Below are 142,839 nucleotides of genomic sequence, written 5' to 3'. Positions count from 1 at the left end.
CACTGTGTGCCATGCCCTAGGCTGGCCCTAGGGCTACCCGCCTCATTTTGCAAATGAAGAGCCAAGAAGTCGCTTGCCCAAAACTACACTGTCGGAACTGGGGCAAGGATTCAACGTTCATCGCTCTGTCTAGACTAGCCCGTGCCCTCCTTTGAGTCTTCAACTTCAGTTATTTTAGTCCCTCTGCATACCCACACAAACTGTCTGCAGCAGCCCTGCAAGGCTTATGCCCCAGCTCCCATCCTTTATTCTTCCTCGGCATTTAAACACTTTTGCCTTTGGCTCAGGTCAAGATCCCAGGGTCCTAGGATCGAGCCCCACCCACATAGGGCTCTCTGCTCAGCAGGGAACCTGCTTCTCCCTCTCCTTCTGCCTGCCACTCCCCCAGCTTGTGCTCTCTCTCTCTCTGTGTGTGTCAAATAAATAAATAAATAATCTTCTTTTTTTTTTTTTTAGACTTTTTTATTTACTTGACAGAGAGATAGACAGCGAGAGAGGGAACACAAGCAGGGGGAGTGGGAGAGGGAAAAGCAGGCTTCCCACCGAGCAAGGAGCCCAATGCGGGGCTCGATCCCAGGACCCTGGGATCATGACCCGAGCCAAAGGCAGACGCTTAATGACTGAGCCACCCAGGCGCCCCAATAAATAAATAATCTTAAAAAAACATTAAACACTTCCAGAGGGTGTCCCTTCTACAGAAACCAGTTTGAAGCCACATTTGAAAAGGTTCCGATATCATGTGATAACATCTTCCTTTAGTTACTTCTCCCAAAGCGTTGTTAGTTTGACGACAATGATGCTGAACTTCAGGTATTAGCAGTCATCTTCATGAACCTTAGTGGGGCAAGACTGGTCAGCCTAGTCTCCCATCCATGCTTCACGAATTGCAGGATTCCCCTCTTCAGAACACTGCTACCTCCTCACTTCCTCAAGAGTCTTCGCTAGCTCCCCATTGCCTACAGGACCAAGTGCACCTCCTCAGCTGGATGTCTAAGGTTTGCCGGCTTCTAATGGCATCTATTATCCCCACCCCATCCCTACCCCACAATGCTCCAATGACTGACCCTCTCTAGCCCTCTCCTCCAATGCCTCCTCTTTACCTGTCCAAATCCCTCTCAACCTTTAGGACCAGGAAAGCCTCCTGCTGACTCCACCGTCCCCTCCCCAGAACTCCAGAGGTGCTTCTGCCTCAAACCACTTCTCCCCCTGTTGCCTTCACCCATTGTCTCACACTGTTTACCGTTTCGCTGGGTTAGGTTCCAGCACCCATACACACTGGGACAGGGACTTTGCAGTGTTACTTTTCGCACAGCCCTGCCAGGATGGCCCTATGATGGTAGAGGCCTGCAGCAGATGCCTCAGAAGTACCTGAGGGGGCGCCTGGGTGGCTCAGATCGTTAAGCGTCTGCCTTCGGCTCAGGTCATGCTCCCAGGGTCCAGGAATCGAGTCCCGCATCGGGCTCCGGAGCCTGCTTCTCCCTCTGCCTCTCTCTCTCTCTCTCTCTCTCTCTGTCTCTCATGAATAAATAAATTAAAATCTTAAAAAAAAAAAAAAAAAAAAAAAGAAGTACCTGAGGATCCAAAAAACCCCGGCAAAGGGGCAGAGGGAAGCTAGCACCTTTCCACCCTTCAGACCTCACTTTATTTTTTTTTTTTAAAGATTTTATTTATTTATTTCAGAGAGAGAGAGAATGAGAGATTGAAAGCACGAGAGGGAAGAGGGTCAGAGGGAGAAGCAGACTCCCTGCCGAGCAGAGAGCCCGATGTGGGACTCGATCCCGGGACTCCAGGATCATGACCTGAGCCGAAGGCAGTCGCCCAACCAACTGAGCCACCCAGGCGCCCCAGACCTCACTTTAAAGGTCATTTCCGCAGAAGCCCACCCAGTCCCATCATCTCCCCCAAATTATCAAAATGGGCTTTGATTCCCTTTGAGCAGTAATTTTCCTTCCTGGCATTTCTCACGGTTTACATCATCTCTTATGGGACACCAGACTATAAGCTCCACTGAACACCTGTCCGGCTCACCTGAGTATCACCAGCATCTCGTCTGATGCCTGACAGAGGCTCAGAACTATGTGTTGTAAGAGCACATTAGAGAGGGCCAGGAGATTACCTGCTTCTGGAGCCTGTGGTTGCGCTCAGGAACTCCCTGGGGCCACTTCATCTCTCTGGTCTAGACCAGAGACTCTAGTCTGGGAGCACCAGGGTCTCTAGGCTTATTACAGCCCCAGCCACAGGGCACACAATGACAGTCCCCCTTTCCTGAGGACCAACTACACGCCCTGCACTAAAACATCTCCCTGGCAACCCCCAGTTACTGCTCTCCACCATACACTGCTAGTATGTGTCACCAACAGCTCCATTTGACAGATGAGGTCCCCGAGGCTCAGCATTCCTACCCCTACCGGCCCACAGGCTGTGTGTGTGTGTCTCTCATCCAATAGGGTAAAGAATCCCTACCGGCCAAGAAGCCTCAGAAAATGCATCAGAACTACCCCTGCCTTCCAAGGAATGAAACCCCGTGGTGAGAGAACAAGCTAGAAAGCGACAGTTGTAAAGCTGCGCAGACATGGCCCTGGCAAACTCTTGGAAGTGGAAAGAATGAACCAAAGCCAGAAACCGCCTGCTAGAAGGGACGATGCAGCCTGGGAACTCTAGTTTGGGTAAAATCAGAAACCCACCAGAGCCCCAACCCCTCCAGGGCATTCGAAATCCTTTCGCACATTCTCTCCGTTGTCTCTCCCCCACACCACGTGGTGGTCACCGTGCTTCTAGTCCACATGGAGGTTCAGAGAAGCACGCCAACCTGCTCAGGATCGCAAAGATGGAAAGCGACAGCACCAGGGCTAGAATTGACGGCCTCGGGAACAACTCCCCACGGGAGTCAGCACGGCTGCCGTTGAAGCAAACCTCCCTGGTGGAGGAGAAACAGTGGCCGGAGAGAATGCGGGCCTCTCGTTTCCAGCCAGGAAGCGTCCAGCTCTGCACAGCTTTACTGGGGTTGGTCCCTGGGGGAAAGCGCCTCCGTGGGAGGCCTCAGGAAGCCGCACCCTCAGGCGGCGGGCCACAGCAGAGGTAGCTGCAGGACTGCAAGGCCACAAGACCCTCCGGGAGACTGAAGATCTGAGTGGACAATGGCCAGACCATGTATAAAAATAGAACGCTGACCCGCCGCCTGAAGCCAAGGTCAGAGAGCCAACCCACTGCCTCCAGCAACTGGTCCAAACAACAATGCCTGCAGCAATCGGCCCGGAACAGCCAGGACTTCAGAAATGACAGCTTCCCGATTTCTGCCTCCAACGTAGGACCCACCGGAGAAAGCCAAATCGGCTTCCTTCGCCAATCCCACGGGGTGCTCCGCTTCTAGCTTCCCCCTGCCAAGCCTCCAGTCTGGGCGCGCCCGGAGTCTTCCCCCTTTCCACTACGAAACTTGACCACTTCTCTGCACACCAGAAAGCAAGCGATGGGGGCTGACTCCCTTGCTAGAGCAAATGGAGAGTAGATGGCCTCTGCTTATTCTTCTGTGGGCGGTCTCCATTTGTTTCCACCTCTCTTAATTGCCTCGTTGCTTTGTGACTCTGTTGTCATACCTGTGAAACAGGATACTAATTCTGGGCACAAATCTCTGGGGAAGAAACGGCCTTGGATAGCGGGAGAGCCTCCTGATGTGCCCCCTTCCCTGAGTCCCCTCCAATCTTCATTCGGTGGCCACATAACCCAGTACCCTCTTGTTTTGAGCACGCCTGGGTATATCCACATGTCCAGGGCCCTCTTTTTTTCCGAGAAGGACCCTGAAGCCCACGCAGAAGTGTCTACTTACCCCAGGTCCTCTCCTCCAGCGGCTTCTGAAAGCGAACACGTGAGCCTTTTCCGGAACTCCATGCATGTCACCTTTACCTACGGGTGAAAGTGAAGCAGGCTAAAGAGCAAAAGTGCACCCAACAGTGAGTTACCAGGAGCCCAGAAGTTTCCCAAACAGGGAAGGCTCGTCACGGCCTGTACCTGAAGGGATTTTTCCTGCTTGGTTTCGGAGTGCCCCACTCAGCCTCTCGCAGCCTCCTTTATTCAGGCAACTCACTCTGGTGTCCCTTCCCTTTCCAGGGGTCAGCTGCACCTCTGGCTGGCCCCAGCTTGGCACAAGACAAAAGCAACAGGGCACAATGTCGGCGCATGAACTATTTTCACAGCTTCCCATGTATTAGCTCTCTTGGTCCTCAGAGCCGCCTGCTGAGTATGCGCCATTCTCAGCACACCCACTTCATAAATGGGGAAACTGAGTCACAAGGCGGTCGAGTGAGGGGTCCAAGGTCGCACAATTAGCAAGTAGAGGAAGTGCCTAGAGGACAGACATGAATAAGGCCTTCTCCACCTGAGGTCTAGCACCTTTCTGGGAACGAAGAGGCCACTCTGTTAATCCCCAGCCAGTCCCTTAGGGCCTCCCAAAGGCTGAAATGCCTTACATTCAGAAGGGAGCAGAATATAGGTGTCGCTAGACAGACAACACGTGCGATCACAGAGGAGAGAGTCTGACATCCAGATTCCGGGGCCCCAGCTCAGACCTGCGAGGCCAAGCCCTCCAGGGCGGCAGCCTGAGAAGCTAAGCTGTTAACCAGCGCCCCAGGTGAGTCTGGGAAACCGCGACCCCCACACCGGGACTCTGAATGCAGCTTACGTGCTAAGCTTGGAGAGCTCCCCAGCACACCAGCCCCAGCACCACTCCGAGAGCCTCCACTGCTGTGCTAGCAGGGGCAGGATACACCCGGGATACAGAGCTGCAGGAAGGCCCATCCAGGCTCTCAGGTACATCACTGCCTTCAGCTCAAACGTTGCCCCCTCTATTAGAGCCCAGGCCCCAAAGGCACGGGGCCAAATGAGGCCACATTTTAGAGACTCCTGCACGTCCCTGACTAGACTCTGAGCTGCAGGAGGAGAGGCTAGGTTTGTTCATCCGTACTGGTGAACTCCCCCCTGTCGCCCCCTCCCTCCTGCTGACACTTTGGGGACTTTCAGTAATTGTCAGCTGAATGAATAAATTAATGACAGAGGGAGACAGACGTGTTAACAGCTCAGAGCAATTCAAGCAGAATGGAGTAAGTGCTAAATGGTGGTGGAATGAGTCATTATTGCTGACGGGGAAGGAAGAGGAGAAAGGCATTCATCGTCTCTCCTCTGCACTGTCAAAACAAATCCTTAACTCTTCCTCCCTCCCTGTCTCTCTCACGTTCAGAAAAGAGCAGAAAATGCACGTGGATAGTTTAGAGTATAATGCCAGAGCACACACCCACAGAGTCGCCCGCTCTCCCGCCGCCCAGGGTAAGAAATAGTCTTGTTTGGGACAGCCCATCAGCCCATCACCCCCCTCTGTCCCTCCAATCTCCGTCCTGAACCTGGTGTGAACCATTTTTGGCTTTTCTCTATAGTTTGGCCATGACTAAACAACACATTATCTAGAGTGGCCTGGTTTCGGATTTTCTAGGATTGCGCATTTTCTTCTGTGCCTCATGACCTTTCTGCAACATGATTTATTTAGAGTTTTGCCCATGTTGATGCTTGTGGTGGTAGTCTATTCCTTCTCTTGGTGGCATGGGCAATTCTATTGTGTCAACACACCCACTGGAAGCAGGTGAATCACTTCAGGAAACAGTTAGGCATTTACCTGCTAACATTAAAAATTGCATACCCGTGACCCAGCAGTTCCTTTTATTTATCTTTCTTAAAGATTTTATTTATTTATTTATTTGACAGAGAGTCAGAGAGCACAAGCAGGGAGCCATTCTCCTGTTGATGGTCATTTGGGTTGTGTCCAGTCTTTGGTGATTACTCACAGTGCTGCTGTATGTGACTACTGATTGATGCACATGTGCACAAATCTCTCTCATGTATTTTATTTTTTTTAAGATTTTATTTATTTATTTAATTGAGAGAGAGAGAGAGACAGCGAGAGAGGGAACACAAGCAGTGGGAGTGGGAGAGGGAGAAGCAGGCTTCCCGTGGAGCAGGGAGCCCGATGCGGGGCTCGATCCCAGGACCCTGGGATCATGACCTGAGCCGAAGGCAGACACTTAACGACTGAGCCACCCAGGTGCCTCTCTCTCATGTATTTAAAGGGAACTGCTGAGGGGCACCTGGGTGGCTCAGTCGGTTAAGCGGCCGCCTTCGGCTCGGGTCATGCTGGGATTGAGCCCCGCATCGGGCTGTCTGTTCGGGGTTGGGGGGAGCCTGCTTCTCCCTCTCCCTCTGCCTGCTGCTTCCCCTGCTTGTGCTCTCTCACTCTCTGTCAAATAAATAAATAAAATCTTTAAAAAAAATAAAGGGAACTGCTGGGTCACAGGTATGCAATTTTTAATGTTAGCAGGTAAATGCTTAACTGTTTCCTGAAGTGATTCACCTGCTTCCAGGTATTCTCATCTGGAGTTCATCACACTCGGTGGCACCAGGGTTGTCTCTCTAACACCAATTGAATTCACTTTCTCCAGGCAGAGAGTCTGAGGGAAACTAAGGGCAAAAATCATTCAGAAAGGCCACCAAAGGGAGTTAAGTCCAGAGTTTATTGGCTACTGTGACAGTTATGATTGTTTTGCTGTGAGCGACAAGACCTCCCAAATAATAGCAGATTAGACTAGAAGTATATTCTTCTCCCACATAAATGAAGACCACAGTTCAGCTATCTAGGTTGGTATAATGCTCCATGGTTTCTTCTATCTTGTTCCATTCTCTGCACATGACTTGAGCTGCTTAAACTTCCAAGAGGCTGCTTGAGCTCCAGCCATCACATCTATATTCCAGCCAACAAGGATGAAAGAAAAAGAAAGTTTCCCTTTTTCTTTGAATACACTTTCAGAAAGTTACACAAGATACTTTCTCTTATATCCCAGTGGCTAACTGCAAGTGATGCTAAGGAATGCAGTCTTTATTCTTGTGCCCATATGCCAACAATAAGAAAAAAGAAAGACTGGATTTGTAGGACAACGAACAATCCCTGCCATAGATGTCCTTCCTCAGAAGAGCATGTCCAAACAGTTCTGCCTAATGCCCTCACCACGCAAACGTACACACACAACATATCTCACAACACAAAATGTTGGAGAGAAAAACAGTTAACAAGGCCACATACATCCTTAAATGTTGCAAGCTACACTATCTCCTCACTTAGGAACGTGTGGTGCCCACATGGCCAGTTTTAAAGTAAGTTTTCAGACACCTGGGTGGCTCAGTCGTTAAGCGTCTGCCTTCGGCTCGGGTCATGATCCCAGGGTCCTGGGATCGAGCCCCACATCGGGCTCCCTGCTCGGCGGGAAGCCTGCTTCTCCCTCTGCCTGCCACTCTCCCTGCTTTGTGTGCTCTCTCTCTCTGACAAATAAATAAAAATCTTAAAAGAAAAATAAAGTAAGTTTTCCTCCGCAGTGATAGTTGTGTCACCCTCTTCTCTGGGTCCCCTACCTCTGTTTTTTGACGCTTAGAGCTTTTCTCCTGGGCCTCTCCCATGGACTGGTTCTGAGAGCCCCTCTGATACATAAACATGGCACCGAAACCCAGATGGGATGGCCTAGAAGCCTACACACCCAACCCAGCTAAATATAAGGTCAATGTATAAACTTAACCGCAAGCAAATCCAGTTCTAACATTCCAGATATCTCTGCCTTATAAACCTTCCAAGGCTCCTAACTGCTGGGAAGATATGACTGAAGTCTTGGCCGTTTGAGGCCCTTTCTAACCTGACCCTGACCTACCGTTTTAGCTTTCGCTTCAGCCATTGCCAACATGGATCAAAATATAATGAGAATTATGAGGGTGGTAGTTCGTAACAATAATGATACTGAAAGGTATCTTTAAGTGATTGTGTATTTTGTGCCAGTTCCTGTGTTAGACTAATTGCTATACATTCTGTTATTTAATCCTCACGGCTCCCCTACAATGGTGGCATTTTTGCCATTTTATGGATCAGGAAGCTGAGGCTCAAAGGAGTCACAGAATTTTCCCAGAGTCTTCAGTCTGGTGTGATAATCAGAATCCTCTGGTCTGGTCAAACCTTAGTCACCTTCAAAAGTGCAGCTCAAGTGTCCTTTTGTGCGTAACCCACCCCCATCTCCACCCCTAAGCAAAATGAAATGCTTCCTCCTCTGTGCTTCCCTGTACTATGTGCATTCTTGTGTGTAGCACTTTCCAACAAATAGTCAACAAATTGTCCCTGGTACCTATTAGGATGGGTGACTATGTTCCCGTCTTTCTGCCCAGCTGTATCTGGGTATGTTGGTGGAAGGAAGTGTGTCTCTTTAAAAAAAAAATTATAATTTTAATTGTGCAAAATAGTCGTAACATAAAACTTACCGTCTTAACCATTTTCTTTTTTTTTTTAAGATTTTATTTTTATTTATTTGACAGAGAGAGACACAGCCAAAGAGGGAACACAAGCAGGGGGAGTGGGAGAGGGAGAAGCAGGCTTCCCGCCCAGCAGGGAGCTCGATGCAGGGCTCCATCCCAGGACCCCGGGATCATGACCTGAGCCGAAGGCAGACGCCCTTGTCTTAACCATTTTCGAGTGTACAGTTTATTTTGTTTATTTTTTTAAAAGATTTTATTTATTTATTTGTCAGAGAAGGGGGCAGGGAGAGAGAGAGAGCACAAGCAGGGGGAGGAGCAAGCAGAGGGAGAAGCAGCCTCTAGCCTGACACAGGACTCCATCCCAGGACCCTGATATCATGACCTGAGCAGAAATCAAAGTCAGACACTTAACAGACTGAGCCACCCAGCCGTTCCCCCCTGCCTTTTTAAAAGATTTTATCAAGTGTACAGTTTAGTAGTGTTAAATATATGTACATCCTTCTGCAACCAATCTCCAGAACTCTTTTTATCTTGAAAAACTGAAACTCTTTATCCATTAAAGGACAACACCCTCTTCCCCCTCCCCCCAGCCCCTGACAACCACCATTCTGCCCTCTGTTTCTATGAATTTCACTACTCTAGGGACCTCAGATAACTGGAATCATACAATATTTGTATGATTTATAATTTGCTTATTTTACTTAGCATAGTGTCAAAGTTTCATCTATTTTGTGTCACGTGTCTGAATTTCCTTCCTTGTTAAGGCTGAGTCTCCCAGTATATGTACATTTCACATTCTGTTTATCTATTCATCCATCAATAGACACATGGGTGGCTTCCAGCTTTTGGCTGTTGTGAGTAATGCTGCTGTGAACAAGGGTGTGCAAGTATCTCTTCGAGACCCCACTTTCACTTCTTTTGGGTCTATACTCAGAAATTGCTGGATCAGGGGTGCCTGGGTAGCTCAGTCGGTTAAGCATCTAACTCTTGATTTTGGCTCAGGTCATGATCTCAGGGTCATGGGATCGAGCCCCAGGTCAGCTAGGCGTGGAGCCTGCTTAAGATTCTCTCTTGCACCTTCTGCCTCTACCCCTCCATTCGCTCTCTCTCCCCCCCACAAAAAAAAAGAAAAAAAAAGAAATTGCTGGATCACATCTTTGCCAACACTTGTTTTTAATAGAAGCCATCCTAATGGGTGTGAGGTGGTTTACTTTATAGAATTCTTGCTAAATGAGCCCAGACCCTGGCATATCAGAGTATTTATGGAGTGAATGATTCAACCACAAATGGATGAGGTAGTTTTGTTTCCAAGGGTTTGTTTGATGAAGAAATAGTATCCAATAGTCTGGTGTCTTTTCTGAGCTCAAGAGCTTGAATTTGGATTGTTTGGCAGTAAGACTGCACATTCTCCATACAGTGGTGGCTTTGCCCTGAGCCCCAAGAGGTTGGCTTCCGCCTGCCAGGCCCCAAGGCCCCCCTCAGTCCTCTCGGTGAGCAACTGCTGGAGGTTGGGGGGAGAGGCAGTTTCTCCTCAGAGTCACTTCCCCAACCTGGCTCCACTCTGCACAAGGCAAACAAATCCAAGAGAAAAGAAATCAGCGGCCTTGCAAAAATCCAAGGACCCCCAGCCCACCAAGGATGCTCTGGGGGCCGGGGAAGGGGAAGGGCAAGGGCTGGAGCCCAGCCCCCCTCCCCCCCCCCAGGGCTTAGGGGGGCAGAGAGGAGTCACATTTCAGGGACACTCCCAAGCTGACTTGAAAGCCCAAACCAGCAGCCGCCCCAGCTCTTGAGAACTCCTCTGGGTGCCTGCAGGCTTATGCTGGGCTGAGTCACTTCCTCACCTTAATTCCCCCTAATACCTTTCCTTTCTCTGCAGCTTTACTCCCGGCACCACGGTCTGAGCGTGGGATGTCTGGGGAAGCTGTGCAGGTGGGTTGGCTGAGCGGTCTGCCCACATATTGCAGACAGGACCACGACTGGAGTCAGAGGATGTGGGGTGGGAGGGGCACAAGTGAAGCCAGGTTTGTTTGCTGAAGCGCATCCTATCTCCGTAGGCAGCTTTATCTCTGGAAGCCTGAGCACAGGTCAACAGCTCCAGGCAGGAGTCTTGAGGGGCAGGAACAGGGGCTAGAGGGTGGAGCAGAGGATGGAGGGGAACAGAGGAAAGGGTGGGGAGCCATGGCTGCTCTGCGTTCCATCCCAAGCCACGTCGTCTGGAGAACAGGACCACATCCTGAAGGTCAGGTTCAAAGGTTATGTTATTTGTGCCAGTTTCCTGGATGAGTCTAAGGAGGTCTCGCTATCATCCTGCGCCTATTTCTGGAAGCACCATTGTTCCTTTTATACCTGTAGGCACTCTTTCCTTCCCTGTCTGCAACTAAAGTTTTCTTTTAGGATCCTGGATTCTTCATTTATATCTTAGCATTGCTTCCTGTGTCTGCCTGCCTCTGCTTGTACGTTCTAAGATAGAAATCAGGGCAAAGTTTTGATTTCTAGTAAAGTGATTCATCCACATAGCTCAAAGAGTCAAACAGCGGTGCAAGACTTATGAAAAAGAGGCTTCTCCCTCATCAGAGATGTCCACCTTCAATTGTTACGGCTCATTCTCACCCCAACAACCCACTAAGTCCTTTGGCCCGATCCTTCCAACATCGCCATATAGTAATTTGGTTAGAGCAGCAGTGTGTGCTGAGAGCATGGGCGCCAGGTAAACATGATTCCCCTGGGGTTCTACTATAAGCTATGGGTGGACTGTGAGGACTCCCCTTTTCATGCACAAGGTGTTTAGTTCCCCCAGAGTGACTGATTATCCCCCCTCCTCCATTTGCTTCGTTTTCTTTGTGCTCCATGCCAAACTCTCTCAGTTGTTGAAATCTCCCCTCACTCCACTCAGATGATATTCTACCAATTTAATTTCCTTAATGAACCGTCTCTTGGGGTTTTGTGACCTCGTCTGACTGGGGCATGTTTGTCTTCTGGGTCTGCTACGTTGCTCTCCTCCTGCAGTCAGTCAGCCTTCAGAGGTATCCTGCAGGATTCTCTACACTTCAACCTGGGTTAGATTCCTGCTTCCTGTGCTCTGTCTTTTCTCCTTCTTCTCCTTTTTTTTTTAAAGCAATATCTAGGCCCAGCGTGGGGCTTGAACTTACGACCCTGAGATCAACAGTCACATGCTCCACCAACTAAGCCAGCCAAGTGCCCCCTCCCCCCGCCCCCACTGTCTGTCTTTTGCTTGGTTTACTGCCTTATTCTGGTGAGACATCCTCCAGCAGCCTCCTGAGTCCATGAAAACAACTTTTTTTTGTCTTAAATGACTGAAAATGTCTTTTTCTACTTTCAAACCTGATTGATAATTTGGATGGATATAAAAATTTTAAGTTGGGGTTAACTTACCTTTAGAATTTTGAAAACATTGCATAAGTGTCTTCTAACTTCCAGTGTTTCTTTTGAGACATTCAAGCCATTATTTCTTTTTTTTAAGATTTTATTTATGTGACAGAGAGGGAAAGAGAGAGAGAGCACAAGCAGGGGGAGGGGCAGGCAGAGGGACAGGGAGAAGCAGGCTTCCCGCTGAGCAGGGAGCCCGATGATGTAGGGCTTGATCCTAGGACTCTGGGATCATGACCTGAGCTGAAAGCAGTAGCTTAACCAACTGAGCCACCCAGGCGCCCTCAAGCCATTATTTCTGATCTGTTCCCCCATCCCTTTGAAAATTTGCAGAACCTTCTTTTTGTCTTCTGTGTTCTGAATTATGATGATTTTTCGTGATGTGAGTCTGTTATCATTCATTGTGTCAGGTATTCAGGGGGCTTATTTATTTATTTATTTAAAGATTTTATTTTTTTAAATTTTTTTTTATTTATTTATTTGAGAGAGAGAGAATGAGAGATAGAGAGCATGAGAGGGAAGAGGGTCAGAGGGAGAAGCAGACTCCCCGCTGAGCAGGGAGCCCGATGCGGGACTCGATCCCGGGACTCCAGGATCATGACCTGAGCCGAAGGCAGTCGCTTAACCAACTGAGCCACCCAGGCGCCCTAAAGATTTTATTTTTAAATAATCTCTACACCCAATGTGGGGCTTGAACCCACAACCCCAAGATCAAAAGTTGCATGCTTCACCAGCTGAGCCATCCAGGCCCCCCTCTGTGGGCCCTTTTAATCTGGACATGCATGTCCTTCATGTTTGGGAAAAATTCCTTCAAGCATTTTTTTGATCATTCCCTCCACTTCATTTTCTCTGTTTCTGCTTTTCTGGAACGCCTGTTGTTCAGAAGGGGGAGGGGTCTCCTGCATTAGCCCTCTAATTTTCTTGTCTATTCCCTTCAATTTCCCATGTCTGTGCTTTTGTACTACTTTTGGGGGAGATTTCATCACCTTTATCTTCCAATCCTTCTATTGAGTTTTTTAGTTCTGGTATTTAAAAAAGTTTTTTTATAAGAAAGATGACTGCTTTAATATATTAGGAAAAATTTTACATAAACTCTTACCCATCCCTGCTCTAACTGGTAATAAATGCAGGATTTATTGCAAGGCATGATATTTTTAATTAATTAATTTATTTATTTGAGAGAGAGAGACACAGTGAGAGAAGGAACACAAGCAGCAGGGGTGGGAGAGGGAGACACAGGCTTCCCGCCAAGCAGGGAGCCCGATGCGGGACTCGGTCCCAGGACCCTGGGATCATGACCCGAGTCGAAGGCAGACGCTTAACGACTGAGCCACCCAGGCACCCCATGATATTTTTAATTTTAAGAGTTTCTTTTTGGGGGCGCCTGGGTGGCTCAGTTGGTTAAGCATCAGAGTCTTGATTCTGGCTCAGGTCATGATCTCAAATCCTGAGACTGAGCCCCATGTAAGACTCTGCACTGGGCATGGGGCCTGCTTAGGATTCTCTGTACCCCTCCCTCTCTGCGCCCCCCCCACTAGCGCACACATGCTCTCTCTCTTTAAGAAAAATAAATAAAATCTTTTTTTAAAAAAAGAGTTCCTTTCCCCTTTGAATGGTCCCTTTTTATATTTATTTATTTGTTTGTTTTTAGAGAGAAAGTGCACGAGCTGGGACGGTGGGGAGGGGCAGAGGGAGAGAGTGAATACCAAGCAGGCTCCAAGCCCAGGGTGGAAGGGACACAGCGCTTGATCTCAGGATTCTGAGATCATGACCTGAGCGGAAACCAAGAGTCCGACACTTAACTGATCCACCCAGGTGCCCCTGAATGCTCCCTTATTAAAAAAAAACAATAAAATTGTGTTTTTGTTTTAGTTTTGTATGTACATGTATCTACTATCTATATAAAATGTCCAATATGTATATTTAATAGTATCGTGTTCTTGTTTTAACAACGCATTATATTTTTAAAATCTCTCTAAATATATTCATGATAGATTTTTTAAATTTTATTTTAAAAATTGTTCTTCATGCATAAACTGTTTTCTCTAATTTTTTTTCTCCACTTATGTTTAGTGTCTGCCTTTTATGGCAGGGGCTTTCATCAGATGACTGGTAACACTGGTTATCTGAGTGAGGGCACTGAAAAGCCAGTTGGAAACTCTGAGCGCGTGGCTGGAGCTTTTTGGCTGGGCGCTTTTCTGCGGGGGATCTGACTGAGCCATATCATTGATGAAAGCCTGGTATCGGCATATCCTCAGGGCTTTTTTCTTGGGCTAGTCAGGTTCCCTAAAGTAGGCTTCCATGGATCACCTGGAGTTGCAGGGTCCTGGGAGCCAAATGAATAACGTACGCTGGGGCTCGATACCACCCTTTAAGTACGGAGCCCCATGACTAGCTTAGCCCAGTATCTTCTAATCTGGAGACCCTCTGGTTTACTTTCTCCTGAGAATAAACTTTTAGTTTTATGCAATTTTTTTTTTTTAAAGATTTTATTTATTTGACAGAGAGATAGCAAGAGAGGGAACACAAGCAGGGGGAGTGGGAGAGGGACAAGCAGGCCTCCCGCAGAGCAGGAAGCCCGATGCGGGGCCCGACCCCAGGACCCTGAGATCATGACCTGAGCCGAAGGCAGACGCTCAACGACTAGGCCACCCAGGCGCCCCTTATGCAATGTTTAGATGGGAGAATAGGAGTGGGTATTTGGGGTGTCTAATTTCTTCGTAAATTTCCAAACAGTTCTCCTGTTCTTAGCCTGAACTTCACCGCTTCTGCTGTTACCACCATCTCCTGAGCCTTTCGGAGATTCCGCGAAGTAAATCTAGTTGCCTTTCGATTCTCCCCCCGCTGATTTTAGGATTCGGCTGCCTTGGACCTGCTAAATTTGTTGCCACTAATGACTTTGCCAGCTTCCAAAGTTGAGTAACTGTGTTGCCGGCTCCATTACCATTTCTAACGCCCGGACCCCTCAGGTCTTTGCCAAGGTCAGTCCACTGTGGCTGGGGCCAGACTCCAACTCTCCCAGCACTGGCCAGCCTCTGAAAGCCCCCCTTCAGCCATTCTCTGCTCCGTCCCCAAGTCTACACTGTTGCTAGGTGGCTTACGGGTCGGCCAAGCCTCATGGGGTTTTTTGAAATAATCAGCTCTGCTGGTTTAAAATACAATATACTGATTTACTTAAAATAACATTCACTAATTTTAAGAGTACCACTTTTTTAAGACTACCATTTTGACAAGGGTAAACAGGTCTGTAATCTTCATCACAACCAAAATATAGAACATTCCCATCCCCCCAGAAAACTTCCTGTGCCCTCAAGGGGGATTTTAATGTAGATTTTTGGGGTTCCTTCTCTGCATTTCCTCCTGACCCCCACCCCCACCCCCGCCTTGGCAGCTTTGCACCCCGATCTGCTTTTCCCGCTGAGTGAGACTGCCGTGATCTCCTTGGACATGATTTTCCACAGTTTAGATGTTCTCAAGGCGAACGCTGAGGTAAACTTTCTCTTCGTGATCACAGCCCCGCCCTTGTTGACATCTCACGTAGGTGAAGAGTTGTTTTAATGTATTTTGTCCAGCCTCTATAGTTGCTCACAATCGGGTCAGGAAGGATAAATGTGATTCCAACTATTCCATCACACCTGGAACCAGAAGTATAAAATATCTTCCTAAATACACATTTTATACCTTTTTTTTTTTCCTGACTAACTCAGAGAACATGAAGAAAAGCCCCACTGCAAAATCTTCCCTATGGTCATCAGGCAGGGAGCGCTTGCGTCTACAGCCTTCCTGGACCTTGAAGATCTTGGGGGTCCTGAGAGCATGGATCCGGTCAGGGGCTCCGGGGTTGTACTCTCTGCTGCGTGCTCACTGGGTGGCCTCTGGCCACTCGGGAGGAGGTGGGTGTTGTAATGGTTCCATCAGCCACCCAGAAAGCCTGGTGACTTTAGAGTTAGAGGCATCAGGCTTTGCTCGTTGGCTCCAACCTTTGCAGTGTGGCCTGGGAAAGTGATAGAACCACGCTCGTCCTCGGTGGTTTCTCATTTACAAAAACAGGGAGAGTATACCAAACTCAGAGGATCATTTGAAGATTTAAGGACAGCATTTAATATGTTCAGTGGGGTTCTTGCTACATAACCCAATAAACCAAACCTGATAAGCAAAACCTGATCAACAGTGGCTGTTGATTGTTACTTTTGTGGACACAAAGATGCTTTATACCCTCTTAAGTACCTGGTGGGCCTCATCTTTTGGACAGCCCAGCATCTAAATCTCTCCTTCCTCCACTGAGTGAAGACCTTTCCTTGCGTCCCATTCCCCAGGACAGGAATGACAGATCCTTACTCTCCCTGCCCTTGGTCCCTGGTGGCCCGTGTGGTCAGCTGGATGCCCTGCAAAGGGAGAATGGAGTCATATTTTGGCAGCAGGGGCTAGGCCAGCACCAGGCCTGCTAGCACGGTGTCCCAGGCCACGCAGGGGATGGGGGTGTGACCCCGGCTGGTTCTCTGCTGCTCTTTGCCCTTGGGTTTTGCCTTTCTTCTCATTGTGAAGCCCTTCACCACCTTTCCAGCCTTCGTGATGATGCTGTGAGCTGCCCGAGAGGTTTCCAAAAACAAACAAAACAAAACGTTTCCGCATCCTTAGCTGGATTTGGTTTCTATTGCTTGTCACTAGGAATTCTGACTGAAACACCTGATGCCAAAGACTAGCGAATTATCAAAAACAGGGCAAGGACGTTTGACATGCCAGGGAGACCAGAAAGCAAAGGGAGCACGCTTGCCTTCTTGGTTGCTCTTGCAGCGTTAAGAGCAGGCCTCTCGTGAACAAGGAACACCAACAGTCAACACAAAGTTGACCCTTAGGAGAAAACAAACACAAATGAAAGAGATACCATTTTCTCCTATCACATTAGCAAATATGCACCCATGAATATGTGTGCGTGTAATTAAATTAAAATAGCTGGTACTAATACAACCCTGTAGGTTAACTATACCAGAATTAAAATAAAAATACAATAAACAATACAATAGCTGGTGTGGCAGGGAACCTCACGTTCCAGGCATCTCACAGACAGAGCACTCAGCGTCCGAGGGTCCTGAGGAACTCCAACAAGTATCTCCACCTCACTGGTGGAGAAACACTTGAAAGATGGCTTCCCACTGCCCTGAGCAGCTTTCCTACAGGACAAGAGAGGCAACAGTAATGACTCCCACACGCATTGGTTTGTTGGAAAGTATGACTTGGCTGTGCCTTTAAATGAAAATTGTGGTAAAATATACATAACATAAAACTGATCATTTTAACCATGGTTAAGTGGACAGTTCGGTGGCACTCAGTACACGCCCATTGTTGCAGGACCATCAACACCATCCATTTCCAGAACTTTCTCATCCTGTGAAACTGAAACTCTGTCCCCATTAAACAACAATTCTCCATTCCCCCCTCCCTTCAACCCCTGGCACCCACCGTTCCGCTTTCTGGCTCTGTGGATTTGACTCCTGCAGGCAGCTCATATAATTGACATCATACGGTATTTGTCTTTTTTTTTTTTTAAGATTTATTTATTTATTAGAGAGAGAGAGTGGGTGGAGGGGCAGAGGGAGAGAATCTTCAAGCAGACTCCCTGCTGAGTGTGGAGTCCGATGTGGGGCTCCATCCCAGGACCCTGAGATCATGATCCGAGCCGAAACCGAGAGCAGGGCGCCCAACTGACTGAGCCACCCGCGCGCCCCAGTGTTTGTCTTTTGTGATGGGCTTATTTCACTCAGCATGATGTCCTCAAGGTTCATCCCTGCTGCCACATGTGTCAGAATTTCTTTCCTTTTTAAGCCTGAATAATATTCAGGCTTAAAATAATATGTATGTACCACATTTTGTTTATCCATTCATCCATCAGGGGACGCTTGGACTGATTCCACCTTTTAGCTGTTGTGAATGAAGCTGCTATGAATGTGGGTATACAAGTATCTATTCCTTTGTAGTCTGGATGTTAGCTCAGTTCTTCTTCCTTTGAGATTTAAATGACATTGGCTTAAGTACACCCACGGCCTGACCCCCCCCACCAATAGCAAAAATGAATGGGAACCTTCTTTGACACTGTCACAGTATCTAGGAACCCTGTCTCACTTTCTGGAGACCACAGTGACACTATTTCTGGAGCGCTAGGTGCTGTTCTAGGTACTTCACAAATCTTACCTGTTTTAGTCCTGGCAGTAGCCCCATGAAGTGGCTGAGGGCCACTGCTGGCCCCCTGGGGTCTTTTTACGCATTAAAAGATGCTCGTTCTTATCGGAGGGGGAGACGAGTCATGAGAGACTGTGGACTCTGAGAAACAAACTGAGGGTTCTAGAGAGGAGGGGGGTGGGGGGAGGGGTTAGCCTAGTGATGGGTATTAAAGAGAGCATGTGTTGTAACGAGCACTGGGTGTTATACACAAACGATGAATCATAGAACACTACATCACAAACTAATGATGTAATGTATGTTGATTACATAACATAAAAAAAAAAAAAAAAAAAGATGCTCGTTATTGGGGCACCGGAGTGGCTCAGTTGGTTAAACATCTGCCTTTGGCTCAGGTCGTGATCCCAGGGTCCTGGGACCGAGCCCCGCATCGGGCTCCCTGCTCAGTGGGGAGCCTCCTTCTCCCTCTCCCTCTGCAGCTCCCCCTGCTTGTGCTCTCTGTCAAATAAATAAATAAATGCATAAATAAAATAAATAAAATAAAATAAAATAAAAGATGCGTGTTCTTCTGGGCACATGCGTAGCTTGAAAAGCAAGGCAAGTGCTGGATTAGTGTGCCCACTTGGGCCCTGGGCACAGCCCTCTTGTGCAAGCCACAATCGATGATAAATATAACACTTGTGGGGCGCCTGGCTGGCTCAGTTAGTGGAGCATGTCACTCTTGATCTCGGGGTTGTGGGTTCGAGCCCCACGTTGGGTGTAGAGATTACTTCAACATAAAATCTTTAAATAATAAATAAATAAGCTGATAACCTGAGTTTATGGATGAGGAAAGGGAAGCACAGAGATGGAGGGGTCTGCCTGGGGTCACGGGGGCCCAGGCAAACTTAGAGCAGAATGGGGCCTGCCTTCAACCCTTATTTGTAATTACGTATGGTGGGGCCAAAAGATCTGGAGATTATTGTCATTGAAAATATAGTATGTGCACAGCATGGTGACTGTCGTTCACAGTACTGTATTGCATATTTGAAAGTTGCTAAGAGAGTAGATCTTAAAAGTCTTCATCACAAATAAAAAAAATTGTAAGTAGCATGATGACAGATGTTAGCTAGACTTCCTGTAGTGATCATTTTGCATATATACAAATATTGAAACATTATGTTGTACACCTCAAACTATTATAATGGGATATGTCAATTATACCTCAATAAAAAGGAAAGGGAGTATGTTACTCACACTTCCCAAGAGGAGGGGCCATGCCTTCCCAGGGCCACACTGGGAAGCACCAGAAGGCAGATGTGAATGGAGAAACATGGGCAGGAGCCTTTACTGTGGTTTCTGCAGGAAGGATGGGCAAGACAGAGTAAGCAGGCACGGGATTGGCTAGGTTGAATTATTTCAGTGGGCTCTGGGGTGGAGGGCTGTCTCTCATTGCCTGGTACCTGGCCCTGGTGTGATTAGGGCAGGGGAATAGTAGCGGTGATTTGGGCGCCTGGCTGGCTCAGTGCAGCATGCGACTGTCAGTCTTGGGGTTGGAAATTTGAGCCCCACCCTGGGTGTAGAGATTACGTAAAAAAAAAAAAAAAAAGGTGGGGCGTCTGGGTGGCTCAGTCAGTGTTTGCCTTCCGCTCAGGTCATGATCCTGGGGTCCTGGGATGGAGTCCCACGTTGGGCTCCCTGCTCAGCAGGAAGTCTGCTTCTCCCTCTGCCCCCTCCCCCCCCGGCTTGCTCTCTCTCTCTCAAAAATAAATAAAAATTAAAAAAAAAAGGTGAGGGCGCCTGGGTGGCTCAGTTGGTTGGGCGACTGCCTTCGGCTCGGGTCGTGATCCCGGAGTCCCTGGATCGAGGCCCGCATCCGGCTCCCTGCTCGGCGGGGAGTCTGCTTCTCCCTCTGACCCTCCCCCCCTCATGCTCTCTCTCTCAAATAAATAAATAAAATCTTAAAAAAAAAAAGTGATTGGAGTCTGGGCTCTGAATTAATTGGTTAGCATACGAAAAGTGCACTCATAGGAGAATCCTTTATTATCTCCAGGATTTGGCTAGTCCTGGGAGGGGAGGTCTCTCTGGGTCCATGAGGCCTGGAAATGTCACAGCATCAGAATAAAGACATGCTTCCCACAAGGCCAGTGCGCGGGTTCTTAATCACTTTGCCGTCCCTCCTTAACACTTTCTCTGGTCAGTGGCTTTCGGACTTTTACTTTTCTTTCCTTTTGCCCCTTTCTCCAAGTGAAATCTTGAGGCCACCCTATTTGTTAAAGAATGCTGTTCTGGCTGCGTCCCGCTGGGCAGAGGGCATGATATGAAGCCCCCAACACCCGGCGCCCACTCATTTCAGAAGCAGCCCGAGAGGCCCTGCTGACCGCCCTTAAGAGAGCAGAAGGTGTGCCCGGAGGCTGGTGGGGAGCTAGGACCTGAGAGCAGACGCTACCGGTTGTGTGACCTTGGGTTAGTACTTGCCCTCTTGCTCTCTCGTTTAAACAGCTTTACTGAGCTATTACCCACACAGCATGCAATGTACTCACTTAAGGTACACAACTTAGTGGCTTTTAGAATATTCAGAGCCAAGCATCTATCACCACAATCAATTTGAGGACATTTCCATCACCCCCAAAGAAATCCCACCCCCACTGGCAGTCACCACCCAATCTTCCCACCCCACCCCCAGCCCCAGGCAACCACGAACCTACTTCCTAACTTCATAGATCTCCCTGTTCTGGACGTTTCATGTAGGTGCAATCATTTAATATGTGGTTTTGCATGGTCTTTGGTGAGGGGCTTCTTTCACTTAGCATGACGTTTTCAAGGATCATCCACACTGTAGCATGTGTCAATGCCTTTTTTTTTTAAGATTTTATTTATTTATTTGACAGAGAGAGACAACACAAGCAGGAGGAGAGGGAGAGGGAGAAGCAGGCTTCCCATGGAGCAGGGAGCCCGATGCGGGGCTCGATCCCAGACGCTTAACGACTGAGCCACCCAGGGGCCCCGCCTCCTTCCTTTTTATTGTCAAATAATACACTCCTTTGTGTGCATGTGGCACATTTTGTTCATCCATTGATGGACGTTGGGGTTGTTTCCTGTTTTTTTTTTTTTTTTTTTTAAGATTTTTATTTATTTGACAGAAACACAGCCAGAGAGGGAATACAAGCAGTGGGGGTGGGAGAGGGTTCAGAAGCAGGCATCCCGCCAAACAGGGAGCCCGATGTGGGGCTCGATCCCAGGACCTGGAATCATGATCTGAGCCGAAGGCAGACGCTTAACGACTGAGCCACCCAGGCGCCCCTGTTTCCCGTTTTTGGCTATTTCATAGAATGCCGCTGTGAACATTCACGTCCAAGGTTTTGTATTAACGGCTATTTTTTTAAAAGAGATTTTATTTATTTGACAGAGACACAGCGGGAAAGGGAACACAAGCCGGGGGAGTGGGAGAGGGAGAAGCAGGCTTCCCGCTGAGCAGAGAGCCCGATGTGGGGCTCGATCTCAGGACCCTGAGATCATGACCTGAGCTGAAGGCAGACGCTTAATGACTGAGACACCCAGGCACCCCAAAGGCTATTTTCTTCTTAAAGATTTTATTTATTTATTTGGAGGGGGAGCAGAGGGAGAAGCAGACTCCCCGCTGAGAAGGGAGCCCGATGTGGGGCTCGATCCCAGGACCCCTGGATCATAACCTGAGCTGACGGCAGATGCTTAACCAACTGAGCCACCCAGGTGCCCTGTATTAATAGCTATTTTGAACTCTCTTGGGGATCTACCCAGGTGTAGAATTGCTGGGCCATGTGGTAACTCTATGTTTAACCTCTTGGGCAACGGCCAGACTGTTTTCTAGAGATAACATTATGGACTGAATGTTTGTGCCCCCGCCCACTAAATTCGTATGTTGAAGCCATAACCCCCAGTACGATGCTATTAGGAGGGGAGGGCTTTGGAAGGTGCTTAGGTTTAGATGAGGTAACGAGGGTGGAGCCCTATGATGGGATTAGCGCCATTATGAGAAGAGGAAGAGACCCCAGAGTTTCTTCTCTCTAGCATGTGAGGATACAGCAAGGTGGTGGCTGTCTGCACACGGGCCCTCATGAAGAACTGAATATGCTGGCACTTTGATCTTGGACTTCCCAGTGTCCAGACTGTGAGAAATAAATGTCTTGTTCAAACACCCAGTGAGTGTGATTTGGTTGTAGCAGCCCCAGCTAGAGCACAGTGGGACCATTTTACAACTGGTGTATGAAACTTCCAATTTCCCCACCAGTAGTGTAGAAAGATTCCAATTTTTCAGCATCTTTGCAAACACTTGTCCTTGTTCATTTTTTTTTTTTTAAGATTTTATTTATCTGAGAGAGAGAGCACGAGCAGGGTGGGGAGGGGCAGAGGAAGAGAGAGAAGCAGACTCCACTGAGCAGGGAGCCCGACACAGGGCTTGATCCCAGAACCCTGAGATCATGACCCAAGTTGAAGGCAGATGCCCAACCTACTGAGCCACCCAGGAGTGCCCCCCCCCCCCTTTCTTTCTTCATGATAGCCATCCTAATGGGTGTGGAGACGTGTCATGGCTTTGGTTTGCATTTCCCTGGTGGCTCACTTTCCGTCTCTTGGGCCACTCCCTCCTCCTCTGCTCAGACAGAATCTAGAGCTTCTTCAAAGGTCTCTCTGGTTTGATGCTCTGAGAGAAGTGTTTCCTCTAGAACCCCGAAGACGTGCTGCTGTGGTTGGGGATTGGGAGAGTGGATGAGGGAAAAGAAGAGGAAGAGAAGGGGGGGTGATGCTAGTGCTGAGATCCCTCTAAAGAGCCCCAGTCACAGAGTGAGCGGGACTTCGGCTTTCATCCAGTCCAAGCTGCCAAAGTCTTACAGGGGAGGAAACTGAGGTCCAGAGGTGTGATAGTCACCTAACGGTGCTCAGTGTGCCACGGGCAGATCAGAGGACTCCGACCCGCTCAGGGGCAGGGAGAGTCCCGGGTTTGATTCCCACTTGTCTGGGCTACCGAGGGCCACTTTCTGAATCAAGTTTCGCCATCTGTGTAGTGGGTTAATACCTACCTTATGGAGTCGTTTTGAGGATACAAGTATTTAATGTAGTAAATGCCCTGTAAATAATTTTAATATGTGATACTTACATACCTATGATAAAAGAAAGTCCAACAGTACACGAAGGAGCATACATGAAAACTAAGTCTCTCTCCTTCACCCCCTTCTTGGGGGCCACCACTGTTTCTAGTTTCCCGTTTTTCCCTTTAGATAGATTCTGTGCAGGCGGTAGAAGTTATTTATCACACAGGACCCTAGACTTGGTGGAGATCATTAACTTGCCTGCCTTTCCAGGCTGTTCTTTCCCACCCTGCCCTTTCACCCCCTCCCCCTGCCGGTCCAGAGAACCGTGGGGCTCCCTCATTTGTCCAGGTCCCCCTTCCCAAGCCCCATCCACCTGGTAATGATTTCCTAGAGAGTCTCCCAGGGGTCTCCATGGGGACGTTTCCTGCTCCAATCTCCATGGCAACTCTTCAGGTTGCCATGGTGACACTTAAGTGATTATTTGGAGACACTTAAATAAATCACCCACGGTGGTATATGCTGGAAGTGTTTGGCTCCAACTCTTAGGTTTGGGGCCAGGGTTGGGGCCCAGGCCTTCAGGCAGGAATGGGAGGCGGTGGGGAGGCGCTCATCCGCCCCGTTGCCCCTGGTTCTAGCGCTGCGAGGGGCCCTCTCTGGGCAAAGGTGGAACTGAGCCTTTGGGGAAGTGGGGCGAGGACAAGCAGTCAGGCTTGTGCCGTTCTTTTGTCCTTTTGAATAGAGACTCTGCGGCAAGGAGGGCACCCTTAACGGGATCGCGGGCTCGGGACAAGGGGCAGCTTTGAGAAAGCCAGAAAGTGACTGAGCAGGGTCTTAAATCTGGGCTGCTGGGCTCCAAGGGCCTCACTCCTTGATGCTAAATACTAAGAAGGAATTGAAGATTGAATCCAGTTCATTTATTCAACCCACTACATGCCAGGCACTGTGCTAAGTCTTGAGGATATAGCAGTGATTGAAACAAACTGAACTACCCATCCTCACGGAGCTTACGTTCTACTGGGGGAGACACAATCAGCAAAATAATTAAAATACACAGGCCAGGGGCGCCTGGGTGGCTCAGTCGTTAAGCGTCTGCCTTTGGCTCGGGTCCTGATCTCAGGGTCCTGGGATGGAGCCCCGCATCGGGCTCCCTTCTCAGCGGGGAGTCTGCTTCTCCCTCTCCCTCTGTCTGTCTCCCCAGTTGTGCTCTCTTTGAAATAAATAAAAATCTTAAAAAAAAAATACACAGGTCCGACGGTGGTTTACAGACTGGGAAATTGGGAGTGAGAGCAGACAACACTGCTAACGCTAGGCGGAAGTGACCACTCGAGTCTTGGCTAGCTCAGCCCAGGACCGTTTCTGCCTGACCAGCAGATTTTTCAGCAATTCCCTGAATCCACACGTACCCTGAGCGTACTTACTGAAGGCTGAATAAATGACTTGAGCAACTGGGAGGCTGGTGTAGTCTACCTGGGGAGTTTGGTTAATGTTATTCCTAATGCCAACCTTGGGCTGCTCCCAGACTTGCATGTGGTGAATTGCTCAGGCCTTTTCTTTGGTGCTGGAGCCACTGAAAGCTACAGGGGCAGGATTATTCTCACCCCAGCTTCCCCTGGACACAAATCCCTTCTCTAGGAAAGGAGTTTGGAAGCACAGGCCCCAAGCATACAATGTACACAGAGTGTACTCTGTGCCAAAAAGCTGCTGGAGGCCATGAGACTCCATCTTTCTCCATTAGGCTCCCTCTGCCTTTTCAGAGTGTGGATCCACCACCTTCTAATAGGCCTGGGATTTGGGGCCAGGTGAAGAGGCCACAGAAAATGCCTTCTGGACAGTTCAAGCCCCAAGAGGTGTTCACCGGAAAGTTCCCTTGGACCGCGAGTGGGGGAGACGAGTGGCCAGCCTCAGGAGGCGCAGGAGGCTGAGACACTCCCTGGGCCTGGGCTTAGCCCAGATGCCAGTTTGAAGTTTCTAGAGAGGATGCGACTGGTCTCCTGCTGGTGGCCCTCAGCCCTCAAAGGGGCCAGGCTCCCCTTCCACAGGGGCTCTCTGCACTCCAGTCCCTCTGCCCAGAGCCCCCTCCTCTGAGGCTTGCTCAGACCACCGACCAAAGCAGGCCTATACATTCTTTATCACTGTACTTCTTCCTTGGCTCTTAGCACAGGGTGTAATTGCATACTGGTTACACGCTCTTTCACTAACTTGTGCTTTCCAATCTCAGTGAGAGCCACAAGCCACATGTGGCTCTTGGGCACGTGGACCTTGAGATGCGCTGTGAAGTATAAAACATACCCTGGATTTTCAAAACTCAGTGTGAAGCATGTAAAACATCTCATTCATAATTTTTATACTGATTACACACTGCAATGATATTTTGGACGTGAATTAAAAAAATATATTGTTGACATTAAGCTTACATTTTTTTTTAATGTATGGATGCTAGAACATTTACAGTTACACACATTTCTGATGGACAGTTCTGTGACAAAAATTAAATCCACAAGGGGCCATGGAAATTTTGTCCACACCTTATACCCAGCACCTGGTGGTAGGGGAGCAACAGTCAGGGTTATTTATTGAATGTGTTTGACAGTTACATTTTCCATCAGCCCAGAAACATTTTGAACAGCCTGCTAAGGGAATGTGTAATTTAAATGTCAGTTTATTTGACAGATGTTGGCGGGGATGCGGAGAAAGGGGAACCCTCCTACACTGTTGGTGGGAATGCAAGCTGGTGCAACCACTCTGGAAAACAGTATGGAGGTTCCTCAAACAGTTGAAAATAGAGCTACCATACGATCCAGCAATTGCACTACTGGGTATTTACCCCAAAGATACAAATGTAGGGATCCGAAGGGGTATGTGCACCCCGATGTTTATAGCAGCAATGTCCACAATAGCCAAACTGTGGAAAGAGCCAAGATGTCCATCAACAGATGAATGGATAAAGACAATGTGGTATATATACACAAAGGAATATTATGCAGCCATCAAAAGGAATGAGATCTTGCCATTTGCAACGACGTGGATGGAACTGGAGGGTGTTATGCTGAGTGAAATAAGTCAATCAGAGAAAGACATGTATCCTATTACCTCACTGATATGAGGAATTCTTAATCTCAGGAAACAAACTGAGGGTTGCTGGAGTGGGGGGGGTGGGAGGGATGGGGTGGCTGGGTGATAGACATTGGGGAGGGTATGCGCTATGGTGAGCGCTGTGAATTGTGCAAGACTGTGGAATCACAGATCTGTACCTCTGAAACAAATAATGCAACATATGTTAAGAAAAAAGAAAAAGAAGATAGCAGGAGGGGAAGAGTGAAGGGGAGTAAGTCGGAGGGGGAGATGAACCATGAGAGACGATGGACTCTGAAAAACAAACTGAGGGTTCTAGAGGGGAGGGGGGTGGGGGGATGGGTTAGCCTGGTGATGGGTATTAAAGAGGGCACATTCTGTGTGGAGCACTGGGTGTTATGAACAAACAATGAATCATGGAACACTACATCAAGAACTAATGATGTAATGCATGGTGATTAACATAACAATAAAAAATTTAAAAAGTCAGTTTATTAAAAAACAAACAAAAAATGAAGCCAAAAAAACAAACAAAATAAAAAAAACCACCGCCAAGCCAAAACAAAAAGCCTCAGGCATAAATTTGCCAGAAAGGGAAAAGAAAAGTGGGAATGAAGGGGTCAGGGTTTCAGTCCGTTTCTTCTGAGGGGCTCAGGGGGATATTCAGAGCTTTGTCAATCAAAACAACGAACGAACAAAAAGAAACCCCCAAAGGTCCTGATACACCAGAGGCAGACACATGATTATTTCCCACTTCCTGTTCCTCCTTTTTGCTTTGCTAACAGAAGCCCCTACTTTTAGCTAGGCCCATGGCTGCCCAGAACCCCAGTGCCATCTGCCAGCTTCCCTTGGAGCCCGGTTCGGTTAGTTATGGCTGAAGGGATGGAAATAGAAACGTCGCTCAACTTTCAGGAACTTTACTTAAAGGAAAGCGCTATACCTCTCTTTCTCCTTGTCTTCTGGCTAGCATGCTGGGAAATGGAACGGCGGCCCTGGACCATGAGGGGTGACGGGAGCTGGAACCTAGAGCTGGTGGAGGGGGGCCTGGCAGGGCCTGGGTCCGACAGCTCAGTGAAAGTGCCATTTCAGCCCTGTGATGCCCACTACGGTCTTACGTCAGAAGAGAGAATCTTGGAGCTGTAAGGCCATGGCCACGAGAGATTTTGTGGTCACCTTACCCCAGGAACAATGTCCTCCCTGCATCTCTGGCACTTCTTGGCTCTGTGTAACTGGAAGAGACCACTCCACTCCTCTCGGAATGGAGCACTTGAGCACTCGCCAAGAACGAAGGCTGCTTCAAGATGACTTGTTTTCTTTACCATCAGATATTGGCAATACCTTCAGAAGGAATGAAATTAGAAAGGCACAACAGAACATAGTGTGAAAAACACCTCTGTCCTTCAGTCATGTTTCTATTGCCAGAGGCAACCATTATTACCAGTGTGTGGAAGACTTTTAAATAGTAACCTCTCTTTTAAAGAGAAAACTGTCCCAACTCCTGGGATATCCTGTTATACAATAAATCTATATAAATAAATACATCCATATCCACCTCTACAAAAACTCTGAGCTACTACCCACAACTCTTACAATGAAGTCACATTTACTTTATAGCCCAAATTAAAATGTTCAAGCCCTCAGCCACGTGACTGCCAAACGTCCCCTTCCCTAGCTTTTTCTCCCCGGTATGAAATACTTCCCGGATCCAATGATCAAACAGACTGTGGGGCAGAAGCTGTGACTTGAGAGGCTGGATCCCCAAGGCCACAAAGGACAGCTCCATCTGGGTGACTTAAAAGGGTCAGAGTTATGGGCGCTTGAGTGGCTCAGTCAGTTAAGTGGCTGACTCTTGATTTCGGCTTAGGTCATGATCTCAGGGTTGTGAGATTGAGCCCTGGTCCATGCTGAGTGTGGAGCCTGCCTAAGATTCTCTCTCCCTCTGCCCCTCCCCCCACTATGAACAGGCTTGCAGGTGCTCTTAAAAAAAAAAGGGACCAGAGTTTGGTTTTTTTTTTTTTTTAAGATTTTATTTATTTGACAGAGAGAGAGACAGTGAGAGAGGGAACACAAGCAGGGGGAGTGGGAGAGGGAGAAGCAGGCTTCCCGTGGAGCAGGGAGCCCGATGTGGGGCTTGATCCAAGGACTCTGGGATCATGACCTGAACCAAAGGCAAACGCCTAACAACTGAGCCACCCAGGTGCCCTGAGTTTGGGTTTTGGTACTGAATTCTCAGACCATGTTTTCTAGTAAAAGTACTGATGGTCACCGTAACTGCAAACACTTAATGAGTGTGTCCTTTGTGCCAGACACCGTACCTGGATCTTATATGCAAAATCACTCTGAAACTTCACAACGACCCTAGGAGTCAGGTACCACTAAATAGCATTCCTATCTTATGAGGGAGAGGTTAAATCCTTAGTTTAAGGTCACCAGACAGAAAGGGGAAATTGGGATTTGCATTCTGATAGTCTGTTCATAGAAACCAGGCTCTTAACCACAAGCTGACCCTGACCAGAGGGTAAGCCCCATGCACGCAGGGATTTTCTCTGAGGCCCGCACACCACCTGGCACAGAGCAGAAGCTTAGCAAACCTTCATGGACTTAAATGTCTGCTTATGAACACTGAACATGGAACGTGGGGTAAGTATGGGAGCCTCCATTCCCAGTAACTGCAGCCTTATGTCCTCTGCTCAGGGCCCACCCTCTAGAACCCCAGTCCAAAGGATGGAGGCCAATCAGCAGTGTGAAGGGCACTGCAGAGGGGCTGGAACCAGGGGCTGTGCTGGCCGAGAGACCATTCTCTTTGTTCCACTGAGCTGGAGGTGCCAGACCCCCCAAGACCCTCAGTACTGCAGCTGGGACCCTACATGCTGGACACATATTTGCAGGCTTGATCTACCACCTCTTGGCTCTGCCCCTTCTGCTGAAGACTTGTTTTTAGATGCACTGGTATCTGATTTACCGGTTTTATTTACTGCTGCTCTTTTAGTACCTAGAACATTGTAGGCCTTTATTCACTGAACGAACTTCTGAACAGTTAGGCGAGGCACTTGATCCCAGCTAGGTGGTACTTCCAGGAGATACTGCATTGTGTCCCAATGGGTTTGAATTAGCTACACGACGGGGGCGGGGAGGGGCACAGAGCTCACTGCTGACCTCCAGCACCTGAGGGGTGGGCTTGTGGCAGGGGACATTAATTATTGTAGGAGTTGGAGCCCATTCGCATCTCAGTCACCCTTTTTCACAACCCACAGGGATGAACTGCTACTGTTACATGTAGAGTAAGTTTTCCTTATTTCAGTTTTCCTAAAAAAGAAGAATTCTGTCTAGAGGCAGCCAAAATTCAAGAAAAATAATCATTCTATGGTGTCAGTCAGACATGAATCAATGTGAATACACATGGATAAACCCTGAAACAGAGACACAGCACCATGATTTGACTCTGACACAGACACTGGGAGACTCCAGAATGTCTCTCCCACCCCCAAAGCGCTGAACAAGCAGGGGGCTCTCACTGAGTCAATCGCTATTTTAATCCCCTTGTACAAAAGACGTAAAAAGGGCAAAGGACTGGACAGATGACTAGTCAGAATGAATATGAATTTGCTAACAGATGAGACCGTTAAAATGTATTTTTCTTATTTCTTCCCCAACAGGGCCAGAGTAAAATCCCAACCTTCAATGGAGCTTACTGTTGAGAAGACATTGCTCTCTGGATCTGGTGTCTGAGTTCTGTGCTTGCATAAAGCCCAACACCAGGGCAGTAGACCATCCCATCCCATTTGCACACCCAGCTACGGCACACACACAGCAGGGAGCACAGAGCAGGGCTCACCAGGCAACGCTGCCTTGCCAGGGGTCCCGGCAGAGCTCCGAGGACACAGGGTCTTGGCTTGGGGGGGTGCGCTGCTTCACGTAACCCTTCTGTCCACGCAAGGCCACATGCTGATCGACCCCCACCCCCTGCCTGCGCGCAGCACAATCACATACCTCTCACCCAGGCTCGTCGGCACCCAGGGGCCTCGCTCAAGCAGGATGAGGCTCCTGGCGGGGCCGTCTTTATTACTCACAGTGGCACACACCGGTTCCCCTCCCCAGTCCAGGTACGCGGCACACAGAGGAAAGCGGGCGCTGGTGCTCCCTCTCATTCTGGGAGCCCTCCCTCTCACGGCCCTCGTGTGCCTTCTCGTAGTTCTGGATCCGAGCAGGCCCAAGGCTTATTCCCCAGGCAGGTTTTCAGGAAGGCAGCTGTGGTACTGTGGCTCTTTGCAGGTTGTACGAGGGAAGCGAGGCCTGTGGTGAGGTTCCAGGTGGCACCCCTGTAACAGACTTAATCTGTGTTGCGAACCAGGCTAGCTCAGTTCAGAGATATAGGGAGTGGGTGGAACATGAAAAATGACACTTTTTCACCTTAAGAGAACTTCCTAAATCAACCTCATGGGTGCAGGGAAACCCCAGGGCCAGATTAATTTTAACAGAATTTTAAACCAGAGAATGGCCAAAGGTTCAGGTCAAGAATTCTGAATTCAGGAATCCCATCAGGATGGGAGAGAAAGCATTCATTCTAACACAGACCCCACAGCTGATGGTTACACAAAGTACCTTAGCAGCATTAACTCAGAACTTTGGAAATCAGCTAGAGAATGTCCCAAGAAGCAAAGTGTGATTCTTTGCACTACAACTTGAATTCTGTAAGTGCCTGCCCTACCTTTTTTTTTTTTTCCCCTCCACACCCACCTCTTTAATCAGCCAAACCATCTTCTCCCTCAACAACAAACTCACATCTCTTCAGTTTGGGTGGCTGTTTTCTTCCAGGGGCTGGATATGAGAGAAATTAGCGATGTCGCTTCAGAAGTAGAGCTTCCCAGATGCGTGGAGCCAGAAGGTAGGGTCGAAGCCCCACTTTCATGATCATCTCATTCCCAACTAAGCAGCCTTGGTTTTCCAAGGCCCCCTGGCGAGGAAGGAAGAGCCAGAGCACTGGGACCTGGCTCCAGATAGGGAAGAGCAGGGCAGGCTTCACGGAACATCCTCCAGAGTAGAGAGTGGCAGCCATACCATTTCTTGGATCCGTGACCCTGGCCCAATCTTACTGAGCAAATTCAGTACAAAGAATCACGGTCTCTGGCAGCGAAACCCTTCTGCAAAGATAAGCTGTGTACATTTCCTTCCTCTGTTGCACAAACCCCCATCACAAGCCATGTGGGGTCTTCCTGGGACACCCTGCTGGTCTCCTGCCGCCTGACAGGTACTTTCGATCATTACAGATCTACTCTTCCAGTAGCCTGCTACTGCCCAATGGGCACGCCGCCAGCTCTGTTCCCTCTCCACCCCCACGTGGGCCTCCTCCCTTCCTGTCTGGGTGGCCCTTTCACCCCTGCCTCTACCCAGAAAGGCCCTACCCCACCTGTGCCCCCAGGGCACTTTTTAGGCCATAGCTCTGCACCTGCCCTGCTTGCTCTGCGGATATGGGGGGCAGGCCAGCTGTACGGATACCTTGGGGGGTGTGGTTACCACCCAGGCAGTGTAGGGGCCTGGACCAGCCTCACCCATCACCTCCACACACACTGACTGTCCCCACCGCAGCGGGCTCCGAACTCCGGCAAGGCTTCTATCGGCCGTGAACAATGGGTCCCACTCTCGTCACAAGGCAGGCTCCCCGCCATGGAGGTCAGACGTAGACAAGAACAATGGGGTGGTCAGAGGTGTCTGTAAAAGATGTTTCAGAGCAGCTTGGGCCTCATGACGGTTTTAGCTTAGTTACAAATCCCAGGCAGTTCCATCTGCTTAACCAGTTTTTCCGGTGACACTTCAATGCTGGTTTTCTTGGTTTTTATAGCCTCTTGCTTTCAAATTTTAAAAGTAAAGCCAAAATAACAACAACTCCAAATTCTTCAAACTGAACAAATAAATAACGGTGATAATATTTATATGTGTAGGCCACGTGAAAAGATTCGAGCATGACTGAGGAACAGAAAAACCAGGAACAGGCCTTCGTCTTGGAGCTTATAGCTGGCTCTGGGTCATGGTGTGACACTCCTGAAAGCCAGTAGTTGGAAGGGTGAGGTGAGAATGAGCAAAGATGCCTGGCCGGGGCCTCCTGGTGAGGCTAGGGTTTCAAACAGACAAACCTCAGTTCTCCCGACCAGGCACTGTGGTGTGATCAGGGTCGCAGGCGAGCTGCTCCTGGGGACACGGAGGCCTTCTCGGCGTGACGGCACGGTGGGGACATCAGAGCCTGTCCCAGGGAGCACAAGCTCTCTGGGTCAGCTGCCAGTCTTGACCTCTTTCCAGATGGGACAAGGAGCTGAGGTCAGGAACAGTCCCCTCCTCCCTGGACTATGTGACAAGGGGGATGTGGAATTCGTTTGTGTCGAAGATCAGGGGTCTCCTGGGAGGGCTTGGGTCCCTGTCGGCCTTGTGCAGCAGCTTGAAGAGCCCAGTTCCAATGTTCATAGGGATCCCCATGATGATGCATTCAGACACCCCTGAAACCAACCAGACAGGCCATCAGACGGCTTTTCAACATGGGTGGGCTCCCAGCCCCACAGCTCTCCTCGCAGTCTGAGCCACAGCTGCCCTGCAGGCTCGCCTTCCAGAGCACTAAACGCAGCCAGCAGGGATACTGAATGATGCCCGGGGAGCCCTGACTTTGCCACCCAGTGTTTCCTCAATTGGGGGCCTAGAAAAGCAAACTGGCTGACGTTAGAGACCAGTGCCCTTGGAAACAGCAGTAGAAACTGGTTGCCTATGCTCAGGGGTCAAGGCTGGGTCAGGCTGAACAGCACGCCTGTGCCTTGGAAACCCACAGCCCTAATGGGAGACACGTGGAAGGCAAGGCCCCTGCAGAGACAGGAGGAAGGCAATGGAGCAAATTCTTTCTCCGAACTCCACTCCAGCTTTGGATCAGACTTCTGGTTCCATAACAAGCTAGTGCTTGCCTACTGTATTCCGGGCTTTGTCCTATCAGGAGACCAGAGAGACAAACCACCAAGCTAAAGACCAACACGGACTGAGAGCTGACACTGAGTTAACAACACTGTAAAGGACGAGGAAGGGGAAGATTTCACAGCAGGGGTGGGGTGACCATGCAGGCCCCGAGGAGGTCAGTGGTGGATAGAGGCAGCAGTGTTGTGGGGCTGCAGGGCCCAGCATCCCGGTGGCAGGGCCGCAGTGCTGGCCGTTAGTTCCACTGTCAAGCACACTCACTCTTACTTTTGCCTTGGCCTTGTCCCGTTCTCCTGTCCCAATCTCTGCTCCCTTTTTCTTTCCTCTGACCCTTCAGTATCTTAAAAATGATATAGTAATTTCTCTTTTCCTCTATCTGCAACCTGTGTTCCTTTTGCAAAGAGAAAAAGTCAATCTTAGGAACAGAACCGAGGCACGTGCCCTGACCGGGGCCCCACCTGACCAGCACGTTTGGCAAATGCATGTAAGACTGGGAGACGAGACAGGAAATGGCCGCTATGGTGGTGGGGATGGCGGCCAGGCTGGGAATCTGTGCTTGGGCCAGATGTGTATGTGACCTTGGCCTGGCTACCAAGCCCCCCGCGGACTCCCACCTCGGGCCTGTAGGGTCTTGCATGAGAAAGGACAGAGGACCGCGGGCACTTGGTGCGGGAGCCAGGGAAGAGCCAGCCGGGGCGCAGGCCCTGGTGTGATGGCCCCACCACAGCTCTTCTCTCCCAGGCCACCATGAGAGATGCGCTGTGTGGTGTGGGGAGGTGGCCGGTGGGTGAGACTCGTCAGCCAGCAAGCTGTCCCCTGTTCTACTTGTGCAAGGGTTTATTTTATTTTTAAAGATTTTTATTTATTTATTTGAGAGAGAATGAGGGAGAGAGAGCGTGAGAGGGGGGAGGGTCAGAGGGAGAAGCAGACTCCCTGCCGAGCAGGGAGCCCGATGTGGGACTCGATCCAGGATCGTGACCTGAGCCGAAGGCAGTCGCTTCACCAACTGAGCCACCCAGGTGTCCCATGTGCGAGGACTTAATACCCGTCCCTTACAGACGTGCTGCGGTCAGTGCACGCAAAGTGCTGGGCCCGGCGGCTCTCCTTCCCCAGCGGTCAGGACAGCAGGGCCACTGGACGCTGCTCCCTCCTGTCAGCCCTGGCACCACCCAGCGGGGGCAGGGTCAGACTGGCCAACTGCATCTCCAAGGTCTAGAAAAATTCCTTGATGCTCAGGGTTCATCTTTCCTTCTTGGCCCCAAGAAGCTGTCTGTACGGACAGAGAAGCCTTCTAACAGACGAGGGGGGAAACGCAGGGGGCCACAGCCAGGCTTTGGAGATCAAAGATCAATCATTTCCAATTCCGTGATCTTTATTCCTACCTCAGTTTCCTCACCTCCTGGGAAGCCCTAGTCACGGTCTCAGCTACAAACCACTAAAGCCCGCTGGTGAAGGTCCTAGAAACACCAAACCTACCACACACGGAGTCCTTCTGCCCAAAGTAGGCCGCATCGAAGAGATGGTCAGCTGTCTTCTCAAAGGAGGCCAGCATCAGCACACTCTCCTTCATCTTGGCCAGGCCAAACCTCGTGATGCCCAGGACTTCACCCTGCAGCGGGGGAGGAGGAGTTAGGGTGGTACTCACACCACTTACAAAAGCCCAGAGCAAACCACACCCCCTGCCTCCCCTCAACAGAGTCAGCCCGAATCGGCCAAGCAGCTGTCCAAGCCAGTCTCGGGTCCGGACAGGACCCTAACAGCGATCTGTCCCACTGGCGTCCCCCTGGGGCTACCAGTCACTGACAACACGGACCTTTCCATTCCCAACCACATGCCGTTGGAAGAAAGAGTCACGAACTGAGAGCCAGAATTAAAAACCTAACTTTTAAAAAAGAGAGTACTTCTGAAGATGTTTATTATGGCTCAAAGAATTCCAAACTCAAATAATTTAAAAGCCTCACAGTAGGGAAAGAGTTAAGTAAATTTAGGCGCTTTCATTCAAGCCCACAGTGCACCATCGTTAAAAAAGTATATTTATAAAAACTATGTGACATGGAAAATACTCATAAAGTTAAATGAAACAGGATAAAACCCACATGCCCACTACTCACCACAACTGTGTAACATGATACGTGCGGAGAGAATAACACCAGGAGGCAAGACTTAAAAGTGACAGCCTCTGCTGAGGGGCGGAGGAAACGGGTCATTTCCCCACTCAGTTCTGACCACTCTGTCATCAGGGACAGGCTCCTAAGGGCAGGCACCGGGAAAGCCTTATGGCACTGCTACGGCGCATGCGTACTAGTACAGGGGACGGATACGTTTTGTGGGAAAAGAGAAAGAAAATGACCAAGCTCATTTCCCACCTAGCCTCCCCTTCAGATCATGGTAACTTATCCTTTACCTGGAAATGGCTACAGAAATGTAAGGAATGGGTTGAAAAGGAAATAAACAACTCGGTTTTCCATGGAAATCCCTGGGCTTTTAGCAATGGCCAGTTTTGCTCTAGGATAACATTTCTAATAAGGACAAAAAAAATAATGCCCCCACCTCCTGCCATGAGGTTGCAAGTTTCATACTGGAGTTTTACCACAACACCCAGCCCAACCCCATGCTTGGTCTTTGAGCGATGGTGACATCCTGTTTTCTTTCCGTGGCGGCTGTTACAGCTGGGTGTTCTCCAGGCAGCTGCGAGACAGCGCGGCGCATGGCGCCCTACCCACGAACCTTGTAGGTCATCAGGTCGGACAGCAGCATCACGTGCCTCCTGTCGATGCTCATGCCGTGGTTGACCATCGTGTACTGGATTTCGTTGATGATCGTTGTCCGGGCAGCTTCGATGCCCAGAGTTTTCTCCACCTACAGAGAGCCAGGATGAGTGGAAGCAGCCTCTTCCAGCCTGCTGGCCCAAGTCCTCCCCATGTCCTCCTCTGCCCGGCAGCTTCCTGGCACACTCTGGGCCCTCTGCCAGAAATGGGCTGCTGGGCAATCTTTCGTGTAGAACCACAGCAAATGGCAGTGTCAGAGAAGTGTGCCAGGACAACCATAAGGTGACCCTGCGTGTGAACGGTACCTCATAGGTGTTATTGGAAGTGGTGCGGGTGCCCTTCACACCGTGGGTGGCCATGACCGCCCGCAGGTTATCACCCTCCACCAGGAGCTTGTACTTCTCCTTTCCGCTCTGCTCGTCGATGTGGATGACAGCTCTGGAAACCTCCGGGATGCCCTGCACCACCACCTGGACTCAAGAGACACAGAAGGCTCAAGGCCCGGCGGTGCCCACGGCAACCCCACCCCCACCCCGGTAGCCTCAGAAACCACACAGGCTGTGAGAACTGGGAACGTCATGCCTGGGTTGTCACCTTGACCAGCCCCGTTTCTCAGCGGGGTTTATCGGGAACATACCAAACTAAAAGTGCCCGTGTGCTGTTGGGGTTAGGGAGAAAGCACAAGGTCAGGGGGCCATACCACAGTCTACATCAGTTTTATCAGAGAACTGACAGGAATCTAACAGGCAGACTTGGTGTGGCAGGGCAGAGATGGGAAAAACCTGACTGATTCCAGAGGGATGTGGCAAAAAAGAAAAAATGGACACCCTCCTCAGTCTCTGTAGTGACACAGTCCTTAGGTTGCCTGACACCTGGGTATTCGGGCTAGAGGTAAATATGGTCTCTCCCTCTACAAATCCCCAGGCATTAGACTGGGTGGGAGCCCCAAGAGGGGACTTTTGTCTCACCTTGGGGAGATCCTCCTTCAGGAACTGCAGCACATAGTACATGGAGCTCTTGCTGTTCTCTCTGGGGGTGACACACACCACAGCCTCGCCGTGAACGGCCACATCGCCAGGCTTCACGCGGAGCTTGGACATGCAGATGGAATAGCGCACCGTCTCAGCGTTCACCTGCAAGGTGGTCAGACACGGGCCACGCACCCAGGACGTTACTGACAGGGATGGAGGCTTCGATTCCAGTGTTTCTTGGCCTTTTTCCATCACTGCCCCATGACAAGCCTCACTTTTTCCCTTAATCTCATTCCTCACTGTAAAATTTTAACATGAGACATACTATGTATTTGCTTATATACCGCGTAAGTGTATCTACTTTACTTGTAAACAGAGGAGACTTTCTTCACAACCTCCCGTCACCCCAAACCAACTTCTGCCCCCACTGAAAATGCATGCTCCATTCACAACAACACACATAGGCTCCAGGGTGGTTCCAGGAGGCAGGGGCCTGGAGAGCAGGACAATCTGTGTGTCAGTGAAGCCTCCCCTTTACCTGACCTCACCACAACTGCTCACGGGCCACAGGCCTTGATGCAACCCAGTCCTTCTGGTACAAGAGCCACAAGGCAGGTGGCCAGAGCTAGGCTAGAGAAGCCCCCAGCCTGGAGACCTGGCTGCTCAGTTCTGGAATCACAGTCTATGGGCAACACGAACGTGGTACTTGAGAGAGCAGGCTGAGACACAATGTGGCCAGGATGGGTGTTAACTGCCTGAGAGGAAGAGGAAGGTGCCAGAAAGTTACTCAGTTTGCACCTGTGCCTCAGCTGCTCTGTGAGAAAGGCTACAATTTCTCGCTCTTTACCTGTCTGTGAACACTAGTAATATTAAGCCAGACTAGTCCACCCAGACAAAAACATTCGCCAAGCCAGCCAGGTGCTGAGCTGGGGGCCCACAGGTGAGTAAGACACAGGTGGCCCCGCGCTCCTGCCAGACCCTCTAATACTGTGTCACGGCAACCGGCTATTGTGGCCTCACACAGTTTCAACAAATTTCCCGTGTGTCTTTAGATGGGAACGTGTGTGTCAGGTTCAGGTTCAGAGAGAGAGAATGGGAAGGTACACTAAAGACCCTTACAGAACAGAAACCCAACAAAGCCTCCTCAATGCTTCTCGTGCCTGGCTTATTAGCTCCCACAACAGGTTATCAGCGCCCATCTTGGGACTCACAGAGGATGACCTCCTGCCCACATTTAATGACGTGACTTACTTCCAGTCTCAGAAGTCTGATCCGTTCCAGGGAGAGCTTGACGAGGATAAAGCAGTCATCCGGAAGAAACACTTCTTCAATATACTCGGAAATCTGTTGTGTCAGCAGACCAGAACGTTACACAGCCATTGTGTGGCGCTGCTCATTTTGGGGGACACGGGACAGCGTGGCCACGTGGCCAGCAGGCCCAGCACAGCTGGAGCTTAGGCGCGGGCTCGCCACACTGCCGCTCTAGAGCTCTTGTCACCAAGACGGACTTCTTACCTCTCCCAAGAGGGTTTTCTCGATTCTGCCCTTCACGAGGCGAGCGTAGTCCGCGTCGTCGTCCTTATCCAGCTGCGCCGTGATGATCGGGGTGCTGAGAGAAGACGGGGGCCGCGGTTATGGCCTGGGAAAGCCTGCCGGGAGGCCGCTGCCGCGTGACGCCCGGGCACTACTGGAATCCCAGGGCTAAAGGCCACTGCAATTTCCGGAGCACTCACTGGGGGCCTCACAGACTTTCTTATCCAGACTTTCCATTTTTAGATCTCACGCGGCAACCATCAGTGAGTTCCAAAATGAGACGGTTTTTGGAACGTTATTCCTGACCAAGCAGGCCTATCTCTTCCTCTCTGGTCCCGGCAGGTATAGTTATTTCGATTCTGTACTGACCCTTTACACTCGTGCTGTAGAGCTTCCTCCACCCCGCCCGCATCACCACCTCGCCAGGACACCTGCCAATCACTTGCCGCCGGCTTCTGCCCTCCCTGTCCTGGCTGGCGTCCCCCGACCACGCACCCCCAGGAAAGACCGGGACAGCTGGTGGTGGCAGCAGAGCTCCTGCCACCCTGGACGCCCACCGTTGCTGCTCTAGAACCAAGCGCCGTGTTCCCTCCTTGGATGCTATTTGTCATCACTTTGGGGGATTCAGATCACAGGTGAATCATGATGAGGTCACAGAATGTACTGTAATGCATTTCTACCTTTTTCCGGTCTCAGATGACCTACAAACCCTACCACGAAACCACTAGGGAGTCATAGACTGTGGCCACAGCTCAAGTGACAGACTCACCAGTCAGGCTTCAGTTGGGAATAACAACATCTGAAGTTTAAATCTACACAGACATATTGATACAGTCTTTCCAGTCATTTTTTATGTTGACTTGTGGCCACAGAGAACCACTGCCCCACTTGTGACTGTACCCAGTTTCCACTTATTTTTTCTCAAGTGGGTTTTTTAAAAACCTGGATCTGATGAAGACAAGCATGCTGCCAGAGTTGACAATACTGCCCAGAGTACCACACGTGGTAAGAGAATCGCACGACAGGCAGCATGAGAACAGATGGGAGACGGGGGCAGGCACCTGATGGCCTTGGAAGCATTGATGATCTCTTTGATCCGGGGCACACCCAGGGTGATGTTCATGGACGCCACGCCCGCGAAGTGGAAAGTCTTCAGGGTCATCTGGGTGCCTGGCTCCCCAATGCTCTGGGCACACAGTGCACCCACCGCAGAACCTGGCTCCATCTGCGCCCTAGAAGGTAAGGGTATGAAAGAATAGTCCAGAAAACTATTGGGAAGAGGCTTCTGGTTATCTCCTTTCAACAGAAAAAAATGCAGGTGTCGCCAGGGTCAGGAGGGAATATGCTATGAGCCAGGCTGTGCTTGTGACAGGAAGAACCTGGCACGGATCAGCCAGAGGTGCAGACAGGGGGGTGCGGAGGGGGTGCAGCAGTCACAGGGGCCCGATGATGGAAGTGAACACTGTGTGGCTACTTGTGGTCTGTGTGCAGTGACTGGGCCCAAACATCGACTGCCTGGAGAAGCGCCAAGAGCTCTGCTAACAAATGGAGCTGACGGCGGACAGTGCAGCCAGCACCCGCCAAGCTACTCCACGGGGGAGGAAGACACTCAGAAATGTCTTCGCAATTATTTCCCCATCTTGGAACATCCAGGCTGCCTCCCCACCAGAGACCCTAAGAGAAGAGGTGACAGAACCTGCTCGAACACTGGCAGTGGATAAGCAGAGCTGGTGCAGGACCTCGCTCCAGTGGGGAAATGGAAAGGACAGGAACCCCACACGCCTGCCTGGCAGTCCAGGCAAATTAGCATCCGTACCTCATGTACTTGTCCCTACAGGTCTCCAGGAACTTTTCGATTTGGGTGGGGGTGATCCGGTCCAACTGGTACAACACACGGGGCTGTAGGAACAGAAACCAAGTGTGCGGGTCAGGCTGTGGGACCCGAGCCCGTTGGGGGCACCCGAGCCCGTCGGGGAAGCTGAGCGCTACCTCTGTCGTGCCGTTGTCGTTGATGCCGTATTTATCTCTGGTCTTCTTGATCTTCTCAGAAACGCCCTTGACGAAATTTTTTATTTCCTGAAAGAATACACAGCAAACATCAGTTGTGTATTTCTTGGGGATCTGGATGGCAGTGTGTTTTACAAACTTCGGTAGTGCGATGCGCCCACCAGTTTTGTGATGGCTAGTGATGCCCTCTCCACCCCGTCCCACGCGGCCCCCCACACAGCCAGCAGGGGCCACAGCAGGAGAGCCCGGCGTGGACGCCATCTCCTCTGCTCTCTGGGCATACATGTCGCCTGCATCCACCCAGCTCCGAACAACTAGAACTGTACCATTTATAAACTTGGGAGTCTCTAAACGGGCTTAGGTTTGAGGCTTTCTCCTGAAGTTATGATCAACAGAAGTACCAGCTAAAGCACAGCTTTGAAGACGCTATATACATTTCAAACACACGGTTTCGGCTTGCCTTCATTTCAAAGAAGACACGCCCAAATCCCTGCTTCTCTTTCTCTCTCTGACCCTCACCTCTGCCTCACCCCCACCTCCCGCCTCACTTGCCCTTCCCAACAATTAGGACTTTGTAAGGATTCCTGGAAACCAGGCTGGGAATGAAACATCAGTGTCTGCAGTCCCCTCTGTATTGCAAAGTAGCACTTTAAGCCCCGGATGGGGACTACATGGAGCAAGGAAGGTGACAAGGACATCATGTGGACGAAGCACAGGGCAGGGCTAAAGGCCACAGACTTACATTTTCTGGTAATCACTCAAAGTGGAAAACCTGTTTCACAATTTGTGGTGTATCTCTGACATAAACCAGCCCAGTGGTCACCCCTGGAGCCAGGATCTAGAACAAGGATTGGCTAGCACTCAAGGAGGACTTACGGAGGGGGTGATGGGCTTTAGTGAGCTATGTCCATCAAAGCCTTGCTCCCGGGGGCTCAGATGTCAAGCGCTGTGGGACCGACTCTAAGAGCACTTCCCAGGTGAGTGGATGGCACATGCCATGCAGTGACAAAATCCTTCAGAGGCTGCTGTGACACGGGCCTGGGGGCTGGTGATCAGCCGCTCTAGTGTGATCCAGGGGTGTTTGTGAGAATGTGGAAAGAGTGGCTAGACTACACTTCGCCTCAGCAGCGCTCCTGGAAATAGAATTTCCCTCACTGACTTTGGACAAATAACAGTGGCAGTGAGCTTAACTGTCACTCCTGAATGTCCCTGCAGGCACCCAGCTGCTCTGTGTGGCTGGCTGAGGGTAGATCCACACACGTGGACAGCCCAAGGGCAGGGGGAAGTCCTGTTTCTCCATTTCAAGGCAGACCGAGGGACCCCTAAGGAGAAGGCCTACATGCCCCCTACCCAAAGTCTACTCCGTCTGTATCACATAGCTGAAAATGTCTGTTTTGTCTGAAACAAATATTTATTTTCATCTTAAATTTTTTAATTGTTATGTTAATCACCATACATTACATCATTAGTTTTGGATGTAGTGCTCCATGATTCATTGTTTGTGCATAACACCCAGTGCTCCACGCAGAACGTGCCCTCCCTAATACCCATCACCAGGCCAACCCATCCCCCCACCCCCCTCCCCTCTAGAACCCTCAGTTTGTTTTTCAGAGTCCATCGTCTCTCATGGTTCGTCTCCCCCTCCGACTTACTCCCCTTCATTCTTCCCCTCCTGCTATCTTCTTCTTTTTTTTTTTTAACATATATTGCATTATTTGTGAAACAAATATTTTAAAGCGATGGAACCAGCAGCCTACTCTTACAAAAATAAAACCCTATCGGCACCCACAGAGAGCTTAAAACTTCCTAGAGCCCAGTTCTACTTTAACCTTGCAACAATAAGTCTCTTTAGCCTCCCACAGACCACGTAGCAATTTCTAGTTACTGTATTTTCTGAAAGCAAAACCCGCTAATACTTAATGTTCTTATTTTAAATGGCCTTAGCTTATTATATCCAAATGGTCCAAGGCTCATGGGCTGTCCCCAGTCAGCTGCTGCCTGGCGGGGTGAGACCTCCCTGTGAGGTGGCATGGCATTAACCCCATCGCTCTAGAGCGGAGGGCCCTGAGGGGCTCAGGGAGGTCACGGGCTTGGCCAAGGCGACAGGCCTCTCCTTGAAGTCAGATGCTTTCTCTGAAGACTGCTCTTGGGGCAAGAGGTTCTGCAATGTCATCCTTGCCCACTGGTGATTTCTGTCTCCTCGGAGCCCAGCTAACCAAGGGGCTGCCTGAGGTCCATCATACTCTAACCCCTGTTTATGAACGTAGCTTTCTTGTGATGACTGCTCTTGTGGGCCAGCTCTCTTCCTTCTCGAGAAAGTGTGGAATACAAGAGGGGTACTGTGCCCTTCCGTCATCATTCTACAGAAAGGACTTTTATTAATTTACAAGATCTGAAATGTTTTCAAGAAATTCTTCTTAAAGAGCAGCTCTCCCGGTTTACTTACTGACTGTGAGAGGGAGACCACACTTTTAGGCAGTCAGTGACTGCAAGCCAGAGGTGGAACCTAGACCGTGGGGGGCAGTGGGACAGTCTCTCCTGGCGCGGCTCTGCTCGGCAGAGGCACTCACAGCTGCTGCCACCTCCCGCCCTCTCTGCGACACTCAGCGCAGAGAACCTCTTTCGCACTGCTGAGTCCCTTCCCCAGCCTACTCATCTAGCTCTGGTCGTGTTCTTCAGGGCGAGCTGTTGATCCCAGGTGTTCAAGGCCGCCCCACTGCCGGCACAGCAGAACTGCAGCGAGAGCCCAAGGCTGAGCAGACCCAGGGGATTTTCATCTGAGGAACTCGGCCCGTGCGAGGAAAAGAACACGCACTGAAAACCACTTCCCAGCCTAGGGCACTGGAAATGAGGTCTTTCAGCTACCACCCAAATGGACATGCTTCCAGTGGCTTTGCTGAAAGGAACGGTTTTCCTTACACAAAAGTTAGGGTGGATTTTCTAAAAGTTAGGTCAAAAAAAAAAAAAAGCTCACTTTGTAGAAATGAAAACTCAAATAAGCTACTAAGAGTTCAGGTGAACCAACCCATGCATACTAAGAGGAACTCACAACACGGCAACTGGCAGGCAATTAATCACATGGCTAACCAGCAGTTACGTTCTCACACTCACTCCACAGCACATCTGCGAGCACGGGCAGTGGCTCCCGGAGGGCCTCAGCTCTGGCACAGGCTGGGGCTGGAGAACACATGAGGGGCTCAGACACAGCTGTTCTGGCCAGTGGATTTTGGACTTGAGTTCATTAGATTGTGAGCCCCTGGAGGGCATGGACACATTTAGTCATCTCTGGGGTGTGTGACACGTATTGAGGGCTAGAAGTACTCCCTGAGGAAGCACACACTGCGGGCCAGGGGGGGCACCCGTTAAACCCTGTCAAAGGCAAGAAAGGAGCCAGAGTGATGGACAGGGAAGCCACGTGTGCCAGAAATGGGGCGGAAGCCTGTCGAGTCCGGGGAGGGCCAACAGCCGGACTGCTGCAGACTTCACCCCTTATGCTCAGCATTCCCAGCATGCTCAGTGTGGTACCTCGTTATATTTCTCATAGCCTGTCTCAGTTAAGGTCTTTGAGGATAAACAAAAAAGTAAATAAGTGAATACAATCATGTATAAAAACCAAATCACAATTTTAATATGTTAAAAAAAAAGAATAAGAAAATTTATAAAAACAAAACAAAACAAAGGCATTCAGCCTTGCCATACTCTGGATTTTAAACTTATTAAAATCTGGAAGAGTCTCTTTTTCCCCTTTCACACCTCAACATATAAAAAGAGTCAAGAGCTTCCTTAACTAAAACATTCTCACTTATGTTTCACTTTACTGCTGTCATTTCTGATATACTGAAAGGGAAAGATTCCTGACAATTCTGTGCTGAATTTGAGTCACTGATTGGTACACAGAGGCTACCATCATTTACTGGTTTCTGTATCCCTCTGCTTTTGATCATAACTATGATTATAAACAGGAAGGAGATGCTTGAGCAGGTCAGTGAAATTAAAAAACAAAAAACAAAAAACCAACAAACTAAAAAACCTTAAGAGGATATCAAGGTAACAGCGCCCTGGAAGAAGAAGGCTGGCTGACTCAATGAACTTAGGATCCACACTATCGCAACAGGAAGAGCAATTTAAAACACCACCACTACGGGCACCTGGCTGGCTCAGTCGGTAGAGCAGGTGACTCTTCATCTCCGGGTTATGGGTTCGAGCCCTGCCTTGGTGTAGAGATTACTTACAAATAAAATCTTTAAAAAATAAAAATAAAACACCACCACTAGGAAAAAAAATCACTACGATTCACAATGACTGTGGGAAGAGCTGGTCCCTTAAGATGGGGAAGTGGGTAAAGGGGTTGGTAGGGACATGGTTAAAAAAAAAAAAAAATCAGTTCTTGGGCACCTGGGTGGCTCAGGTCATGACCCCAGGGTCCTGGGATTGAGCCCCGCATCGGGCTCCCTGCTCGGCAGGAAGCCTGCTTCTCCCTTCCCCACTCCACCTGCTTGTGTTCCCTCTCTCTCTGTGTCTCTCTCAGTCAAATAAATACATAAAATCTTTAAAAAAAAAATTAGTTCTCTAAAGGAGGTATTTTTCTAGGAGGGAGACACTCGAGTGAGAGACATACACTAAGAAGGACATGATATAAATTCTTCATGTTGGCTGGTGAAATTTTGCCTGAGCCAGTCCTGAAATTTTTAACAAAGAAACACTCTTTTTTTTTTTTTTAATTTTATTTATTTATTTGAGAGAGAGATTGAGAGAGAGAAAGGTCAGAGGGAGAAGCAGACTCCCTGCCGAGCAGGGAGCCCGATGTAAGACTCCAGGATCATGACCCGAGCTGAAGGCAGTCGCTTAACCAACTGAGCCACCCAGGCGCCCAACAAAGAAACACTCTTAATGCCCTCCCCACCCTTGCTTATAAAATCCACCTGCTGGAACGCAGCAACCATCTCTTGGTGATGGCCAAGCTGGGTGCGCACCCCCAGCAGCAGAACTCACCTGCAGGAAGCTGTCCTGGCAGCAGAGGAACTCAGTCTTCTTCATGATCGACTCAGTGGTCAGGACCAGTTCATTTTTACTTAGCGCAGGCTCGCTCTGACACGGGAAGACTGCCTCGAGTATCAAAAGGAGATAGTGTGATGTGTATGGGGGTGACCAAGGGTGGGGGGCAGTATTAAGTGAAAGAATTTATAAGAGACAAAATGACTTTTCTCAGTTCGAGCTTTTACCAACCTGTGATTTTTTTTTTCTTTCAAAACGTATTTTACAGTCTACCTTTAGTATGAAGGTGACAACGGGATAACCCCACTCTACCCCACACGAAGACTTGTGGAAGAGTGGGTATTATTCCATTACAACCTTCACCCCACCCCAGATTCGTGTTAGAAATATATATTGTTGTTTTAAAAAAACCCAAACATTTCAGGAGTGAAAATCCCATCCCCAAGCTCATGGGATTTCCCCAAAGTTTTAATGGCTGCATATTACCCTAATATATGAGCAAATCACTATGTATTTGATTTATACTTTACTGATGATTTGCCTTTATTATAAACGATGTTGGAAAACCACTCTTGGCACATTTAGATCATTTCTGTAAGGCAAATTTCTATAAGTGGAACCACCGCGTCAAAAGACACCCACATTTAAATTCAGATCAGTATTGTCAAACTACCTTCTGAAAAAGTTGTTCTAAATTACACCCCCGGTTAAAGTATGTGCTTTAGTAAAAGTTTAAGGCTTGCTTCTCAACACCCACGACTTTTAACCCTGGCCTGTAATACGCTTCACCAGACAGAGAGAAACCCAAAGTCCTCTTCTGTGCAATCACTACCAATGCTAGACTCTGAAACCGAAAAAATACTTTCCCTTACTATTTGGGAAAATTATGCAGAGTACACAGGAAGAAACATACTAACCCAGTAGCTGGGTAGAAATAACTGAGGCATTAACTGTGTGTGAAACTCCAGAGGACACCTCCATTCCAAACACACATTCTCAGAAACACTCTAACCCCAGATATAATGCTAAATCTTACTTTGATGTTGTCCAGAACTCTTTTGAACTCTAACGGTTCATCTTTTCCCTCCATAGCTGCAGGATCCAAGCCATCTCCCCCGTAAATGAACTGGATAATATCACCCGTAGAGCTTCGGACTGTCAGGTCATACTGTGAGCACAGATCTTCAAGGGACTTGACGAGCCTCCTCTAAAGGAAGAGAAGGAGAGGAAACAAAGGCTCAGTTGCTTTGAGAAGACTAGTCACATGTGCAGAGGATGGGATCTGCAACACTAAGTTTCAAGGTTACTAGTACTTTCATCAGTTAAAACATTGTATTAGACATCTCTTTTAAAAAGAGTCCCCTGACGCTCAGAACAACAAGCTCAAAAGTGGCCCGAGAGCCTGTGCAGGGGGATTTAGAATATGCTCCAACCTCACGCACTCTAGTGTATTTTTGAGTACATGCAATTTAAGCCCCATCACCCCCAAAGGACTCTGCAAACACTAGCTATTTTCCTAGGCTGTTTTGCCTTCCCTCTCTTTCTCCCTAAGGTACAAATTAATGCAACAGCTTTGCATTTCTAAACACAACTTAATCCAGGACCCCTGTGGGCTTCAATATGAATTACAGAGGATCAGGTGCAGGCCCTCTTCTGGGACACAGGGGGAAGAACAGGGACAGCATTGTGTCTGAACCAGCGGGCAGCAGCCATTCCTCAGATCTGCTTAGGGAGAACCTTCCACCAGCAGAACACTCCAGCCAGCAATGTGACCGTGGCTCAGTGAATCAGAGAGAGCGAAATCTTCCTCCAGGCAACTTCAAAACAAAAATCCCTCATGCCAGAACAAATTTGTTCTAGGTTAACACACTGCTCTGGGAAAGTCATACTCTACTTCAAAAAGGTAAAGTCAAAAAAATAAAGTCAAAAGACATTCTGGCAAGAGTGGTGAAAAGCATTTCACAGTCTGTTGGGTTTCTGACAAAAGCAACACACTCCAAAACTGAAGGGCAATTTCCCATCCAAAGATAACGAAAAGGGAAGTATCGATGAGGATACACACGTACAGGCCAGCTTATGGACAGAGCTGACTGCTGACCCGAGTCCGCTCCCACCCGCAGCAGCCCTGTTTGCTCCGGCTCCCTCAGCCCCATGCCTGCTTTATCAGTCCTGCTGTCCCAGCCTGCAGAGGGCTGTGCTTCTCAGACTGGGGTCCACAGCGGGGGGAGAGGGGAAACAAAGCCACAGTGAGGGCAGGGCCCAGCAACTGGGAGATTTAACTTTATCTGGTGTTATAAGGAGAAAAAACATTGAAAAAATGTAAAAACAAACACAGATCATAGAGGACAGGGTAGAAAATGATAGAGAATGAAAAGAAATCCTTTGCTTGTGGTCTTATGGAAGAACAAAGTCGGGATGTGTTCTCGCTCCTCTGCCATTCGGGGTATTTTTACAGCGGCTGGAGAAGCATAGGCATTGGGAAACCCTCTAGTCTAGTTTCCTTTTGGCCCCCTGAGCCCATTATCCTGGAACTGTGCAAACAATGGATAAAGAGCCATCCCTCCAAGTGGCCAAGGCCTCTGCCGGCACTGGAGTAAGTTCTTGGCGTCAGTTAAAATTATCCTAATAACAGGTTACACAAATAGTTGCCACATAGAAGGAGAGCCCTCTCAGCGATCGGGCGGTACTATCATCTCCATCTTCATGTATTAGGACACAGAGGCCCAGTGAGGTCAATGATGTGTCCCCGGATGCACTTCCAGTCCATGTTCTCAGCAGAGCTTTGGTGTGTGTGGTTCTGGCCTGATCTGAGTCCCTTGAGGCACACGGGATGAAGTGAACACATTATCCTTTTAGTCTGTTTGTTTCTACGGCACCTGCATTTCTCAATTTTTCCTTTTAAATACTAAGACCCGATACATTACAGCTCATGTACAAAATATGTAAACACTCAGCAGTCAAAATCCTCAGAATCTTGTCCTGCCCAGCCGCAAATGGCCTATATTTCTTTGAATTACCTGCATGTACCCTGTTTCAGCGGTCTTTACGGCTGTGTCGACGAGACCTTCCCGGCCAGCCATTGTGTGGAAGAAAAACTCGGTCGGTGTCAAACCGGAATAAAAGCTATTAGCCACAAAGCCTTTGGCAGCTGGGAGCTGAAGAGAGGTGGGGGAAAAAAAGAATGAAACAAAAAAACCTTCAAGGTCCACAACTTCAAAACCCATTCAAATCACAAAATGCCCCACCTTTAGACTATAAATACCTGGTCAGTGCACGCTCATGAAGGGGCAGCCTTTACAAGCCCTTTCCTCTTTTTTTAAAAAGATTTTTAAAATTTATTTATTTGACAGAGGGAGCACAAGCAAGGGGAGCTGCAAGCAGAGGGAGAAGCAGGCTCCCATTGAGTAGGGAGCCCGATGCGGGACTTGATCCCAGGACCCTGGGATCATGACCTGAGCCGAAGGCAGATGTCCAACCGACTGAGCCACCCAGGCGTCCCATACAAGCCCTTTCCTAAAGGAGGAATAACTTGGCATAAACTATCCTTCCCAGAGAAAAGTGAGGATGAGGTCCCAGTCAGGGCTGGTGCTAGGGCCAGCAGCAGGCAAGTGGACCAAGAATTCTGGATGCCCCCAGCCTCTCCCCTAAACTCATCAGGTTCCCTTAGAACTGTGAACCTGACCCACACAGCAGGCACCATTCCCATGACCACTTGGCTGTCTGACTTCTAGTGAATTCTGATCTTGGGCAGAGACCCTAAAATGTTCCTGGGGCTATCTGGATACAGAGAGTACCCATACACTCTCAGTACAGCAGTCCTGTCTCCCCAAGTGGGGCTGGACAAAAACTCTGCAGTCCCATGGGACAGTAGCAGCTAGGGCATCTGTGCTTTAATGGGAATCAGAGCTGACTCCAAATCCACAATCTGAGTAACCAAATCTACTCTAAGTTCCTCAACTAGATTTAATAGTTGTTTGCCCCTGAGTTCCAGAAAAAGCCCAGCACAGATTTGTCTATCTTTGTCTATCTCTGCTTATATTAGCCCTCAAACCACAAGGCCAATGAAACCCAGAGGTCATTTAAAAACTGAGTTTGAGGAGTGCCTGGGTGGCTCAGTTGTTTAAGTGTCTGCCTCTTGATTCTGGCTCAGGTCACGATTTTGGTTCAGGTTATGGTCTCAGGGTTGTGAGATCGGGCCCCGCATCAGGCTCTGTGCTGGGTGTGGAGCCTGCTTATGATTCTTTCTCCTTCTGCCCCTCTCCCCCTGCTCACATGCATGAGCACAGGCTCTCTCTCTCTCTCTCTCTCAAAAACAAACAAGCAAACAAATCAAAAAACCAAAAAACTAAGTTTGAGAACTCGAGAGGAGTCTGGAATTTCCTGGCTGTTTTATCGTGGCTCCTATCATCACTATTTTAAAATCACCATACTTTGATGTCAGTGCCCCCAAAATAAGCATACAAATGGATCATGCATGAGGTAACCTTACATTCTGATTACTGAACGTAAGCTGGATAGGACCCTGAAATCCTCCTCCTTGAAGAGAAAACAAAGAAGCGGGTATCGATCCAGTTTTATAGCTGCGAGTCTAACAGGGTCCTACATGACTCAGTCGGGGATGAGGAAAGACCCTGAGCAGCCCCGGCCTCACAACACCTCCTCCAGGAACGCCTTAGTTGGCAGCACACGCTCCGGTTCCTCTCCTGTGCCGTTGGTCGCCCTTCAAAGCTCTGCCTGAGCTGCTACACTTACCTTTGAGTGTTTTTCAAAGTGAGGCAAGGACCTGTTTTCAAAGCCATCTGGCACTCGAGAGCCACTGATGGCCTGCTGTCCCACACAGGCAATCATCTGTGATATGTTAATGAAAGAACCTGGGGAAACAGGTTAGGAATATAACATTCGTTTACCAAAATAACATTAACTGAAGTACGAGCAGATGTGTGGGATAAAACAGGACTGTGACGTAGCAGGCTCCCGGTCTAGGGCCAGTAAGAGCCAGAATGAGAACAGTATAGGATAGAGCCCTCAGTAACAGAACAAAGGCAGAAGGATGGCAGGCAGAGCTCAGCAGGGAGTCAGCACTTTGGGGCTGGAAGAAAGACTTGCAGGTGAGTCTGCGACCAGGCTGAACAGTGGCAGAACACTACGATTTGGACATGAAAGGGGACAAGGAATTCCAAGGTAAGCGGAAGAATGGGAAGGAAGGACACAGGAATGGGAAAGTTGGGGGCATGCATGTGTACCAGGGGCAGGAAGGAGAATCCTGGGGGGAAAGGCAGCAAAGTTGGACTTTATTCTGCTAAAAAAATTTACAGAAACAGAAGCAGGGAGGTTTTGAATCTGAGTGCAGTACCATGCAACCTAATGCTTTCAGGTCCTAAATAACTATAAAATTAAAGTGTTTTGCCACATCATTAAATATATTAGCTCAGATATACTAGTTCAGAAATTTTTTTTTTTTTAAATAAGGTCAAGTTTGCTTGAAGCATCCCTGTGCTCTGAAATCCACACGGATTATACAAGTTCCTCCAGGGGAGTTAAATTACCACCATGCAAATAATTAAGTCTCTTTCTCTACATATGATTTAAAAAGCTATCCCCTTATAAATGAAAGGTCTGAAGTTATGATGTGTACATTTCCTGGCACGACCCCTGCCAGCCCATGCGGAGGATGGGGACAGTGGCAGCCGGAGCTGCACTCACCCTTGGAGCCGCACAGAGCCATGGTGAGTGGGCTGTTGCTCTTATCTAGCTCCCGGAGACAGGCACTGCCTGCGTGGTCTCGGATCACAGACAGCTCCTTCAGGATCAGAGCCTGGCAGGGAGGAAGAGAGGCGCATGGGGGCTCTGTCAACTACCAGTGTTCAATCTGACACTGAAATTTGAAAAAGTTTAAGCCAGATGTTAGATTTCCACTTAAGGTTTTCAAGCCTTATCTATGAAGACCCACATCTTCCACGAGGTTCTAAAATCAGTGCTTAAGGTACAACTGATTAGTAATAAAACCCTGAAAAATCCTTATTTATTTTTTAAATCCCTTAAATGGCCCATAAGGTAGAATGCGAATGGCTTTGTGTATAGCGAGGGCCCTATAGCATACTACGTCCGTGTGTACATTACTGTATACATACATACCCGCTTAAATAAACGTAAGAAGCATAAGCTAACACGTGGTATACAGTAAAGGAGAATTGCTTGTACTATTATAAAATTTACCTCTTGTTATTTTACTTTCCAAGTACACATGTGAATTTCCACCAGTTAAGAGCGTGTGATAAAGTGACTCCACAAGAATATTCTAGTCTTTGAGCTCTTCCACAGGCTATCCTTTCTCAACTCACAATTTAGGGTGCTGAATCAGTGAGGAGTCAGGTTCCACGGAAAACAAGTACTGCAGAAGCCCCAGGTAACTTTCCAGGTAAGTCAATGAGAAACCTCTGTTTCTCTCTCTCTTAAGACTCAGTGAGATTAAGAATGAGCTAATGGGGGCGCCTGGGTGGCTCAGATGGTTAAGCATCTGCCTTCGGCTCAGGTCATGATCCCAAGGTCCTGGGATCGAGTCCCGCATCGGGCTCCCTGCTCCTTGGGAGCCTGCTTCTCCCTCTGCTTCTCTCTCTCTCTCTCTCTCCCCCCCCCGTCTCTCATGAATAAATAAATAAAATCTTTAAAAAAAAAAAAAAGAATGAGCTAATGGTCAATAGTGCCTATACAACTCTGCTTTCTTCCTAGTTCATGAAAAATTCCTTTCATCGGAAAATTTCTTACTGCTTCTCCGTTCTTCCACACTTAGGTGAGTTAAAGCCCTGAGCCGGGGCTGCAGCGGAGACTGGAGAGAGCCAGGCAAAATCCTGGTGCAGTCAGACTGCTGATGCAGGCTGCCTGAGAGAGAATGTAGGGCTCGCAGAGGCTGGTGGTCCTTCTGATTCTGACACTAGCTGGTCAAGGTCTCAGCTAACCTAGTTTCAAAGGTGACAGGGGCAGCAGCTAGGCATGTGACTCTCAGACTTTTCTGAATTTTCTCTCTTCTGTGTCTGAGTCTCTTTCGAAGACCATCTGTTGATTTTTATTTTATTTTTTAAAGATTTTATGTTTAAGTAATCTCTACACCCGATGTGGGGCTCGAACCTACAACCCTGAGATCAAGAGTCGCATGCTCTACCGACTGAGCCAGCCAGGGGACCCATCAAAGACCATCCATTTAAAGAGCTGTGGTTGCCGGTCTCTACTGGAGAGATGCTAGAAATAGAAAGGGCAGAAGCACTGCAGTACCAGTTACAGCAGGGGCCTAAGTGTAATGCTGGAATAAGAGCAGCCCCATGTGGTCGAGTGAGCAGACAGCCATGTCTGTACCACCTAGGAACATGAAAGCTGCTAGGGATGTAATGGATCTGATTGAAGGTCCCTCATTAAATGAACAAGCACACACCCAGGCAGCACAGAGCTGACCTGGGGCTAAAGCCATGGTGTTGATTTCTCCCTCCCCTCTGCTACCTTCTCTTCCGGCTTGCAGCACAAGCCCACGCGGACCAAGTGGCTAACCCACCCGAAGAGCCAGACGCACCTCCAGAGTCTCCTCAGCGGTGCAGCCAGGCTGCTGCTGCAGCTTGCCTGTGTTCAGGGCTTCGATGTACTCATCACATTTTTTATAGCCAGCATTCAGCAACTCATACTTGGCCTTCAGCAGTCCTTGACCAGGTGTGACGTCACCAATCCCAATGGAGAATCCACGGTTTGCTGCAGAATAGTTGGCAGGTAGAGCAGAAAGAGAGGGCCACGAATGTTCGTCAACATACTACACGGAAACAAGTTTACACCTTCAGAAAACATATCATGATCCAATTAAATAAAAATGTATCACGGCAGTTCCTAGTAAATTATATAGAAATGACCAAGACTCACTGAATCCTGTCAGAGACCTTACAACCCAGTGGGGGGCAAGTATTGTCTCCAACTAATTATAATATAAAGCAAACTGATATTAAACACTAAAAAGCAGCCGGAGGAAGCCAGCAATAGAAAGTGAGCCATCTGATTTCTTGTTCTAAGATACCATCTTAGAGATCTTTCTGCCCACTCCCTCTTGCTTCTTCAGAAATCATTCTAAAGCACAAAAAAACCCTACCATTGAGGGAACTATGCCCCACCAATTACCTAGCCCTAACCTATGTAGAAATGGGTGAACAAGAGGCACCTGGCTTCGTAGCGTGGGGAAGGGATGCCTAAGAGTGGCTGTGGAAATGAGGACCCACGAGTCTGAAAAGGCTCAGAAACTGTACCATCAGCTTCTGCAGATGCTGCAGATAATGTATGTGTTGGAAATAAGGAAACCTGGTGGAATATCAGTATTTTCCTGTGGGAGATGGGAGTTTACTAATGGAATTAGAGAGCTCTGGACTGGGGGATACTAGGTGCAAAAAGATGGGAACGACTGGAAAGCAGGGCATGAGGCAAAGTATATTCCATGGCTGTGATCCCTTGGCCCCTTTCCCTGTCCAGCTCCCAGAATCCTGGCAAGCAGGTCTCAACCACTGTGGGGGGAGACTGAGACTGGAGGATATGTCCCTGGAGAAACCAAGCCTCCCTAGAGAATAGCATTACTGATAGGAATATTTGGCAGTTTCTCAACAAAAATGTTGGCTTGCAGCTCAATCAAGGGACAGAGAAGCCCAACAACCAACAGGCTACATTTCTTATCAGTGTTTGGTGTCTCACTCCTAAAAGTATGAATGGATAGCCAGGGACCACCAGATATTTGAGGGAAGTCTTCAACATGAAAGACTGAAGACAGCAAGTGCACAGAAAAATGAAAGTAAGGAGAAAATTCAGGGAGCAAATAAAACTATGAAAAATATTGTGTCTGAGAGAGATGATGTATCTGGAGATCAAGAACAGGAAGGCTTAAAAAACAAAAAACAAAAAACCCAAAAAAACTCCCGAAAAGCAAAAAAACTACACCTACAAAGAAGAACAATGGAACATATGGTTGGAAGCTAAATAAATGATAGTTAAAATTAAAAAAAATCAATAAAACAAATCACTTTAAAAGATAAAAGGAGGGGCGCCTGGGTGGCTCAGATGGTTAAGCGTCTGCCTTCAGCTCAGGTCATGATCCCAGGGTCCTGGGATCGAGCCCCACCTTGGGCTCCCTGCACAGCAGGGAGTCGGCTTCTCCCTCACCATTTGCCCCTCCCCCTACTCATGTGCACGCGCTGTCTCTAGCTCTCTATCTGAAATGAGTAAGTCTTAAAAAAAAAAAGATAAAAGAAATCCAGAAATAAGGAGATGGACAACAGGGAAAAGAAGATAAGGAAATCAGACAGCTGATCTAGAAGCTCTACTTACACAATGAACGGGAATTCCAAAAAGAACAGAGATAATTAAGGTGAGAAATTACCAATACCAACAACAAAAACCCAAAAACCAAACCAAACACGAGAACATTTCCACAACTGAAGGACATATGGTGACAGATGAAGAGAGCTCGCAGAGCACAGTGAAGAGACCCATTCCAAGGGAGTACCACTATGAATTTCCAGAACACCAAAAACAGAGGATGAGATTCTCAATGCTTCCAGAATGAAAAGACAGATACAACAATTTGAAAATAGGAATAGAAATCCACTTTAACAGTAGCTCTGAGGGCTAGAGGAGAGCAGGACCTTCAAAATTCCGAGGAAAGACAGAATTCAATCCAGAGTTCTATACCCAGCCAGAGAATCGATCAAGTGTGGGAGCTGAATAACAATGCTTCTGGGCATGTAACAATCTGGCCCAGGGCCTGCTCTAAGTCCGAGCAAACAAAGGGAATGGAACAGTGCGGGGTGGGGGGTGGGGGAGGATGAGGGCCTGGCAGGGCCCAGTCACGGGGGCCCAGGGGGCTGAGGTTGGAGCGCGGGCACCTGGGAGGAACCTGGAAGGGCCCTTGGTCTAAGGACCCTGTCTGAGGGGCAACAGGGGGCTACTGCACACATGAGACAAGAACTCAACAGCAAATTCAAATCTGAACGAAACCGGTCAGTACTGAGCTAATTTCATGAGATGAAGGCACACATGATTCAGCCGGGAGTAAGTCTCCTTTCCTGTGCACAGGTACATTGTGTGTGCTGTGTGGGGGTGGGGGGAGTTAGAGGTAAAAGAAGGAAACAGCACAGAGCCCCTAAACCTCAGCAAGTACCGCAATAAAACGAGGATCCTGAGGTACTCACAGAGGTAGACAGGAGCCAGCCTGGCAAGCCGCGACATCGCATCGGCCGCTTCGTTCTGCCCCCAGTCTCGCAGCAAAATGTAGAAAATGTTGTTTTTGGATCCGGACCCCAGAGTTCCCTTGTCCATACTGCCACTCATCAGCTCACTGTTCTGGATAGTAACGTCTGCAAGGATAACGATGGCCGTGCACTTAAACAATTACTACTGAGTTAGCCTTGTTCCAAAATGAACATGACGTGGTTGAGAAGATACCTTCCCATATTGAAAATTAAAGCAGAGCAAATAAAAATTCTCTAAAAACGTCTGAGGAGTGGGGCGCCTGGGTGGCTCAGTTGTTAAGCGTCTGCCTTTGGCTCAGGTTGTGATCCCAGGGTCCTGGGATTGAGCCCCGCATCGGGCTCCTTACTCAGCCGGGAGTCTTCTCCCTCTCCCTTTCCCCCTGCTTGTGTTCCCTCACTCGCTCTGTCTCTCTGTGTCAAATAAATAAAATCTTAAAAAAAAAAAAAGTCTGAGGAGAAAGAAGAGAAATCTAGGGACTTTTGAAAAGCATGAAAAACCCAGTTAGTTACTTCACAATCCTAACTCTTAAATGTACTACCTGACCCTCATTTTCAACTGTGAACTGAGAATGACAGTGTTGACCAATTGTCATCTTTATGTCACAGGGACAATTTGAGCATCTGATGAAATCATGTGCAACAAAGTACTCTATAAACTAAAAAGCACATTGCTATTCACACAAGAGAATGAAAGCTAATGGCACCTAGAAGAGCCTATACCACAAAATGAAATTCACATCTAGGTAGAAACAAAACACAATCTAAAACAAGAAGCCAAAACACCTTGAAGACCAGACAATATATTTTCAAAGTAATGGTTATAAACCTGAGAAAAATTGGTGCCCTTTGAAACATTTATTCTTCATGACAAAACAGTAGAAGTCTTGACCCTCAGAGACTCTGCAGTTCAGTTCTTCTGTGCAGAGTCCTGGAGAACTATTTCTTGTCACAAGGCCTGGCTAACAAAGCCCATTCAAAGTCAGTGCCATTCACAGTAGTCCGCTGGGGAACTGCTTGTTAGCAGTCTGAGGGGAAGCAAAAGAGCTCACTCAACAAACCAAACGCTGGCTGAATGGCATTGGTCCGTGGACCATACTTCGGGTTGAACTAGTCTGGATGACTCAGATGGTTTAACATTTAAATCCTCTCATGGTTACACCTCATCTTCATGTTACAAAAAAACTCACTGACCAGGAGGCAGTAAAAAAAACAGTCCTATTAATTATGCTTTTAGACAACGAATACATTTTTGGAAGTAAAATAATAAATTATATACCTTAAAAAATGAGACCCTTGCTGATGGCAAAAAAAAAAAGGGTAGGGGCAAAATAAAAGAAATTGCATGAATTTACAGAAACTCATCACCTAAAACACATCTGGAGCTCTGGAGAAGAACATTCTAATCACTGGATCACATACCTACATGATCTCTACTTTTTAGAGAAATGGGGAGTCACATCTGAGAGGAGAAACACCAACTACATTTCCCCGAATAAACTTCCGGCCTAAGAGCAACCTCGGATTTGCTTGCTCCGGGAAGGCAGTCACTGGCCACCCGTTTTCCGCCCCCTTCCACCCTGCTGCCTTCACTCACAGGAATCATTGACACAGAGATCTTCTCCTTTGCCGCAGTACTGCTTGCCCTTGGTTCGGAGGTTGGCCCTCACTGGGTTGTCATCACTTGGTCTGAGGATGACACTGAAGATCTGCTTTCCTGTCCATAGGGTGACAGGCTGCAGAAGGAAGCCACCGCATCAGTTGGCTGAGCCTGGTTTCGACTGCACAGTGCTCGCGGGCTAACCAGCCACCAGCACCCCAGGCATCCACACAAACCTTTAGTATTGTCGGGGGTGGGAGGTGAACTTTAATTTTCTCATCCTTGCCAACCAATATTGAAGCAATGATTTGGCAAGCCTTGGCGCGGTCAAAGAAAGTGTCCTTAAGGGTGAGGAGATAGGCACCTACGAATGTTGGCAATAACACAACAGAAAGAAATGGAATGAAATTGTGAGACAATCACAAGGTTTCGATTTTAAAATCAATGTGGGCTACTACCAAAAGAGTAAATTAAAACATAGAGCTATTTGCTGGCTCTCTCCTCCAACCAGAATCGAAGCTCCACAAGGAGAGGGACTTCGTTTGACTCAATGCTGTATCTCCAGTGCTTAGAAAAATGTCTAGGGCACCTGAGAAGCTCAACAAATGCTTACTGATTCCAGGCATAACCAACCAACACAAAATCTCTCAAGTCGGTTCACAGTCAACACTTAGTAAACGAACAACAGAATTAAGCCCAGGGAATTACACAGCTAAGTTGTGACACGATTCACTGGGAAAGAAAATCCTGGCGTTCCAGTCTCCCTTCAAGTGACTTCACACACAAACCTGTCAGAAAATCCTGAATAGCAGCAATCAGTGGTTCTCCATTCCTTGGTGTTACCAGATTTGCTTTCGTCTGAAGGAAAAACAAACAATACATTAGCCATTCCATCCATACGTTCTTTGGATTGCATGATACAGGCCACGGAACGGCACCATAAAGACTCTGAACTGCTGCAAATAAATACCAAATAGCTGGCGAGCGGAAAAGAGTCTGAGAAATGAAGACAGGGGTCCCGATCCCAGCTTTGTCACCAGCTCCTCTTTCCTTTACCTGCCAAGGGGAGATAAGAAACGGGCCTCAGACGTTCCTACCAACACTAAAATCAATCCTGAGTGAAGTTGTTTTGGATTCCTACAAGAACGCCATATGTGTAAGACTTTCTGGTTATTAATAAACGCACTTCTTCAAAGGAAATTCACTTCTATGAATGATGATAGCACTGCTACCTTTGAGGTCAACCAATTTCATACCTCTCCACAATGATGGCAGAACTGCTGAACTTCTCTTGATCAAGACACTGGGTTCTAACAATAATTAACAGGATTTAATTAAAATTTAACGAGTGCCTAAACTGAGCAAAAAGGGGTGCTAGTTGTTCAGGGCATAATTAATAAGTTTAAAGAAGATTCTATGCATCAGAATGCATTTGCTCAACTTTTGCTATTGTTGAGATGTAACTGACAGATAAATTTGCTCAAATCTTGATGTGGAGATGCTTGTGTTACTTGTGGGTTGTCTGGGCAACCTCACCTGGAGTAAAAGGCCCTTCCAGGGAGAGACCTGTTTCTGCCTTCTTGTGAACGCTGCACGCAACAGTGATCCTCCAACTAGGGCTGGAAGACAGTTGTTCATGCCTGCTTTCGAGAATCTCTCTGAGGCGGGTTAGGGAGGTGGTCTGGGGGCTGAGCACATGAAGCTGGGATCTGCATACTTTGCAAGTCTCCTGGGTAATTTGGGACTACACTCAGGCTAGAGCCATACCCACTCCACTGAGTCAGAACTGCTGAGTCAATACAGTAGATGATGATTTTCTTACATAAAATTGAGGGGATTTGTCCTGATGGGAACTAAAGGTTCTTCCAACCCAATATCCTGGGAGCCTGTGTTTTACTGTCATTTTTAACCAATGAAATATGTTACAACAAAATGGAACTTCAGTACCAAAGTCATTGCTAAAGTCCAACTGGTGGGCGACAGACCATTATCACTAGAAACCAGTTACACAGCTGATATCACTGGCAACATCTAAACATTACTTTTTATTACAAAAAATAGTATGTTCTTTATAGAGAAAAATCTAAAAATATAAACACGAAAAAAGGTGAAAAAATAAAAAATCCAAAAAAAATCTCTGCACGGAACTGCCAAAGAACTGCTATTTATAAGATTTTAGTATATAACCCTTCCAACCTCTGTCTAGAAACGTTTTTACAAACATAGAAGCATCTCTTTACCAAACAAAATAGGATCATGTCATACATGGTTTTACATTTTTTAATACATTTTTTAAATAAAAAATAAATCACAAGTAGCTTTTAGCCAACAACTCTACATACTGTATCATCATTTTTGAGGGCTGCACAGGATTTTGTGGTATGAATGTGACATCATCTAATCTTACCAATTTTTTATTGGTGGACATTGTTTCTAATGTTTTATTACAAGTAATTTTGCAACTCTGCTTATGTCCTCTGGAGCGCTTACTAGCAAGGAGAGTGCAAGGTCAGAAGGAATGATCACTACACCACCTGACTGCGGGAGCATGGAACTCATTCGTGACCACCCCCCTGCATCATCTCTCTCGCTGTCCACCAACACCTAACACAGCACTCATCATAACTGCTACAAATACTGATGCTTAGGAGCAAACAGGCTACCTCTTGTCACGCCAGGTATGATCATACCACAGGGTCTTTGCTCCTGTTGTTCCTCTGCTTGGCCTGCTCTTATGCGGATGGTCACGTTGCTCGTTCTCCCACTTCTTTCAGAAGCAGGCTCAAGTGTTATCATTTCAATGGCCCTCCTTGACCATCCTCTATGGAATAGGACCCCTCTCATTTTCTTTCCTCCTTGCTGTGCTTTGTTCTTTTTTTCTCTGCACTTACCACCACCTGACCTATTTTACACTTGCTTATTCTTTTTTTTTTTTAAAGATTTTATTTATTTATTTGAGAGAGAGAGAATGAGAGAGAGCACGAGAGGGAAGAGGGTCAGAGGGAGAAGCAGACTCCCTGCTGAGCAGGGAGCCCGATGCGGGACTCCATCCCAGGACTCCAGGATCATGACCTGAGCCGAAGGCAGTCGCTTAACCGACTGAGCCACCCAGGCACCCTATAGTTGTTTATTCTTCACTTCTCTCTGTTTGAATAGGGATGAGAACAAGAACTTTGACTTTCTTATTCTGTGCTGTGTTCCTAGAAGAGTACTTGGCACACAGTAGGTGCTCAATAAGCATCAACCAAATCATTTTAAAAGGCTGAGGAGTCTGAAGAAATAATTCACAGGAAGAAAGATTCCAAATACAGAAAGATGGCCATTGAAGGGTTCATCCTCAGAGCAAAACAGGGAAAATACCCTCAATTCTCAACAGAAGGTAGATGAACCTTGGTGTGTTAACCTGGTGAAAATCTGTAAAGCCATTATAATCAATAATTATGAAGACTTAACTACAAATGGGGGCATTTATTTTTAAATTTATATTTATTAATTTTTTAAAGGGGGGAGGGGATGATGGAGAAGAAGAGAGAGAGAATCTTAAGCAGGCTCCATGAGGGGCTTGATTTCACGATCCTGAGATCATGACCCGAGCCAAAACCAAGAGTCCGACACTTAACCAACTGAGCCACCCAGGCGCCCCTATAATACATTTAGTAGTAAAAAGGAAAACAGAGGCTATCACAAACCATGACCACAACAAGTATCTAAATTCAAGGATAAGGAACAAACAGATAAAAAGAGGTGGAAATAAAGAAAACAGAGAAGTTATGATATGTAAAAATCTTATTTAAGTAACTCCGTTATGCTGGAACACTTGAATAAATAAGAATCGATGTTTTAAAAAATTGAAGACCACAGGGTATTTTACCCACATGAATTTCTTAGTAGTTAAGTGTACACACAAAATCTGCACCACATTAAATACTTCACTTTACCAGAAAAACTAGGTCAACTTCAGGCATGAAGAACCCAGGCAGGCCAAGAATGCAGCCCCTCCTTCCTGTCCCCACCAAATCCTCCTGTAGTTTAATAGATATGCCTGCAGAACTGCCTTCACTTTAGAATCATACTAACACCCTAAATTAAAACAGATTAAAAAAAAGCACCGAATCAGAAACGGTGAGAAGTGTTTTGTAGGTAGGAGCACCGAGAGCCACGGACAAATCAGCCCATGCTAATACAGAAAACCAGAGTACTGGGAACAAGGAAAACATAACCTCTACGGAATGATTTTGTTTAGTGTGTCCTTTAGATAACAAACGAGCATGTAATATACTGTTTGAAGATTTTTTCAGAATGTTCAATAAAATGTATTAGTACTTAAAGAATCTTCAGCTACCAAAATATCCTCTTATGCAGAACATCTTATGCTTTTCCCATGACCCCCAACAATCAAGATATTGCTATAGCCTTATCTTTTTTATTTTTTAAACATCATATGGCTTATTCATACAATACTATTCAGCGATAAAAAACAACAAACTGCAACAAATGTACACCTGCAGATGATTTTCAAAAGCATGATGAGTGAAAGAAGAGGTACACGGAAAGTATAAATGTATGATTCCACTTATGTGGTTTTAGAAAAGACACCAGATACACAGCGGGGAAAAAATCAGGACAGTATTGCCTCTGGCAGGTGAGTTATAATGGAAAGGCACAAGAGGAAACTTCAGGGGGTTATAGTAATACTTTCTGTCTTGACAACAGTTTGATATACACAGCTCTATGTACTTGCCAATGCATAAACAGAACGGTATACTTCACCTTAAAAATGAAAAATAAGAGGGCGCCTGGGTGGCTCAGTCGGTTAAGCCACTGCCTTCAGCTCAGGTCATGATCCTGGAGTCCCGGGATCGAGTCCCGCATCGGGCTCCCTGCTCGGCAGGGAGTCTGCTTCTCCCTCTGACCCTCCCCTCTCTCATGTTCTCTCTCTCTATCTCATTCTCTCTCTCAAATAAATAAATAAATCTTTAAAAAAAAAAGAAAAATAAGAGAAAAAATAAACCATTTAAGTCTAACTGTATGCAGACTGAGGTATTTAGGGAGTATACTAAATGTCTGCCACTTACTGTTAAATGCTGCTGGATATAAGGTAGATAATGGATAGACAGAAGGAAGAATAGAGGAACTGATATGTGATAAAGCCTAATAGTTTAAAACGTAAACTAAAGAATCTAGGGCTACACACCTGTCTTATCTTTTCATAGTTGGTGCTTGAATAGGTACCTTCCCTTAGAGATGCACGTTATAGGCCAGAAGATACTCCCCTCAACTCCCCACCTGTCACAGACACTCCCTTAAATACTATAAAGTGCTTTCAAACAGGACCCGCTGACCTTCCCCTCCTTTCAAGCTGTTTATAGCGGGGGGCTGCCACCCTACATACCCCCATCAGAACAAGGGCCTCTGCTTTAGCTTCCTCCGTTTGAGGAAGATGAAGGTTCATCTCATCGCCATCGAAATCCGCATTGTAGGGTGTACAGACACACTCGTTAAATCTGAAGGTCCGGTGCGGCTTGACCTTGGCCTGTGGAATACACACACACACACACACACAAACACACACAAAACAAAACGGAAGAGGGACTTAGTCATTTATCCAAAAACTTCATGGTTTCAAAACATTAATAAATGGTTTCCTGGAGAACTGGATACTTTAGATGATTAAGAAAATAAATTTCTAGTATGTTCTGATAACATGTCACTTGTGGACTTATTCAAGTAGCTTTATTAGGTCAAAACAATACAATGAGTTTAACACAAGGCAAATACCAACCTAAGAGCCACAAGAAAGGGCTCCCCTGGCCAATGATGTCATAGTTTGATATCAAACAGATTCATGGCAGAAACTGATTAAAAAACACACTGACTAAATAAAAACCCATGAGTTTATAATGACACTGAAAAAAAAGGAAAGCAAAACCACACAAAAAACCCAAACCAACCTAGTTGGAAGAAATTGAACACCAAATTTCTCCTCCCCAAACTGATAAAAAAGGAAGGAGAATCAGGCATTTATGCTGCCTTTCCTTTAGGAATTATATTTTTGGGGTGCCTGGGTGGCTCAGTCGGTTAAGCGACTGCCTTTGGCTCAGGTCATGATCCTGGAGTCCCAGGATCGAGTCCCGCATCAGGCTCCCTGCTCGGCAGGGAGTCTGCTTCTCCCTCTGACCTTCCTCCCTCTCATGCTCTCTCTCTACCATTCTCTCTCACTCAATAAATAAATACAAATATTAAAAAAAAAAAGGAATTATATTTTTGGGTAAGTAAATAACCGTAGTTAGTAAGACAAAATTCTTCATTATACATATGGTGGGTATGAAATGTGAAAGGAATGATAGATTAGAAAATCTCCATTTTGTAGCCCCCATGAAATACTGTTGGCAATAATCATAAATCGAGGAAACCTTTAGAAAAAAGGTCAATGAGAAAACTTTCAAGGGAGGCACTAGGCTCAAGTATCTGATGCCCTAACCTCAGCATAACTAAGAGTGGGGCAGCCAGACAACACATGCCTTCTGAAATAAGGTAAGAGGAAGTAGCCAGCACCACCTAGGAGTTACTCTTGCCAGAAGCTGAACATGAATCTGACCATGCCTTGAGAGCTACTGTCCAGTTTATAGGAATAAAAGGAAGAACAAAGAAACTCTTAAGGCCATGCGTATACATACAGAGAACACGGGACATTTCTTCAGGACAAATGACTTGGCTTTTTCAGCAACAGTGAAATTAAAAGGTGGGGGGCACCAGGGTGGCTCAGTTGTTAAGTGTCTGCCTTCCACTCAGGTCATGATCCCAGGGTCCTGGGATCGAGCCCCGCATCAGACTGTCTGCTCCGCGGGAGGCCTGCTTCTCCCTCTCCCACTCCCCCTGCTTGTGTTCCCTCTCACTCTTGTCTCTCTCTCTGTCAAATAAATAAATAAAAAGAAAAAGAAAAAGAAATAAAAAGGGGGGACAGTTCTTCTAGATCAAGAGAGACTGAAGACATGTTATCAACCAAATGTCATGTGCAGACTTTACATCTAGATTTGGACAAACTAGCTGTGAAAAGATTGTTGAGATGCTTGGGGAAATGTGAACATGGACTGGGTGCCGGACAATACCAAGGAGTGAGTGTTCATTCTGTGTAGTGTGGTATGGCACTGTGGTTATGTGTGTCTTACAGAAGTAAACTAAATACACATGGAGAAAAGACATGGCATCTGGGGCCATCAAAGGAAAAAGGGAGAGAAAACAGGAGTGGCAAAATCTTGAAAATTATTAAAAACAGAGAATGAGAATATAGGAGTTCTTCATAGGATTCTTTCTACTTTTGTATTTATTTGAAATTTTTCAAACAAAAACATTTTTATTTTGAGAATGCCCCAAAGCCAAACAAAAGTTTCTGAAAAAGGAAGGCTTTTGTTCCCCTCCCTAGATCCCCATAATCATAACCCCCATAATCATAAACTGTTTCTTTGATATTTCCAGACTTAAGTAAAAAGACTGAGGAAACATGTCGTGAAGTGAAAAACTAAATCTAGAAAGACATTACCCGAAGAGCCTGTTTAAACACTGTTTGCAAATGCTCATGGATTTAAAGGCTTTGGAGAAGGAGAATTTATGAATATTGAGTGAATTAAAGTTGCATCTAATTTCCATTTTAAATCTCCAGAAAAAGGAACTGCTGCTGTTGCAAAACTAAATCACCGAAAAAAATATGCTTGAAGGTCTTCGTTGGAGGGCCACTGTGACGAAAAATCTCCGAAGCATTTTAGTTCCATAGTTAATATGCTAAGTGAAACCCGAAATCGCCTTTCTGCCCTATCTATTTTAGGTAAGTCTGTGCACTCACATAGATGTATGTATTTTGTTTGCAACTGGAATCATGTGCCAGTCACTTTCACGCTAATTTCCAATTAGTTCCTTTCTGTTTCACTGTTGTGTGGATTTTATCAATACGAAAAACACTGAAGGGAAGCTTGAAATGTAAAATTTCACTCAAACTAAAAAGTGAGAGTAGAGAAAAATCAGAAGTCACAAAAATTTGAGATTACTGGCAATCGAATTTTAGGGGTCTGGAATTTTGCATTGCACACCCAGCCAATTCCCACCCGACAGAAGCTAAAAACAGAAATGTCATGCTCACCAGATGCGCCATAATGCTCAGTTTGTGCAGCGACGGCTGCCGGTTGAACAGCACCACATCTCCGTCTATGAGGTGTCTCTCCACGATGTCCCCGTACTTGAGCTCCTGGGCCATCTTTTCCCTATTTCCGTACTTCAAAAACCTAAGTGTATGGTGAGAAATGTGATCTATGAGAGTAAAGCCTCCTCACCAAGTTGCTCCCTCTTCAAATCAGGAGTCAGTCTCAAAAATGATCACACTGCCCTGAATTGAAGGTGCCTCCACAAGCCCGTCAGTTAAACTATGACACACTGTCAGTGCATCTTCATTTCATAAATGTTAAAATATGAAAAGAGTTATGTCTTAGAATCACAGAAATGCAGTAATAAGTCAGCTTCTCCCACAGCACCCTGCTGATAGTTTTTATCTTATGTTTATCTCAGGAGATCAAAAGGCACCAGTGATTAGTGGAAAGCCTGAGCGGCAAAACAAGGCTGTAAGTACAATAAATAACCAACCCCACAGAGCCCCTGTGACACAGAACCGGCTTTCCTAACTCCACGTGTTCTGTCTACCCAGATGCAACAATATATGCTAGGAAACAAATGGACATTTTGTGTATATTCGATGCAAAAACACAGCAAATGATGAACCCTGTGCTCACTGAAATTTAAACAGTATTTTTCACATGCTAAAATGTCACAAACGTATTTTGGACTGTATTCTGTGGCTGAGTATGGCGACCTTGGGTGTGAGAACGTTGTTACATATGGCTAGATTGGGCCAGCATTACCTTTTCATCTGCGTGTGTCTCTGTTGAATGAAATTGGCTCCTGGGTGAACTTCAGGGCCATTTCGAACCAGTTTCCTCAAAAAATTGATGTTTGCTTTGTTCACCTGCACAACCACAAAAAAAGACACAAGGGGTTACCGTTAGGTTTCTGTAAGCTAGCACATTATACTGAGTTGCGTCTCAACCTTTACTTTCCTTGGGTGATTCCAGGAGAAAGAAAGGCAGCATCTTGCTGCCTTGGGTCTTGGGTTTAATGACAACAGTGGACTGGCACAGGAGCCCAGGTTCCAATCTGAACTCACCGCTGGCAGGGTGAAATAGCCAAGTCCTTTACTGGCCTTTGGTTTCCCTATTAGTAAAATGAGTGGGCTGGACTGAGCTGTAGGGACCTTCTGGCACATCCTGTGATCCTAAGAACAGTTGGCAACCTCACTAGCAATGATTTACCATGGGCTCCTGAGGTTTAAAAACTGTGACTCCGGCACCACTAGGCCGTGCTCTGCATTGTCATGTCCTGCAACCTTTCAGACAATGGTCTTGTGGAACCCCATCTCAGAGAAGGAAACTCTGAATCAGATACATAAAATATCTAAGGCTACTTTACACAAGCTTTACAAAAGCTTCCATGATCCAGGCTGATTATGAATCTTAAAAGCAAAGCCAAAGCCCATATCCTCCTATTATCAGGACTTACAGTTTTCTATACCTCAGTTACTATAAATTCCATTTTACACTCATGATGAGTGTGAGTTAAGTGTAAAGCGGTGCAGCCTTTCTGGCTATGCATCAATAGCCTTAAAATATTCAAAGTATTTAACTCAGTGATTATAAAATCTTAAAAATAATAATCCATCCCAAGGAAATTAACCGGGTGTGGTGCTTATCCTTCAGTTACTTTAAAAACATGAGGTAGGGGCACCTGGGTGGCTCAGTTGGGTAAGCGTCTGCCTTCGGCTCAGGTCATGATCCCAGGGTCCTGGGATCGAGTCCTGCATCGGGCTCCCTGCTCAGCTGGGAGCCTGCTTCTCCCTCTGCCTGCCGCTCCCCCTGTTGTGCTCCCTCTCCCTCTCAAATAAATAAATAAAATCTTTAAAAAAACATGAGGTAAGATGGAACTAAGAGGCCAAAGACCATACTACTTGGAAAAACAAGTTGCAGCAGATTATGTCTAATGTGTCTCTGAGTGTACACAGCCAGACACACCTGTGGTTGTACTGTTGCAAATGTTGTATGCGGCGGTAGACGTATGAAACCGTAAGATAACACACATACCAAACTGTGGGTTGTGTGCATTACCCGGGATTTTCCAACTGTCTATTGTTTGGCATCTCAAAATAAAAGACAAACACAGAATTGAGTGGCTGAATGGAACTTACCTTCTCAGGAAAAGTAAGAATTTTGGCCACGTGAACTGGCACAGCTACCTCATCAATCCTGAGATTGGGGTCAGGTGAGATGACTGTTCTGCCAGAAAAATCCACTCTCTTTCCTGAGAGATTGCCTCTAAATCGACCTAAGTCAATAAAAACACGTCATAGGTCTCCATGGAAAAAACGTGTGCTGTTTCGGAATAGTATGACCACAGAGAACTAGGAAAGTTTGTGATTTCCAATTAGATAAGCTGGACATACACTCCAGAAAAAGGTAACAAAGGCAGTAGACTGTCTCCTGCACATTTTGTTGGAAACATACCCTGTTTTCCCTTTAGGCGCTGGACGAAACCTCTGGTCCATTTCTTGGGCGCCATGTTGAGGGGAATGCCTGAGAGCTCGCTGTTAATGTAAAGGGCACACTGCAGTTGCAGGAAATCCCAGTCTTCCATGATCATCTGGGTCTTTGCTCCTGATATCCGATGCTAAAAATGAGCAGAGAATGAGAAAACATGATCCTGGGTCAACCTGACTTTCTCGATGGGAAGTGTTTGCAATAGATACGCTCCTAAACCTAGCGCTTGGAAGTACTGACCTTTTTTTTAAAATTTTTTAAAAATTATGTTATGTTAATCACCATACATTACATTATTAGTTTTTGATGTAGTGTTCCATGACCCATTGTTTGCATATAACACCCAGTGCTCCAAGCAGAACGTTGTACTGACCTTTTTAATGACGTCATTTAGGAAAATGATTTCTGTCAATTTCATCGTCAGATCATCTTCATTGGTGCCAGACTTCAAATCGCTCACGACAGAGGGTCTGATACACAAAGGGGGCACTAAAAGTCGTGTGAGAATCAAATCAGAGGGCTTTCCAGCTTCTGGGTTCATTAGAAGTAGAGGGACATCTTCAGCTGGGATTCGTTTGAATAAATTCAGAACTACTAAGGGATTCAAGTTTTCCTATGGAGAGGAGGAGAAAAGAATGGAGAGACATGTTAGCTTTCCACAATTTGGGCAAGGGTTTACTTCTCCATGCTTTCTACCCCATTCACCACTTAACTCAGAGTTAACTATACACGCTCACAGAAATTTCTGTTGGTAACATGCTACGGTGGCAGAGCCCTAAACACATACATGCCTTTTATTCCAATTATTTAAACCAGTAATTCCACTTCTAATTATTCCAAAGGGAATGAATTTAGAAATCAATGCAAAGATTCAGCTACGGGGATGTTACCTAAAGCTGTTAACAGTGAAGAGTTGGAAATAGCCTGATAGGTTGCTGGCTAGATAAAATCATAGTATATCCATACATAAGCAACCACGAAGCCATAAAAAAAAGACACTACAGAAATGTAGCTACTGCCATGAAAACTGTTCATAAAATATTGGTAAATGAAAGAAGCGTGTGTACGATATGATCTCATTTTGGGGGAAAATGTACATCTGTACAGAAAAGAGGAAATGGATGTTTAGCAAGGTGTTAATAGTATTGTCTGCAGGTGAGTGGAATTATAATCTTTTCGCTTCTTTGTTTACATTTAAATTTTCTGCAGTGGGGCGCTGGGGTGGCTCAGTCAGTTAAGCGTCTGCCTTTGGCTCAGGTTATGATTCCAGGGTCCTGGGATTGAGTCCTGCATCAGGCTCCCTGCTAAACTGACCTAAATCGACCCTGCTCAGCAGGAAACCTGCTTCTCCCTCTCCCTCCCGTTCCCCCTGCTTGTGTGCTGTCAAATAAATAAAATCTTAAAAAAAAAGCATTAAAAAATATTCTGCAGTAAACTTATATCGCCTTCATATTTTTTTGAAAATTTTATTTATTTGAGAGAGAGACAGAGAGAGTGAGAGAGAAAGAGAGAACGCGAGCAGGGTGAGGGGCAGAGGGAGAAGCAGACTCCCCACTGAGCAGGGAGCCCGATACGGGACTTGATCCGGGGACTCCAGGATCATGACCCGAGCTGAAGGCAGACGCCCAACCGACCTCAGTGATTATAAAGTCTTAAAAATAATAATCCATCCCAAGGAAATTAACTGGGTGTGGTGCTTATCCTTCAGTTACTTTAAAAACATGAGGTAGGGGCACCTGGGTGGCTCAGTTGGGTAAGCGTCTGCCTTCAGCTCAGGTTATGATCCCAGGGTCCTGGGATCGAGTCCTGCATCGGGCTCCCTGCTCAGCTGGGAGCCTGCTTCTCCCTCTGCCTGCCGCTCCCCCTGTTGTGCTCCCTCTCCCTCTCAAATAAATAAATAAAATCTTTAAAAAAACATGAGGTAAGATGGAACTAAGAGGCCAAAGACCTGCCTTCCTATTTTTTTTTTTTTAAAGATTTTATTTTTCATTTATTTGAGAGAGAGTGAGAGCATGAGCAGCGGGAGGGGAGAGGGAGAAGAAGACTCCCCGCTGAGCAGGGAGCCGGAAGAGGGGCTCACTTCTAGGACCCCGGGAACATACCCTGAGTTGAAGGCAGACACTTAACCGACAGAGCAACCCAGGTGCCCTATATTGCCTTTGTATCAACTTCATTTTATAGAAGTGCTATGCTGTAACAACTTCCTCATAAGAACTACACGCATGATCAGAGATACTCAAAGATCAAAGGTAAGAATGGTCAGCTTGTGTCTTGTTGCTGAGAATTACATTTTCTTGGGATTAAAGACTGTGTGACAAAGAATACGTGTTACAAGCAGAACTTGCTGCGCATAACTTAATGAGACAGGGAACAAAGTTAAGAAGAAATGTTTGAAAATCCACTGCCCTTAGGACACTGTCACAAGAGGATGTTTCTGTGGGCCCGCCCTGGAGAAGGCAGCAGACTTGGGGAGAACGAAGGAATCCTGCCTGAAATTTTGCAGTCTGGGTCCCTGCCCGCAGAATTCCCTTCCTCAGCTTCCCTGCCTCCCAGCAATGAGCACCTCACAGCCACCTGAGGCAGTGGGAGGAAATCTAACTAAGAGTTCTAGGAACAGGATGAAGGCCAGACATCCCTTGCAGTACCAGGGTCAGTGCTAGACAAGAACATCACAGAACTGAAGGTTGTTGCAGGAGGGCAGGAGGACTGACAAGAGTCTGGAGACCAGTTCTTGGCCAGAGCCGTTACTCCAGAATGACACAGTACTTGCCTCCCAAAGGGCACAGGGAAGAGAGCTCTGATTTATTGTTATGTACTAGGAAATGGAAGTCAGGGACCGCTGGAGAGACGGAAAGAAGGGCTGTTGGGTCCAAGGCACAATATCCAAACAGCCAGGGCTCCCTGGTGGAGCGTGGACCGCCATAGGTGGCACATCGAAGCTTGGCCTGCCGCTCAATCTGCTGGGGATGCTATGGAAGGCATCTCTACCTGGTGGGGAGGCAATACCGATGCTATCTATGGAAAGACTCTTTTTTTCCTTTTTTTTTTTTTAAAGCAGGCTCCACCCCCAGTGTGGAGCCCAATGCAGGGCTTGAACTCAAGACTCTGAGATCAAGACCTGAGCTGAGATCAAGAGTCGGACACCCAACTGACTGAGCCACCCAGGCGCCCCTCTACAGAGAGACTCCAGGCCAAGAAAGGCCTGTCTTTACCATAACTGTCATTACTTGTTTTCTTTATAATTTTGTTGTAAATTAAATCATACAGTTGCACTAGAGAAGTTTGTTTTCATTTATTAATTTTTAAAGTTTATTTTTAAGTAATCTCTACACCCAACATGGGGCTCGAGCTCACGACCCCAAGATCAAGAGTCCCACACTCTTCTGACTCAGCCAGCCAGGCATTCCTGTCATTATTAAAGTTTGTTTTTTTTTTTTAAGAGAGGGAAAGAGAGAGAACCTTAAGCAGGCTCCAAGCCCAGCGTAGAGCCTGACACAGGGCTTGATCTCACAACCCTGACATCATGACCCGAGCGAAAATCAAGTCAGACGCTTAACTGACTGAGCCACCCAGGCACCCCCATCCTGTCATTATTATCATGTTAATGTCAGTAGCAGTGCTAGCTTCAGCAACTGGGTAATACGCTCTAAGCACTTGCTCTGCATCAGGCACTGTGCTCAGCACTTTACCTGGAATTCATCTCTTAATCCTTACAATAGCCTTAAAACAGATACTCCTGTAATCCCTGTTGATAGCTGAGGAAACTCAAGTCCAGGTTGGGTCACGTGTCTAAAGTCATAGAACAAATAAGCAGCAGAAATGGGCTCTAATCTCCCATCCGACCCCAAAGTCAAAGCTCCTCACTACCCTAAACCACCTCTAGGGTGTCAATCCGGGTGGAGGGGGGTGAGGTAAACAGGGTGGTGGTGGCAGTGGGGGAATGAACTGGGGGCCAACCTGGATGTTCTAGACTAGTGACTTAAATGGGAGGGGGTTACCTCCAGAGCCGAGTCATTCAGGAGACTGCCCTAACAAGATGCCTCCCAGGCCATACGGGAGTATTGTGCTACTGTGGAGAGTGTGTGGAGCAGACTGTGGTTGCCAGTCCTGGGCAGGGAGCTGGCCGGGGGAAATGGTGGTGTGGTGCCAGGAAGGCTGATCCAGGAGCAGTAGAGGGCATGCAGGGGGACGGCAAGTAAGGCTGCCCCCAAGAAAGCCCGGACACCCCTCAACCTCACAGACCGAGGCCGCTCCCCATGCTTCTCACAGCTTTCTGCACAGTCGCGAGCCTGCAAAGTGCCTCTCTCACAGCTGTACAAGGGCAAGGTCATCTTCAGCTCACACCCTCACTTCCTCTGCACTAGCTTCGTCCTAACTGCCTTGAAGTCACTTCTGCTTGAATCAATCGCTGCCACCGTCTCCCCATTTCCAGGATCTCTTTCATTTTCCAGAGGTCTGTGCACATGCTCACTCCCCTCTGACGGCTCCCTCTCCCACACATCTCCCTGGTGGTTGGTCAGCAACTTCTGCCATTCTTACCGCATGCGGTGACTCTGGTCTCTGGCTCCTTTATTGCCACCTAGGCTCAGGGTCTGTTTTCCTTATAACCTCCCCTCCCCATCGTGGCAGAACTTACATGTATTAAATTGTACAAATCCTAAAGAGATTGACACATTTTTACACATACACACCACACACACTAGTGTTCAGATCAAGATATAGAATATTTTCATCTCTCCATAAAAGGATCCTTTTCAGTCAATACCAAGCCCTCACCCCAGGGGTAACTGCTCTCCTGACATCTGTCACCAAAGATCAGTCGGGCCTGTTCTTGGACTTATCTACATGGAATTATACGCTATGTACCCTCCTGTACAGAGTTCCTTGTTCTCAGCAGGATTCTGACATTTGGCCAGGTTGTGTGTGTCAAGAGTTCACTTTTCACGCAGGATAGTATTCCATCGTGTGGATCTGTGACAATTTTGTTTATTCTCCTGTTCACAATCATCTGGACTGTTTCCAATTGTGGTTTTTATTAATAAAGTTGCAACAAAAGTTCTTGTACAAATATTTCTGTGGACACAGGCTCTCATTTCTCTTGGGTGTACTGAAGAGTAAATCTGCTAGGCCGTATGGTGAGCATAGATGTCACTTTATAAGAAATCGTCAAACAATTGTTCAGAGTGATAATCTTCCACACTGCCACTGTCAACATGTGAGTGCCAGTCGCTTCACAACCTTGCCAGCACATGGTTTTGTTTTTTTACATTTTAATTTTTCTAGGGGGGTGTGTGTATAGTTTTAAATAGCATTTTCCTGATGACTAATAACATTGAGCAATTTTTCACTTATTTATTAGCCATTTGAATATATCCTTTTGTGAAGTGCTAATTCAAGTTTTGCTCCCACTGCTTAAAATCAGGGTCATGTTTTCCTTACTGATTTTGAAGGACTGTTTCCTATATTCTGGATATGAGAGTCCTTTGTCAGATACACGAATGTTGTCTGCTTTCTCCCAGCCCATGGCCTGTCTTTTCGCTCTGGTAATGGGGTCTCTAGGAGAGCAGTCAGGCTCTTCTGCAATTTCGTCATTTATTCACCATGAACTTTCCTGCTCAACACCTTCCCTGGCTCCACACTCTCCAGAGCAGGCTGCACTCTACACTGAGCTCTCACTTGTCTGGTCTCCAACACTCTAGTTCCCTTGGTTACAGTCTTCTGGATCATCTCAGGCAAGGCTGTCTCAAGCACTACTGAAGATTACACAAGAGGCAATCCATGCGAAGAGCTTGGACAGTGCCCATCCCTAACAGCAGTTGCTGAAGGCAGGGTGCTTTTATTAGCACTCACTGGTCTTACAGAGCCTCAGCTTCAGAATCAGCCTAAACACTGTCGCCTGGACATGCTGAGCTCCCTGCCCTTGACTCTGTAAACCTGACTCACCCAGATCCCACCACATCTTTCCTCAGTCTTCCCTAACCAAGTCCAAAGTGACATCTTCCTCCTGATTTCCCACTGAGCTGCCTATCTCTGCCACTCGTGTGATGATCAACACCCTGCCCTAGGATATCAATTATCTTTTCACAGACTAATTGCTTGTGACACATCTAAACTGTGGGACCAGTGACAGCAGACCCACCGTCTTGCAGTTCCTGATGCTCCCCATAAGTCTGATAGAACTTGGTACTCAGGAACCATTCAGCTCATTTGTTAGTCTCGTATACTACCAATTCTAGACTGTACTGTGGGAATTAAATACTAACCGAAATCAGAGCAAGGCAGAACTGGGTACCTCATAAAATCCTACTAGTTAAGTCTGCGCCAAGCGAAGTAACAGGAGTTACCTACAATTTCTTAGATCTCAGTACCCACGTGAGAACGGCATCTCTCAGTTTATGACCTATATAGCCACAATCTCTTACGATAAAACACGTTACCTGTACGATTAAAAATGCGTTAGTTATAAGGCCAGTCTACGCTAAACATAGTGTAATGTAAGCACTTGTCATGAAGTACTCCTAGAGATTTAACTTAATCGGACTTCTCATCTTGAAAGAGGTGTCTGTCAGAGAGAGGGATACCCCCTCCCTCTCTCTGACATGACAGACAGAATGGGTGTGTGTGATACAGGGGGAGGCAGGCAGAGGGCAGACATGTGTTTTCAGGCTCACCTGTGCCCTTCCCAGCAGTGGTTCTACTTCTTTGTTATGCTCGATGGCTGTTTCAAAAGACTGAAGGAAATTTGATACGACAGGATCCACCACTTTTTTGTTGGTCTTGTACTTCTCATGAATTATCTTCAGTAATCCACATTTCTTTACGGTACCTGTTAGGAGTGAATTTATTTACCAAGATCAGACTAATGAGGTACTTGGGTCAGGCTGCCCTGAGATTGTAGTCTGGTTAATGAGATCGCTGAAAATGCATTTGCCAACAGGGCATCAGTTGCTAGGCTCTAAAGCCTCATTTGCAAGAAAAAAACCTGACTTCCCAACACTGCATGAAACTAATAAGCTAAATGGACCAAACTGAACGCAAAGGGCTTTACTAAGCCTTTTACGAGTCCTGCTCACCATTAAAAGCCCCACAGTAATGGCAGATGTTCTTCTTTCGGCACTTATCAGAGATTTTCTTCTTCAGTCCACGTTTCTGGAGGTAGGTCAGGCCAGGCCTCTTCAGATAATCCAGAAACTGCTTCTTCTCCTCCTGGGACAGCATGATGTGGCAACAGGTTTTACAGATCATCTTTTAAAAATTAAAACAGATAAAAGGGTAAGAGATGAAAAAGTCTTTTAAAAATGTCACCCCTGGGCGCCTGGGTGGCTCAGATGGTTAAGTGTCTGCCTTCGGCTCATGTCATGGTCCCAGGGTCCTGGGATTGAGTCCCGCATCGGGCTCCCTGCTCCTTGGGAGCCTGCTTCTCCCTCTGCTTCTCTCTCTCTCTCTCTCCCTCTGTCTCTCATGAATAAATAAAATATTAAAAAAAAAGAATTTTAAAAATGTCACCCCTACCTAAAAAAAAAAAAAAAAAAAAGTCACTCCTACCTCTTGCCCAGGACATGGAAACTGAGCGACATGCCCAGAGATACACAGAGAGTGGTGGCTGATGTTCACCAGAATGCTAGCTGTAGTCATAGCTGGCTGGTAGGATTTTTGCTAACTGATTTTTTAACTTTGTGCTGTTCTGTACTGCTGGATTTACTGTTATTTTTCATAGCGTCTACCTACCACCTACTCAAGAAAAATCAAAGAATAAAGAATCCTTACACAGTTTAACTTACTGTAAGATGCAATATTACGTGTGTAATGTAAAAATTCTCCCTAGATGTATCCCTGACCACTCCCAATTCCTAAGCTCCCTCCAATGTCCCTGAGCAGTAATTCCTAAGTTTATGCCTTGAAAACGAACACGTCTGCGCCTACCTGTAAGATGCCGATAACTGCTCTGAAGTAGCCCACGTGAAAGCATGGCAACTCCAAGTCAATGTAGCCATAGTGGCCCAGACAGTCAGCCAAGTTTTTCCCACAGGTTTCACAAGGACGGTCCTTCTCACTTGTACCCTTTGGATAAAAGCACACCCAATTATTAACGGAGACTGCTGGACGGGAAAGTGGGACCAGGTGACTCTGAGTCAGAATCACCTGGGAAGGTGCAGAGTATTCACATCCCATTGACCAAAGGCTGGAGTCCCTGAGATGGTGCAGGAGGGAGATGGAAAGAAGCTCTTGCTTCTTCCAACCTGGCAAGTCATCAGTTTCATGAGCATGTCAGGACACACGACCTGGGAGGGGTAGGGACTTACCATCCTGTGGTCAAGCACACCATACAGCAAGGGAGCATGGTGGTTGTCCTGGCTGTACAGGTTCTTACTCACAACCTGGATGTGGGCCTGCTGGCGCATCTCCTCAGGGGACTTCATTCCAAAACAGATGTGGCTTCTGGAATAAAAAGAAACGGGAGCTGGGCTGCCTGGTTGGCTCCATCAGGAGAGCATATGACTCTTGATTTTCGGGTTATGAGTTCAAATCCCATGCTGGACATAGAGCTTACTTAATTAAAAATAACAACAACAACAAACAGGACCAATTACGTCAAAACCACTTATCAAAAAAGGTGCTTGCACAGTGACCCATCATAACCAACCTTACTCTTCCAACTGTTTACAGGCTCTGCTCCATTATTAAATATATTCAAGTCTCTCCCGTTTTTCCTTGGTAAACACCCCTTCATCCCCCTGAAATCATTTCCATTCTTAATATCAAATGAATGGTGTTCACCAAGGTCACCAAACCCACCTGCTTGCTAAATCCTAGTAAGAATGTGCTCATCTTACGGCTCTGCAGTGCTGGATGTTAACTCCGCCTTCCCCCTTATCCTGAAATATTTTCCTCTTACAGCCTTGGGGACACCACATACTCTCTGTGTGTCCCCGCCCTGTGCCATCTGTTCCTTCTTCTGTGATTGCTTCTTCTACGCCATCCCTTAAATATTCTGATCTCTCCTCACCTAGGGATCTGACCCTCAACCCCTTCTTTTTGTTCTAGACGTCCCTCGAGTGATTGTGTCACTCAGGTATATGTTAATGTCCATGTAATCTCCATCTTTAGGCCAACTACTGCTACTCAGTGGGAGGCCATCTGAACACCTGTTCTGCGCAACTGCACAGGCACCTCAAACTCAACACATCTAAAACAGAACCCGACACTTTCGTCCCCAAATCTGCTCCTTCAATCATCTGACCAGCAAATTGGGGACTTACTGTGTGCCAGGCACCATCTTGAGGAGCTGTGGATACAGATGAGATGAGACAGACAAGGTCCCTGCCAACATGGAACTCACAGTTCAGGGTGGGCAAGACAAACAATAAGCAAATACAAACACAAAAGTGAATAGATGCAGAGAATGAAAATGAGACGAAGTGGTAGAGAGTCTGAGGAAACTATGTTGTGGGGTCAGAAAGCCCCTGTGTAAAACTGACACTGAAGCTGAATTCTGAATAAGAGGGAGCCAGCTTTAAGACGGGACGGAGATGCGGCATTTGAAATAGAGAATCATTAAGGGCAAAGGGTCCCAGACTCAGCACAAGCTTGGCATTCGACAACCAAACTAACCAAGCCAGTATAATAGAGTGCATAAAGCTAATGGTACAGGATGACGTCAGTGCGGTGTATGGGGTCAGGTCATGCTGGGCTTGGGAGCACTGGTATAGAATTTACATGTTAGTGCTACAGAAAGCGGCTGGAAGGTTTTAAACTGAAGAGTCAGAAATCTAATTTGCATCTTCACAGGCTCTCTTGGGCTGCTTTGTGAGAACAGATTACATCTGAATATGGGTGGGGTTTGGGGTGGGCATGAGGGGCCAGGGTGAATATGGAGAGATCACCTGCAAGGATTCCCTCCAAGTAAGACTTGTTCCCCATTAATGCAAACAACTGCCCAAGCAAGAAATTCTGTGTGTCAATCTCATTTCTCCCTTCTCTCATTCCTACTACTCCTGTGAATTTTACACCCTAAACCCCTCTGAAATCCATCTCTCCAATGACATTACCACACGACATCATCATCCCCTGCCTGGACCCCTGCAGTGGCATCCAATGACTCCCTCTTATTCTGTCCCCCAAAAATCAAAAGACCTTCAAGAAAAAGAGAACTCTTTTATCAAGACACTCCCCTGCTTAAAACGCTTCAGAGGTTCCTTGGCACAGAGGTGCCAAGATAATTCTGGAACACAGCTTCAGATCTCCTGCTTTCTTCTCATCACCCCTTTTCTCCCTCCAGTATGCTCTTTAAAGCCTGTTTGGTCTGCATTCTTCTGCTTGAATCTCTTTCTCATCACGTGTTCTGAAAATAACTATACCTACACTTGTCCTTGCACTTGCCAACACTGACTTGTCTATCTTCTCCAACTGGAAGAGGCAGTAAGGTCTTATTCGTGTCCTAGCCCTAATGCTTATGCCTGGGCCTCGCACACAACACCTTCCTCAGTTAAGCGTCTGTTACAAGAATGACTGATTCATTTTTCCCGTGTAAGCTCTAAGGAGAGGCCACGGCCTGATAAATAAGCTCCGAAGGAGAAAGTCCAGAAGAGCAGCCTCATTTCTGAGACTGCTACACATCGCCCAGTGGTATAGCTTTCTAACTGGAAACTCTATCCTTTCAGTCAGCAAATACTGCCTCCGTGTTAACATGCTCTGCAGCAAAACCAGAATTAGACACATTCCCCGCCCCAGATTGCTCCCCACGATTCGCTGGAAGAGGCCATCGTATGACCTCGGGAGGACTCGTGCGTAGGTCCACGGTGCGCGCATCGCCACGGCTCACGTCACATCCCAAGCCCAGGGACCACCCCCCGCCTGCTGTCCCCCAGGTGCTGGACTGCCCTCTGCCTGACCAATTTTCTTTGACCTACCCTGATACTTCTGATCTTTGCCCACACCTTCCGCTGACTCCTGGCCCTTCCCTTTCAATGGACTCTTCGAGACCCGGGACCCCGGACCTCGCACCCCCTGCCCTTCATTTCTCCACCCTTTGGCCATTCTTGCTCCTCCTTACATTTTCTTGGCGACATCCGTCTCTCGGAACTGTTCCTTCACCATGGTGACGGCTGCCGGGGTACCCTCCTCGATACTCCCGGAGCTAGAGAAACGTAGCTCGCCGTACCTGCCGAGGGTGCTTCTCGCGTCGTTGCTAACACCTCGGCGGCATCCTGTCGGCCACCGTAGAGCGCCCCACGTGGTCGCTTCCTCTTCCGCTACTCGCCGGCGCGTCTGTCAGTCAAGAGAGGGCTTCGGACAGGGCGCTTTCTGCCTTTTCCCTACACTGCCATCTTGCGGCACCTCTTTGAAACTGCACCGGGGCCTGTTCTGTAATTTCAAAAGCCCTTTAGCGATTCGGTTCTCCAGGTCATGTGACCCCTGCCGAGTGATTGCAACGCCTTGCCTCAGAACATTTAGGCAATCGGAGAGACCAAAACTGCATAAAATGGAAAATCGTCATTATCAACATCAAAACCATCTTAATTAAGACCCTCTGATTTTTCTTAAGTAAAGGGGGAGACTAAAATGAACCTGCCCAGGGAACAGAGGTACCAACTGGAAGACCACCAAAGGAAATAAAGAGGTCAGAAACACGGCCATGCATGCAGTTTACAAAGTTACTTTAAAAAAGAAATGAAAGAAATGAATTAAACTTGTATTATTGATAACAAAAACAGAAGCTATAAATCTGCGAAAAGTCAGTCATGGTGAGCAAGGGAAACAAGATGAGGGGAGAATAAGAATTGAAGATCATTAATGTATTGAAGAAATAAACTGCTTGCTCACAGTCTGTGACAACCTGTGGGAGGTGATCCTAGTGTGACATCTCAGCACATGATACTACCAAGGAAACCACACTACTGTAGAATCTAGTGCTACAGATCCTGAAACGTCTTTACTATTTGTGAGACACTCTAGACAGAACCAAATCAAGTGGTTCAACACCTTTGAGTTTTAAGAAGGGATGCTATTCAAACTCCATGCATCCTCAATAGGAAAACACAAATGTAACAGACAAAAAGCAAAGCAAATCAGACTTTACTTATTTCAGCAGTTAATCACTTAAAATCCCTTTGGAATAATGTAGACAGTACTATACTAACAAGATTGGACGAGTGGCTTTTATCATATAGAGGTTAGAAGCAAGGTTCTGGAACCACCGTGCCTCCCTGGGTACAACCACCTAAAGTCTTGTGACCTTGAGAATGTTATTTAGCCTCATTGTGTCTTAGTTTCCCCATCTTGTAAAGGGGGTAAGTAATCAGTACCTTATTTCTTAGAGTTAGTGGGAAGGTCAAATGGCAAAATGAGTGTGAAAGTAATTAGAATGTAACAGGCACATAGCAGTCACTCAATGAATATTAACTATTGTTATTCTGAAAAATGTAGAAAAGCTATCCTCAAAGCCTTCACCTTTGTCTCCTCTGCCACACTGACCTTTAGAAGTCCTAATGTCTCTTTTTGAACATGCACGTATGTTCTTTATTTTTGCATGACCACGTCACTTTAAACAACTAACAATTTATAGATCAAACACTGATAAAAGCTCATTTGTGAGGGGAAGGACTAAGATTTTCAGAAAAACACAAAGGAAGAATTTTTTATTTTTCATACACAAAATTACCAGAGAATCTAAAAAAAAAAAGCAATACTTAGCAATAAACTAAAACGGTCAGTTTTGTGTAGTTGAAATAACAAAGGTTTTGAGTCGGGTTTCTGCAGTTTCCCTTGTTATAAAATGAGGAGGCTGGTCGACAGCATCTCCTAAACTATAATTCGGTTTACCATAACTCTAAGTACGGGAAATTCAGGACAGCGAATTGAACTGAAATTGAACATGTGCTTGCGTAAATCTAGTCCGCGGGAGATCCGTGGGGGCGGGCCTTAGGCACTTTCAATCCGGCATTGGCGCGGCCGCCCTCGAGGGCCTGACCACGCCCCCACGCCGGCGCCGCTCGGGGGCCTTCCGTGCGCATTGATATGATTGGCCGGCGGATAGTGGTTCTCTTTTTCTCCCCGGCTGCTTGAAGCCTCGCCGCCATCATGGTGAGTCTCCCCAAACCCATGCAGTTATCCGGCCCGTATCTGAGACATCCTTCGTCTTCGGGTCCTGCTGTTTGTGCTACGGCCGCCCGAAGTCCCGTCGCTCTTTTTTTGGCTGTGTCTGATGGAGGCTGGTTGCCGAGAGTCCCGGAGCCGGGGCACACCGGGCTTCAGAGGCCAGGGTTTGGGGACTGCGAGGGCACCTGTTGCGTTTTTCGGCTTCGTGGAGCCTAGTGGATTGGGCGGGGAGGGGTGAGACCCATCTCACCTGCGTTCTCAGTTTGGGATAGATGGTTTGGAGGTGATGGCAACCCAAGAGGTGAAGTGGGTGCCGACGGCGCCCGGGAGAGTTGTGGCGAGTGAAGCTGTTCCCATGTGTAAGCTAAAACATTGTTAGCCGTACGGAACCTCTTGTACTTTGCGGAAACCGAGGCCCTTGTAAAGGGAGGCCTCCAGAAAGCTTGCCTTAAGTACATGAGGACTGAGCTCTAGTCAGTAAAGTTTCAGCACCTCTTTCTAATTCGACTTTATCTGCAAGTCCCCTCAGGGTGTTTTTTTTTAATTGCTCCTAAGGGGACCGTGCAAAATCTGAAGGGATTTTTGATCAAAACTGGAGTTGGGGGGTGCTACTGGCCTCTAGTGGTTAGTCCCCACAGGGAAGTAGTGGGACCAGAGTAGTAGTGTTGAGATTGAGAAACCCTGCTCCAAAGTGATGCCTACAGCAAAGTGAAGATTCCAGAAAGCTGTGGAGTGCGTTCTCTTAGTACTGAGCGTAAGTGTTAGACGTGTCTTAGGAGTTAGGCACTGGGGGGTGTGGGTTTTTCTTTTCATGGAAGCATTCCCGCTACTATCTCGTGTGGTTCTTGAACATTTTGAAATGTGGCGCCTGCAGCTGCGGAATTGCATCTTAAATGTGACTTCATGTTTATAAGTTGTCCACATATGGCTTGGGTACCCATTGGCAGTGCCGTATCTTGGAAAAATCTCAGCAGGCTCAAGAAAAGGTTGAGTGGTTCATTAACTAGTGCATTATGTGTGTTTTTAGAACGACACAGTAACTATCCGGACCAGGAAGTTCATGACTAACCGACTACTTCAGCGGAAACAGATGGTAAGAAAGGGCACATCAAAGTTTCATTGTTGGTCGTTTCAAAAAACTCATTTTGTAATAATAAGCACTAACAGCTGTTACTTCTTTTTAGGTCATTGATGTTCTTCACCCTGGAAAGGCAACGGTACCTAAGACAGAAATTCGGGAAAAACTAGCCAAAATGTACAAGACCACACCAGATGTCATATTTGTGTTTGGATTCAGAACCCATTTTGGTGGTGGCAAGACAACCGGCTTTGGCATGATTTATGATTCTTTGGATTATGCAAAGAAAAATGAACCCAAACACAGACTTGCAAGAGTAGGTGTTCTCATTGTTCAACAGCTGCTGAAGACTGTTTTTCAATAGCATTGTGTTGTGGGTGCAGTGGAATGAGCAAGAGCAAGCAGTCTGGGGAAGGACAGCCCTCAGACTTAAGGAACTGAAGTGGTTAAGAGAGAAGGTTGTTTGATAAATATATAGATAGAGTACAGGGCTTCAGTAATGGGGTCTGCAGCTTTTGAGGAGGTGACCTTTGAGCTGGGTCTAGAAGGACAAGTAATGTAGTACTTGTGGAGATAGGAGCTGGAAATAGGGGGATGGGTTTGGAAGGGTTGGCACCCCTTGAGATTCTCAGTTCTAAAAGTCTGAGTTTGATCATTTCCTGAGTGACAAGCACTACAGTGAACTACGGCAAGGAGTTGAGCAGGTGCCCTTAGATTGTAGATCATAAACTGCAGATTATTATTTTGAAGTACTACTTATGATTTTCTCTAACTCTTTTTCACTGCCATCAGATAAGTCTTCCAGGAGAACACCGTGAGAGGGAAATCATGGTGGTGTGGTAGACAGATGCTGCACTCTTTAGTTGGGTGGTCTGAGAGGCCTTGTTGAGGAGGTGACCTTTAAGCTGAGATCTGTGTGAAGATTTGGGAGCAGTCTGGGCAGCAGGAACGGCAAGTGCAAAAATGGGCAGAGAAGATGAGTTGGTTGGAGTGTTGAGAGCACATCTGAGTACTGTGCCGCTGATTTGTACATACTGTGTCTCAATTGGATTACCTTTCCTGTTTTAAAACGTACAAACAAGTATTGTTAAATGTACTTGAAACAATTTTGATTTGGGAAGCTGCATTTCTTGAGCTACCTGACTTGGTTATGGTCCCTCCCATATTAGTTAATGCTGAGTTGATGTTTGCAAGTCACTTAAAAAGTACTCCTTTTTTCTTTAGCATGGCCTGTATGAGAAGAAAAAGACGTCAAGAAAACAGCGAAAGGAACGTAAGAACAGAATGAAGAAAGTCAGGGGGACTGCAAAAGCCAACGTTGGTGCTGGCAAAAAGGTATTGTTCATCAAGGAGAATACAGAAATGTCAATTGCAGGTCTTTAGTTTCTAGAAAGGAGGGATTTGTTTTTTAATAATCTTTTTTTAATGTTTTTTCTTTTCCCACTTCTTCTGGATTACAGAAGGTAACGTGTTTTGAGACGCTACATGATGTAGTATAACACCTCACTAGAGTAGCTTTGCCCACTCTATCAGCTCACAGATCAGCACAACACAGGGGCCACATCGGTTCAGTGATCCTAGTGGGCACCTTGGAAGCCCTGTCAGGAAAAGTGTTCATTTTACTGCAAATTGGTTTGGACTGTTAAAGGGGAAGATTAAACTTATTTGTTTAAAACAGATAACTTGTTTAAGAAGCAGTTGAATCAATGTGGCCCATGTTTCCCTGGCATGCTGGAGAGGCAGTGGGGATCTCACTTGCTTTCCTCTCCAGTTAGCCAAGATTTAAGTGATTTTAATGATAAGCAGCTTTTTACCAGCTTTGCTAGCTAACTGTAAATAATAGTTGAATGAAATTAAGGTGTTGGGTTGTTAAATTAACAAATAATCAAGTGTTCTGTGAACTTTTTTTTTTTTTGCCTTTTCCCCTCTACTTTCTTGGATTTCTTGTTCATCAGAAATGAAGTGTCTAGCAGGTACTGAGATTGTGAGCACGGTGTGGGGATGCATCACCTTCACTGAATTTGCTTTGATGCTTTGCATGTTGGCTTTTGGACAACAAGAGTTTTATGTAGTATGATCTCTTATAATTTAAATGCTTTGTTTTAAAATGGCGTATTATGAGGAAGGGAGAGAAACTTTTAATCACGTTTATTTTGGAAATTCAAAAATGCATGTTACGTTGAGAAGTGACCTGGTGGAGGAAGGTGGGTACTCTACTAAGTAGGCATCTTTTAACTTGTACTTGGAAATGCTGTGTCCCAGAGTTACATACCTGGAAACGGCTTTAGTTAACACAGGGCTTGGGAAGGGGCCTCATTTTGTCATCAACAGTCTTTCCCTTGGGGACCTGGGTACTGGTTGATACCTTTGGCAGCTCTGGTAATAAACTGGTCTAGGAAATCTGGCAAAGCCTCTGTCCAGGAAGTGTTCAGTCAAAGCTGCCTTTTATTGTTACATTGCTTTTTATTGATCTCTAATTTTTCATCTGATGTCCATTTTTCTTTCAATTGAAACAATTCCAAGGTAATTATGTATTCACACCAAAGCCTCTGATAAATACGCTTTTTCCATAAGTTTTTGGTCAGAATGGTCTACAACCCCATGTTAAATACATTTTTGCACATTTGAGCAGCCTAAATCAGCATGTAAGGTGAGCCTAGAGGGGTTGGGGGTTAGTAGGGTTTTGAAACACTGGTAGTCACTGCCCCTGTGTGCTTTCTCTAATAATGACTCCTGCCAGGCAGTAAATCTGGTATGCCTGCCCAGGCCTCCAATCACATTGTCTTTCCAGCCACGGAATTCTAGTAACGGATGAACTGCCAGAGGAACTACTTGCTGCTTAGAACTGCTCCCTCTTTGTGAGGCTTATACCTATCAACAGAAGTTGCCGAGGTTGCAAAAAAGATTCAGTCAGTGGACTGATGTAGAACCAAGGATGTTTAACCCATTCTTGTCTTCATTCGGTCTTTGGGCCCCATGTGTTTGTGCTCGTTAGTCTTCGCTGGTGACGTGTGGAGGGGCTCCCTGTGGGGACCTGAGCCATCACTACTCCTGCTTCAGGTTGCACTGGTGCATTTCACTAGCATAGCTCTGGAAAACTGGCTGGGAAATGAATGCGTAAATGAGCCCATGTATTCTTTGGCTCAAAATAGCCAGGCTTACTAATGTTACTTTTAACTGTTCTTGTTTGGGTGTTGGAATTGGTATTTGCTCTTACCTTTTGGGTACAGTAGAGTTGTTTTAAATTAAGGAATAAATAGTTTCTTGTTTAAAGAGCATTTGAAGCATTTTCATTTCAGTCCAGTTCTGCCTTTTTAAACTAATTTGCGCTACTTTTGGTGGCTGTGAACAGTAGCTTTTAAAGCATTGAGCTGAGACAGGTTTTAAAAGACTTGCGTGATCATTTAGAACTCTCTTTTTGAGGTTAGACTCTAGTGTGGGATGATTCCCGGGTCTTTTGATGGTGCTTGTGTGCCCAGCATGATGTTGCTGAGCAGAGGAGGAGGGCTGAGGGTCAGGTATGTGTACTTCATGTATGCGTAGGCAGTGGTAGCCTGGATTGGCACTGCTGTTGGTGTGATGATCTCCTCATTGTAAAACCATCATGCCACTTTGTTTACATAAGAACCACTCTAATCACATGAGGTATTCTCCAAATTGGGAAGAATAAAAATGAGTGTGTCTGAAGAGCGCTTTGTATACAATTAAAAAAAAAAAAACAGTTATTTCTAAGGTATCTGATTGCATGCATGTAAATGCAGATTATTTTGGAGTTTGAAAAGGAACTATTAATGAAGTATTTCTTTTCCTTCTTCCCTGCTTTCTCCCTTCCCTGCCACTGATTCAGTGAGCTGGAGATTGGACAACAGGTATAATTCAAGCTTTTCATGTGGATCATTAGGCTTTACTGATAACAGTAATTCGGAAGTCTAGAGCATGTGAAAAAGTTTTGTTTTTTGTGTTTTTGCATGTGAAGTAGTTTTAGAAGTTGATTTACAAATCCTTTTAAGAATCGTAGCTTTTTAAATACTGGTAGTGACATGGTTTTGTTTTTAAAACAGTAATATTTAATTCTTTGTTTCATTTCTAATGTGAATGTTTGCAAGTTTTATTTCTTGATGTTCTCATTGTGTTATGATCACAAACTTAACATTTTATGTCACTAATACTTGTTTTGCATGAATGTCATTAATTTTGGAGTTTGCTGAAGATTTTAAATTTTAACTTTTAGAAGAGTTTTAAAGGTGGTTCACTAACTAAATTTTTCCTTTTCTTTGTTTCACAGAAGGAGTAAAGATGCTGCAGTGGCTTTATCTGTGGTGGTTGTGCAGATTTTTCATGAGAGGATCAATAAACTAAGAATGTTAATATGTCTGGTTGTTTGAAATGTATTTAAAGTTTCCTGGGAGCGTTATGAAATCACTCTGCTGTTAGAGCAGATTTAGGTTGCTGCCCAAGTTCACATGTTCCAGTACGCTTTTAGTGAAAACTTGGTATGATTGTTGTTCCTTTTAGTAGCACAAAGATGTGGGTGTAGGGTACCAGCAACATGAGAGCATATAGTGCCAGTCTGGTGTGCTCGTATTGCCATCAGTCTAGTTGGTCAGTATCTGAAAGACACACTTGAAATCTGAATTCCTTTTGGTCTTCCTAGAACCTGACATTGTTCTTATTACTGAAAAATTATTTGCTGGCCTCAGAAAATTACTAGATCACATATTCATTATAGGATCTGCCAAAATCATCTGTGCATTGTAGGTTTGTGCTTATGGGATGAGTGAATGGTGTATTATGAGTGGGGAGTTTGAAAGAAGTTAGTATAATGAATATTTGGATGTAGTGTGTAATTGCTTGGTATATCTACATGCTTTTGGTGAAACATGGAGGGTTATGTAGTGTCACTTTTTCTTTGCTGGATGCCAGTTCTGAGTTTGTTTTTTTCAGGCATCAGGGTTGTGGACCTGAGCTGTGGGTTATTGGTCAACTCTCTGGCTTTGAGAGATTTTTTTTTTAAAGATTTTATTTAGTTGAGAGAGAGAACAGGGGGAGTAGCAGAGGGAGAGGGAGAAGCAGGCTCTCTGCGGAGCAGGGAACCTGATGCTCAGCTCAGGTTGTGCTTATGGACCCTGGGATCATGACCTGAGCCAAAGGCAGATGCTTAACCGACTGAGCCCCCCAGGTGCCCTGGTTTTGAGAGATTTGAGGAGCAGTTGTTTTAGGGTTACTGTGAGGGTTGGGGTGCCTTTTGAGAGGGTAGAAAGTGTAGGAGTTGGAGAGCTTGCGTATTTGGGAATGGGGTGAAGAGGCATTAATGGCTTAAGGGGTTTGGATTCCATTTTCCCCCAGAGTTGGTGTAGGATACATGGATCCATCTGGGAGTCAAGCTTATAAATATGATTAGGAACCATGTAAGTGGATGGAAAGCACCAGAGAAACCTCAGGAAGTTGTGAAGGAGTGAAAAACCTGCTTGGTTGGGTAGACGGGATTCAGGAAGAAACAAAAATTGTGATAGCAGAAGGCATGAGAGGATGGTGGAAGGAATGGTTGCATGTTTTGGAGAATGTGGTGAGAGGCCTTGACTGAAGAAGGACGTGCAGACCAGAGAGCAGGGATGTGAGGGCTGGACCTGCTGGCTGAGACCTGCTGATGGTGGGTGTAGTTGCTTCACTTGGAGCTAAGCTCAGGCTGTGCTTTTGGGTTTGTGGAACCCATGGCCCTGTGGTTTCCCTTGATAGGGCCAGGACATAAGCCTGGCTGTACTGGCAGGAGAGAGTGGAGGAGTAGGGGATTCAGGACTGCTGGTGTCAGTTTTCACCAAAATGGCTAACAGATAATGTAGAGTGGGGGATTTGTCAACTAGGCAGTGCAGAGGTCATTCGTGCCTGGTGGCAAACGTTGCAGAAAGAGATGGGGTTCCTGTGGCAGCGAGGGTGAGGCAGCAGAGGACTGGTGAGCAGCGTGCAGGGGCAAGGAGCTGAAGAGAAGGGAGAGGTGACACCTGGGCTGGCTCAGGATAGGGCACCAGGTGAATTGGAGCTGGGGGAGGGGTTGGAAAGTTCAGGAGCAGAGCTAACAGAAGCAAAATTAAGGGTAGGAGGTGGTTTTGAGAGTGGGGTACTAAGGACTGATGTGAAGATAGAGGGCACAGCTGTGGCGAGCCTGAGTGGAGGTAAAGGTTGATAGCAGTCACAAGATGAAGAAGCTTTTCTGTTCGGATGTGCTCAGGGAGGGCAGAGTTGGCAGTCATTCAGCCAGTGTAGCCTCTTTGGGGGAAGGGAGTTATGTTTAACTCTGGCTGAGCTTGGTTTTCCAGGGGTGCTGCCTAGGCTGAGCTATTGGATCCAAGTCAACTAACTGGTAGTCTTGTCTGTAAGCGCTTGCACAGGTACAACATTTTTGAAACTGGATGATTTGTAAAGATCCAGATTTCCAGCCTCTTGAAATATCAGGCAGCAACAGCACCTCACCTTCCTGCATGATGGTAGTTGGCGAGGTTAGATGCTTGGGTGCCTGCTTTAAGATAGGTGTTGTGCAGTCTACCATGGCCTCCACCGTGGTGTTGGCTACAGCTAGCTTGCAACCTCTACCTGTACTCTGGTTTTGTGTCCCTTCTGCAGGATTCTTCATTTGGTCCAGCTGGGTGTCTGGGCAAGTCACTTGGTCAACTGATTGGAGTAGCATTTTTTTTTTTTTTTTTTTTAATTATTTGACAGCGAGAGAACAAGCAGGGGGAGTGGTAGGGAGAGGGACAAGCCGACTCCCCGCTGAGCAAGGAACTGGATGCAGGGCTCCATCCCAGGATCCCAGGATCATGACCTGAGCCAAGGCAGACGCTCAACCAACTGAGCCACCCAGGTGCCCCTGGGTTAGCTTTTTAAAGATTTATTTATTTTAGAGAGAGAGAGTGAGCACATGCTCAAGGGAGGGGGTCTCGGGGGAGAGGCAAAGGGAGGAGGAGAGCATCTCAAGCAGGCTCCCTGCTGAGCAGAGAGCCCAATGCAGGGCTCAATCTCATGACTGAGATCGTGACCTGAGCCGAAACCAAGAGTTGGATGCACACCTGACTGAGCCACCCAGGTGCCCATGGGTTAACGTCTTTAAATTGGGGTACCCAAGGGAACCTGCTCTTGCTGACAGGACTGAAGAGGCTATTTTGAGGCTCAAATGATGGAGCATCTGTGAGAACAGTTTGGAAACTAGTGCTAAGCAATGTGTGATAGGGAGGACTCGTAGGAACTCACTTTAAATTGTGGATGGTCTGTGCTGTTGAACTTGAGGATTCTTAGAGATCCAGCGTTGTTGGCCCTGACAGTAACCAGACCATGCTCCTCTGTCAACAGTTTTTGAAAGAGCCTTTGTAAAAATGCAAAGTTGACTTTACTAAGAGTCAACAGGTAGGGAGAGCACCTTCCTTTCCTTAATTTGGCACTGGTGGGAGGCTGTGGATTCGTGAGGAGAAGCAGGGATATTTGAAGAGTGGCAAAAAGAAGCTAGAGGTGCTTCTGAAGGGAATGGTTTTACAGTCTCCATGAATACTGGGGTGCTTCTTGGCCTCTTCCCTTACCACTGCACCCAAGTTGCATTTATAGCTAGCTGCATGTGCCCAAGCAGTTTTAGCAGTGCTCTGCTCTTCCTTTGTTCCTTGGCAAGTTATTTTGGGTTCTTAAAGACAGCATCTTAATAGGTCATACTCTTGGAGCCAAGGCAAGTACTGTTCTAAATTCTGTATAAACAGTTATCTCCTTTAGTTTGCACAACAACCCTAAGATCTCACCAGACCCACATAGAGTTTAGAGCAGTTGAGAACTTCTGCAAGTAGTGGGGCTGGGAGTAGGGCACAGTTGTCTGACTCCAGAGTCTTTATCCCTGTGCCTTTGTTCAATCAAATACTAATTGAGCAGCCGTTGTCTGCAGGGTATGTTAAGGTTAAAGGTGAGCAAGACTCAGGCGCCTGGGTGGCTCAGTTGGTTAAGTGACTGCTTTCGGCTCAGGTCATGATCCTGGAGTCCCGGGATCGAGTCCCATATCGGGCTCCCTGTTAGCAGGGAGTCTGCTTCTTCCTCTGACCCTCCCCCCTTTCATGCTCTTATCTCTCTCTCATTCTCTCTCTTTCTCAAATCTTTAAAAAAAAGGGGGGGCTAACCCAGAACTGAGGTTCCTTATGTACAAAAAAAAAGTGAGCAAGACTCACTCGTATACCCACTGTGTGCTCAACAAGGTGCCCCTTGCCGTGGGATAATTGAAGTGGGAGATGGCCAACTGAATTTCCTGTTGACTGAGCTGCTGTGCACCTTGGTCCCTGTGGGGGACTTGGAGAGATGAAAGATGAATGAACTATATCCCTTCCCTCAAAGCTCAGGGGGTTAAACAACTCACTGCGGTCTCATGGCCTGGTTCCTCACCGTGATTACGTGATAGGAATCCAGAGGCAAGAGAATCTGCAGGTTGAGTGGGTCTTGGAAGGCTTATGAGGGAATATCACTAGTGGACAATCTGATCCGGATGCACAGGAGCAGGGTTTTCTGATTTGGGGTGGTGAAAGCTAGAAAACGCAGGGAGGTGGGAACAAGTAGCACCTGTGGGGTGAAGTGAGCCCAGTCATTCTCCTGGGGTACAAGTGGGGCTGAGTTGGGGAGGGTGGGAACAGAGTGCTTGTAGGTGAGATGGACGATCTCTGGTGACTTTGGTGGCTTGCAGCAGTTTTGCACAATGTATTCTCGTACCAGAAACTCCATTTCAAAAGTAGACTTCAGTTTGGCTCTAAGGACACAAGTATGATGCTTGATTCATTTGTGCTGGCAAAGTAGAGGCTTTCCTGAGTTCTGGAACTCTGCAGTCAGTGTGGGTCCAGTGAGTGAACACACCTCCAGACTTTAATTTGTCCTGTATCCACTACCCCTTGAGCTTCTGGTAGGCCAGATGTTGTGGAAGTGACACCCCTCAGAATAACTGTCCACAGTCTGGTTGAGGGTTAGGGTACAAGTAAGGTCCTGAGGAAAATGAGACTAGAGAGGCCAGCAAGGGACCAGGTTACAGAGGATCTCGTATACCAGGCTAAGGGTTTTTCTTGTTCAATATTTTGGTTGAATAAAAACTACTGGATTGAGTGTCCTTGTCACATGCTGAATTCCTCTGCATGGGGGATACTTAAGCTGTTGGACTGTTCATCGTACATGCTAGAGCAGGGATTTGTGCCAGAGGCTAGGGGTTGAAGAGGTGGCATCCATGCTATCTAGCTTGATGGAAGAGGACATGATTAGAATCCGGAGACCTGGTTTCTGATCTTGCTCAGCCTCTAGCCACCTGGGGCTATGGATGGCAAGGGACTTTTCTGAGCCTCCATTTCCCTGTGTCTAGATGAGTGTGCTCTCTATCTCTCATTCTCTCTTCTCTCAAATAAATAAATCTTTAAAAAAAATGTTAAAAAAAAAAAGTACTGGATGAGTAGTTCCCAAACTTCGCATCTGGGGGCTTGTTAATACAAATGCCCAGACTTCCTGCTCCGATTTCCTGAGTGCTGGGTGGCACCCAGGCATCTTGAGGTTGTGACAACTTCCTAGGTGCTGCTCCTGGTGAACTATGTTGGGATATTTTGGACTCATGGGTCCCTGAGGTCCCTTCTGCCTCTGAGAATTGTTGAGTAGGAGAAATGGTCCCTGTCCACAAGAAGCTGGCAGATGTCAAATAAATAAATCTTAAAAAAAAAAAAGCTGGCAGATGAACAGTTAATATTACTATTGCTACTGCTAATAAAATAATGGCAGAAGAGCTGATATTTATTGTTTTTTATGTGCCAGCCTGTTGCATGAATTCTAGGTTTTCCCAGCTATTTGAAAGGAGAGTGATCCTGTGAAACCTTTCAGAACCTGAAAAGGTGTAAAGTGAAGAACTAAATTATCAGTTTATATGGGAAATTTTTGGAGTGTCCTCAGACCAGAAAATAACCTCTCAGGCTTAGGATGCATTTTAGAAAACATCCTGCTAATGGATGCCCAACGTACATTGAGATAAAGCACAGGTGCTACCAATACCATTCACAGCTATGGCATCTTGATGCTGAAATGCTGAGCGTATTTCGGGGCCAGGGGCTTGTGGTGCTTCTTGCTGCTCAGGGAGCGCTGCAAAACAAACCAAATGCTATTTTCACTTTTTTTCCTGCAAAAGTGAAAATCCTCTTTGGAGTTCTTTGGTTAGTAGAAACAGGTGCTAATGTAGGTTTTTTGAGGGGGGCGATACCTGTATCTCATTTGCCCTTTATAACTACTCTATGAGGGAGTTACTAATATCCACATTTTACAGATGAGACTGAGGCTCAAAGAGCTTAAGGAACTTGATCAAAGTTACATAGCTTTGACATTGTATGATAAGCTTGGGGACATTTGTGGAACATCTTAAAGAGCTTGAACCTTGATGGGTGCAGAGAGATTAGCAGAGGCAGTGGGTCTGAACAGGCTGTGTCCGCATCACCTGAGAACTTGTTAGAAATGCGAAGTCTTGGGCCCCACCCCAGAACTACTGAATCAGAAACTGAGTGGGTTCCCAGCAACCTGTGTTTTAACAAGTTCTCCAGGCCATTCTGATGCAGGTTGAAGTTTGAGAACCACTCACTGAGTTAGGGGAAGGGGAGAACATTCCAGAGGGGACGGCTGTGGAGACAAGGAAGGGTGGGTGCTATGGACTGCTCCAATCAGTGGCCTTTGCTTTGGTGGCATGAAGAGGTCTGATGAGCCACACAGACTCCCACGAGGGGGCACTGTGGGCACAGGCTTGGATGCTGCCTGCTTTGTTGTTCTGGCTGCTATCCTTGCGGAAGCATGAAAAAAGCCTGATGCCACATCAACTGGAGAGGTCACTCTTTCTTCTCAGAGAAGGTCTAATGGGGGTGGTAATCTTGTTTATAGGATTCGGCCCTCGTAGGGAAGCTGAACCTGCGGGGTTTTCTGCTGTTCACATGCGCATGGCGATGTCTACCCATCCGTGCTGCACTGTCTCTGCAGATCCAGTGCAAATAACATTCCGCCTTTGTAAGCTGCCCCAGCCAAGGGGCTTGCAATTTATTTGGGAGAAAGAGCACTCGAACCCTAGTGGTGCAATTCTGGTTCAGTGTTCTCCCTATAGTGTGATGCCTCTATCCAGTTCTTGAATAGTTTGGGTGGGGTGCCAGAGTGCTGGGTCATGAGACCTATCTTTGAACTGAGGAGACAGACTTGTCCTACTCAAGGAGCTTGGATTGCAGGGCAGCTGTAAGCCCTGCTGTAAGTCATCCATCTCCTGTATCCATTTAAGTAAGCCTTGCCAGGGACTTGGTGCAAGGCAGTAAGGTGGAACTTATCAAATTGAATTTTTAAAAAAGTATAGATCTCTAGACATTAAGGATTTGCTGTAGATTTCTATTCTGCATTTCTTGGAAGAAGGAAAGATTTACACCCTGTTCTCAGCTGCAGTGTGTATTCCGAACATACATCGCCTTGGAGGGAGGGGCTTTGACAGTGGAGGGGGCTTCAGCATTCATCATTAATCCAGGGACAGGCTTACTCCCCCTCACTGTGCTGAGCTGCTGTGCCTAGGCAGTTAGTCTCTGGAATTGTGTTTTCAGAGTGCTGTAGACCTTCATGTCACAGAGCCATGGGGCAGTCAAGGGAGGCTCTGGGTCTGGCCCTGTGCTGGCTCCCATTCTCTAGGATGATAGTTTGGTTAGAAATTTTCAGCTCATAGGCAGACACCATTGAACTGCATCTCTCGTTGGTGGAGGAAAGGCCTTAAACAAAATGCATCTTTCCAGCAGGCCTCCTTGGAGGAGGAAAGTTCTTTAGTTGATCTGGCACCTCCATTTTGTAGGCAGGTAGCACTGCATTTTCTTCTGTTTATGCATGAAGCCATGGAGGCACAGAGTGACTTTCCCCAAGTCCCACAGCTCATCAGTGGTGGGCAGAGGACTGAGTTTTGGGCCTTTTCACCTTGAGCTCACTTCCAACAGCAGAATGATCCTAAATGAGCCATTTGTTACTCAGGAGTCAGTTCTTCCTACTTTAAAAAAAAAAAAAATTCCACCCTTAGATGGTTCTCACTTTCCCATTTTATTGAGATAACACTGACATCTAACATAGGATTAGCTTAAGGTGTCCAGCACTATATATGGTATATATATATATTGTGAAATGGTCACCACAGTTAAGTTGAGCTAAAATCCTTCACCTGTAGTTAAAAGTTTTTTTTGTGATGAGGACTTTTAAAACCCCTCATAGCAACTTGCAAATACACAAAGTATTGTTAATTATAGTCACCATGCTGTCCATTTCTCTTATAACTGGAAGTTTGTACCTTTTGACCACCTTCACCTGTTTCATCTACTCCCTACCCCCTGCCTCGTAACCACCAGTCTTTTCTGTTTCTGTGAGTTCGGGGGTTTTTTTAGATTCCGCATATAGGTGAGATCATACAGTATTTTCTTGCTCTAATGTCACCATAATGCCCTCAAGCTCCATCCATGTTGTCACAAATGGCAAGATTTCCTCCTTTTTCTAATGGCTGAATAGTATTCCACTGAGTGTGTGTATTGTGTCTTCCACACTTTCTTTATTCATTCATCTGTCCATGGGCACTTAGGTTGTTCCCATGTCTTAGCTACTGTAAATAATGCTTCAGTGAACTTGGGAGTGCAGATATTGCTTCAAGAAAGTAATTTCATTTCCTTTGGATACATACCCGTGAATGGGATTGCTGGATCATAGGATAGTTCTATTTTTAGGTTTTTAAGGAACCTCCATACTTTTTTCCAGGGTGGCTGCAGCAATTTGCATTCCCACCAACAGTGCATAGAGTTCCCTTTTCTCCATATCCTTGCCAACACTTACCTCTTGTCTTTTTTTTTTTTTTTTAAGACTTTATTCATTAGAATACAAGCAGGGGGAGAGGCAGAGGGAGAGGGAGAAGCGGACTCCCCGCTGAGCTGGGAGCCTGACATGGGGCTCTATCACAGGACCTAGAGATCATGACCTGAGCCCACCAGGCACCCTTTGCAGAGCTTTTTATTTGATGTAGTTCCACTTGTTTATTTTTGCTTTTGTTGCTTTTGCTTTTGGTGTCAAGTCCAAAAAATCATTGCCAAGACCAATATCGAGGAGCTTACCCCTTAGGTTTTCTTCTAGGAGTTTTATGGTTTCAGGTCTTACCATCAAATCTTTAATTCACTTTGAGTTGATTTTTGTCTAAGTGCACAGTGTAAGATAGAGATCCAGTTTTATTCTTTTGCAAGTGGCTGTCCGGTTTTCTCAATACCATTTTCCTTCTGTTTTTAAGGTTACAAAGCACTGCAGTGTTGTGTGGGGCACTTTTCCATGCTGTTCATCTCATTGTCCTCTGCTGTCTTGCAGAGTGTCACTGGTAGACAAGTGTTCCCTGAGAAGCTAAGAGTTGCGATGTCTACTGCTGCTGCTCCCTGAGCTGGCTTTGTCTTTGGTTTAGATGGTGTATTAGGTAAGAGGCCTTCAGTGGCAAAACACCGAGAGCTCCGCTTCAACTGCCCTGAACAATGAGGACATTTATTTGCTTACATAAGAAGCCGTCTAGATGCAGAGAGGTGTTCAGGGTTGATTGATGCAGCAGATCAACAGTGTCATGAAGACCTAGACATTTCCTCTGCTTTGCTATTACACAGTATTGGCTCCATTCTGTAAATGGTTGCCAATTACGGTGGGGGTATTCTAGGTCAGCGGGAAGCTCTCTTCTGCAGGTGGTGAGTCAGGAACCTGGGCTTATCCTATTTTGTGCCTTTGTCATCTTTAGGGCCTCATGGTCACCTGCATCTGCTTGGCAGAATGGGGAAAAGGTGGAGGAGAGGCACCCATTCTCCACAACGGCCTGACCAGAAGTCACCCACATCATTTCTGTTCCTGTCGCATTGGCTGGGACTCAGTCTCCTGGCATACCTAATTGCAGGAGGGCTGGGAAATGTAGACTAGCTCTAGCCAGGGAAAAGGTGGGGAGAATGGTTTTGGGGACAACTACCAGTCTCTGCCATGGCAGGAAGAAGAAAATGGGTGCTTCGTGGGGACTCTTTGAACAGGAGCCTCTCAAGCAAAAGGAGTTTACTGGAAAGCTGAGAGGTGTTTAACAACCAAGGTGTAGGTAGTGCTGGCGGCCTCCCTGCGATCGGTACTGGGAAAGTATTCCAGTACAAATCAGCCCTTCCCTCCTCCTTCCTTCCCCTTCTTTGAGTCCACTCCCGCTCTCTCTTTGCAGGCAGCTTTTTATGCTCTCCTTTCTTTCTCACAGCTGGCCTTCCCATTGCTTCCCATTCCAGGCATCCAGCACCATTAATTAGACCCTGCATCCTACTTACCACTTCCCAGGAATGTGACACTGACTGGCCCACTCAGGACGGGTCCCTCCCTGGTCCTGCTAGCTCGTGGAGCCCAGTCTCCGCTTAACTGGGGCAGAGGGAGCACTTGCTGAGAGGAGGTGAGGAGAGAGGGCTGCTGATGTGTCCACAGCAGCCGCCCCCATGTTGCTAAGACTTCTGCCTTTTCTCCGTATCACTCCCAGACCACCCCGTGTTGCCGCTTAAAAAAAAACAACAAAACTTTCTTTTTAAAACTGCTTTATTCATAATTCATATACCATAATAGTCATCCTTTTAAAGTATAATTCAGTGGGCTTTAGTATATTCACAGAATCTAGCACCTAATCACCACCACCTAGTTTTTGAACACCTGCATCATGCCAGAAAGAAACACTGTGCTCCTTAGCAGTCATGCGCTGTTTCCCCTGCTTCTGCTCCCCAACCCTGGGTAACCACTAGTCTACTTTCGCTCTCTCGCTCTCTTTTTTTTTAAAGATCTTATTTGTCAGAGAGAGAGCAAGCGAGCAAGAGCACGCACAAGCAGGGGGAGCAGCAGAGGGAGAGGGAGAAGCAGGCTCCCTGCTAAGTGAGGAGCCCGACACAGGGCCCTGGGATCATGACCTGAACCGAAGGCAGACCTTAACTGACTGAGCCACCCAGGCGCCCCTACTTTTCTCTATAGATTTGCTTGTTCTGGACATTTTCATTTCCTATAAATGGAATTATACGTGATTTTTTGTGACTGGTTCTTTAACTTAACATGTTTTCAGGCTTCATATTGTAGCACGTATCAATACTTCATTCCTTTTTAAAAAATACAGCTTGGGCACCTGGGTGGCTCAGTTGGTTCGGCAACTGCCTTCGGCTCAGGTCATGATCCTGGAGTCCTGGGATCGAGTCCTGCATCAGGCTCCCTGCTCAGCAGGGAGTCTGCTTCTCCCTCTGACCCTCCCCCCCTCATGTGCTCGCTCGCTCTCTCTCATTCTCGCTTTCTCAAATAAATAAATGAATAAAATCTTAAAAAAAATACAGCTTTACTGAGGTAATTTACATGCCATAAAATTCACTATATAAAATTCATTATAAAGTGTACAACTCAGTTATTTTTAGTATATTCACAGAGAATGTTATCACTCCAAAAAAGAAATCTCTTACCCATTAGCAGTCTCTCCCCATTCTCCCTCTCCCAACCCCTGACAACCACTCATCTGCTTTAAAGTCTCTGGGGATGAGCCTCTTCTGGACATTTTATGTAAATGGAATCATACCACGAGCATGACTTTGTGACTGGCTTCTCTCACTGAGCTTGATGTTCTCAAGGTTCATCCATGTTGTACCATGTAGCAGTACTTCATTCCTTTTCATTGTCAAATACTATTCCATTGTGTGGTTGTACTTCAGTTGAAGGACATTTGAATTGTTTCTACTTTTTGGCTCTTATGAATAATTCTGGTGCTGTGAGCATTTATGTGCAAGTTTTTGTGTGGACACACATTTTCCTTTCTCTGGATATATACCTAGGAGTGGAATTGCTGGATCACATGGTAACTCTGTTTAATGTTTGAGGTACTCACCAACTATTTTCCACGGAGGCAGCACCATTTTATATTCCTGCCAGCAGTGTATGAGAGTTCTAATTTCTCTACATCCTTGTCAACACTTACGATTATCTGTACCTTTGATTTTAGCCATGTAAGTAGGTGTGAAGTGGTATCTCATTATGGTTCTGATTTGCATTTCCTAGTAACTAGTGGTGTTGAGCATCTTTTCATGTGCTTATTGGCTGTTTATATGTCTTTAGAAAGTCTTTAGCTCATTTTAAAATTGGATTGTCTTTTTATTGCTGTGAGTGTTTGTGTATTCTATTTTTTTTTTAAAGATTTATTTGAGAGAGAATGAGAGAGAGCACATGAGAGGGGGGAGGGTCAGAGGGAGAAGCAGACTCCCTGCTGATCAGGGAGCCCGATGCGGGGAGCCCGATGCTGGACTCAATCCAGGGACTCCAGGATCATGACCTGAGCCAAAGGCAGTCGCTTAACCAACTGAGCCACCCAGGCGCCCGGTGTTCATTAATTCTAGATACAAGTCTTATCCGGTAAATGGTTTGCAAATATTTTTTCCCATTCCGTGGGTTGTCTTTTCACTTTCTAATGGTGTTCTTTATTATCTTTTTTTTAAAATTAAAATATTTTATTTTTAAGTAAACCCTATTCCCAACATGGGGCTCAAACTCACAACCCTGAGATCAAAAGCCACACAGTCTACCAACTGTGCCAGCCAGGCACTCCTTGATGGTGCCCTTTAAAAGGCAAATGTTTTACATTTTGATGGTTACCTGTTTTTTCTTTTGTCACTTGTGTTTTTGATGTTAGATCTAACAATCCATTGCTTAACCAAAAGGTCATGAAGATTTACTCCTATGGTTTCTTCCACAGGTTTAATAGTTTTAGCTTTTACATTTAGGTCTATGATCTATTTGGAGTTAATTTTTATAGATGGTGTGAGGAAGGGGTCTGACTTCATTCTTTTTCATGTGACTACTCATTTGTTCTAGCACCACTTGTTGAAAAGATTATTCTTTCCTTATTGAATTGTACTGGCACCCACTGAAACTCAGTGGGATATGTTGTCACTTACTGGGTTTTCTGTCCTTGGAAACTTGTCAGGGCTCCCGTGAGACTTTGAATATAACAACCATGCCTTTTATTGAGTACCTACTGCTCAGTGTGCTAGGCACGTTGTATATATTCTCTTGTGTCCTCACCAGACTTCTGCAAGGTGAACATTATTGTCCTCATCTCAGAGAGAAACAAATTGAAACTCAGGATTTTAGTCGTTTGCTGAAGGTTGTTCAGTAAGTGGCAGAGCTGGGCCTTGAATTTAGGTCAGTGTTGGCTCCAAGGGCTGCATTCATGTCTGTGCTGTGGTTCTCTGCTCCCCGGAGGCCCACCCACCCAGCTTGGGTGTCATTTCTGGGGTCCTTCGGGGCCATAACTAGCCAGATAGATGTGTGGCAGGGATTATGGCCTGAAACTTAAGTGGAGATTACGTGATTTCATGGTGTGATTTGGATGCTAAAAAAAGCACAAATTGTTGCCTCCAGCTGCTCCATAGGAAGTGGGCACCTAGAGTGAAGGAACAGTGAGTCCTCTTTTGCCCTGTCCAGTTGGACCGCTCCTTGGGGTTATGTTATTTTTGGTAGCCGTGAAGCGGAGCTTGTTCAGAAAAGAGTATCAGAATGGTAGCTAGCCTGCCGTCCAGTGATGGCTTGTGAGGCCTGTTTGAGAGGTCTGGAGGTATTTAGCTGGAAACAAGCAGAGATAGGTATTATTGGTCAAGGGCTATCATGTGGGACAAGGGTGAGATTTGTCCCAGAGTGTGGAAAATATGGCACACTGGTGTGGCTGGACAAGAGGAAGTTTTTGAAACCCAGAGCTAATGGGAGAGGACAGGAGCTGGCTTGGGGGGTAGTGAGCTTCCTGTCACTGCTGGTGTATAAGCAGAGTCTGTCTGCTTACTTTGTGGGATTGCTACAGAGGCTCTTTGGGCCTTCTGCGAGGTAAGCCTGGGGGATTTTTTTAGGGTTTTTTTTTTTTTGACCCCCAGAGCCTGTATATTGTGGCTTCTGATTTTATGGGGACTTCCTGTCCACCAGCTGGGATTGCTCCCAGCCCAGATCTGTCATGTCTCACTGATCCCAAGGGCTAAATTTGGAATTTAATAACAACACTTTGGATTTATGTAGCCCGTTTCCTTGGAGGCACTTCGTCTGTTATCCCATTAATTCTCATAACATCCCTGGGCGGAAGGTGAGGGAGGGTGAAAGAGGAGTCTCTGGCTTCTCAACATCCTGAAGGTGAGAGGAGATGGCTGGGTTAGGTGCAGGCCAGGGGCTGGGGATGTGGTCTGAATCCCAGGCCCTCTGGCTTGTTCGCCACACAAAGACCAGGTTGCCCACTGGACAAAGGATGTGTTGCCCTGGCAGGAAGCTCACATCTTGCGCAGAGTATATTGGTGATCTGATTACAAGAAAAGTTTGATACACCTGTGGCGTGTGAGGCTCCAAGTGGACTCTCAGGAATGGGAGTGGGTGGGCATAGAGGTGAGCGGGAAGACTGATGTGTCCACCCCTAACTGGCTTGTGGAGGGGAGGGTCCAGAGGCAGCAGGAAGGTTTCCTCAGGGAGAGGGGATTTGAGCCGAGTTATACCAGGGGCTGTGAAGGATGAGCAGGGATGAGGAGGGAAGGGTGCTCCAGCTGGAGGGCTCTGCTTATGCCAAGGCAGATTGGCTTTGGGGTTCTTGTCTACTCCAGACCACTCTTACCTCTACTCAGGCTCTTCTACATCCTTTCCATCCTCTTTCCCTTCAAGCCTTGGTGTCTGTACCCCAGGCTGGCCCTCGGTGAGTACCCCAACCTGCACTGGGGACACTCTTGGCTGGCCTCTGCTGCTGATCTTCCTGGGCCCAGGCAAGCAAGGGCACGGAAACTCAAGGCCACAGACTGCAGATTGTTGCAGCTGGAAGGTCCCTTGCAAGTCATCAGGTATTATACTCTCCTTCCCCCTTTTGCACATGAGGCGATTGGGGCTTGGAGTTGTAAGCAGGTGAGGAATTTTTTAAGAAGAGAGACGAGCAGATGCCAGGACTTAGAGGCAAGAGAAGGTGGGTGGATTTGCAGAAGGTAGAAGAGCCAGGACTGGGGAGCGTATAGAAATGTGGCCAAAAGGGTGGGAGGGGTCGGCTCACTCAGGGGCTGTAGCAGGTGTTTCCAGGTTGGACTTTACTTAGAGGGCAGGGGGAAGCCCCTGGAAGATTTTCGCAGAGGGATGGTGCATCAGATGTGCCTCTTACCAAGGGCACTGGCCAGAAATTGAGCCCCTGGTATTCCTGCTTCTCCCAGTCCCCACTGGCCGTCCCCACCCATGGCTGGCACATAGCTTCCACTTCACTTCCATGTCCAGTTCATCTACACATCTTCTGGCTTTTCCTTCGAATAATCTATCCAGAACCCGATTGTTTCTCACTACTTCTGTGGCTCCTCTGGTCCAAGCCTGCACATTTCTCACCCTGTTCTGTGGCCCCTTCACTGCACTCCTGATTACACCCTCACCCCTTAGATTTATTCTCCATGCAGCAACCGGAGTGCGCTATGAGAATGAGAGCCACATGAGGTCATTCTGTTCGGAAGCCCCCCAGGGGCTGTCCATGTCACTTACAGAGATGCTAAAGTCTCTCCATGATCCACACGGCCTTCGACCTGGCCTCCCATCACCCTCCCAGCCGCTAGCTCTGCTCCTCCAGCCTGTCAGCTCTGTTTCTGCTCCAGGGCCTTTGCACATGTTATCCCCTCAGCCTGGCCCACTCTTGCCCTAGCTAACCTTGTGGGTCATGCTCTCCTTTTCATCTGGTCTTCATTCAAGTGTTCCCTTCTCAGAGATGCCTTCCCCCACAACTTTATCAAAGATTGTAACCTTCCTCAAGTTTTCTTCCTGGCTTTGATGTTTTCTCCTCAGCATTCACTTCTATTGTTTTCTCACTTCTTGACTATATTCTTTCTAGAAAGGAAGCTTCATGAAGGCAGGGTTTTTTTGTGTGTGTGTGTGTCTTCATAAAACAATTTTTTTTTCCTGTATGTACATCATTGCTGTATCCCCCATGACTAGAACAATGCCTGGTAGCCAGCAGGAGAAGTAAATATTTGCTGATTGACTGACTGACCAACCGAATGGGGCTGTGTGGGGAGCACATTGGTCTCAGGGGCGGGACTGGAGTGGAGTGGGGAAACCAGCCAGGAGGTTGTGGCAGAATCTCTGACAGGAGAGGATGAGGGCTCTTGGGTCTACAAAACACCAAGGTTTAAACGCTCTTCCCCTTGCTGTAATGCACGAACTGTCAATTGAGAAGCAGTTTTAGGTTTAGTTTGTCCAGTTCCCTCTTTGACCATGTGGGGAAACTGAGGTCCGCAAAAGGAATTCCCCAGCCTTCCTGTCTTCCAGACAGTATCCTTTTTTTTTTTTTTTTTCCAGACAGTATCTTATTGAAGAACTCTGGTCTCTGGGAGAGGGGAGCCCCCTCAGGTTGTGTGGCAGTGACTGAGAGGCGCTGTTAGTGTACTCAGTGGTAGGCTGAGGGCCTGTCGTGGTGACTTGACACATACGGGGTGCTTTTTTCAGTGGTCACCTTGGGGTTGGTGAATAGGCATAAAACGGCCACTGTCCTAGCACTGCCGGTTCAGTTGGAAGCTGAGATGCCTGCTAGCAGTTCATGGAAAGACAGACGTTGGAGGATCTTCCGGTCGCCTCTCCAGACATCCATTTTATCCCCTTACCACTCTCCCCACCTGTTTTTCTTGGAGGCAGGGAGGGCCTTCACTGGCCTGAGCTAATAAAAGTGTGGCATTGGCTCCTGGCATAGTAATGGCTTGGTGATGTGCAGTGACCCAGACCTAAACCGGTCTGTGCCTGGCTAAAGCAACTGATGGAGGTTGGGCCAATTGCAATTGGTGAGAAGCCTTCCCCTTGATGGCTGGGAAGAGATCTCTCCCGCTCCAGGTGGTTTGATATGCAGATAATGAGGCTTAGAACCACTCTACACATTTTGTTACCAGGAGGAAAGCCAGCCTGAGGACGAAGTTGAGATTTGGAGCAGGGCAGAGCTCAAAGAATAGCAGAGAAGCAGCCAGAGCCCTGCTTAAACCTACCTGAAGCACCCATTGTCCTGGACTCTAGTTAGGGAGGCTCATGAATGCTGTCTCTTGTTTAAGGGAGTTTGAGGTAGCTTTTCTGTCTTCGTCATTGAAGAAAGCCTAACTGATATTTGGGTGGATAGGCAGTGATGAGGAGCCGTGGGTGGGGATGGTGAGCCTGGTGTGGCTTTTGCTCGGAGCATGTTCCACAGCCCTGTCTAAGTCCTTGCTCCTGTAAGAAGCCCATCCCATAATCCTGGAGGGTAAGTGCCAAGGAGATGCCAGCTTGGGCTGTCTGCATAGTTTCTAGCACGTTTGGGACCGTGCTATCTTTTTAGAGGGTTCCTGGCTTTTTAGCCCCTCTTCCCTTGTGGACACATGCCACTTGGGGAGGGTCTCCCTCAGAGGGAAGGTACTGGTCCCCCCCCCCCGCCAGGGTTCTGCACACCTGTCCACGTGATGTCTTGGGAATGCTTGCTGGACCACAGGTGGCTCCTTCCATCCCCCCACACAGGGTCCTTTACCTTTTCTTCGCCCCTGGGTGGGCTGTTGACCAACGGGCTCCTTCCCGGAATATTTCTAAATGCGTGAAAAACATCAGCTTATAAAGAAAACCAATTCTGTTCAAGTACACTTAGCGAAATATTAAGTAATTTGTAATGAAGTATCATATGCTTCTTTATTAATGCGATAATAGTATCTTGTGGCAGGTCTAATAACTTAATTCAAAGTAGTGATTGAGAGTATAAAGGACATTTTGAAATCTAACATCTGTGGTGTTATATGAAAATATCTCTGATTTCTGTTGTTGACACAGTTATTGGAACGGATCAGGCTGCTGGGGTTTGTTGTCTGTATTCATAATGGAGAAAAGTTAGAATTTAGTGAAATAAAGATACCATTTTTTTCCCCATCCAAGTTCATGTTCCTTGCCCCTGCACTGTGTCCATGGATGCCATGGGAGATGTCTGTGGCCCCCAAGTTAAGAACCCCTGAGTGATAGTTGTTTAAAAAAAAAAAGCAAAACCCTTTACACACACATACTCTCACAGTCACACACATGCATTGTAGATGTGTGCACTTGTGTACCTACTGGGATTTTTATACCTGCACAGAGTCGTACCTCTCCAGATGGACCTGGTGTGCACATGCACACACATACACAGCTGCAGACACACCCAGAGACACTGCATATTTGTGCACATGTACACACACATATCCAGTACGTGGGGCCGTGTGTACACACCTTCCCCCTCCCCCCACTAAAGTGTGCACCCAGGCTCACACACAGCTCATTGTACCTGGAGCCTTTTGTATAAATGTGCACAATCCTGAATTCCAGGCTGAGTGGGCAGAGCCTTGGGGCCTGCTGTGACTGCTGCATGGCAGCATGCACAGGCAGAGGAGGTCAGGCTCATGCCATCTGGATGCTGCCACCTAGCCCCCAGGCACCAAGAAGGACCAGTCTAAGAGGATGAGAATTCTGCCAATCCTCTTTCCCAAGGTACAAACCAAGGGGCCAGGAGGCCTTCAGAGTCTTTTCTTTTCCTTAGTGAAATCCTAATCTGCCCCCAAAGGGTGATGGGGGTTTGGTTGATGTTGCTGTGCCACCATGAGTGGGCTCGTCTGAGCCTGTGGGCGCCGTGGGGCAATGGGCCCAGTATAGTGCAGGGGTGTCCTCGAAGGGAAGCATTCTTCATTGGTAATGAACATTATGTCTGCAGAAACGAATGGCCCAACCTCCTATTCAGTTTATGTAAAATAAAACAGGCCATATGTTGCTGCTTTCAGAGTTTGGGTGTTTAAATTAAATGTTGTTTAATGAATATTCAAACCCATTTGCTCCAAAGTTGTGCTCAATGTGGTGGCGGCTTTCATCCCCCCTCCCTCCTTGCAGCCCCCTCCCTGCTCCAGTACCCAGGGTATTAAGCCATTAGAACGGGGTGTGAACATCCAGGCATCTGTCTTCCAACGGAAAGTTGGATATTAAAATGCTGGAGCAGATGACAGTATAAATAAAGACATACAGTGAGAAGCTCGTCTGGTTATTTTTTTGTTTGGTAATTAAGACTGAGGAGGTTTTGACTTAAGTTATATCTTATTGAGAAACCAAGGTGGGGGTCCGAGAGCTCCCCCCTCTTCCCACTTTCTTTTATTCATCAGTTTACGGAGGGGCTTTCACATTGGCCTCTGTGTAACTGGTTTATTGACAGGTGTCAACTTGGTGGCATAGAGATGTGAAGTGGTTTGATGTTTCTCTAGTCACTGCTTTCTGCTGCACTCTGTCAAATTACCCTTAACATTAGCTGGAGTGGAGTCCGTAGCTTAATGGTCGGAACTACCAGTGTCTCTCTGAACTGAAACTCTCCTCTTGGCCCTCTGGAGGCTGGGCCTGTACTCAGATGATGGAGGTGGGGAGGGGCAGTGTTTGCTCTCTCGCTCCTCTTCCTTCTCCAAAGCTTTGGGGCCCACCCTCTGGGGTCAGGTGCAGGGACAGTGGGCTGTGGAGGCAGGCTTCCTAGAGAAGTGGTCCCCGTGCGTGAGGGGAGGCATCTCTACTTTGGCTTGCTGCCATGGCTGACTGGGTGGTCTCTGTCTAGACAGCAAGTTGGTGTCCTTGGGGCAGAGTCTAGCTCATGCCAGCACCACCCATCCCTGAGGATGCCCTAGAGGCGGCAGGTAGCTTCAGCTCCATGAAGGGTGCATACTTGCCTCCTTTCTGTGGGGGGTCGAGGGGCACTGCTTCTTGAGCTGTCCTGTGGTTCTGGCCCATCCCGTCTTCTCTATACTCCCATGTTGCTGCACAGGAGCAGCTGTGCCTTCAGGGGCCCCATGGGATCAGGGGTGTGGGTACCCTCTTTTTTTCCTGAGCACTCTACCCCCCCACTGCCCTCCTTATGGGCTTCTCCAAGCCTTCTGTCTTGAGAGATCCCCTGGGGAAACTGGACGCCATGTTCCACGCTCATGTAAATCCCCAAACTCCAGGGGACGGACCCGTGTCAGCTTCATCTGGCATTACTACCTCCCTAGGTTTGGTTCCTCTCTCCTGGCAGTACAAGGTGGGGCTATAGATAAAGCAGCTCAGCAAGCGCCCAGCTGGGGAGGGAAGTGCCAGCTTCCCCTCTTGTGGGCAACCCCCTCCCCCCATGTCTATGAGTGGTTCTCTTGAAACAGTATGTTCTCTCTGCCAGTTTCTCCAGTGATCCTTTTTTTTCCCTCCCCTGTTTCTTACGTAGACTGTGTGTGTGTGTGTGTGTGTCTGTCTGGCATGGTTTATACTGGAGCCTGGTGTGAGAGGGGCTGTTTCAGTTTCTTGGTAAAACCTTTGGGGAGGTGCCTGCTGCTAGCGGCTTTCTCATGTGTGATAGTGACACTTCTTTGCTTTTAGCTATGTCCCCGTGACCAGTCTGGGGCAATGGTCAAAATCCCAGCTGACATCCTGCACACACATTGAGAAAGAGGATTTGTGTATGACGGGAACAAGTTTAGGAGCATCATGAGGGTTTCTATCCTCCCCTCCAAGCTACTTCTCAACCCAAAGAGCTCAGATTGCTCCCATGCCTTTAGTTATCACCTCCACGTGGGAGACCCCCACACCTGTCGCCAGCCCTGAGCTCTCTCTGTGGCTTTGTCTCCACTTGGACATCCCACCAAATTTCTTTCTTTCTTTCTTTCTTTCTTTTTTTTTTAGTGGGCTTCCCGCCGAGCAGGGAGCCCTATATGGGGCTCGATCCCGGAACCCTGGGAGCATGACCCAAGCCGAAGGCAGATGCTTAACAACTGAGCCACCCAGGCGCCCCCCATCAAATTTCAGTATGCTCATATCCAGCCTCTTTATCTCTCCTTCCCCTTTCTTCTCCACAATCCGAATCCCTGTTTTCTATGTATTAAGAACTTGCTCAGCAGGCCCGGTTAGAGCACCAAGCCGTGTGATAGCTGCTGGGGATCCAGTGATGACAAAGAATAGTGCTTGCCCTCAAGGAGCTCTTGGCCCAGTGGGGGCCATCCGCCCAAGGAGAGACTCTTGGTATGAAATGGAAAGAGCTAAGGCAAGCATAGGGGTGGAGAGCTGTAATGGGTTAGCTCACTAACCTCTAAGCTCCTGGGCACTCAGGAAGAGCTTCCTGGAGGGGATGACCTGTGGGCCCAGTGCTGAATTGTAGTAACTGGCAGGCTAAGAAATATTTGAAGGGTACCCTGAGGAAAGGGAAGAGTGAGAACAAAGGCATGGATGCATGGAATAGCATGGGGTGCGCTGAGAAACTGAAGCACTTCCATATTCCTGGGGTCTAATTTACAGGGGAGGAAATGGTAAGAGATGCGCTGGTCTCCTGTCTCCATTCCTGGGCCTCTGTCCTCCCAAGTGCCCCGTGTGCGAGGAGTTGTGGCTGACTCCTCTTAGCAGGACGTCGCCCCTGTCATCCATCCCACCAGAGGATGAATGAGAAGTTGAGGTGGCTGATCACATGGTACCCTCCCCTCCCCACTTTCCCATCCTGTCATCGGTAGGTGAGTATAATGATGTGTCTCCTAGGGGAGGTGCGCTGGGGGAACGATAGGAAGATGGGAGGCTATTTGGAATAAGGCTGCTACCCCACGGCCAGCCCCTGTGCCCTGACCCTGACCTTCCTCTGGGCTCGGCTCTTGGTCTGAATTCTGAATCTCCTTGATCCTTTGCTTTCTTGGTCTCTGAGTTTGTTCTAGAATCTAGCTCCCAGATTCCATCTGGTTGCTTGAATAGGCAGCCTAGTTGGATCCATCTCTGTTGGTGTTGGCATTTTGCACATGATAGGATATACCCTCAGGGAAAAGCACCCACCTGTGGACCGCAAGGTATCCCTACAGGACCTGGCCCAGATCCCCCAACTCCTGGCCTCCACCCAACTGTCTAGGAGGATTGGGACCTTCTAGGTGAGGCCAGCTTGGACATGTTCTTCCCTGGCGTGCGTGTATGTGTGTGTGTGGAAGGAGATTGGTAGGGATCCGGTGTCCCAGCTGAGAATCTGTTTCTGGGGCTCACAGGAAGCTGGGCATCCTTGGCACTGGCTCTTAATCACATACACATGCATTATGCATGGTGGGAGTGTTCCGTCTTAGGTGGATAGAAGGCCTGGTCCAAGTCCATGCCTAGGCATAACTCTCCTAGGTGACAGGTACAGACTCGGAGGATGCATTTTCATGATAACCATAGCTGAACCATTCCAGAGCTGGACATGTTGTAATGAACCCATTCCTTTGTTTCTTCACTCTTCCAACCTTTACTAAAGCTGGTGCTGAGAAGTGGGTGATGATGGGATGAATAGGATATAGCTTCTCTTCTCCAGGGGTTCGTGGTCTAGTGCGCTTGGGAATGGATTCTGTGACTTGTGCTTGATGGCACTGGGCATCACAGCCAGCCACTGCCATAGGATGAGGAGGGCTCACCCACCACAGTACACTTATTTAGTACCTACTTGTTGCCAGTCACGTACGGTGAAGGAAAGGCAGGCAGATGGATAGACAACCTCTTCCAGTATTTAAAATTAGGTGCATTATCTCACTGAGTCCTTTCCAAACCATACCAGTCAGAAACTGTTTCCATAGGAGATGAGAAATTTGAACAACAGAGAGGTTAAGTTATTGCCCTGGTCATAGGGCTAGTAAGTAGTGGAACCAGAACTTGAACCCAAGTCTTTTGACTCCAGACGACTGCTTGGCTAATGATGTAGTGCCTTGAGGAGTTATACTTTTATTTCCTTTGGTGGAGGAAACTTTCAGTTCTAGGGGACCCAAACAAATAATCTATCATGTCATGGCTGCACTGAACCTTCCTCATTGAAAGACGGGGACTCTAGGAATATTTTACAGATGCCTCCTGTTATCTCTAGACGGCTGAGCCGTGTTGCCCTGAATTCTCGGGCAGCCTAATCCACATACTAAGCAGGAACTCAGGGAAGTCCTTGTAAGACGAGGGGCTTGGGCCCCTAGGAAGGATGGAAAGAGGACATAAAGACAAGAGGGGCCAAGGGGCGCCCCTGCCGCTTGGGAAGCACCACGCCCATTGTTGTAGGTGGGGATCATTGGGTTGCACGGACTACAGCCCATATGAGCCCACTCATGTGCTGGACAGGACATGGTGGTTGGAGCAGGACAGGGATCTGTAGATGGAAAGTGAGACCAGTTGGGCTTATGGGGGCGGGGTCAAGGAGGCCACCAGAGAGGGAGGCAGGTCCCCTCTGTCTCTGTCTCTAGTCTCCCATCTCTCTTGGGCTGTATGGCCTTTGTCCTTTGCCCGTCTCTGAGCAGCCTCTCTGCTATTTTCTGCCCTGCAGGCAGGACTCCTTTGCTTACTCATGGCTTCTCTGCTCTGCACACCGCCCCCCCCGCCCCCAGCTTGTTTGCAGATGGTTTGGTTTGCTATGGGACCAACTGTGGCCATGTCTATACAACCCACAATGCCTATTCCTGTCTAACTTGGTCCAAATTCTTGAGAGGAAAAAACCTGATGGATTACTGGTTAGCCAACAGGTGTCTTAAGGACCTTGATGTTTTTAGGCCGGGTATCCATCTCTGATCGATCGAGTCAGAGGAAAACCTGTGTTACAAGCAGGGCCACTTAGGGCTGCCCCTTCAGCTGGGGCCGCGGGCAGGGCAAATACACCACCGCCCCTGCCACAGGCCGAGGGTCGATTGAAGCTCTTTGTCTCCCTCCAGACCATAAGCAGGAGAGCAGAACCGGCCAGTTTCTCGGGATCTGATTTTCTCCTGATGGGCAGCTGGCTGCCTCCTCAAGGCTCTGGGCAGGAAGCTTGTACCATTAGGGAGGCGTTAAAGAGCACAGTTTGCTGGTGGGTTCTTCCTGAACTCAGATCGCTTTGAGCCGATAAGGGAGGGGGGGCATTGTGAGAGACACAATGGAATCCCGTTTAATTCTCATAACCCTGCCGGGAAGAACGGGCCTGCTAACTACTGTCACACAAGTGGTGGCACATTCATTTGTTGGTTAGGTATTTACTGAGTGCTTGGCGGGGGCCGAGGCTGTGCTGGCTGTTGAAGATACGGTGGTGTGCAGTGGCTAACATTATTGCGAGTGAACTGTAGAGCAGAGACCATGGGAAGGGAGAGGATGATATATATTTATCCCCTTCAATCCTCAGAAAAACCCAATGAGAGAATTTGTGTTTTTAACACATTGTACAGATAGGGAAAATGAAGTCCAGAGAGGTTAACTTTTTGTAGAAGGTCACACAGCTCCTAAGTGGCACAGTCTGAATATGAACCCAGGCCTGCTGGCCTCTTATCATTTAATCCAGGAATTCTGGGTAGAGATAGATTTTGCTGGCCAAGGGGTGCTTGGGAAGTAGTGTTCTCATGGCCCTTGTCTCAGCTGGCTCCTTCCATTCCTGAAGGAGTGGTGGGGAGTAGGGGTCCTGGGCATGCCCCTCCCACCTTGCCCCTTCAATTCTAGAGCTTCATTCTACTTTCTCCCTACATTCCTAATCCTCCTTGTGTGGCTTTCCCCATCCCAAGGTCACAAAGACTCTTGGCTTTCTTGTAGGCCACATCGTCACATCATGTGCTGTGGTCTGAATGTCTGTGGCTCCCAAAATTTGTGTATTGAAATTGCAATCTCTCAGGTGGTGTTGTAGGAGGTAGGGCCTTCGCAAGATGTTTAGGACGTGAGGGTGGAACCCTCAAGGGTGGGATTAATGTCCTCATGAAGGAAGCCAGAGAGAGATCCCTCCTCTTTTCCACCAGGTGAGGACCCAGTGAGAAGTCTGTGACCCAGAGACGGGTCCTCACCTGACAGTGCTGCTACCATGATCTGAGATTTCCAGCCTCCAGAAAGGCGAGAAACAAATTCCTGGTATTTATAAGCCACCTAGGCTGTAGTGTTGTACTATAGTAGCTCGAGTGGCCTAGGATGCCGTGTGTGTGTGTGTGTGTGTGTCAGAGCCCTTGCTGACCCAGCTGGCTGAGTGGGGCCGTGTTTGTGGCTGCCCCTGCCAGCCATCTCCTCTGTGCTCCTGTGGGCCTCCCCTCCGCTGGGGTCATGTGCTCACTGAAGAGACAAGCTGTGTGTGTGAGGGGGAGATGGTTAGACATCAAAGCAGGCCTTGGCATTAGGGCTTTTAATGGGCAAAGTGACAAGGTGATGGTCCTTAATTGGGCAGCACAACAGCCAACTGGGTCCTGCTATATCCATACAGTCCTCCTGCTTCCTTGAAGGGCAGCTGTTTTGGGGGCCACGTGGCAGCGAGCTCTCAGAGCTCAGCCAGAATCAGGCGGGGCGGGAGAACAAGGGACAGCCTTCCCTCTGGCTTTGAGAATCCAGCTTTCTGGAACTGGGGTGAGGGCCTTCTCCCTTCTGTCTGATGGCCTTCATCACTATTTAGAGAAGGAAATTCTGGCCGAGAGTGTGTAACTCCTAGGCTCTTCTAACTCCTTATGTTCTCATGATCCCAGAAACTGCCAGGGAGAGTGTTGATGAAGCAACAGTCTTATTTGGCTAAGTTGGGAGAATGGGAGACCTTGAGGTCCCTTCTGGCCCAGGACTTTCATGTTAGTTGTGGAGAGAAGACATGGCAATGTCAGAGCCCTGACCTGGCAGAAGGACGTGCTTTGAGGTCATGGGAAGAGCATGAGTACAGGATCCAGGAGGCTTAGAGCCAAGTTGTAGGAAGGTAGCTGTTAATAATAACACAGTCTTATTTTGGGCTGGGTACCTTACATAAGCGCCTTACATACTTTAATTCATTTAGTGCTCATGACAGCTTTCTTAAATAGGTTAATTTTTGCTTCTCTTTTAGAGTCGAAATTGAGGCACAGAGAGGGTAAGTGACTTGCCCAAGGTCTCAATAGCTCCTTAGTGGCTGAGCAGACAGTCAGGGGCTGTGCTTGCTGGCTGTGCGACCCGGGGCAGGCCTCTGGGCCTCTTCCCACAAGGTAGCTTGTCTTGTAGCACGCTGCTTGTTGTTGTCTGCTACATTTTGACACGGCAGTCTGGCGGTGGACTCTCCCGAGGGGGTGAGATGGTGAGGGGTGGAGCTCTCTTCCCAGGGACAAAGGAACTGCCCAGATGATGTCATCATGAAGCCTCCAGAGCCAGCCTTTCCCGGTTGATCACACTAGTCATTAATCCCCATGTAAAACACAGTTTGGGACCAGGCTCCAGACTCTGTTGTTGCTTTCATGTTTTCATGTGCCTGATAAGCAATTCTGCTGGAAGAGGTGTGAAGGGCATCTGTGGGAAGTGGTTCTGAGCAAGATTCTTTAAGACCTTTTTATACATTCCTATCCATTTTGAGGCTGCCCTGGGACTGAGAAAGGAGAATGCTCACAGTACGAGGAAGGCCTTTGGTCTAGAGTCAGGAAGCCTGTATTGTCTTCTCACTGGAAATTGGAGAGGGAGAGCTTGCTTGCTGCACCCATCTTTTTCACTGCACATTGGGGGTGGGGGGGCAGGGGTGCTCAGGTCGAGACAGGGGAAGGAGTGGCTTGAGGTTGACCAGCATTAGTTCCAGCATTGGGACCCTTAGGGCTACGCCTGGTCTTCCTGCCTGCCCAGCTAACATAAATGGAACACTGTTACCAAGCTTAGCCTGCATTGTCTCCACTTAATGTCCATACCAACCCAAGGAGCTTAAGACTCTTTACAGATAAGGAAACTGAGGCTCAAGTGGCAGAACCGGAATTTGGCTCCAAATGCTTTCTTACTTATATTCCTTGTGTGTCCTTTAATATTAAGACCTCTTTATATTTTCCAGAGCTCTTTCTCTTCCATTCATAGGCCGTCTGGTAGAAATAATTCCTGAACCAACGATCAGGATGGCCAGTTCCTCCTCTGCTAGTCCAAGTTCAAATACCAGCTCTACCATGTACTAACTTGAGCAGATCGTGTAATTGTTGAAGCCCTGGTTCCTACTTTGTAAATTGGAGGTAATAATGGCTAAATTACAGGGAATTTTTTTAGGATGAAATGAAATCCTTAGAAAGCATTTATTATGACAACAAATATGCAGGTGAAAGCCACTAAATTATTACTCTGGGTAAGGAGTATCAGTATTTGATATTGAATCTTATCCTAAAAATCTGGAATTGAGCTCATTAATGATCTGCTAAAGTTTTTGGCTAATTTCAAAGAGGGAATGGCTATTACGATTTCATTTATTAAGGTCTGTGATAGGCTGAATAGTGGGCCCCCCAAAAGTCCATGTCCTAATTTTGGACCCTGTGAATATGTTACCTTACATGGCAAAAGGGACTTTGCAGTTGTGGTTAAATGAAGGCTCTGGAGATGGGCAGAGTATCTGAGATTGCCTGGGTGGGCCCGCTGGGTCCTTATATGAAGGCAAGAAGAAGGTCAGAGTTAGAGAAGCAGATAGGATTATGGAAGCAATAAAGCTGAGAGAGAGAGATTTTTAAAGATGGTTTGCTGCTAGCTCTGAAGTTGGAAGAAAAGGCCACAAACTAAGAGGTGTGGTCAGCTTCTAGAAGCTGGAAAAGGCCAGGAAGCAGGTTCTCTCCTAGGGCTTCCATAAAGAATGCAGCCCTGCCAACCAACCCATTCTGGACTTCTGTAGAACTGTAAGGTAATAGATTTGTATTGTTTTAAGCCATGAAGTTTGTGTTAATTTGTTTATAGGAGCAGTAGGAAATCAATACAAGATCCATATTTAGTGTTTTCTATTCAAATCCCATAGGCATTTATAAGCATCCCCTCCAGGCCAGGCACTGTGCTAGGTACCTCATCTAAATGCATCTCTGTAAACAGTGTGATGAGTGGATGCAGAGAGCAGGAGCTTCAATGCAGAAGAGGAAAGCAGGAATTCCAGTTTTACTGCTCATTAGTGGTGTGATCTTGGGCCAGTCACCTGACCTCTCTGGGCCTCAGTTTTCATGTCTGTAAAGGAGAGAGTTTTACACATGAAAAATACCTGACATGGCCAGGTACTCAGTAGCTTCTAACCTAATTCATGTTGCTACCTACTTCCCTGAAACTCAGATGCATCGCACCATGCTTCCCCAGGAGAGCCCTTGTCCGGTGAAAGCAGACTTGCAGGTTTGTGTTCAGTGCCTCTTGTCCCTGGGGCTCTCCTTGGGGAATGGGCAGCCAGCCTGCCCAGCAGTGCCCAGGACAGAGTTAGGGCCAGATGTGGGGAAGAACTCACTTTCAGTCAGCGCTCTCCAGAGGTGGAACCAGCAACTTGGCTCCCCTTGTTTTTAGGGGACCCAGGTGTTATGGCTGCCCGCCCCTAGAACTTCAGGTGCGGATCTTTGATGTTGGCACCCCATGCGGTCTCATGTTGTCCCAGAGCTCACTGGTGGGACTGAAAGAAAGATGGGCATGTTGCAGTCTGGAATTTGTGTCTCCGTCCTGGCCTTCCATGCCTGTAGGGCTCCACACTCTTCAGGAATACAGGCTTTATTTTAGGACTAGCAAAATCACATGGATTGCACTTGTTTTGAGTTGGTGGGTTAGAACAATATTTTGGTAAATGTACACACTGAAAATTGCCCACTTTTTTTTTTTTCATTCTGCTTTGGCAGTTCTTCATTTTTCACTCCACTCAGAGCTCCAAAATGGAAGTAGCCTGAGTTGGTGTTGCCTCCAGCCAGTGTCTATCTGTATTTGAAGAGGCGGATTCCCTCTTTGAAGCCCTGTCCCATTCAGAATCTCCTGTAATGCTCTCAGCAGCATTATTGTATTCTGAGGGCTGTATTCTCATTCTGCTGCTCTGATGTTCAAGCAGGACGAATAGGCAAGGGTACTGGGTGTGCAGACCATACCACTGTGCCCATGGTTCTGGTCGTTTAACGCCAGCATTCATTCCGATTCCTCTGGGCTTGTGCCACACTGATGGCTACTTATTTGAATAGTGTCCCTGGTCAGCCCCATTTTACAGATGAGAAAACCCAGGTAGGTGAAGGACATGTGCCAGGCATGGCAGCTGAACTCAAGGCCCTTGACTCTGAGAACCCATGAGCTTTTCCCGCCCAAGCTGCCCCTCTTTATGGGAGGTTAAATCACGCTGGCTTTAAAGACCCCATTACAATACCTTAGTTTCTTTTCTTTTTACCACCTCAAAGCGGCTGTAAAAATATTAAAACCAATTGCCATCATCTTTCAGACCGCTGCGTTTATGAGATGTAGCTTTCAAATGAATGGAAATAATCGGAAACTCCCTCCCTGTTTCATTCTATGGGGGCATTTCAGATTTATATAATATTTCTGAAAGCTCTTATAATAGGGCATATGCACTTAGGGCATTAATGAAGTCGGCTCAGTGCTGGCTGGTCTCATTTCATGGAGCTAATTGTTAAGTGTTTTGCATACTTACAATTGAACTAAATTATTCCAAGCTAGCTGGTTTCAGGAAGTGTTAATTATATTTCAGTAAAGGAAAATCAAGGCTAAAAAATCATCCACTTAGAGCTTATCTATTTATGAACATCTCATTCTGGAGATCTCAAACATATATTTTAACGCCATGTGAATATTGAGATTAATATTTCTTCACCAAAGAAACCTTTCTTCCTTCTTTGAATAGCCCCCCTCCCCCCAACCCATCCTTCCAGCTTTATTCAGCAGCCTAGTCTGGAAGTTGAAAGAAGCCTTCCTTTGTATTTCTGGCGCCTTGAATCTTTAAGTTGGATGCCAGGAACAGCATTAGCTCCATTCATCTCGAGGCCAACTGGCCTTTTGTAAATGATATTAAGTAATTAATTTATGGGTCCTGCACAGGCCAGTTAGGACCCAGGGCTCCCTTACTCCTGGGTTCTTTTTTGAGGAACTTAGGAGTTTTCTTCTGGGACTTGGGTTGGAGAGGGTGAGTGACCAAGCACTGCCACTCAGGTCTCAGTACAAGGCGAGGAGATGGGGGGATGGGAGAGGAGCAGGTCTGGGGGGGTCTACAATGCCTATATCGTCTATTCACACTTCTCTTCCTACTCATTGGACCAGAAGGTCTGAATGTGAATGCCTAACAAGAAGTTATATTCTAGTTTCTTTTGCATCTGTTGCTCAATTTCTTTTCTATTTGTTTTTAACTTTTTGTTCATCCACTCATGCATGCATTCATTTTCTCATTCAGTACACATATATTGAGCTATGAAGGCCTATCACACGAGAACACTGGACTAGGGGCTGGGCATGGAGAGCTGAGGGTGGCAGAACTCACTCCACTCACCCCACTCAGGAGCTCTCATAATACAGAAATAAGCCAGGGCCTCAGAACCACCTGGAAAGCTTGTTAAAGCACAGGGTGCTGGGGCCCCACCCCAGAGTTTCTGATTAGGAACTAGGGAGGGCTTGTGATTTACATATTGAAATGGCACCCAGGTGACACTGATGCTCTAGTCCAGGGGTCACCCTCTGAGAAACACTGGGAGACTCATGGGATTTAGAAATTATATCCCAAGACCATCTTGATTTTTCCAAAGAAGACATACAGATGGCCAACAGACATCATCAGGGAAATGCAAATTTAAACCACAATGAGATACCACTTTACACATGTCAGAATGGCCAAAATAAAAAACACAAGAAATAAATGGTGGTGAGGATGTGGAGAAAAAGGAACCCTCCACTGTTGCTGGGAATGCAGATTGGTGCAGCCACTGTGGAAAACAGTATGGAGGTTCCTCCAGAAATTAAAAATGGAATTGCCATATGATTCAGTTATTATGCTACTGGTTGTTTACCCAAAGAAAATGAAAACACTAATTTGAAAAGATATATGCACCCTTATGTTTATTGCAGCCTTGTTGACAATAGCCAAGATATGGAAGCAACCCAGGTGTCCATTGATAGATGAATGGATAAAGAATACACACACACACACACACACACACACACACACACACACACACACTGGAATATTAGCCAAAAAAAAAAAAAAAAAGAAAATTTGCCATTTTCAACACCATGGATGGAGCTAGAGAGTATTATGCTAAGTGAACTAAGTCAGCCAGAGAAAGCCAAATACCATATGATTTCACTCGTGTGGACTCTAAGAAACAAAACAAAGAGACAAATAAAAAACAGACTCTTAAATACAGAGAACAGACTGATGGCTACCAGAGGGGAGGTGGGTGGGGGCATGGGTGAAATAGGTGATGGGGATTAAGAGCATTTGTCTCGAGCACTGAGAAATGTACGGAATTGTTGAATCATATTGTACACCTGAAACTAACACTGTAGGTTAATTATATTTCAATAAAAAATAAAAGATTTGTATCTAAGTTTATTTATACACTATCACAGAGCTTGTTTTTGGCTGGCAGATGAGAGAGGCATTTTTTTCACAAAGTTTTTTTCCATTAAAAAATCACTTTTATCTCATAAATAATGAATGGAAAATAAGCAATATGTGTCGAGAAATGGATGTCGAGTGGCTAGTCAGGCTCGGGAAACAGCTGTACATCCCCCTGCACACTAGCCTTGCAGAATGAGATTAAAGTCCACACTTGTGCAAAATGACAAATTACTCCTTTGCAGAGGCCTCCAGGGATGCTCACGTGTATAGGGGACCCTGGGTGGAATTAATATTTAAATAGCTGTGATACGAATGTCATCTCAGTGTTAAATCTACACATGCCCCGCCGGTCTACCCAAAGCTTATGTAGGCCTGACCTTGATACGTGGGTACGGAAGAAGGCATGTTAACTTGGAGAGAGAAGAGGATCAGGGAAGGTCAGTCCACCTGGGGCTCGAAGGATGAATAGGAGTTTGCTAGCACTGGAAGGAAGGTGGGGTGGAGAACATTTTGGGCAGAAAGAATAGTCTGCCAGGCACAGAAGTGAGAAAAGGCAGGGCTTGTTGAAGGGGTGCAGATATTGCTGTATGTGCAGGAGGAGAGAAAGAGGAAGGGTGGGAGATGAAGCAGGATTATGTTCCAATTTTAGTATTACGAAAACCTTGACTATGGGGCTGAAAAGCCAGACTTTGTTCTGAAATACAGGTGACAGAGTCAAGGAGAGTGACTCAGGGCTGCTGTAAGGCGGGGGTGGGATTAGAAGAGAAGTCTGGCAGGGCTAGGAGGCTTGTGGGAGGCAAAGTTAATGAAAATAAGATAAAAACTCATCGGTAAATGAATAAAGCTTCAGTTCCTCAGCAGTAGTCACCATGTTTCCAGGACTCGTTTGCCACTCATAGCTAGTGGCTGCCGTGGGACGGTGCATGTAGACTTATTTATTTATTTATTTATTTATTAGACAGAGTGAGACACAGCAAGAGAGAGAACACAAGCAGGGGGAGTGGGAGAGGGAGAAGCAGGCTTCCCGCGGAGCAGGGAGCCCGACGCAGGGTCTGATCCCAGCACCCCGGGACCATGACCTGAGCCAAAGACAGACGCTTAATGACTGAGCCGCCCAGGCGCCCCTACTGGATGGTGCATGTAGACTTCATCATCGCAGAATGTTCTATTGGACAGGGCTAGTGTAGAACGGAACCACGGTGCCTGGGTGGGTGCATGCACTTCTCGCTGCGGGGAGAGATGGGTGTGGCGGGAGGGGCCCGAGTGGAGCCACATTCAAGGACAGCCTGTGCGTGGAGTTGAAGCAATGCTCAGAGGCCCTTAACAGGGTCAAAATGATGGGACTGGCCAGAAAAGGCCTAATCCTAGGTTGGAGGAAAGATGGCACCAGCTGAGTCCTAGAAGCCAAGAAGGAAGTTTCAGGAAGTTAGAAACCACTGGTGAGCCTAGCAAAGGGCAGGAACGGTGAGGAGAGACGCAGCCTGGGCCAGTCAGCATCTTTCTCCTGGAAATTTGAATTGGGACACAGTGACTGAGGGCCTTAACTGTGGCAGCTGAGGCTGCTGTATGGGAGGCTGTGAAGGCTTTGTGCAGGAAGATGCGCAGCCTGTCGGTGTGCTGACAGAAAGGAAGGGGCCCATGCCCCTGAAAGGGACTGAGACAGAGAATATGGCTTGATCACCTTCCAGTTGCCTCAAGGCCCTTGCCTCTCCTTGTTGACACCTGCGCATCTTCACAGTAGTGCTGTCTCTACTTCTAACCAAGGGTGGGGGTTGGGGGTGGTGGTGGGGCGAGTTCAGTGAATTTCCCTTTCTTACCACCCAGCCATCTCTAAGCACACCGACTCCCTACTGCCCAGCCCAGGACGTGGCACATAGCGATTGCTCAATCAAAGCTTGTCGAACTATCGAAATGTGAAATCTGAACGATGGGCAAGATTGAGCCAAGCGGAGGGAAGGAGGTGGCCAAGGGCTGCCTCTTCATCCTTCTTCCTACCCCCTTGAATGCACAAGGAAATACTGCTGGCGGGCACTGAAAGATGCCCGCCTTCCCTCACCACTTTGGCACCTGGAATATGGCGTCCCCCTCCTTCCTCTTTCCTGAAGCTACACGTGTGGCTGGCACTGTTTCTGATGTCTTGCCTTGCATCACTACACTCCCACATCAATTCAGGTGGCGGTTTAGAGCCAATTAAAATTTATAAGCCACAGGTAGTGAGTGAAATCCCAAGGATTAATTTGCTCAGTGGAGTATTAATCTGTGTAATGTCATAGGCGCTCCTTCAACAAACGTGGCAAGATGGAGACGGGGAGGTACATCCCCTCCTGTGTTTTACTGTAAATGCTTTAATTGGTCCCACTGGGCTGAGGGTGGGGTGTGGCTCCTCCTCAGAGCACAGTGAAAAGGCAGAGTCAGCGATTTGGGTCCCCAGCTGAGCTGCCCAGAACTCAGTGCCCCTCCTCTGCTAGGCAGCAGACCCCACCACCCCCTCCCTCAGCTGGCAGAGACCTGCCCTCTGACCAGCACTCCTGCTCTGTGCTCCCTCTCCATCCGGCCCCCGGGGCAAGGCAAGGGAAGGAGCAGTGATGGGCTGATTGCGTCAGCTCCCAAGACCTGCCACTTTCCAGGGTTTTGTAATTAGAATCCTTCTCAATTAGGAGGTGGGGTGAATCAGCATCCAAATTAATAATGTGGCAAGGCCCACCTGTCCAGCCAGCCACCTTGCGCAAGACCACCAAAGAGCCCGAGAGAAGATTTACTAATGCTGAGGCTGCAGAATTAGGGCTCCATGGTTGGATGTGAGCCTGTCCGGTAGGCTTTGATGCTGGGGTTTGAGACACCTGGGTTCTAATTAAATTCCTTCCCCCAGCAGAGCTTGGCTGAAGAGAACCTTGTCTCAAGGGCACTCGGTTTCTTCCTGGAGAATGTAAACTTCAGTGTTGCAAGTCAGAGCAGTTACTGTAGCTGGTGACCCTGGAGTTCAGAGGGGTTTAAGTGGTTTGTTGGAAAGGTAGGCAAAGGCAGAACAGTGGGAAGCCACTTAATATAATGACTAAGAATTCTGGCTTTGAACCCAGATTCAAGTCCAAGTTCTCTACTTAGCAACTGGATGCTTTTAGGCAAATTAACTAACTTCTCTGAGCTTGTTTCTGCATTACTAGAATGCGTAGCAAAACATCTCCCTTGCAGGGTTGCACAGCATATAATGAAGTGTTTAGCCCAGTGCTTGCAAATAGCCAACTCTTAACAAAGAGCGGCTTTTATTGTTGTTAATAGTAGTGATAGAAAAAAAAAAAAAAAACCCGAGTCCCAGTCTCTCTCTGCTTGCTTCTTTCAACCTCACCTGTGCTTGGTGATAGCAGGATAGTGGGGGGACAGCTTTGAAAAGGACATAATTGATGCTTAAGCAAAAGGGATTATTGTTACCAACAAGCTAAGTCGAAGGCTGCAGATTCCTGCAGGGATGGCTGGCTTGCTCGGATGACATGGCGGGGCGGCCGGTCGGGGCGGGGGGGGGGGGTAGTTCAGGACAAAAGTTCCTCTCGGTTTTAGAGGATTCTGACGTTGGCGTGAGTGTTAGTCCAAGTTCACTGTTGTCAGTAACAGAAATGACTTCGGGCTGGTTTAAGTAGGAAAAGAATGTTCCTTAGGAAAAGAGAATATGACCTATCAGAGCATCAGCAGGATAAGGGTGGCCAGGCGCCAGGACCACAGTCTGAGCTGAGCTGCAGGGTAGGCTTGGTGTGGAGCTGGTGCTACTTCTGTCCCCACTCGGATGCCCTAAGGACCTAGGAGCTGCCTCTATTTCTGAGACGCATTTTCTCCTGACCGTGCCTCTTCAAGTCATGGGCATCTGGTCCACTCTTCTTTGATGACACCCTGGGCTTCAGCTGCAAAGAGGAGAATGGAAATATGAAACAACTATCAGGCCTGCATCGTTTTCTGGCTTAGGAGGAGGGCTGTGCCTCCTGAAGACTCACACAGTAGGGTATTCCATAGTAGGAAGACTCAGCCATAAAGTGACATACACCAGCAGTCTTCCAAATCCCCATCCAGCGGACCATGAGAACGTTGAAGCCTTCCCTGGCACATTTCTGGCATATTTCTGCATTGACTGGTACTTCGGTGTCTTCTATTGTGTCGAGAAAGGGACTTGTGCTCCTGGAAGTTGAGGCCCAGATCTTGCAATGGCATCCACAGGCTGCTTGGGAACTCTGGGATGGGGGAGGAGAGTGAGGGAACCAGTGATGGCTGGACTTTTCCCTGCCTTCGGAGGCAGCTGGTCAAAGCGTTCAGGCTGAGGGCAGAGTCCAGCTGTCCAGAGAACCAGTGAATCAGAGCCAAGGTTATAGAGGGAGAGCCGGCAGTGTAGCCAAGGTGGGGGGCACACTTGGGCTGTGATGCCCCTCCTCACCAGGCTCCACTCTATGAGATGGTGTGTCCAGCGGGGAGGAGACTGGCTGGAAAGGCCCTTTTCCTGCTCTGACAGCTCACCTTGTGTCCCAGGGTCTTCACCCCACCCCTGCCCCCCATGGCGGGCGTGACCACTGAGCTCCAGGGAAATGAAGGGTAGCTTCCCATCACCAAATGATAAGGACTCTGATATATTCCAGTCGCTTCCCCACAACAGCACTGAAGCAGTCAAACACCAGTAAAAAAACGAAAGCTAATCTTATCCACACAGCAGAAAAAAGTAATGCTGTTGCATTTAAATCATGGGTCGGTTGGTGGCTGGCTGGCTGGGAAGTCAGAACCCACATGGCCTCCCTTGCCTCACCCGAATACCAGGAACCCTTAGAACATTGGTTCTCAAAGTGTGGTCTCTGTATCAACAGCATTAACATTACCGGGTAACAAATGCAAGTTCTCAGGCCCCATGGCCGACTCACTGAATGAGAAACTCTGGCGGTGGGGCCCAGCCTTCTGTTTTACCGAACCCTCCAAGGGATGCTGGTGCTTGAGTTTGAGAACCACTGCTTTAGGATTTTGAGGAGATGCTCTCCTTCTCGAAGGGCCTCAAGTTTCCCCCTCTGTAAAGTGGAGAGTTTGAATGATTTTTTAAAATACAGATTGAAATAATTCCATGGAATGGAAAAGCCCAGTTCCTCACTCAATTCTGTTATCAATTAGCTGATCATCCTTGGGTGAGTCACAAAACCTCTCTGGGCACAGTTTCCTTTCTCATCAAAGGGAAGGTGTTCAGATGGTTTCATGGAGGAGGCGGCACCTTCGGGGCATGGACAGGATTGGGTGACTTTGCCGGCCACCTGTGGCCCCTGGTGCTATGATGTGTTTGCAAGGTGGTTTGCTGAAGCATCAGCACCAGACTGGAAACGGCCACGGGTCAACAAGGAGGACACGGAATGATGGTACCTCCATGTCATAAAATATTCTGCAGTGTCAAAGAGAGTGAGGAGAATGTACTGATTTGGGCTCATCTCTCAGATACAGTAAGTGAAAAAGACCAAGGTGGAGAACAATATGTATAATAAGCTAAAATTTGTGTGAAAAGATATAAATATATGTTTGAATTTACATAAGCTATCTCTGGCAATAGCAGATCCCTCTTGGAAAGGGCCCTTTAGGGACTGGGGTTGGAGGTGATAGGAGTGAGACTCACTTGTCACTAAATTCCCTTTAGTGCTGTTCGACTTTTTAAAGCATATACAGTTGACCCTTGAACAACATGGGTTTGAACTGTATGGGTCTACTTATATGTGTGTTTTTTTTTCTTTTTTGGATAGAGTACAGTACTGTCAATGTATTTTATCGTTCTCTTAGTAACATTTTTTTTCTCTAGATTCCTTTGTTGTAAGGATACAGTATATAATACATATAACATACAAAATATGTGTTAATTGACTGTTTATGTTTTTGGTAAGACAGTAGCAGGCTATTTGTAGTTAAGTTTTTGGGGAGCCAAAAGTTACACGTGCAGTTTCAACTGAGCAGGGGGTCGGTCGCCCTAACCCCCTGCGTTGTTCAAGGACCAACTGTACACATACTAGTCAAAAAATGAAAATGCAACAAAAAAGCGCCTGCAATAGAGAACCACAGTCCTGTCTGGCTCTCTGATGTTTTGATCTTGGAGCAGTGGCAGCCAAGTCTGCAAGTCAAAGATGAACGAGGCTCATGTGGTGGCCTGAGAGCGAGAAGGAGAGGAAAGTAGGGCAGTGGGGGTTGGCAGAGTTCACTGTGACACGTGCATGAACGGCCCCCTGTCCAGGCCCCTGTCTGCACTATGCCAGGACAGGGAGACGTGGATGTACAGAGGGCCTCTGCCTGTAGGCTGTGGGCTGGGCCGCGCACCGAAGCTCTGGAGGGCAGAGTCAGGGCACTGACCTCACGGTGGACCCCAGCGGGGCACTCGCATCATGGAGTCCAGGACCCCAGAGGTGCCAGAGGGCGGGGCATAGAGGCTGGGCTGGAGCATGGTGGCTCACCGAGAGACCATCCCGACAGGGCATCCCGATCACGGTGCCCTTCGCCCTACCTGATCTCCTGCGTGCCCACGAGAGGCGTTATTGTTAACTCCTTTCTCATTTTTTCTCAAGGACCTGCCCAAGCTTGCATTGCTGGTTAGTGGCTGAGCTGGGATTGGAACTCAGGTTACTGAGTGTAGAAATAGAAAAGAACTCAGGGTGCCAGATGTGAGAAGTGAATTTGGTAGAGCAGGCAGTTCACGGGCAGCGGCCGACCCAGAGGAACTCCCTCGGGCTGGGGCTGGGCTGCTTCCTCACAGGGAGGATGAAGATGGTCTTGGGACCCTGTGAGAGGTTCTCCCGCAGCCTGGTCCCATTATCCTCCTCTCACTGCCAGTGCCAGTCAGACCAAATAAATGAATAAGATGAACATCCTCTGCCTGTTGAAATCCTGTTATTCCTTAAGGGTCCAGCTCAAATGCCTGTCCTCCATGAAGATTCTCTGATGAGCCCCAGTGGCCTGGATCGCTCTATTCTGACCTTGCGGGAACCCCAGGCAGAGTGAGCAGTCGCCTCAGAGCCACCCTCCGAGCAGAGGGCCAGGATTGGATTCCTTGAGGTTTCCCACCCTATGGCAGATTATCGGTGCCCAGTCATGTTTTGTGAAGGCTGCAAGGTCTTCTGCCCTCATTTCTCCACTCTCCAGATAGAAATCATTTATGATGATGAGTCTCATATGGTTACAACAGAGGGTGTGTGGCAGGGAGTGGCCAGGGACTAGTGTTCAGAGTTGGGGCTGGTTGTGAACGCATTTTATCCTGCAGGCTGTAGGCAGACTTCATCCTGGAGGCCTGGGGAGCCATCGGGGGTGCAGTCTCTCTGGCAGCGGTAAGGTGGGAAGCCTGGGGCTATGGAGGAGAGCCTGGATGTAGATGATCAGCAGGGACTCAGCAGGCCTAAGACCCCTGCATGGATCTGAATTAGGCAGTGGGGGGGCGGGGGGTGCTGGTGGAGGGCAGCCAGACCTGGGGTCAGCAGTAGGGGGAGAGGAGGAGGAAGGAAGAAAGGGCACGGGGGCAGGGGAGGGGGACTCCCAGTGCCTGGTGGCTTCTAATGGGCTTCTCGGTGGGTAAGACAGAATTTCAAGTAAAAAGGGGGGTCAGAGGAAGTCTCAACAGCAGAGGGGCACACTCTTTTCCAAAGGAGGGGCGATGGCCAACTTCACAGGCTTCAGAAGTCAGTCTGTGGAGGGCTGGGGGAGAGGTGGCTGGAGCCGGCAGGTGGGAGGCCACCGGCGGTCCCACGTGACCGCTTTCTGGGGTGCGATGGTAGCAAAGCCAGACTGCAGTGGGAGGCCAGCAGCCGGGGCGTGGAGCATGGGCTGGGAGTGGGCGCTCAGCATAGGCTCCCTGCTGGATTGATTCTGCTGCTTGAACAACACAAATAGCCGGAAACGTAAACACTGCTGGATCCGGCACAGCGCCCCTTGGCATTGCTAATTAGCCCTGAGATTACTCCTTCTCCTTGCAAGGGAGCAACTACATCACACCTCGGTTCTGGCTGAACAAGCGGAGCGGGGAGGCAGGTCTGGTCAGTGGCTGCCCATTGCCGCCCCCCCTCCCCACCCACCCCGCCCCGTGCTGTTCTCTTTAAGAAATGCCAGAAACGGTCACCCAGCCCCTGCCTCCTGGTCGTACCTTTCCGAGTACCATTGCTTAGGTGTTATTCGTTAAGAGAGGGACTAATTTGTGTAATGGAAAAGTCACGGAGAGAGAATATGGTATAAATGTTAATCGCTTTTTTAACTTCACATTATGTGATCCGTTAACATTAATATTTAATGCAGTCAAAAGATTAATGCTTGTGTTTATTTCTAAAAAAGGCAAGGATGCTTCAGGCTGCTTTTCAGCTTGGTTGAGCTTTGGGGAAAAAAAAAACCAACCCACCCAGAACAGAAGAAATGTATTCATGCTGTAATAAGACAAATACCCTCTCCCCCACCCGCTCTCCCTCCTCCATTCCTAAAAATAAGCCGCGGGGTTCTAATGGGGACACTGATTAAATATTCGGCTCTGTAATTTATGCCCAAGTGAATCCCAACAGGAACCAGGGGCTCTGGAAATCTGTTGTGAAATAATTATCCTGAATGACATTGTCGAGATGGTCTGCAAGGGTGCTGTCAATAATGCATTAGCCCAAATCTGTTTGAAATACAGCAAGGAAATTACACGATATTCATGGGAACCTGAAAGAATTATCAGTAAACAAATTTAATCAACTTGATGTTATGCATACCACTCAACCTCTTATTATCTGATCATCTAGGTTTAGAACACGCAGGGGAATTGAATGACGCGGGATGCGAGACTGTGTGTGTGTGTGTGTGTGTGTGCGCGCGTGCACACAAGCACGCTTGGTGTAACCAGCCTCAGGTCTCTGCATTTCTCCTTCTTGGCTGCATTTCATTTGCATTTTTCTCTAGGCCTGATTGTTGGCTGCCAGCTTTCACCTCAGCCTGGCTCTTAAATTCTCTTTTCTTCCCCCAGAGTCGGAGCCCTGCTTAGAAAAGTCGGCCGACTGCCTGCCTTTCCTCCAGATGCCTCTTCCTCCTGCCTTTCAAAGGAGTGGTGGTTGCCCCTGCTACGGAAGTCAGGAGTAAGGCGGAAGGACAAGAGGGGGTGAGTGCCATCATCGGGGGAGACACTTCTTGGCATAGAAGAAAAGAGCCCTAAGTGAAGATCTGCCGCTATTTAGCTGATCTTACACAAGCCTCTTCCCATCTCTGGGCCTTAGTTTTCCCATCTGAAAAATGGGTCTTGAGTTGGGTGGTCTGTGTGATTTTATGAAGTCTTGGTAGAAATTCAGCAGCGTGTCATTTGCTTGGATTTTGCTCCTTGCCTTCTAGATGGGGACCCCATAGGGAAGGGGCTTTCTCAAGACCAAATGGGAAATTGGAGGCAGAGTCAATGTAACTTTCAGACCCACTTCTCATGACTCCTCTATCCCCCAAATCAGAACATTACTTTTTGTCTGCACTAAAAGCCATGGGGAGCATTTCAGAGTCTTTGGTCCAGAACTGAGCCCTAGGTTCCGTGGTGGGGGACTTGGGTTGCCCTCCTGGCTTTGCAAGTCTCTTTCCATTTCCAAGCCTCAGCTTCCTTGTCCGTACAACAAAGGGGCTGGATGAGATGACCTTTCAGAACCCCCCTTATTTTTGCTTTGACATTCCACATCATCATCCACTTTCTAAGTTCCTCAATTGGCTATGGCTTCATATTTTGAGAAAGGAGGTCTAGCTTCGGTTTCCAGACTGTAACCCTTTCTTCGAACTTCTTTATGGTGAAAGTACACTCTTATTGAGCATCTGCTGTGGTCAGTGCCCAGGTCTGGGCCCTGTTGGGAGGTGTGTGTGGAATATACTTAATTGAGTCCACTTTGAGCCTGGTCCTGGGCCTGGTATTGGCATGAGTTCATGGAACTTGGGAAATAATATTTGGGGAATGAATAAAAGCTGATTCATTCAACAGCTTCTTTTGGGGTACCTACTCTGTGTCTATCCCTGTACTCAGCATTATATAGGATAATAGTAACATAAAGGGATAGACAATGTACTAAGCACTTCAGTGTTTAAGAGCATGGTGAATGAGACTTTCCCATTGCTCGGGAATGGGCCACTGTGAAGCAAAGGTAGGAATAAGAGGCAGAGAACAGAGAGACGATGGACTCTGAAAAACAAACTGAGGGTTCTAGAGGGGAGGGGGTGGGGGGATGGGTTAGCCTGGTGATGGGTATTAAAGAGGGCACATTCTACGTGGAGCACTGGGTGTTATGCACAAACAATGAATCATGGAACGCTACATCAAAAACTAATGATGTAATGTATGGTGATTAACATAACAGTAAAAAAATTAAAAAAAAAAGAGGCAGAGAACACCTGTGTTATAAAGAACACCAAAAGCCAAGAAGTATAGACACGCCCCCAGAAGCTACTGCATGGGTCCTCCTTCCTCCATCCGTTATTGCAGCCTGGCCCTTGGCCCCACACTGGCCCAGCCTAGACAGATGAAAGTCCAGATGTGGCACTCTTCAGCATGGTAGCCGCTAGCTCCCCCACATGGCTATTAAACACTTGGAATGTGCCAAGTCCAGATTGAGATGTGCTGTGAAGTGTAACATACACACTGGATTGCAAAGATTTTTAACACAATAAAAGGATATAAAGTATCTCAATACTTTTTTATATGATTACATGTTGAAGTAATATTTTGGATATATTGAGTTAAATGAAATAGAATATTAAAATTAATTTTACCTGTTTCTTTTGGCTCATTTTGAAAAGTTTTATTTATTTAAGTAATCTCTATACCCACTGTGGGGCTCAGACTCACAACTCCAAGATCAAGAGTTGCCCACTATTCTGACTGAGCCAGCCAGGCACCCCTCTTTTGGCTTATTTTGTTGTAAATAGTAGGAAATTTAAAGTTATACATGTCTTACATTATATTTCTATTGGAAATAGAAATATTTAAATTTTTTCAAAGAATATTTAAATAATTTTTTTGATGGGAGTAGGGAGTGCTAGGAGGGTGGTGATGTGGCTTTCTCCCTCCCATTTCTCATGTGGGAGGCTAGAGGGGCATTTGTCCTCACTCCATGTAAGGGATTCTAAGAGAATCACTCACAGAGATGGAAGGGTCTTGGACAAAGGAAGAGTGACATTTTAGTTCTTGGTCTAGCTTCTCTTTAGCAGGGGAATTGCTGATCTGTTCCTGGTGCTTATTTGAACAGGGGAAAAAGATCACTGGAGAGTGTGGTAGGCAGAAAAATGACCCCCACCCCCTTGTCCTAAGATGTCTATGTCCTCATCCCAGCAACCTGTGAATTACCCTATATGGTGAAAGGGACTTTGCAGTTGTGATGAAGGTTAAGTAAAGACCTTGAGACAGGGAGATTATTCTGGATTATCCAGTTGGGCCTAATCTAATCACATGAGTTCTTGAAGTTGGAGAGCCTTTCTGGGCTGCCATCAGAGAGAGATGGGAACACTAGGCTGATGGAAGAAGAGGCAGGAAAAATGAGGTGTGAAAGGGGCTTGGTTTGCCATTGCTGGCTTGGAATATGGAGGAAGGGGCCATGATCTGAGCATGCAGGTGGCCTCTGGATGCTGGGAATGGCAAGGAAGCAGATTCTCCCCTAGAGCCTCTAGAAAGGAACACAGCCCTGCTGATACCTCGATTTTGGCCCAGGAGATCTGTGCTAGATGTCTGACCTACAGAAGTGTAAGGCAATCCATCTGTGTTGTGTTAAGCCACTGTTTGTGGTAATTTATTATGGCAGCAATAGGAAACAAATACAGAGACACTGGCTTGGAGAGAGTACAGCGTTTTGGCAAAATAAAACTGCATGAGTTGCTCATGAGTTGAGTGGACCTCTTGGGAACACAGTCAGGCTTAAGCCATTCTGCTAAGACCCTGGATGCAGGGGAAAGAAGCTTAGCAGCCAGAGGCTTTCAGGTAGACCCCCAAGGTGGTAGTTGAGGGGAAGCAGAGGAGGTCAGCTTGGAGCAGCCCTTGGGGATGTGTGGTGGAGAGTTTTCTTTCCTGTAGGGCCTCCTGAAGAGCTCATTCATGTATTCCAGGATTGGTTTGGGATCTATCACAAAGAGACTGAAGAATGCCATGGAAGAGCCATTAGCCACCTACATCATTTAGACAGGCTAGGTTATGCTAAGTAACACACAGCCCCCAAATCTTAGAGCTTTATGACAATGGAGATATATTCCCTGTTCATTCCATGTCTATCTCTACGCGTCCTAGTGGGATCTGTCCTCAGGTGTTATTTGCTAAAGCAAGCCATGTGGCTGCACCTAATTTCAAGAGGACAGAAAAGGGTAATCCAACCATGTGCTGGGGTTAGAGCTGGGGATATTTATTGATCAGTACTAATGTATACCAGTCCCCTTTTCTTTTTTATCCTTTCCAGGCCCAAAAGCTCCCAAGGAGAAAGGGCCCCAGGAGAGGAAGGGGGAGGAGGGTGGAAGAGCAGAGCATATGCGTTTCCTCATGGCAAGACTCTCAGGTTGATTCCTGGCTGGTATGGGAAGGGTGTGAATGCTAAATGAGATAGGCAATTGAGGTTTTTTTGTTTTTTTTTTTTAGATTTTATATATTTACTTGAGAGAGAGAGAGAGAGAGAAAGAACAAGCATGAGTGAGGGGCAGAGGCAGAGGGAGAGGCAGACTCCCTGCTGAGGAGGGAGTCCAACAGGGCTCAATCCCAGGACTCCGAGATCACAACCTGAGCTGAAGGCAGATGCTTAACCGACTGAGCCACCCAGGATCCCTGGTGAATGAGATTTTAAACCAGACTGGAATTTCCACTTAGATACTGAAAATGAAAGGAGACTGAGGGGGTCTTCCTGTGATGTCATTATAAAACAGGAATGTGAGATTCATCAGGGCATGGATGAAGGCAGTAGTTTGAAAGCCGTTTTTTTTTTATGTCCGGCTAGTTTCAGACTCTACTGAGACCCAACTACGCATGCATTAAATCCTCAGAATGATCCTTTGAGTCAGTCCCTTTTACCTTCATTTTACATATCATAAAACTGAGGCTCAGAGAGGGTAAGTAACGTGCCCAGTGGCACACAGCTCTGGCAGCTAGCCAAAACTCAAAAACTCAGATTTGTCTGACTCCAAGTACACTTTCAAAAGCCATACTTGCTGTATGGTGTCACACTACTCTGGTGTAAGTGGAGTGCTATACTTCTGGAGTGGACAAAGAGAGACACGCTCCCACTGTGAGTTAGCCCTTTGTGGGTAGAGCGGTAAAATTAGAAAGATCCTCAGGATGTAGCCAGAGAGAACGGACGTTTCTGGGACACCTACCATGTGCCAGGCCCTGCCACATACTTGGGATCCATTATCTCAATTTAACTCCCGGGGCCATTCCATTCCAGTTTTGCAGATGAGTCAAACCCAGCCATAAAGAGATGACTTGACTTGCCCAGTGTCAAACGAGTAATAGGCAAGATTTGAATCCAGTTCTGCCTGATTTTCGGAACTCTTTCCACCCAGCAGCGATTTCCCAGTGAATGAGTTTTGGAGGAGGCCACTGTCTGGTGGGACAGTCTTGAGGAAGGCCTCCAGGCCAAGAGGACATAGTAGAAACGGGGAGGGTGACAAGTGAAGGTGCGCAGACGAGAGCTGCGGGCCGGGAGTAGGCAGGTCTGACTGGCACAGAGAGTGTGTGAGAACAGTGGGGGCAGGAAGAAAAGCAGTTTGGAGCCAGGTGGGGAGTCGTTGGGAATGTCAGGTTGAGGAGTTTGGCTTTGTTTCCTCAGGCCACGGGAGACCATTTGCAGTGAGGTCTTAGTGTGCCTTTGGAAGAGGAACAGGAAGCCTGGAGTGTGGGGTTTCTGGGGCTTTCTGCCATCCCCACCCCCAGCAGGTGGAAAACTGGAAAGGACTCGTTATTTTTATTTTATTTTATTTTTTTAAAGATTTTATTTATTTATTTGAGAGAGAGAGAATGAGAGATAGAGAGCACGAGAGGGAAGAAGGTCAGAGGGAGAAGCAGACTCCCCGCCGAGCAGGGAGCCCGATGTGGGACTCACTCCCAGGACTCCAGGATCATGACCTGAGCCGAAGGCAGTCACTTAACCAACTGAGCCACCCAGGCACCCTGGAAAGGACTAGTTTAGGCAGAAATGTCCCTCAAGACAAAGCATGGTCAGCAGTGGGGGAGGGGAGATTTCAGATCCAGCAGGACAGGGCAACAGAAGGCACTGAGGTACGGAGGGTGCATAAGGCAGAGGAAAGATTGTGGCTTTGGCACATGACAGACCTCTTTCAGGTCTCAGCTCTGTGAACCTGGGCACATAATTTTGCTTTGATGACATTGAAATTGAATGAGCTCTGTGTGAGAGAACCTGCAGATTTCTTCACTTTAACATGCCTCTAAGTGTAGCCCCTTTAGTATCTGTGTCTGACCTTCTTGAGGAGCCCCTTTCCTACAGGGGAACAGGGAAACCTCACATGTCTATTGACAGGCTCCACTAGCCCATTCAGTTACCTCTCAGTGAAAATGTTCCCACTCTTCATTTCTGTCTTTCTCTCAGAGCTGGCTTAAATAGTTCCTTTGGGATTAATGAATAACATTTTAAGTAAATGTCTGGTCTTTCAGATTTTTCACTTCTTTCCCTTCTTCTGTCCAAGATGGCGCTTGGTTATTTGAGGGCTTTACTGCATTCTCCAGGTTAACGGAGGGACGGGCCTTGGATTTGCATGGTGTCTTCCATATCCAGGAGCTAGTCTGGTCTGCTCCTTGGACTGGTGGCCACTAAGGTGAGACTGATCTCTTCCGGCCTTCTGGGTGATGTGCTGGTGGGGTCTGTGGTTTTGGCCATTTGTCCTCAGGTCACAAAGAAGTTCCTGTCCATGATGGCCTCTTTCTCTTGATCCTAGGCCTCTGCCCTCTCAGTACCTCTGTGTACCCTCCTTTGATCGCCTCTTTGGGGGAGGGTCAGGGGTTCTGTCTCAGACTCATTCCTCTGGCCACTTCCTACAGTTTCTGCTGTGCCATCACCCTCTTGTCATGTTGGAAAGCTTCTGAGTGACTTTTCTTAAAGAAAAACTCTTGCTAGTAGACATGGGAAGTGAGTGGGCCTTTAATTGTTTGGATGGCTTTGGCTTTCCCCTCGACCTATCTAATTTATCTCTTCAGCCTGAGACTGCAGTGAGGGGGGGAAGGTGTAACACAATAGCCTGAGCTCCCCTCCCCCACTCCCTCCCTCCCTCCATCCATCTTTTGTTCTCACAGCTTTGTGAATGTGAAGGGATGAACATCCTGACTTCTACTTTGGGGAAATACGGCACCACAAGTCGTATGGTTCAAGGGTACTGACTCCATGCTAAACTCCAGGAACAGACAGATAACTAAGGCCTGGACAACTACACCATTCCCTTCCCCTGGCCAGTGATTGGTTCAGGGATGGACTTGTGACCGTATTTGTGCAATGAGAGATAGCTCTGGGAACTTATTAGAACTTATAACAGAGGAGTGCCTGGGTGGCTTAGAGGGTTAGGCATCCAATTCATGATCTCACTCAGGGTTGTGAGATTGAGCCCTGCTTTGGGCTCTGCGCTCAGCAGGGAGTCTGCTTGTCTTCCTCCCTCTGCCTCTCCCTGTGCTCGCTCACTTGCTCTCAAATAAATAAATAAATCTTAAAAAAAAAATAAAAGCTTAGCTGTGGATTGTGCAAGACTGTTGAATCACAGATCTGTACCTCTGAAACAAGCAATATATGTTAAGAAAAAAAAAAGAAGAAGAAGAAGATAGCAGGAGGGGAAGAATGAAGGGGGGAAATCGGAGGGGGAGACCAACCCTGAGAGTGATGGACTCTGAGAAACAAACTGAGGGTTCTAGAGGGGAGGGGGGTGGGGGGATGGGTTAGCCCGGTGATGGGTATTAAAGAGGGCACGTTCTGCGTGGAGCACTGGGTATGCACAAACAATGAATCATGGAACACTACATCCAAAACTAATGATGTAATGTGTGGTGATTAACATAACAATAAAAATGTAAAGTAAAAAAAAAAAGCTTATAACAGGGGCTCCTGGGTGGCTCAGTCAGTTAAACATCTGCCTTCGGCTCAGGTCATGATCCCAGGGTCCTGGGATTGAGCCCCATGTTGGGCTCTGTGCTCATCAGGGAGCCTGATTCTCCTCTCCCCCTGCTTGTGCTCTTTCTTTCTCTCTCAAATAAATAAATAAAATCTTTAAAAACAAAACAACTTATAACAGAGAAGCTCCTTTAAAAAATTTTAACAATGAGACATAATTTATATAGAGGGAAATGCACTGATCTTTAGTGTTTAGTGTGAAGAGCTTTGACAAATGGGGGCGCCTGGGTGGCTCAGTTAGTTAAGCATCTGCCTTCGGCTCAGGTCAGGATCCCAGGGTCCTGGGATCGAGCCCCACACCGGGCTCCCTGCTCGGCGGGAAGCCTGCTTCTCCCTCTCCCACTCCCCCTGCTTGTGTTCCCTCTCTTGCTGTGTCTCTCTCTGTTGAATAAATAAATAAAATCTTAAAAAAAAAAGACCTTTGACAAATGTATACACATTTGTGTAACTAACGCCCAAATAAAGGTATAGATCATTCCCATCACCCTCAGAAGTTCCCTAGGCCCTTTTCCAGTCAATCCCAGAAAGTCTCTTCTTGTCCCTTTCTAGTCAATACCAGTCTCTTCCCAGTACACACAGTAAAGGCAATCATTATTCTGACTTTTATCCTTATAGATTACTTTTCCTGTTCTAGAACTTTTCATTTTGGATTTTTCATTCTGTTCCACTTATCTATTTGCCTATACTTAATCCAACATCACAGTACCCTAATATATTGCCTTGGAGTTAAGCAGTATAAATGTTTTAATTTTGTTCTTTTTCAAGACTGTTTTTGTTAGTTAGGTCCTTTGAATTTTCATATATATTTTAGAATTACCCTTCCAATTGTTCACAGCATGCTGGGATTTTGATTGGAACCTCAATGAATCTGTAAATCAATTTGGAGAAAGTTGACATCTTATCCATATTGAATCTTCCAAACCATGAATATGGTATATCTCTCCCCCCCCCCCTTTTTTTTAGGTTTTCTTTCATTCCTCTCAGCAGTGTTTGGTTCTCAATGTAGAAGTCTTTTATTATGTTCATTACCAAGTATTTTATATTTCGTGATGCTATTATAAAAGGTATTTTTAAAAATTTCATTTTCCAGTTGTTTGTGGCTAGTCTAGATGTTCTCTCTTTCGTGTCTGCTAAGCTGGTGGGAGGTGAGTCATGCAAGAGACATCTCATGGGGAGATGGTCTCCCTGAGAGTGAATTCAAAACAGAGGGGAGAAGAGCTGAAAGATGGAGGGTGGGTGGTGGGGGGTGGGGGACGAAACAGAGAAAGAGACAGAGACAGGGAGAGAGATGGAGGGAGAGAGCTCTGAAGAAAAGATCTGAGCTCCTAGATTCCATTTTGGCTGAAGCCAGGTCTACCATGGATATTACTGGAGACAATAAATTTATTTATTTTGGTGAAGCCATTTTGAGCTAGATTCCTGTCACTTGCAGCTGAAGGAGTCCTGACTAATCCAATGTCTAACTTGGCCCAGCCTTGCAGACTAGTGTGTAGCTGGGTATGAGTTCCATGCCAATGAAGAAAAGACACAACATGGATCACCAATTTATTCTCTCTTCCCATGAGTGAGAGCTGTGGGGCTTCGGGTTTCCTCCTGAGGTGAGGAACTATGAAGTGAGCCCACTGTTCAGTTCTTTCCTCTTCTTTTCTTCTTTTTCCCCCCTTTCTCCCTCACTTCTTTCTTTCCTTCCTTCCTTCTTTCCCTCCAAAGCACAGTCTAAACCTCTGTAGAAGAATTTAAAAACCAACATTGCCTCTGTGAGCTGGTCTGTGGTCCTGCCATTTGAGATACAGTAGATCTCCTCAGTTTTGCCGAGGCACGTGGGATTTATTTTTGTCCCTCCTCGGGCCTGTGGCATCACAAAAAGCACTCTAGCTTTTGAGGGCTGCTTTCTCTGCAACCCAGGGAATGCCGCTGCCTCTCATTAAATTCTTCCAGTTTAGACTGTCCCTCCGGTGGTGGGGGAAGGACTTGGGGGTAGGAGTGGGGGAATGTGTATATGGGAAGCACTTGCTATTTTTGCCACTAGGTTAGCCACCCATGCACCCAGTCATGCATTCTCTGAGCTCTGAACGTTTCATGGAAAGAAAGGTAAAATATGCACTGTGTTCCATATACATTATCTTACTGGATTCCTACTGCAACCCTTTGAGGTGGGCATTATTACCCTCATTTTTTCAGACGAGGAAGCTGAAGTTTAGAGCATGTAAGCCACATATTAAGTCCAGACAATGAGAAGGTGACAGAGCTGACATTTAAACCCCCAGTGCCCCCGCTGTTTGTATTCTGAGAAGCTGTCTTGGTTTCCTGTGTGTGAGGGCCGTGCTGAGCAGTGCAGGAGGCGGAGGGAGGATGAACACTGACCAGGTGTGAATCTTGTCATCCAACCCAGCAGCCCCTTAGAGGAGCTGACAATGAGTACATAACTGAATGCAGAGGGGAAGGGAGGAGCATCTGAATGTAATGATGTGAATCTTTGGGATACAGGAACCAAAAAAAAAAATGAGAATTTCAGGGACTTCGCAAAATCCTAAGTTATTCTTAAGACTTCCAATGTTCTTCATTCTCTTTATACATTTTTATATATAACTAAATGTTTTGATGAAGAAATATTAAGTCAGTAGAGTAGAACTATAGCCTATGATGCGTATTAAAACAAAGGAAAATGCCAGTGAACATAACTGGGTAGTGTCTGAATAATGTCACATTGAGATCTCCTAGCAAGGTTAGCAGCACTAAGGAATTCCTTGTCTTCCAAAACTTGTTATTTCTTGGAACATAAGATTTATGTAAAATATACTGTGCATATAAACTTATTAATATTTATTTTATTTGCAAGAATAACTCACCATTAGCAGCAAAAAGGGCATCAAACACACACTGGTAACACAACAGCCTTGAGCAAGACTGACTCATGTCAACCTTAACCTTCAACTCTGCCTGTCAGCGCTTCCTACTCTTGCTTTGACTTGACATTGGCAGATTCCTTCAAACCAGTAATGCGTCTATACTAATAAGCTTTGATTCTCACAGGAGAATATGATACTGTTTCTGGTTTTCTTAGTTGCTTTTTCTCAGGAGTTGAGATTTGGAAGAGTATTTAAATTTCCTGAGAAAGAACAGGAAGGAGTTTCTGAAGGGAGACCCTGGTCTTGAGGAAGGTCCAGATACAAGAGAGCAGGTTTGGGGCAGGTAAATGTAATGTGCAGCTGCAGGACTCACAGCGGACTTCCTATGGGAGCTGGCACGTGAGCTGGGACATGAAGGGTGGGCAGGATTTAGAGATTGAGGTGGGCGTACGAGTGGGGAGAAAGGCATTCCATGTGGACTGCACAGCTTGAGCGAAGTAAGACCGAGAAGCTGGAAACTGGGGATACTCCAGGCAATTAGATTGACCTTGAGCAGAGCTGTTTTTGAAAGGGGGTGGTTAACAATACAATTGGAAGGGTAGAGTGGGGCTAAATCCACGGGGAGGGAGGCTCAGGCCTCATTTACATCTCTCTGTCCGGTAAAGTAGGTATTCCAGGGTTATTTGTTTCTTTTGTGATGAGGAGATTGAGGCCCACGACTTGCTTGAGGTCACAGGGGTAATAAGTGGTAGAAATTGGGGAAGATGAACTCTATAGAACACATAGTCCAATGTCTTGTTCATCACCAGCACACACTGGAAGTCTCTGGAATGAGGCAGTCCTTGGGATTTCTTAAATGTCTGTTGAGTTGAACTGATGTGTAGAAATTGAAGGGAAATTAGGTTTTGGTTAAATATGAGCAAATGCTTTCAGGAAAAACAGACTTCTGCAACAAGTTGTTTTAACCCCCCCCCCTTTTTTTGAGGTCTATATCTTTCTTTCATTTATCTATCCTTTATTGATATGAATTTATAGCTGATCATGGTTCCCTCTTCCTTTTGGCCACAAGGAAGTCTAATGTCAAATTTGTGGCTCTATAAAATGGGATGGTTTGCCTTTCTGCATGCTAATCTTAGCCCTTGCTTTGTTTCTTCCTGCCTTTCTGTCCCTTTGCTGTTCATTTTCTCTTTCAGCATTTGACATATTCATTCAAGCCGCCTCAAATTTGGACATAATTAACTAATCTATAACTAATTGGGCACAGACTAAGAAATGCTAAGTCAGATGTGCAGAACAATGTAATATGCTGCCTTGTGAGGTCATGAGCTCACTGCCATCAGAGGTGTGTAAGAGAAGACTGAAGCATCGTTTGGCTCAAAGATCCCTTCGGTTCTGAGATTTTCTGATTATAAGAGTTGGGAATAGGTCATTCTTTCACTGCATCCGCAGCCATCCCCCCAACAAGCTGCACCCCTGTGCCCAGAGTAAAATCCTCATTCTCTTGCTGGCCTGAGGTCCTTTGGCTACACAGCCTAATGAGACTCTGGGGGCTGGGGATGCAGGGTGTCTGGCACTGGGGCAACACTGCAAATGACATTAATAGCATGTGACTAGCAGTGGATTGATTGAGTAAGCAGATGTTAAGGTTTTGGCTGATAATGATTCATTACTATTTGGGAAAAACCTGATAGGGATGCTCTCACTCTAAGAATTAATTAGTTTATGCTTCATCAGTTGTATTGAGCAGAGTGTAAATGGCCCTTCTGAGTACAGAGCTCTCCAGTTAGGGGAATTAGCATTCCTTCCACCCAGCAAGATCATGGGAACAGTGAGCTTCCTTCCATGGAAGAACAGGCAGAGGGGGAGGGGAGGAACAAGGAGACGGAAAAGCGTGCATACCTGATGTTTGCCTTTCCAGCTTCCATCCCTCCTCCTCCGCAGCTTATCATTTGGGGATGTACCCCTTTGCCACTCTCAGTCTATGCTAGGGCGGGGCTGCTCCCTAGCCCAAGTTGGGAGGGAGACAATGTGACCAAAGCTGGGCCAATCAGTGTACTGCATTGCCTGGGCCACAGTGATTGCCTCACGGATGTACCTGTGTGACCCAGTGAGAATACCCTGAGACTCAGTGAGACGTTTGCTGGGAACCTAGGGAAGGCCATTCCCTCACTTTTCCCGAAGGGGTGTGAGGTAGGAGCTGCAGCAGCCATTTTGTGATTCCGGTCTGCAAGCCATTGAATCGTTCCCAGCGTTTGAGCCTCCCCAGCTGGTACTATGGGGAGCAGAGACAGCTGTCCCCACTGAAACCTATCTAAATTATAGATTCATGAGCAAAAAGAGGACCATTGTTTTTTAAGCTATTAAGTTAGGGGTGATTTGTTACATATCAATTGACCAGAACAGCGTATTTTCTGTATTTTGGACTGTAGACCAATCTTTCCTTATTGCAAACCTCATCATCTTACCTTTGCTTAAAAATTCCTCAGAAGCCGGGCACCTGGGTGGCTCAGTGGGTTAAGTGACTGCCTTCGGCTCAGGTCATGATCCTGGAGTCCTGAGATCGAGTCCCACATCGGACTCCCTGCTCAATGGGGAGTCTGCTTCTCCCTCTGATCCTGCCCCTTCTTGTGCACTCTCTCTCACTCTTTCTCTCTCTCAAATAAATAAATAAAATCTTAAAAAAAAAAAAAAATTCCTCGGAAGCCTGCTGGTTAAAGACCAGACACCTTTGTGTGGTATTCAAGGCCTTTCTGGTGCTACCTCTGTGATTTCATCTCCCTGCCCTTCCTCTCAGGACTCCTGTCCTTCTGTCACACGGAACTGCTTGTGGTTCCCTAAATAGCTCATGCTCTCTCAGGCAGACCATGCTGTTTCCTCTGCCCGGAGTGCCTGTCTGTCCCTACCAGATGACATCTCTGTGGAGGATACCCTCCCTTCTCTTTTCTCTTTTTCGAACTCCTGTTAGTCAAATGTTAGAGCCCATAGATTAATTACTGTATTTTCCAATTCAACTATTTTTGTACCTATTCTTTGATTTGCCATATGGAGAATTTCCCTTACTTTATCTTCCAACTCTTCTTTTTTAAAGTGATTTTTTAAAAAGATTTTATTTATTTGACAGAGAGAGAGCACAAGCAGGGGAAACGGCAGGCAGAGGGAGAGGGAGAAGTAGACTCCCCGCAGAGCAGGGAGCCCAATGTGGGGCTCAATCCCAGGACCCCGGGATCATGACCTGAGCCGAAGGCAAGACGCTTAACGACTGAGCCACGCAGGGGCTCCTGCATCAATCCTTTTTATGAACTTCTATCATGTGAAGTTTCTAAACAAATGGAAACACAACCATTGCTAAATTAAGTACAAAGGGTCACTCTTGGCAGCACAAGCCTCCCCAGTGTGAGTCCACCACCCTTCCCTAGCCTTTCTTACTGTTGCCTCAGACTCCTCCCCCTCTTGCCCTATCCAAGCCACACCCTTATAGGCTGGTCCCCCAGTCCTGCTTCTCCATGGCTGATTGGAACAGCTCCTGGACATAGGCCCCAGGCCCATCATTGATAATTATGTTATAGCAAATGGCACCTGCAGGCACCTGGGTTGTCCTTCTCTGTCTCTTTTGTTGCTGTCTTGCTGCGCTTTAAATCCTTTTAACAAAATATACTTTTCTCTTGTTTATATCTTGGCTCCCATCAAACTCATAAACTCCTGGGAGGCAGAGACTGTGGCTTAGTTATCTTTGTTCCCTCCAGAAGGCTGGTAAAATACTTTACACTGCTAAGCTGGATGGAACAACCTGGTGATGGGTAGACCTCATTGAGGTTTCAGCTCCCCCAGTTGATGGCTGTGTGTCCTTGGGTAACTAAATTAACTTCTCTGGGTCATCACTTCCTTTTGTGCATTTTGTGTCCTTTTGTGCATTTTGTGACTCAAATGGGATATGCCAAACCCTGCACAAACCTAAGGCCTGGTGAAAGTAAGTTTTCATTGAGGACATGTTGCTGGTGAGGTAAGCTGAGCATTAGTCTGATGCCTGCGGTCATCAAAAGTGGGACGAGGCAAGAAAGGCAAGATCTCTTGCCTTTAGCAAGATTGCAGGATATAGGATGAAAATACAAAAATCAGTTGAATTTCTATACACTAGCAGTGGACAATCTGAAAAAAATTGAGAAAGCAATTCCATTTATAATAGAATCAAAATGAACAAAATATTTAGGAGTAAATTTGACCAAAGAAATGTAAGCCTTGTACAACTAAAACTTCAAGATGTTGTAGGAAGAAATTAAATAAGACCCAAATAAATGGACACACCTCTCATGTTCAACATTGTTAGAATGGTTAAAATGGCAGTACGTCCCAAATTGACCCACAACTTCCACGTAATCCCTGTCAAAATCCCAGCTGGCTTCCCCTCTCCACCAATTGACAAATTGATCTTAAAATTCATGTGCAAATGCCAGGAACCTAGCATAGACAAAAAAGATCTTGAAAAAGAAGGACAAAGTTGGAGGACTCACAGTTCCTGGTTTTAAAATGTACTACAGACTTACAGTAATCTAGACTGTGTGGTACTAGCATGGACATATAGATCAATGGTATAGAACTGAGAGTCCAGAAATAAACCCTCACATTTACAGTCAATTGATTTTTGACAAAGGTGCCAAAATAATTCGATTGGGGGAAGAATATTTTTTTCAACAAATGGTTCTGGGAAACGGAATATCCACGTGCAGAAGAGTGAAGTTAGACCCCTACCTGATAACATTTACAAAAGTTAAGAGTTAAAACTATACAACTCTTAGAAGAAAACAGAATTAAATATTTGTGACATTAGGTTAGGCAATAGACATTAGGATGCTAAAATACAAGCAACAGATATATTGGCCATAATAAAAAATATAACAATTTTGTGTTTCCAAGAGCATCAATAAGTAAATGAAAGGAACCCACAGAATGGGAGGAAATATTTACAAATCATATATCTGACAAAGGACTTGTGTCCAGGATAGAGAAAGAACTATTATAACTCAGTAATAAAAAGATAAATAACCCAGTTTAAAAATGGGCAAAAGATATGCATAGACATTTCTCCAAAGAAGATATACAAATGTTCAGCAAGCACATGAAAAGATGCTTAACATCATTCATTCTTAAGGAAAAGCAAATTAAAACCGTGAGACACCGCTTCACACCCACTAGAATGACTGTAATAAAAAAGACAGACAATAACAAGTGTCTGCAAGGATCTGGAGAAATAGGAACCTTCATACATTGCTGGTGGGATTGTAAAATGGCACCGAGCTGCTTTGGAAAACAGTGGTATGCTTCCTCAAAAAATATTACATGTGGAGTTACCATATGACCCAGAAATTCTACTCTTAGGCATATATCCAAGAGTACATCCTCTTGAAAGTTCACAGTGGCAGAATTATTCGTAATAACCAAAAGGTGGAAGCATCGCAAATGTCCATCGTTGAACAGAAGTGGTATATCCATACAATGGCCTGTTATTTGGCAGTTAAAAGGAATGAAATATGGATGCATGCTACCACATGGATGAATCTTGAAAACATTATGCTAAATGGAAGAAGTCTGTTACTAAAGATCACAAATTGTATGATGTCATTTGTGTTAAATATGCAGATAGACAAATCCATAGAGACAGAAAGTGGATTAGTGGTTGTCAAGGGCTAGGTGGAGGGGAGAATGGGAAACAACATAATAGGTAAAGAGTTTCTTTCGGGGGGGGGTGATGAAAATGTTTTAAAATGAGACAGTGGTGGGGCAGCTGGCTGGCTGAATTGGTAGAGCATGTGACTCTTCATCTCAGGGTCATGAGTTCAAGCCCCACGTTGGGTGTAGAGCTTACTTAAAAAAATAAAATAAGATTACATTAAAAATATAATTGGATAGTGGTGATATTATAGAACTATGTGAATATATTAAAACCCACTGATTGTACACTTTGAAAGGTTGAATGTTATGGTAGGTCAATGAAGCTGTTAGACATTTCAAATTATTTAAAACTAAATAAAATTAACAGTGTGGTTACTCAGTCACACGAACCACACTGTAAGGGCTCATAGCCATATGTGGCTAATGGCTACCATATTGTACAGCGCAGGTCATCGTAGAAAGTTCTGTTGGACAGCCCTGCGATTGCAGGATGGCAGCTACAGACAGCCTGGTGGGCACTGCACACCCTCCTAGACATCTTCCAGTGAGGACTGTAAGTGATGTATCAGTGCACTGGTTACTTCTTGGGATGAAGCTGATGAAAATCTGTGTCTGTATTGCCACCTTATAGGATGCAGTACTTGGCTTGGCTGAAAATATGCACGTGAGCAGGGTAAAAGAGATGAAACAAATATACCAGAGCATCAGGTGTGATTATTTTGAGTAAGGGGAATATGGGCCATCATCTTGCTTCTGGCTATTTGTAGTGGATGATTCAGCTAGAGTTCTGGTCTCTCCTCCTACCCCCTTCGTGGTCCAGGTAACATTGTTTGAATTCCTAGAAATAGCCATGCCTCTGAAGCTATGGCGCTCTGTTTGGATTTCCTCATCCCATGAACCAGTTAAAATGATTTGAGCTGGGTTTCTATAAATCAATAATGGTGAACACTGGGGGCTGGGATCAGGGGCTTCGTTATACTAGAGTCACTACTCAAAAAAAAAAAAAACCCATTGACACAGTGAATGGTGGTCAGCAGTATTATCTGATGCAGAT

At 47.0% G+C, this 142,839-nt stretch overlaps 2 protein-coding genes across 8 annotated transcripts; one reads left to right on the top strand and one right to left on the bottom strand.

The window, feature by feature from the left end:
* Nucleotides 1–30,007: 30,007 nt before the first annotated feature.
* POLR3A (RNA polymerase III subunit A) lies at nt 30,008–78,928 on the bottom strand. 3 transcript variants are annotated; one of them, XR_015767146.1, is made up of 32 exons: nt 78,778–78,928; nt 76,028–76,163; nt 75,648–75,785; nt 74,798–74,969; nt 74,396–74,550; nt 68,098–68,337; nt 67,692–67,854; nt 67,376–67,512; nt 66,000–66,103; nt 65,228–65,369; nt 62,486–62,626; nt 57,882–57,951; nt 57,330–57,457; nt 57,091–57,229; nt 55,437–55,601; nt 52,793–52,965; nt 50,935–51,046; nt 49,984–50,102; nt 48,249–48,386; nt 46,268–46,438; nt 45,229–45,342; nt 40,219–40,305; nt 40,046–40,128; nt 39,291–39,461; nt 38,212–38,305; nt 37,948–38,040; nt 36,694–36,858; nt 36,031–36,195; nt 35,685–35,816; nt 34,434–34,566; nt 30,792–32,497; nt 30,008–30,328 (listed from the first exon to the last, which is right to left on the bottom strand). XR_015767146.1 is itself a non-coding variant. In XM_028109657.2 (31 exons), exons 1-31 carry the CDS (start codon nt 78,819–78,821, stop codon nt 32,349–32,351), a joined length of 4,173 nt encoding a protein of 1,390 aa, XP_027965458.1. In that variant the 5' UTR covers nt 78,822–78,928; the 3' UTR covers nt 30,008–32,348. The 3 variants fall into 3 exon arrangements, 2 of the variants coding, with proteins under 2 accessions (XP_027965458.1, XP_087876307.1); XM_028109657.2 differs by having other exon boundaries at nt 30,008–32,497; XM_088020181.1 differs by lacking the exons at nt 30,008–30,328; nt 30,792–32,497; nt 34,434–34,566; nt 35,685–35,816; nt 36,031–36,195 and adding an exon at nt 37,352–37,451 and having other exon boundaries at nt 36,770–36,858.
* Nucleotides 78,929–80,788: 1,860 nt separating this feature from the next.
* RPS24 (ribosomal protein S24) lies at nt 80,789–126,167 on the top strand. 5 transcript variants are annotated; one of them, XR_015767094.1, is made up of 6 exons: nt 80,789–80,807; nt 81,850–81,915; nt 82,007–82,216; nt 83,125–83,235; nt 83,361–85,769; nt 86,186–86,268. XR_015767094.1 is itself a non-coding variant. In XM_088019869.1 (5 exons), exons 1-5 carry the CDS (start codon nt 80,805–80,807, stop codon nt 126,150–126,152), a joined length of 408 nt encoding a protein of 135 aa, XP_087875995.1. In that variant the 5' UTR covers nt 80,789–80,804; the 3' UTR covers nt 126,153–126,167. The 5 variants fall into 5 exon arrangements, 3 of the variants coding, with proteins under 3 accessions (XP_087875995.1, XP_087875996.1, XP_087875994.1); XR_015767093.1 differs by having other exon boundaries at nt 83,125–85,769; XM_088019869.1 differs by lacking the exons at nt 83,361–85,769; nt 86,186–86,268 and adding an exon at nt 126,135–126,167.
* Nucleotides 126,168–142,839: the final 16,672 nt, after the last annotated feature.

This window comes from Eumetopias jubatus, unplaced genomic scaffold (genome assembly GCF_037043125.1).
Source record: "Eumetopias jubatus isolate StellerSeaLion01/CBP00866 unplaced genomic scaffold, mEumJub1_p1.0 scaffold_17, whole genome shotgun sequence".
NCBI lineage: Eukaryota > Metazoa > Chordata > Mammalia > Carnivora > Otariidae > Eumetopias > Eumetopias jubatus.
This window is presented reverse-complemented; position numbering and strand designations above follow the sequence as displayed.

Bases quoted from the DNA above. Each gene is read 5' to 3' on its own strand.
- POLR3A (XM_028109657.2), bottom strand. From the start codon at position 78,821: ATGGTGAAGGAACAGTTCCGAGAGACGGATGTCGCCAAGAAAAT. The intron at 67,855-68,097 runs GTCAGTACAACG...GCTCATTTTTAG, and splicing joins TAAATGACGTCATTAAAAAG to CATCGGATATCAGGAGCAAA. The intron at 57,458-57,881 runs GTTTGTGTGTGA...CAACATTCGTAG, and splicing joins TATTCAGGATTTTCTGACAG to GTGCCTATCTCCTCACCCTT.
- RPS24 (XM_088019868.1), top strand. The intron at 81,916-82,006 runs GTAAGAAAGGGC...ACTTCTTTTTAG, and splicing joins TACTTCAGCGGAAACAGATG to GTCATTGATGTTCTTCACCC. The intron at 82,217-83,124 runs GTAGGTGTTCTC...TTTTTTCTTTAG, and splicing joins CCAAACACAGACTTGCAAGA to CATGGCCTGTATGAGAAGAA.